This window comes from Dama dama, chromosome X (assembly GCF_033118175.1).
Source record: "Dama dama isolate Ldn47 chromosome X, ASM3311817v1, whole genome shotgun sequence".
Lineage (NCBI taxonomy): Eukaryota > Metazoa > Chordata > Mammalia > Artiodactyla > Cervidae > Dama > Dama dama.
In genome coordinates, this window is record NC_083714.1 from 10,418,026 (window position 1) to 10,546,547 (window position 128,522).

At 40.4% G+C, this 128,522-nt stretch overlaps 1 protein-coding gene across 1 annotated transcript; it reads right to left on the bottom strand.

The window, feature by feature from the left end:
• Positions 1-58,692: 58,692 nt before the first annotated feature.
• LOC133052203 (nuclear RNA export factor 3-like) lies at positions 58,693-117,375 on the bottom strand. The gene is made up of 20 exons (XM_061136970.1): positions 117,075-117,375; positions 116,114-116,176; positions 65,017-65,173; positions 64,644-64,797; positions 63,937-64,020; positions 63,727-63,831; positions 63,523-63,603; positions 63,107-63,226; positions 62,883-62,990; positions 62,627-62,736; positions 62,035-62,071; positions 61,603-61,671; positions 61,465-61,520; positions 61,258-61,365; positions 61,079-61,137; positions 60,858-60,973; positions 60,719-60,761; positions 60,098-60,170; positions 59,296-59,551; positions 58,693-58,904 (listed from the first exon to the last, which is right to left on the bottom strand). Exons 1-20 carry the CDS (start codon positions 117,373-117,375, stop codon positions 58,797-58,799), a joined length of 2,208 nt encoding a protein of 735 aa, XP_060992953.1. The 3' UTR covers positions 58,693-58,796.
• Between the last annotated feature and the right edge of the window lie 11,147 nt (positions 117,376-128,522).

Below are 128,522 nucleotides of genomic sequence, written 5' to 3' on the forward strand. Positions count from 1 at the left end.
TTGGGAGAAAATAATAGCAAACAAAGCAACAGACAAAGGATTAATCTCAAAAATATACAAGCAACTCCTGAAGCTCAATTCCAGAAAAATAAATGACCCAATCAAAAAATGGGCCAAAGAACTAAACAGACATTTCTCCAAAGAAGACATACAGATGGCTAACAAACACATGAAAAGATGCTCAACATCACTCATTATTAGAGAAATGCAAATCAAAACCACAATGAGGTACCATTACACACCAGTCAGGATGGCTGCTATCCAAAAGTCTACAAGCAATAAATGCTGGAGAGGGTGTGGAGAAAACGGAACCCTCTTACACTGTTGGTGGGAATGCAAACTAGTACAGCCGCTATGGAAAACAGTGTGGAGATTTCTTAAAAAAACTGGAAATAGAACTGCCATATGACCCAGCAATCCCACTTCTGGGCATACACACCGAGGAAACCAGATCTGAAAGAGACATATGCACCCCAATGTTCATCGCAGCACTGTTTATAATAGCCAGGACATGGAAGCAACCTAGATGCCCATCAGCAGATGAATGGATAAGGAAGCTGTGGTACATATACACCATGGAATATTACTCAAAAGAATTCATTTGAATCAGTTCTAATGAGATGGATGAAACTGGAGCCCATTATACAGAGTGAAGTAAGCCAGAAAGATAAAGACCATTACAGTATACTAACACATATATATGGAATTTAGAAATATGGTAATGATAACCCTATATGCAAAACAGAAAAAGAGACACAGATGTACAGAAGAGAATTTTGGACTCTGTGAGAGAAGGCAAGGGTGGGATGTTTTGAGAGAACAGCATCGAAACATGTTATTATCTATGGTGAAACAGATCACCAGCCCAGGTTGGATGCATGAGACAAGTGCTCGGGCCTGGTGCACTGGGAAGACCCAGAGGAATCAGGTGGAGAGCGAGGTGAGAAGGGGGATTGGGATGGGGAATACATGTAAATCCATGGTTGATTCATGTCAATGTATGACAAAAACCACTACAATATTGTAAAGTAATTAGCCTCCAACTAATAAAAATAAATGGAAAAAAATTAAAGAAATTAAAAAAATCAAATGCATCTTATAATTGAAAAAAAAAAGGAAGAAACTATGTAGAAGTATAAACTAGGACCCAGAGAAAAGCTATTGAGTAGAAAAATTGAAACACCTGTCAGCAATTGAAGAAAGGCATTAGTTGTATGAATGTATATTTCATGGGAAATAAATATGCCAAGTAGATTTTGTCAATGTTTGTGATTCATACACATTTTCAAAAGTGAATAGGTATGATGTAAAGAATATTCCCTAACTTGTTTTTTAAAATAATGACAGATTTCTTTTTCTCTTTTAGCAAATTTGGCTGTCTACTGAAGAAACTTAAAAGGGTCACCTTTGTGACCAGAGCCAGCACTGCACTTTGAACACCACTGAGCAGGAAACCTGAGACTGAGAAATAGGGTTAATCTTAATGGTGGAACATATTTTGACCTGCTGAGATTGAGGTAAGTTTGAGACATTCAGGAGAGTTCCATTAAAGTTCGCATAAAAATCTACAGGACCAAAGAGTAGTTTGGGCTTGACATATGGAATTGTAGTGGCAAATGCAGAAATGAATAGGATCTGCCAAAGAGAACATAGAGACTGGAAAGAGAGAGGACTTGTAATATTCAGGGAAGTGATATAGCTCAGGTTCTGAGTCCAAGTGTTAGAACTTCTCACTTCTACTTGGGTCTAAATCTCCACTCAGCCCTTCAGTATTCCAGTAAAATACAACTATGAGATGGTTACATAAGATTCACATTGAATATAAGAACAAAGAATGGGTGAACCTAAGAGAATGCTAAAAGGTATATTTTGTAAATTGTATCTATAAGAATGCAGATACTGATTTTTAAATATCAAACAAGGTTGAATTCAAGGCAATTGATAATTATATAGATAAAAAGAGACATTTAATAAAGAGAAAAGTTCAATCCACTAGATGGAATTCTAATTATTTATATGCGCCTAAAGACATAAAGGAAAAAATCAGAATAACAGAACAAGTATAAAATGCATAATTATAGTGAGAAGGAATAATACAAAGCATTTTTGGTAAATAATAGTATTATCAAAAAATATCAGTAAGGACCTCAAAGATTCTACAAAATTCTTAACATATTTGACCTTATCATATATATAGAACACAATGAATAACAACTATTGAATAACTGGGGAACTGAAGTTTGAAACATTTCCAGAGCTTGCACAGGTGGGGAATAATTCAGTTCTCATTAGCCAAATTGCAGTCTTTCCGAATACTGGCTTTCCCAAGTGGTGCTACTGGTAAAGAATTTGTCTGCCAATGCAGGAGATGCCAGAGACACAGGTTCGATCCCTGGGTTGGGAAGATCCTCTGGAGGAGGAAATGGCAACCCACTCCGGTATTGTTGTCTGGAAAATTCTATGGACAGATGAGCCTGAAGGGCTACAATCCATGGGGCAGCAAAGAGTCGGACACAACTGAGCACACTCACAAAAGTAAATACCAGGAGCATTCAGTACAGTCCTCAGAAGAAAAATATTTTCGTAGTAGTAATAAATTAACACTAGAGTAAAACCTGCGGTAAACATGCCTGATAAAGTTTAAAGAAAATCCACAAGAGTTAAGACAATCTGCCTCCCAGAACAAAATCCTGCATTCTTTAAAAGAAGAAAACATCATCCCAATATTTAACCACATAAAATTCACAATGTTCAGCATTTAATAAAAAGTTACTAGTAATACAAAAGCAGTAGGAAATTATGACCAATAATTAAGAGAGATAAATATTCAATATAAACAAAACAGAAATTATAGCAGCATCCAAGGTGAGGTTAACATCCAAAGACTTAAAACAGCTATTATAAATATGCCCAAGGATTAAAGGAAAATATTATTATAATGAGGAGTTAAATGGCAGATATAAAGGCTCCCAAGTGAAGCTTTGAATGAAAATAGTATTTGTTGAGATTAATGGTAGACCTGACACTCTTTGAAAGCTCATTGAGTTGACAGCCCTAGGAGCAGAAACTATCAAGAGTTTCCTCAGTGATCTGTGGGGCAATACCAAGATGTCTAATATATCTATAATTAGGGAACAATAAAAAATATTTGAAAAAAATAATGGCAGAATGTTTTCCAAATTTAAGGAAAACTGAAAACTCAAAGATTCAAGAATCTCAATGAAGCCAAGCCAGAAAAACAAATAAGGCCACGCCAAAGCATATAATGACAAAATATCTGAAAACTAGTAATAAAAAGAAAATCTTAAAAGCAGCTGGAGATAAATGACAAACAGAAAGAAAAACAAATGTAAAAATCACCATGTAAGGTTTACTTATCAGAAATTGTGTAAGCCAGAATATGACTGAGTCATGTTTGAAGTACTAAAAAAATTAAAACTGTCAAACTAATTTGCTATTCTCTGTAAATATCCTTGCAAATAATAATAAAATACTTTCAGTCAGTTCAGTTGTTCAGTCATGTCAGACTCTTTGCGACCCCATGGACTGCAGCACGCCAGGCTTCCTTGTCCATCACCAACTCCTGAAGCTTGCTCAAACTCATGTCCATGGAGTCGGTGATGCCATCTGACCATCTCATCCTCTGTCGTACCCTTCTCCTCCTGCCTTCAATCTTGCCCAGCAGCAGGGTCTTTTCAAGTGAGTCAGTTCTTCCCATCAGGTGGCCAAAGTATTGGAGCTTCGGCTTCAGCATCAGTCCTTTCAATGAATATTCAGGACTGATTTCCTTTAGGATTGACTGGTTGGATCTCCTTGCAGTCCAAGGGACTCTCAAGAGTCTTCTCCAACACCACAGTTCAAAAGCATCAATTCTTCAACACTCAGCCTTCTTTATGGTCCAACTCTCATATCCAGACATGACTACTGGAAAGACCGTAGCTTTGACTAGATGAACCTTTGTTGGCAAAGTAATGTCTCTGCTTTTTAATATGCTATCTATGTTGGTCATAACTTTTCTTCCAAGGAGCATCTTTTAATTTCATGGCTGCTGTCACCATCTGCAGTCCTTTTGGAGCCCAAGAAAATAAAGTCTGTCACTGTTTCCATTGTTTCTCCATCTATTTGCCGTGAAGTGATGGGACCAGATGGCATGGTCTTAGTTTTTTGAATGTTGAGTTTTAAGCCAACTTTTTCACTCTCCTTTTTCACTTTCATCAAGAGACTCTTTAGTTCCTCTTAGCTTTCTGCCGTAAGGGTGGTGTCATCTGCTTATCTGAGGTTATTCATATTTCTTTAAATATTTCTTTGAATGCTAACAAAGTCTGAGAGAGTTTGTTACCAGTTGACTAGCAATATAAGAAGTATTTTTAAAAATGTACTTCAGACTGAGGGGAAGAATGCCAGATGGAACATTGAATCTGGGCAAAGGAGAAAGAACACCGAATATGGTAAATAGGTAAGTAAATATAATTTTCCTCAGTTTTAAATATTTTTTAAAAAACTAAAATAAGATAGCATGTTAAAAAGCAGAGACATTACTTTGTCAACAAAGGTCCGTCTAGTCAAGGATATGGTTTTTCCAGTGGTCATATATGGATGTGAAAGTTGGACTATAAAGAAAGCTGAGCACTGAAGAATTGGTGCTTTTGAACTGTGGTGTTGGAGAAGACTCTTGAGAGTCCCTTGGACTGCAAGGAGATCCAACCAGTCCATCCTAAAGGAGATCAGTCCTGGGTGTTCTTGGGAAGGACTGATTTTGAAGCTGAAATTCCAATACTTTGGCCACCTGATGCGAAGAGCTGACTCATTTGAAAAGACCCTGATGCTGGGAAAGATTGAGGGCAGGAGGAGAAGGGGACGACAGAGGATGGGATGGTTGGATGACATCACCGACTCAATGGACATGGGTTTGTGTGGACTTCGGGAGTTGGTGATGGACAGGGAGGCATGGTGTGCTGTGGCTCATGGGGTTGCAAAGAGTCGGAAACGACTGAGCTACTGAACTTACTGAAAATAAGATAAATACATTATGGAATTTATATGATATGTACCAGTAAAATACATTACAAAAATACCACAATAAGGGAGAATAAAATAAAATACGATTACTGTAAGATTCTTACATTTATATATGAAGTGCTAAAATCAGTGTTTAAAAGTAGATAGAAGTTAAAAATACAGTGTGCAAATTCCACCAAAACTAGTAAAAATAAAACAATGTGTACTAATAAGTCAACAGAAGAAATAACATAAATTACTAAAAATGGTCAAGTAATTCAAATGAAGGCAGGAAAAGAGAAATTCAAAAAGAGACACAAATAGAAAACAGCAAAATATCAAATTTGAATCAAATTGTTTTGAAAATTACATTAAACATAACCATTGTGAACATTCCAATTACAATGTTAACTTGTCTGATTGGATGAAAAAGCAGGACCCAAACATATGCTGTATAAGAAATAGACTTTATTTTAAAAAAATTATTTATTTATTTGGCTGCATCAGGTCTTAGTTGCTGCTTTCAAGTTTAGTTGCTGCACAGTATATGGGATCTTAGTTCCCTGCCCAGAGATTAAACCCACATCCCCCACATTGCAGGGTGGATTCTTAACCACTGAACCACCTGGGAAGTCCCAGAAATAGACTTTAAATATAAAGACAGATATAGGCTAAATTCAATGGGTAGAAATGTATATTAAGAAAAATGCTAAGGCTTGTCATTATATTACCATTATATAAAGTATATTTCAGAACAAGGAATATTACTTCAGAAAAACAAAGATGTTTTTTATAATGCTAGATTAATGTGTCAAAAGGTCATAGAAATCCTAAATATGCTGCACCCAATAATATGCTTCAGAATGCTTAAAGCAAATCCTAATACTGAAAATATACGTAGACAAATCTGAAATTATAGTTGTAGATGTCAGTGCTTCTCGCTCAGTAATTAATAGAGCAAGTAGACAAAAAAATTAAGGGTATAAAAACCCGAATATTAACACAAAAAAAGCTTCACACAAATATTTATAGCAGTTTATAATTGCCAAAATGTGGAAGCAACCAAGATGTCCTTCAATAGATAAATGGATAAACAAACTAGGGTTCATCCATAAATGGAATATTATTCAACAATAAAAATACATGAACTCTCAAGTCATGAAAAGATTTAGAGGAAACTTAAATGTGTATTTCTGAGTGACAGAAGACAAACTGTAAAGGCTCCATACTGTATGATTCCAACTATACGACATTCTGGAAAAGGCAAAATTATGAAGACAGTAAAAAGATTGAAATGATTTCAATGATTATATGTACATACTAATTGAAATTTGTAGAATAATCCAACTAACAACAGCAGAATAATTATTTTTGAGTAAACATGGAATATTCAAAAGCATTCAAACAAATGCTTGAATGCATTTGTGCTACAGACAAACTCCTTCAGGCTCCACTTCCTTTTTGGTAAAACAGGTATAAAAGGTATAAAAGCTGGTATAAAACCTACCTTGTAGACTTGTGCTGAGGATTAGATGATGCAAGAGAGACATAAGAGACACAGGTTCGATCTCTGGGTTGGGAAGATCCCCTGGAGAAGGAAATGGCAACCTACTCCAGTATTCCTGCCCAGAGAATCCCATGGATATAGGAGCCTGGCAGGCTACAGTCCATGGAGTCGGACACAACTGAAGCGACTTAGCACACATGTACAGTAAAGCTCACTTACAAAACCTGTACAAGATGAGAAATTTCAGGCGATAATGACAAAAAAATGCAGACACATAGACAAGGAAATTTGCTGATTTTTATATTTTTTGTTCTTTTTTCATATGGCGTGGAAATCCATGGTCCTTTGAGACAAGCGAGAGCCAGTTATTCAATACCAAAAGGTGATGGTAATGGATTATATGACCTTCTCTTTATGCCTGTTCTTTGTTCTTTTCTTCTGAGAGTTGAAGATACCAATGGAGTTTGAGAATTTTTCATCATAGAGAAGCTGCACCTCCTGGAGTCAAGTTACCCAAAGTTGTTTCCAGATTTGAAAGGCCATGCGGGATGCTAATGTAATGAGTAGAAGAGAGAGAATCAGCTGCAACATGAAACAGTGATAAGGAATCATGTCAGACCAATTGCCCATTGTAATGGATAGGTTTTCACTGAGAAGATCCTCTCTTCACTTTTCCAACATTGAGAAGTTCATAATTTTTAGGTGTCAGAAGAGGAGCCATCCCACAGTTACAAATTCTCTGGGTTGTTATTGCCTCTTTCATCCAGTCTAAGTTCACAGATAGATGATTTGGGCAAGAGGCTTAAAGGGGGTATGACCAGAGGAGTTCAATGGCTGTTGACCTGGTAATGGGGTGGCTTCATTATTACCCATCTCTTTTTCCCTCTCTGAAACTTTCATTATTACCCTAGCACTCAGAGCTTGGTTTCCACTTCAGCCTTGGGTGGAAGAACTACTGCTAGTTTCCCTGGAAACTTTATTCACTAACTAAGTTATCTGGTGTTTCCCATGTCATACTGAAAAAATGACTTGTGATTCTTTTCTGCCAGTATTATCAGATGGGAAAAGAAATGTTGCAGCATTCATCAAAAGTGTCCAGTCACTGCTTTGTCACATGTAATTGTCTCCTTCTGGGATCCACCATAAATCCTTACTCTTGTTTTGGGTGTATTATGCTAGACATGGGATTATTTGTCCACCAGGGCCTTCAAGGGGAGAACTCATCCAGGGGTCCTCTTTCCTCCCTCCTCTCCAATTAGTCTCTGGGAGAGAAGGTCATTTCTCAGAAACCCTTTGTCTGGCCCTCATCAGAGGCAGCTCCCTTCACTTTGCCAGAAGACCTAAATTAATTCCGTTAAGAGAATATACCACATGAACAACCTTACTCTGTGACTAAGTCTCTGTATGTCTAAAACTGTTGGAACTGAACAGAAGCTATGAGTTCTAACTCTTGCCTAGAAACAGCCTTCTCCCAAAGGAGGATCCTGCCACCACTCTGCTCTCCTGGAGTGATGGCTCCACCAGGATCAGAAAGATGCTCATCAGGAGACATCAAGTGCCCTGGGAATGTGAGGACAGTGCAGTCACTATCTGACTTGGGGCCTTGGTCTCATTCCCTTCCAGCCTCAATCGGCCTGTGAAGATAGCACAGAAGCTTCTGTGAAGACAGAAGCTGAGTCATGTGTTCAAAGGGAAAAGGAAGAGGGACTCACACTTTTTGAGGACGGATCTGCTGAGAGTCAGGAATCTGGTGGAGCTTTACCCTCCTAGAAGTGGAAGGGGCAGGAGAATGTGAACTACAGATGTGATATATTTGAAGGGCAGCATGATCTGGAGAGCAGGTGGAGAGAAGGAAAATAATCACATATTTCTATTTTGACTGTGACTCAATGTCATTTTGGGCTTCCCAGGTGGTGCAGTGGTAAAGAATCTGCCTACCAATGCAGAAGATTCAAGAGACATGGATTCGATCCCTGGGTCTGGAAGATCCCTTGGAGGAGGGAATAGCTATCCACTCAAGCATTCTTGTCTGGAGAATCCCATAGACAGAGGAGACTGGCAAGCTACAGTCAATAGGGTCACAAAGAGTCAGACATGACTGAACTTAGCACGCATGCATGCATTGCTCTTTTATGTGGTGGAATAAGTGCCCTGATGGGGCTGGGGAAGAAAAGAAGGTGTCTATATCATTTCCATTCAATTGAGTCATGTACCCCATGAATGGAGACTGGAGTAAGGGAATGAAGTCACCACCTACCTTGTTCCCCATGTTTTCCTTTCCCCTTAGCTTACCCTCTTGTTTTACATAGGAAACTAGTATTTTCTTTGAGGTCCTGAAAAGTGAGATCAAAGTCTAATACTATATCTGCCAGACAGGACACAAGACACTGGAACAAGAGAGACAGGAGACTTCCCTGGAGTAACTGTTTATGCCTGTAAGTCACCTCACCCCTCTTAGTCTCACTTGGAAAATATATATTTGTGTTATGTATGGGCTTCCATTGTGGCTCAGCTGGTAAAGAATCCGCCTGCAATGTGGGAGACCTGGGTTTGATCCTTGGGTTGGGAAGATCCCCTGGATAAAGGAAAGACTACCCACTCCAGTATTCTGGCCTGGATAATTCCATGGACTGTACAGTCCATGGGGTCACAAAGAGTTGGACATGACTGATCAACTTTCACTTTCATTGCTGTGGGGTAGAGTGATGGCACTGCAAACATAAACAGGTAGAAACTGAGAGCTTGCTGGATGAGCCAACAACCAGGGCATACGCTTCGGTATCTGTGTTTCCTGTTGTACCATTCTGGTTGTCAGGCATCTCCCATCTGTGCCTGGCCAGACATTTTGGAGCAAGGCCATAGGAATAATTGGGAGACAGCCAGACACAGAAAGAGGAGAACTTTGGGCCAGTTGTGAGACCACCTTACAACTGGGCAGAGCAGAATGTGAGCTCCATAAGGGCAACTCACCACCAAGAGTTTTGAAGGAAGCGGACCTGAGCTGTGCAATTACTTCTCCTTCCAATCTCACTAATTAGGTAAGTTGTTCCTGTGATAGAGAAGAAATGAGTATATAGAAAGGCTAGAAGTGCTTTGGTCATGGATGTCCCATCATATGGAAGAAATTAATGAGAATGGAGGATCAGAATTCCCCAGGACAAACCAATGTATGGCCCAATAGACTAAGTTTCTGCCTTATGCATCATGCTAAGTCACTTGTGTCATGTCTGACTCTTTGCAACCTTATGGACTGTAGCCCACCAGGCTATTCAGTTCTTGGGATTCTCCTGGGATTGAATCTATGTCTCTTACATCTCCTGCATTGGCAGGCATGTTCTTTACCACTAGGGTCACCTGGGAAGCCCAAGTTTCTGCCTACTAAATAACTAATATTCTAGGCCTGCTTTCTTGAAATAATTCCTAAATTGCCTAATGACATTTATTTTGTGTGTTCCTCGATAATTCAGTCACATGATTACAGTCAGTCTCTTAGTTTTCTGCCACAGATGGCTAACTGCTTAGCATGGCCTGTGATTTTACACATTGACCCTGCAAGGGCTAGTTCACCTCCAAGAACCCTCCATGGGATATTGATGATACTTTCACCTTATCTCATTTTAAAGAATGCAAAATTCCTGATGACAGGCATTTGCTTTGTTAGAATAGCTTGGGCAGAGTTCCACCACCACCTGGCTCCCAGTCTATATTGCCTTTATTTCTCTGGTGACAACATAAAGAGCAAAAGTGCTCTGCATTCGGGCTTCCCTTGTGGCTCAGCTTGTAAAGAATCTGCCCACAATGAGGGAGACCTGGGTTTGATCCCTGGGTTGGGAAGACCTCCTGGAGAAGGGAAAGGTTACCCACTCCAGTATTCTGTCCTGGAGAATTCCATGGACTGTATAGTCCATGGGGTCGCAAAGAGTTGGACACGACTGAGTGACTTTCACTTTCACAAGCCAATGGCCCTGTAGTTATTGTGGGATCATGAACGTCTGTATGAATTCAGGCATTTTTATTCCTTTTCCTCTTTGTTGTTAAGAGATAGACGAGAAAAGGAGAAGAAAAAGGCCGTGGTGGGAAGTTCATTGTAACATCTGGTTGTTATGATCACTACCCAGTTGTTTCAGTGTCATTGTCATTAACCCAGTGCCTAGCATGGTGCAGGGCACACAGTTACACCGGTAAACTGTGGTGATTGCTGGATGTGCCTCTCCCTGTGCAGCCCTCATGCTGGTGGCCTTGCTCATATCAGGTGTCTGAAGGAGACAGGTTCTGAGAATCAGTGTCCTGATGGCTGACGGAGCTTCTACTCCAGGTTCAAGGGCAGCAGTCCTCGGGAGACCCCAAAACTTCACATCTTCAATTAGATATGATACCTGACAAGTGAGTTCATAGGTAGGATAAAAGTATGTTGTGGGATGGCTAAGGCTCACAAACTGGCCTAAAAGTAAAGAAGCTACTTTGATCTCATGATGGAAGAAAAAGGTTAGCAGGTGGCATTTAATTTCTTCAGCAGCTAATGCTTTATAGCAGCCCTTGAAGTCTATTAACGATGTCTTCTTTTGTTTGAAAGCAATTATTTACCCAACCTGAGGGAGGAACTTGATCTTTAGCATGGGTTTGGAATAAATATACCTAAATTGTTTTCGCTGGGTAAATATTATTCAGTGATCACCATGTTTCTCTCAGGCGGTTGTTGAAATATGCATTTGGTTAGAAACTCTTCCTAGTGATTTGAGATTGTAATATAGTTTATTCCCTGGAAGCTGCATTCTTTATCTATTCTATAATGAAAAGTCTTAAGAAGCCAGAAAATTTCCAAATGTTAGTTAAAAATATCTTTTACTGGCAGGCTATAGTTCATGGGATCAAAAGAGCTGGACACAACTTAGCACTATCCTCAGCTTTCAGCTCAGCTTTAAGAATTTATATATTTAAACAATTACTTTAGAGTGTCTTATTGATCTGCTAAAATAACCATGTAATCTTAAATGTAGATATGTTTACCTTCCCAGTACATAATAATTTCAGCTCTTTATTATCTGGCCTCCCTCCTCCTCCCCCTGCAGTGTACCCAGGCAACCACTGATCTCTCACTATAGATTACTTTTCATATCCTGGAATTTTATTCAAATGGAATCATAAAGGATTTTCTTTTTCTTTCTTTTTTTTGGTCAGTTGGTTTTGGTTGGTCTGGTTTCTTTCATTCAACCTGTTTGTTTTAGATGTATCCATTTTGTTGCATGTATCAATAGTTCATTCTTCTTTATTGATGAGTAGTGTCCTAGTATGAGCTTCCTCCATGACTCAGTGGTAAAGAATCTGCCTGTAATGCAGGAGCCGTGGGTTCGATCCCTGGGTCAGGAAAATTCCCTGGAGAAGGGAATGGCAACCCACTCCAGTATTCTTACCTGGAGAATCCCATGGACAGAGGAGCCTGGCAAGTTATAAAGAGTCAGAGGTGACTGAAGTGACAGCATGCACACACGCACACATCCCAGTATACGGATATACTGTGATTTGTTTGAAATTTGCTCTTGTTTTCTAAATTAAATCTTCAGTGAATATTTGTGTATAAGTTTTTGCATGGACATATGTTTACTTTCTTTCAGGTAAATACTTAAAGAGTGCAGTGTCTGGATCATATGGTAGATTTAAGATTAACATTGTTAAGAAACTGCCAAACTGGTTATACCATTTTTCATTCCCTCAGACACTTTGTGAGAGTTCCATTCTCCTCAACCTTGCCAGTGCTTGGGATGGTCAGTCTTTTTAATTTCAGCCATTCTCATGTGAATGTAGTGGTATCAGATTGTAGTTTTAATTTACAATTCTCTAATGATATTGAGCATATTTTCATGTGCTTATTTGCTGTTTCTGTATCTTCTTTGGTGAAATTTTTATTCAAAAATTTTCCCCATTTATTTTTTGTAGTGTCTTTTTTGCTTCTTAAATGACTTTTTTCTGTATTCTGGATACAGATGCTTTGTCAGATATATAATTTGCACATATTTTCTCCCAATCAATGCCTTGACTTTTCATTCTCTGAATAGTATCTTAGAAAGGGCAGTTTTTAACTTGAAGTCCAGTTTTATGTATTGGTTTGCTTATGGATTATAGTTTCGGTGTCTGTGAAATCTTCACCTAACCCAAGGTCACAAGGATTTTCTCCTATGTTTCCTCTAGAAGGTTGAAAACTTTAGGTTATATTTGGGTCTCTGATGCATTTTGAGTGGACATTCATGTATTATGTGATATGTGAATCACTCTTTATATTTGTATATATGATATCCACTTGTCCCAGCACCTTTTGTTGATAAGACTATCATTTCTCCACTGGATTGCCTTTGCTTGTTTTCAAAAATAAGTTCTCCATATATGTTTGCATCTATTTCTGAATACTTTATTATTTTCCTTCAATCTGTTTGTCTACATTAATTCTAATACCACACTTCCTTGATTACTGTAGGTTTATAGTGAGTCTTCAGAAATCTTGGAGTCTTCATCCTTCAACCTTATTCTTCTTTTCTCAAAGTTGTTTTTCATAGTCCACGACCTCTGTATTTCCAAATTAACTTCAGAATTTGCCAATAAATTTCTTTTAAAAAATATTTTCTAGGATTTTTATTGGGATTACACTGAATATATAGACCAATTTGGGAGAAGTACCATCTTAACAATACTACATCTTTTGATCCATAAAGACAGTTGTCTCTCCATTTATTTAAGTTTCTTTAATTTTTCTGAGCAATGTTTTATAGTGTTCAGTGAACAGATCTTGCACATTTTTGAACAAGTTATTCATAAGTATTTCAGACTTTTTGATGCTATTGTAAAGAACACTACTTTGTAAATAAAATTTCCAGTTATTGTATTTTCACTGAACTGTCAGCAGCCAAATGTTTCATAATAGCCATTGCAGGAACTTTTTGGTTGAAAGAACAGGCTACTCTAGGATATAAAAACTACCTGATGTGTAACATGCTTTTGACTGTGTTTCTTTATCAGCTTTTAGATGTTATTGGCAATGTGCTGAAACTAAGGAAGAAGATGTCAGAGATAATTCTACAGGACATCTCCAGAAAAATCAGCGACTGAAATAAAATAATTATGGCAGCTTTCAATTGTCAAGCATGTGGTTAAAATTGAACCAGTCTATTTGTGGGTTTTTTCTTTTTTGTGGCCCAGCAAGTCTTCCTCAGTGAATTCCTGGGTTCTCCAGTAGTGAAACAGACAGAAGGAGAAAGCACATATGTATATGAGCATGTATGTTTGTATGTATATGTATATTGGAGAAGCTGCGAGGAATTTTTATTGGAAGGAAAACGAGGTTAATGCTGTGGTCATGTCAGTCCTTTTAACTTCCTGTCACATATTTGGATCCAAATTGGTTGCTGTTTGTTTGCTGGCTTCACTTGGCGAGCATTGTTACCATGGTGACTTAGTGACTGCTGTGGGATTTGATGCAGATTGAACATCATTTTATAATTCTAACCTGAATTATTTATTACTATTATAGTTGTCAAGTGTTGCTTTTCTGATTACCTCATTCCTTTCAGATTTGTTCACTGAAATTTGACTGGAGGTAGAGCTTTCTCTTTTCTCTATTTTTTTGTTTATATAAGTATGACTCATAGATTATCCTATTTTGCTCAAAGGTCTACCATTTGGTGCTGTAATTATTTATTTTGATGCTCAAATTGTCCCAGAATTGGCCAGCAGAGGCCCCTTTAAGTTGGCTTCTGTGTCCATTTGATGCCTCCTTAGAATTCTTTGAACATGTACTTTTCTCTCTGAGCCTGAGTATCTCCTAATCTGTAGAAAGAAAATTATGATTCTCCACCTCAGAGCATCCCTTTGTAGAACTGAGAAGTCTGATAATTACAACCTTCAGCATGTGGCGTCTATTAGGCCCTCACCAAATTGTATTTCTCCACTCCAACATTACCTCCTTCATTCTGTTTAGTGTGATGCCTTTGACATTTCCATAATAGCATGACTACTGGAGAGAATACTTGGACATGTAACATAAACAGGGATAAGGGTACATGTCCATGATGTGAGAGCTTCAGTGTCACTGCTGTGTGTGGAGGAAAAGCATCACTGCACAGCTTCCAGGGGAATGAGAGGGGTCAGCAGGCAAACACATCCTGAGCTCCTTCCCGTGCATTTCATGTGCTTTCCCTTCTTCTCACTTTCCTCTCTATTCCATGTACTGTCTTATCTCCTTATTCTTCCTTAAAGTAGGACATCACAGAAGGATGTGAACACTGAGCCCCAGAAACAAGATCCAGTAGAAAGAACCAGTTGTGATGTTGAGTCTGCTAGACAGGTTCCTGGAGCAAGAGTGAAGAGATTGGATCCCATCATTGGGACACTTTAGGTAAGTCACCAGTCTTCCCTCCATTGTCTTCTATACAACAGGATAACAGTACCCAATGCTTCTGACCACCCAGGAGTATTGTGAAGTTTAGGTATGAACCCATGTGGGAAAGCAACCTGTGATTGTAGGTGGGAGGGAAGGACCAGTGTACTATATTAACAGATACACCCCATATATATTAGAATTTTGCATGGTATACATTAAATTATCTTTTTTAAGCCATACAGCACGTGGGATCTTAGTTCCTCAACTGGATATTGAACCCACATCCCCTGCATTGGAAGCACTGAGGCTTTACTGCTGGACTGCCATGGAAGTCCCATGTTGGGCATTAAATTAATGCTACACAGATGTTAGCTGTTTGGGTCAGGAATTATCCAAATGGGATCCTCAAAACACTTCATTAAACTCACTTGGGGGTACTTATTAAAATCCCAGATTCCTGTACCCCACCCTAGGTCTACTGAATTAAAACCAGGGAGGTAGAATGAGAGGTACCTACATTTTGAAGAATATTTCCAGTGTTTCTGTATTCATCCGATTTTAAACAGCTCTGCTGCAGATTTCCAACAAACACTTCTTAAAATTCTGCATCATTTAATGTCTTATGCCCTTGCCAACTTGTCCTGTACCTCAGTCTTAAATATCTGCCCCTGCTCCTGTATCTCAAATAGGTAACAATTCCTTCATGCAAGTAATATTTATGCAGAGATTTATATGTGAAGCACTGAAATAGGCACTGGGGACGCAGCAAAAAGAATAAGACAGGCAAGGTCTCTAGAGTTTTATTCTAGTTTGGGGAAACTGGCAGTAAGCAGGTAAACCAGTAAGTGGGATAATTCTATATGGGGATGAGTGCTTTGAGGAAAATAAACACATAAATAGAGTAAAAAATGAGTGGCACGGAGATTATAATGGAGGGGTTGTCAGTGAATCTCTTTCTCAGGAAGTGACATTTGAGTTAAGTCCTGAACAACAAAAGGAAACCAGGCCTGGGCAGGCCTTTGGGTCACTCACCCCATCGAGTGCGTGGCACTGTTGGTTCCAGGAGCAGAGGACAAGGTCCAGTGGGTGGAGCCTGGCAGACAAGTGCAGATGGTAGGAGATGAGGTCAAGGGCAGACAGCAGCCACATGGTGTGGAACATGTAAGGAGTTTGGAGTTCATCCTGAGGGTGAAGGGTTAGAGGGAGGGAGTGACAAGCTGTGATTCATGTACTCACAAGGTGACTCTGGCTGCTGTGTGGGGAATGGACTGGACAGGTATGGGAGAGCTGAAGGGAATAACCACTAGGAGAATCTTGCAGGGTCCAGGGCAGAGACGAGGGTGGATTGGCCCTGAGCTGCAGTGGTATGCAGAGGACAGGTGGCCTGGACAGGGTGTGCTGGAGGTAGGGTAGGAGGGACCTGCAGTGGCTGTGTGTTGGGGTGGTGGGATATGTGAGGATAACACAGGATCCTGAATGAGGCCTTGGATTTATGTTTAGTCATGTACAGAAATGGTAATGGTGTTTCCTGAGATCAGTTATTCCAAGTAATTGAAGACATTCTTATGATAATTAGGTATCCACCATTGGTGACAGTGAAAATTAATGATATACAAAATCTCTTTTGATGGATAGAATTCAGTTGTAAGACTATTAAACTTTATTAAATATACACATAAATGATAAAACTATAAAAAGATCTGTATTGTATTTGTTTAAATAAGCTTGCATTTATTGAGCTGTTATTGTGTGCCTAGCATTGTTTCAAGGATTTTTATATATTAATTCAGTTCTCAAAGCAGCAACCTTTGATGTAGGGATGACTGTTTTACCCATTTTATAGAATGAGGAAAACAACTGAAGTGCTGAGTGGTTCTTTCAATCTACTAAGATCACAGAAAGTCAGATATCCCAATATCTCTGCTACACAGTAGAATTTTTGTTGTTGTTGTTTAGTTGCTAAGTCATGTCAGACTCTTTTGCAACCCCACAGACTGTAGCCCACCAGGCTCCTCTGTCCATGGGATTTCACAGGCAAGAATACTGGAGTGGGCTGCCATTTCCTTCTCCAGGGGATCTTCCTGACCCTGGGATTGAACCCGCATCTCCTGCACTGGCAGGCAGATTCTTTACTGCTGAGCCATCTGGGAAGCCCAGTAGAATTTTTTTAAATATTGGTATTAGGGACCATTTATGCTTGTAAAAACCAAAACACAAAGCAATATTGTTTAGAAACATTTTGTCTTCTACAGTAAGTACTGCACAATCCCAGTTTTTATACATGAGGCAATTGAGTGACTATAAGGTGAAGTAAAAGTATTCAGACTCACACAGTTTGTAAGTGGAAGAATAGCAGTTTGGACCTAGCCGGTCTCCAAAGCCCATACTCCTAGCTAAGACTCTTAGGGAGAAGAAAAATATTTGTTGAACCATGTCAGCCCACAATGGATGATGTTAGGTTAGAGCCATCCATATCTCTTTGGGTAGAAACTATGCTTCATTAGGCATTTTGCCATGTACCAGATGGTATTTATTTAATGAAAAGGTAATGACTATGCGAAAAAAAAGCATGCAAAGATAAACAAAACCAGACCCTAGTTAAAGTGGTAAGGACATATTTTAATCAGTAATATATTATTATGACAGTAATATATTATTATAAAAGAGTCCAGTGTGAGCTGACTCCAACTTCAATTTGTACAGAGGTGACTAGGCTTTTCAAAGGGAATATGAGGGAAAAGGGAGAGGGGTGAATAGGGGCCAGTATAGCCAGGGAACTAAAAATTTACAAAAAAGCAGGAAGGGAGGTGTTCATGTGAAACCCATCTGGGTTTCTAAGGCATACTTATTCAAGTTAGATTTCTACCCTCCCACAAAGGCTGGGAGACAAGGTCCTCTCCTCAGGCATTGGCTGGAACAAACAGTAAATTGTTCTGAAAGACTTGAGTGTTCTTAGGCAATCCACTTTAAGGGAATTTAAGGTCATCTTAGGAATGCAGCCTTTAGTTAGAAACTATGTCAGTTTTTTGTTTGCAACTATTGTCCAGGTTCAGGCCTGGTTCAGAAGAGAGCTCAGAGGAATCTGACTAGAGTTTGGTCAAGGAGAGAATGTTTTACAGGAACCATCATTATTTATTTATATTTTTATTGAAGTATAGTTGATTTACAATGTTGTGTTAGTTTCTGAGGTACAACAAAGTGATTGTGTGTGTATATATACATATATACACACACATATATGTATATTTTTTCACATTCTTTTCCATTATGGTTTATTATAAGATATTGAATATGGTTCCCTGTGCTATATAGTAGGATCTTATTGTTTATCTGTTTTATATACAGTAGTTCGTATCTGCTAATCACAAACTCTTAATTTATTTTTCTCCCCCCCATCCCCTTTGGTAACTATAAGTTTGTTTTCTGTGTTTGTGAGTCTGTTTCTGTTTTGTAAATCAGTTCATTTATATCATATTTTAGATTCCACATATAAGTGATATCATATGGCATTTGTTTTTCTCTGTTTGACTTACTTCACTTAGTTTGATAATCTCTAGGTTCATCCATGTTGCTGCAAATGGCATTATTTCATTCTTTTTTAAGGCTGAGTAGTATTCCATTGTAATACGTACCACATCCTCTTTATCTATACATTTGTCTATGGACATTTAAGTTGCTTCTATAACTTGGCTATTGTAAATGGTGCTACAGTGAACATTGGGGTGCCTGTATCTTTTTGACTTATGGTTTTCTCTGGATATATGCCCAGGAGTGGGATAGAAAGATCAGATAGTAGCTTTTTTTTTTAGTTTCTTAAGGAACCTCCAAATTGGCTGTACCAATTTACATTTCCCCCAACAGTGTAGGAGGATTCCCTTTTCTCCATACCCTTTGCAGCGTTTATTGTTTACTTTTTGATGATGGCCATTCTGACCAGAATGAGGTGATACCTCATTGTAGTTTTGATTTGAGTGAGTGAGTGAAGTCACTCAGCCGTGTCCAACTCTTTGCAACACGGTGGACTGTAGCCCACCAGACTCCTCTGTCCATGATGGATTCTCCAGACAAGAATACTGGAGTGGGTTGCCATTTCCTTCTCCAGGGGATCTTCCCAACCCAGGGATCAAACCCAGGTCTCCCGCATTGCAGGCAGATGCTTTAACCTCTGAGCCACCTTTCTCTAATAATTAACAATGTTGAACATCTTTTCATGTGCTTTTTGACCCTCTCTATGTCTTTGGAGAAATGCATATTTATGTCTTCTGTCAAGGGCAATAATTATAACAGCAAGTTAAAAGGGAATAATCACTGTAGTTCCTATGCATTATATAGCTTGAATGTTAAAATAATTACTTGTACATCCAAGATAAATTATTTCCCCTTTTATGAACTCAAGGTGCTTTTTAGATGAGAATCACATTGCTCTGTGCTCTGGGTTTTACTGGTTAGGAAGCAGGGATGGTCTGATAGGTGAGACCAGAGAAAAAATTTTTGGAAACCTGCAGCATGTACTCTTGAGTATGGCTTCTTTTAATCAACATAATATACATGTGTGTGATTTACATTATTGTTGTCTACAGTTCTAGATCATTCATTCTCATTACTGTATAGTATTATATCATGTGGATATTTTACAATATAGGTATCTAGGGGATTTATATATTTTTAATTATTATGAATAATAGTACTATGAATGTTCATTTATACATCTTTTTATTAACATTTATTAATATTTTCACTTCTGAACATATACCAAAGAGTGGCATTTTTAAGTCATAGGTAAGAATACTTTGAGTTCAGTAGAACTCAAGCAGTTTTTCAAAGTGGTTGTTCAGATCTATACCCCTTATAAAGTGTGAGAGAATTCTACTTACTGCAAATCCTTGTTGACACATGGTATTTTTCATCTTTTTCAGTTTTGTTGTCCTGGAGGGCACTTAGTGGTATCTTTTTGTGGTTTTAATTTTAATTTCTCTGTTTTAATTTCTCTTTAACTCTCTCTGAAGTATTAAGTTTTTTAATCTAAAGAAGGTCCATCCTCATTTTTTCAACCTTCTAATTTATGTGCTGAATAAACTGTATCTTTTGTCCTATAGAGTGTGGATTTTGGATTTTGCTAATTATATCTTTATGGTATTGCTTATTTTGTTCCTCTGACCTCTGTTGTCCTTAAGTTGATAATTAGGTTTAGAGGCTTGTTCAGAGTAGGCTTTTTGGCAAAAGTTCCTTAGATGTGCTATTGTTTATTCCTATAGTATTCCACCATGAGATTCATTGTGTCTGGTCATCTCTCCTCGTGTGACATTAAAATTGATCACTGTGAATTGGAGTACTGTCAGCCTGATTGATCCATTATAAAATTTCCCATGTGCTCTTCACCTCATGTTTTATGCAGTCTCTGAAGATCATTGCCTAATTCTGCATTTCAGTAAAGGTTGAAAAATTGTCATTCAGTCACTAAATCATTTCTTCAGAAAAGTCTGGTTTCTTTGAGTGGGAAATGATATTAGATTCAGTCATGAATTCAGGATTCAGTCATGGTAGTAGAGGTACATACTGATACTAGGTTGGTCACTGTTTCTTGATCTTTTCAATGCATGGAATCAGCAAAAAAGTATTATATTTTTAAAATTTATTGTTTTCAATAGAGTTTATTTCATAGAGTGGTTTTAAGTACATAGCAAAAACTGACAGAGAAGTACAGAGAATTCTCATATACCCAGTGCCCCTACACATTTGTAGCCCCATTATCAACATTACTCACCAGAGTGGATCATTTGTTATAATTGATGAACCTATATTTAACATATCATTATTACACAAAGCCCATAGTTTACATCAGAGTTCATTCTTGTATATTTTATGGATGTGGAGAAATGTGTAATGACATGTCTCCACTATTATAGTATCATGCAGAGTAGTAGGCCCTAAAGTTACTCTGAAAAGTGAAAGTGTTAGTTGCTCAGTAGTTTCCAACTCTTTGCGACCCCATGGACTGTAGCCTGCGAGACTCCTCTGTCCATGGAATTCTCCAGGCAAGAATACTGGAGTGGGTAGTCATTCCTTTCTCCAGGGGATCTTCCCAACCCAGAGATCAAACCTGGGACTCCTGCATTGCAGTCAGATTCTTTACAATCTGAGCCACCACATAAGTGCCCCCCCTCCAGATTCTCTACCAGTTATTCCCTCTCCCTATTCTAGCCCCTGGCAACCAGTGATCTTTTTATTGTCTCCATAGTTTTACTGTTTCTAAGATGTCATATAGTTAGAATCACACAGTATGTAGCCTTTTCATATTGGCTTCTTTCACTTAGTGGTATGCATTTAAGGTTCTTCCATGTTTTTATAGCTTGATAGCTCATTCCTTTTTAGTTACAAATAATATCCCATTGTCTGGATGTGCCACAGTTTATTTATCCATTCACCTAGTAAAGGTCATCTTAGTTGCTTCCAGGTTTTGGCCATTATGAGTAAAGCTGCAGTATGTGCAGGTTTTTGTGTGAAAGTAAGTTTTCAACTCCCATGAGTACATACCAAGGAGCAAGATTGCTGGATCATATGGTAAGAGGAGGTTTCATTTTTTAAGAAACCACCAAACTGTCTTCTAAAGTGGTTCCATTTTTCAGTCCCACCAGCAATGAACGAGTTCCTGTTGCTTCACATCCTTGTGTTTGGTATTGTCAGAGTTCTGGTGTTTGGTCATTCTAATAGATGTGTAGTGGCATCTCATTGTTTTAATTTGCTCTTCCTTGATGACATATGATGGAGAGTATCTTTTCATTTGGAGTCCACCCTGACTGGAGTGAAGAATGGAGGCTCAGATGTAACTGATGGGGCACTCCAGGGATCTGAGGCCATCCAGCTGTAGGGCTGATTGGGGAAGGACCATATTTGCTTCCATGGGACACTACCCACCCCCTTTATACACTGATATGGTGTACAACATTGGTAAGGAGTAAAGTGCCCCATGCTTCTTTCACTGGCCTACAGGGCAGAGAAGGACCAGGTCCACTGAGAGTAGGGAAATTGAGCTGATACTCAGTTCCCTAAACCTCCTTTAAAGTAGGAAGCAGACATAAAGGAGAAGGATTCATGACTAAGGGATTCCCCCACACTTTCTGGAGACCATACACCCTCTTTAGTTTCTCTGACCCCAGGTCCCATGGACTTCATCTGCCAGTGAGGTCCTACCTGCCTCCTGGTGTCACATTCCTAACCAGAACACTCTGTCCACCTGTTAGCTTTCCCCACACTCTGGTTTGTTCCATCTCTACATCATCTCTGAGATCACTCAGGCTTTTCTCATCCTTTGTTGTCTCAATGCCTTTCATCAGCTCAGTGAGGTGTATCACAGCACTGCCATGACAAGCTAACCCAAAATTTAGCATTCACCTACACTATCTTTTATGTATTGCTTTTGTACACTTTCCATTTCTGCAGAGCTAAAATCTGATGCAGCCACAACCTGGTCAAAAAAGGCAGTGATACAGGGAGAGAGTTTTCCTGTGTCCAGACTAACACTCAAACCTTTTGGTGACTTTATGGATGTCTCATATCATGAATGTGATCTAATTTTGTATTACAAGTGTTGGGCATGTGTATATTTTCCTTTCCTTTGGTTATTTTTAGTTGCCCAAGGAAGGTACTTCAAAGGTGTTTTCATTTACCTGTGTGGACTGTGTCTGGGGACTTTGTCTGAATGATCCTGGGACTAAAATTTCCTCTGAAACCTGCCCTTTGAACATTTTCCCCTCTGGATGCTGTGGAGCTGGGCGATTTCATGGAGACTCTCAATCTTTCCTTTCTCCATGGTGGTAGCTGCTTGGCTAACTGAGTGGTTAAACCCATGAGTTTGCCTTCATTTCAAGAGTTTATTTGGAAAGGACAGAGAGATGCATGTTGTGAAACTACTTTCAACTCAAGACCTTAGTTAAAATCCTGGAAAGTGGAGACACTTCCTACCTGTTGAATGGAACGTTTATTTAGAGACAGATTCCCTTCTGTTACCCATGTGATTTCCCTGAAGCTGCTCAATTGGGATGGTCATATGGTGGATTCATAAATGACTCCTGGGTCCACCCTATTACCTAAGTCCCTTAGGTTAGAGGTGTCCCTGTTCTGATGCTGAGTCACTTTTCTATGGAAAGGACTGGGGATGTATATTTATTCATTAGGGTGATTTTCACTTACAAATCTAAAACACACTCATTGTAGAAAAATTGAAAAATGCATTTAGGAAAACATCATTAAAAACCCATAAAAGCCCATTACTTATGGAGAAGGGTTCTTAACAGTTCAGTATCTATAATATTTATTTTTGAGCTGTTTTACTATATAAACATAACTGTTTATACATAAGAATAGCAATGAAGTAATAGCCTATTTATAGCTTCATAAAACTTCTTTCTATGAAGAAATATCAATATAGGCCAACTTATTAATAAAAGTGAGAGTAGAAACACTAATGGCCAACTTTAAGTACCTCATGCTCCAGAGTCTGTCAGTCAGTTAGTTCATCCAGTTGGGCATTTCCCATCATGTACTCTGCATATAAGTTAAATAAGAAAGGTGACAATATACAGCCTCGATGTACTCTTTTCCCAATTTGGAACCAGTCTGTTGTTCCATGTCCAGTTCTAACTGTTTCTTCTTGACCTGCATACAGATTTCTCAAGAGGCAGTTAAGGTGTTATGGTATTCCCAACTCTTGAAGAATTTTCCAGTTTGTTGTGATTCACACAGTCAAAGGCTTTAGTGTAGTAAATGAAGCAGAAGTAGATGTTTTTCGGGAATTTTCTTGCTTTTTCTATGATCCAATGGATGTTGGCAATTTGATCTCTGGTTCCTCTGCCTTTTCTAGATCCAGCTTGAACATCTGGAAGTTCTCAGTTCACGTAGTGTTAAAGCCTAGTGTGGAGAATTTTCAGCTTTACTTTGGTAGCGTGTGAGATGAGTGCAATTGTGTGGTAGTTTGAACATTCCATGGCATTGCCTTTCTTAGGGATTGGAATGAAAACTGACCTTTTCCAGTCCTGTAGCCACTGCTGTTTTCCAAACTTGCTGGCATATTTAGTGCAGCACTTTCACAGCATCATCTTTTAGGATTTGAAATAACTCAGCTGGAATTCCATCACTTCCACAAGCTTTGTTTTTAGTGATGCTTCCTAGGGCCCACTAGACTTCGCATTCCAGGATGTCTGGCTCTAGGTGAGTGATCACACCATCATGGTTATCTGGGTCATGAAGATCTTTTTTGTAGAGTTCTTCTGTGTATTCTTGCCACCTCTTCTTAATATCTTCTGCTTCTATTAGGTCCAGGCTGTTTCTGTCCCTTATTGTGCACATCTTTGCAAGAAATATTCCCTTGGTATCTCTAATTTTTCTTTAAGAGATCTCTAATCTTTCCCATTCTATTGTTTTCCTCTATTTCTTCACACTGATCACTTAGGAAGGCTTTCTTATCTCTTCTTGCTATTCTTTGGAAATCTGTATTCAAAGTTCTTTCCTTTTCTCCTTTGCCTTTTGCTTCCAGAGTCTGGGAAACTGGCAAAGATTAGCTGTTAATTGACAGGAGTAGTCTGCTCAAACATGCTTATGTCAGGTGGTCATTAAAAGTAATATTATGGACAGGGAGAATAAGATGGCAGAGGATTAGGCGGATGTGGAGTACATCTCTCTCCATCAGGAATACACCTTCAGACACAGAAGTGCATGCAGAACACCAGCTGAGAGCAGACAGGAGTACCTAAGCAATGGAAAAGAATATATAGAAACATGCAAAATTCGGTAGGATGAAGGAACTAGGGGAAAAAACAGGAGTGTTAGTTGGACTGGACCTGCCCTTGGCGGGTGAGGGAACTGAAGCACAATGGGGCAATTGTCTGAGTCAGAGGAGAAAGATTTAAGGCTGAGAGTGAAATGGCTGATCTGTAGCAGCCTAAATGGAATAAGAATCAGACAGTCCAAGCTCCAACCATACACACTCTGGGCAGGAATGCTGGTCTCCTGGAAGGGGCAATGGCTGGGAGCTGGATCTAAGGGATTGTGGAGCAATCCCAGGGCGAGGGCTGCTGTTGACTGCAGAGAGATGGATTGAGAGGATGTGAGGGAGGAGATCGTGGTGGGAAATGCCAGTGGAGGAAAGCCAGGCAGCCGTGGAAGCAAGGCAATACTGCTGAGTCAGTGTAGCGGGTGGAGCTATCACCATAGCCTCTCTCTCCCCACAAGCCAGCATTGGCAGAAGAACAGTAGAGAGGCTAGCCCATCAAACACCTGACGCTCTGAGGTACAGAGTAGGACCCCACCCAGGGTGTCCCTTTAAGTGCCTGATGTGCCAATCTACAGAGCAGTACCCCAGTCAGAGGGACCCCTCTAAGTGCCTGACACACTGAACAACAGAGAAGGACCCCAGGCAAGGGAGCCCTCTAAGTGCCTGAATGGGCGGAGCTACAGAGAAAGACTGGCCAAAGAGGCCTTCTGATTGCCAGCTACAAGAGGCTTGAAAAAAGACTCTGATAGGACCATAACTCCTGCAGCAGAGGCAGTCCGTGTCCCTGCACACTTGGCGCCACCAGGGTTCCTGCAAGCCAAGCAGCTGCACCACCTTCACGCTCATCTCTCGCTGGGGCAGAGCTGCCACAGGCAAAAAAAAAAAAAAAAAAAAGTCTTGTGTTTATACATGCGGGGTCCCTTCAGTTGTGTCCGACTCTTTGCGACCCTGTAGACTGTGGCCTGCAGGGCTTCTCTGTCAGAGAGGGGGCTCTCCAGGCAAGAACACTGGAGCATATTGGCCAATACTGATTTCCATACCCTTCTAGAGCACTATATTTCCTACTGCCCTAGCCGTCAACCCCCCTGAGTACCTGGTGCTGCCAGAACCCCTGTGACCCAAGCAGCTGCACCACCTCCACACCTGGCCCTCACAGGGACAAACCCAAGCCCTCCAGGGAAGCCTCAGGAGCTAAACCCCAGTGGACAACCCACATGTAGAGGTGGAAATAAAACCACAACTGAAACCCAGGGGCAGGGTGGCTAAGGAAGATGATCCAAAACCTTCCCACCAGCTGTACAAGCTGCAGATTCAATTCACATGATCAACTAAGCAGACTCTGTGTCTATGGAATATATAAAAGGCCAATGAGAGTGCCAACAAAAGAAAACGCACTAGCTCTGATAACTGTGGACATTGGAGGCAAGAACACACAGGAGTAGGACCAGATTAGAATCTGAGCAGCCCCCACAGCAGGTCCAGAGATCAGCACAGGGTTGGAGGGCATCCTAGGGAGGTAAGGTGGACTGTGATTCCCAGCGAGGGAAAGGACAGTAGTGACTCAAGAAAAACATTTATTATTCTTATTTTTTGACTTGTTCTATAGATTCTTTTGGATTTTTTTCTTTTTTCTTTTCCCTTCCCTCCCCGCCTGTTGTAGTTGTCAATTTTATTGGCACTAAGAAGCCCAATTAAGCTTCTGAGCTTTCTTTTTCCCCAGTCACATTTTTTATTATTGTCACAAACCTCTGCCTCTACTTTGGGCTTCTGCAGTTCTGTGGAGTTTTCCTCTTTTTTATTTTTTTTTTTTCTTTTCTTCTTAGTTTTAAATTTTAATTTTTTAAACCTATTATTATTTTTCTACATTTATTCCTTCGTTTGTTTTGCCTACTGTTCTTCTCCCCTTGCTGTTAATCTTTAATGTAAATAAATCTTTATCTACATCTATTTAACTTTGCATATCTATTCTTTCTTTCTTTTCTTTCTCTCCTTTCCTCTCAACGTATTTGTTAGTTTTATTTTCATTGCTTTATTCCCCAATTGGCACCTTGCCTTAGTTTTGTTTTCCAGTTTGTGCTTTAATTAGTTTTGTTCTGGTAGATATAATTTTTGGTTTTCTTTGTTCGCTGGGTCAATCTATTATACTTTATTTTTGTTGAACTGTTTTGATTTTGCTTATGGATGTATATGTATATGTGTATATGCAGTCACATTTTCTGTTGTTGTTATAAACCTCTGCCTCTACATTGGGCTTTTGCAGTTCTGTGGAGTTTTCCTTTTGTTCCCCCCCCCTCCTTTTTTTCTTTCTTCTTCTGGTGTTACTCTTTTCTCTTTTTTATAACTTTAATTTTTAATTTTTTTAAACCTGTTATATTTTTCTATATTTATTCTTTTGTTTGCCTTTCATACTGTTCTTTTCCCCTTGCAGTTAATCTTTAATGTATATAAATCTCTTCATTTACTTCTACTTAACTTCGTATATCTATTCTTTCTTTCTTTCCTTTCCTCTCAACATATTTGTTAGTTTTGTTCTCGTTGCTTTATTCCCCACTTGGCACTTTGCTTTAGTTTTGTTTTCCAGTTTGTGCTTAAGTTAGTTTTCTTCTTAACTGGTATATATAGTTTTTGATTTCCTATATTCTCCAGATCAATCTGCTGTACTTTATTTTTGTTGGGCTGTTTTCACTTTGCCCATGGGTGTATATGTATATGTGTATATTCCATTATTTTAACTATTATTTGCCTGATTTTGTAACTGCCGTTTTTCTGGGGTTCATCTTTGGTTTCTCATTTTTGAATATTTGTTTTAAACTCACTTAATGCCGTAACAAACCACTTGTGGAATCTTCATTCCTGACTAGAGATCAAACCTTGAGCCTTTGGAGTGGGAGCACTGACTCCAAGACTCTAGACTACCAGAGAAATACCACAGGGAGTATCAAATAGTGAGAACTCACACAAAGGAAACCACTTGAATACAAGACCCAGCATCACCCAACCACCAGTAGCACCCTGTGCAGGACACCTCATCTAAACAACAAAAATACAACAACACAAAAAAATACAAACCCAATCATCAGCAGACAGGATTACCACCTCACTCAGCCTTGCCCATCAGAGGAAAAAAACAAACAAACAAAAACTCAGCATAAATCCCACCCTATACAAAGCTCACACAAACCACTGGACCAACCTTAGGAGGGCAGAAACTAAAAAGAATAAAGAATTCAACCTTCTTCAAGGAAAGAGTTCAACTCTCCTTGAAGCCTGGGAAAAGGAGACCTCAAACAGAATAACTTTAAAAAAAGAAAGAAAAGGCAGAGAAATACTGCACAAATGAAGGAACAAACCAGAAACACAGAAGTCCAAATAAATGAAGAGGAAATAGGCAAACTACCTGAAAAGGAATTTAGAATAATGATAGTAAAGATGATCAAAAATCTTGAAAACAAAATGGAGAAAATGCAAGAATCAATTACAAAGACCTAGAAGAATTAAAGAATAAACATACAAAGACAAACAAAACAATTACTGAAATTAAAAATACTCTGGAAGGAATCAATAGCAGAATATCTGAAGTAGAAGAACGAATCAGTGAGCTGGAAGATAAAATGGTGTAAATAACTTCTGAAGAGCAAAGTATAAAGAATGAAAACTGAGGACAGTCTCAGAGTCATCTGGGACCATACCAAATGTACCAACATTCAAATTATAGGGGTCCAAGAGGAAGAAGAGAAAAAGAAAGGCTATGAGAAAATTTTTGAAGACATTATAGTTGAAAATTTCCCCAACATGAAAAAGGAAATAGTCAATCAAGTCCAAGAGGCACAAAGAGTCCCATACAGGATAAACCCAAGGAGAAACATGCCAAGACACATACTAACAAAGACTAAACACAAAGAAAGAATATTAAAAGCAGCAAGAGAGAAGCAACAAGTAATATACAAGGGAAACCTCATATGCTTAACAGCTGACCTTTCAGCAGAAACTCTGCAGGCCAGAAGGGAATGGCAGAATATATTTAAGGTACTGAAAGGGAAAAATCTACAACCAAGATTACTGTACCCAGCAAGGATCTCATTCAAAATTGGTGGAGAAATAAAAAGCTTTTCACACAAGCAAACGTTAAGAGAATTCAGCACCACCAAACCAGCTTTACAACAAATGTTAAACAGACATACAGTCAAGAAATACAACAGAAGAAAGAAAGATCTACAAAATCAACCCAAAACAATAAAAAATGGCAATAAGAACATATATATCAATAATTACTTTAAATGTAAATGGATTAAACGCTCCAACCAAAAGACACAGACTGGCTGAATGGATACAAAAACAAGACCCATATATATTCTGTCTACAAGAAACCCACTTCAGACCTCAAGAAATGTATAGACTGAAAGTGAGAGGATGGAAAAATATATTCCATGTAAATGGGAAGCAAAAGAAAGCTGAAGTGGCAATCCTCACATCAAACAAAATAGACCTTAAGATAAAGAATATTACAAGAGATAAGGAAAGACACTACATAATGATCAAGGGATCAATCCAAGAGGAAGACATAACAATTGTAAATAGCTATGCACCCAACATAGGAACACCTCAATACATAAGATAAACACTAACAGACATAAAAGGAGCAATTGACAGTAACACAATAATAGTAGGAGACTTTAACACCCCACTCACACCAATGGAGAGACCATCAAAACAGAAAATTAATAAGTAAACACAAGTCTTAAATGATACATTGGGTGAGATGGATCTCATTGATATTTTCAGGACATTCCATCCAAATGCAGAAGAATGCACCTTCTTCCCAAATGCACACGGAACATTCTCCAGGGTAGACCACATCTTGGGTCACAAATCAAACCTCAGTAAATTTAAGAAAATTTAAATCATATCAAAATCATATCAAGCATCTTCTTTGACTACAGTGCTATGAGACTAGATATCAATTGTAAGAAAAAACTGCAAGAAACACAAACACATGGAGATTAAACAATACGTTTCTAAATAACCAACAGGTTATTGAAGAAATCAAAAGGGAAATCAAAAAAAATTCTAGAAACAAATGACAAAAACATCACAAGCCAAAGCCTATGTGATGCAGCAAAAGCAGTCCTAAGAGGGAAGTTTATAGCAATACAATCCTACCTCAAGATAAGAATCAAATAGACAGCCTAACGTTACACCTAAAACAATTGGAAAAAGAAGAATAAAAGAACCCAAAAAATTAGAAGGGAAGAAATCATAAAGATCTGAGCAGAGATAAATGAAAAAGAAATGAAAGAAACAATAGTAAAAGTTAATAAAACTAGAAGCTGGTTCTGTGAGAAGATAAACAAAATCGACAAACCCTTAGCCAGACTCATCAAGAAAAAAAGAGAGAAGAATCAAATCAACAAAATTAGAAATGAAAAACAAGAGGTTACAGCAAACAATGCAGAAATACAAAGGATTATAAGAGACTATTATGAAAAACTATATGGCAATAAAATAGATAACCTGGAAGAAATGGACAGAGTCTTGAAGAGTTCAATCTTCCAAGACTGAACCAGGAAGAAATAGAAATTATGAACAACCCAATTACAAGCACTGAAATTGAAGCTGTGATCAAAAATATTTCAAAAAAGCAAAAGCCCAGGACCAGATGGCTTCACAGGAAAATTGTATTAGAGAAAAGCTAAAGCCTATCCTTCTAAAACTCTTTCAAAAAATTGCAGAGGAAGGAATACTTCCAAAGACATTCTAGGAGGCCACCATCACCCTGATACCAAACCAGACAAAGACAACACAAAAAAGAAAACTACAGGCCAATATCATTGATGAACATAGATGCAAAAATCCTCAACAGAATTTTAGCAAACAGAATTCAGCAACACATCAACAAGCTCATACAACATGCTCAAGCTGGGTTTATTCCAGGGATGCAAAGATTCTTCACTATATGCAAATCAATCAATGTGATACACCATATTAAGAAACTGAAAGATAAAAACCATATGATTATCTCAATAGATGCAGAAAAAGCCTTTGACAAAATTCAGCACCCATTTATGATTAAAACCCTTCAAATAATTTCACAATTTGTATGGAAATACAAAAAACCTCGAATAGCCAAAGTAATCTTGAGAAAGAAGAATGGAACTGGAGGAATCAATCTGCCTGACTTCAGACTCTACTACAAAGCCACAGTCATCAAGACAGTATGGTACTGGCACAAAGACAGAAATATAGATCAATGGAACAGAATAGAAAGCCCAGAGATAAATCCATGAACCTGTGGACACCTTATCTTCGACAAAGGAGGCAAGGATATACAATGGAAAAAAGACAACCTCTTTAACAAGTGGTGCTGGGAAAACTGGTCAACCACTTGTAAAAGAATGAAACTAGAACACTTTCTAACGCCATACACAAAAATAAACTCAAAATGGATTAAAGATCTAAATGTAAGACCAGAAACCATAAAACTCCTAGAGGAGAACATAGGCAAAACACTCTCCGACATAAATCACAGCAAGATCCTCTATGACCCACCTCCCAGAATATTGGAAATGAAAGCAAAAATAAACAAATGGGACCTAATGAAACTTAAAAGCTTTTGCACAACAAAGGAAACTATAAGTAAGGTGAAAAGACAGCCCTCAGATTGGGAGAAAATAATAGCAAATGAAGAAACAGACAAAGGATTAATCTCAAAAATATACAAGCAACTCTTGAAGCTCAATTCCAGAAAAATAAATGACCCAGTCAAAAAATGGGCCAAAGAACTAAACAGACATTTCTTCAAAGAAGACATACAGATGGCTAACAAACACATGAAAAGATGCTCAACATCACTCGTTATCAGAGAAATGCAAATCAAAACCACAATGAGGTACCATTACACGCCAGTCAGGATGGCTGCTATCCAAAAGTCTACAAGCAATAAATGCTGGAGAGGGTGTGGAGAAAAGGGAACCCTCTTACACTGTTGGTGGGAATGCAAACTAGTACAGCCGCTATGGAAAACAGTGTGGAGATTTCTTTAAAAAACTGGAAATAGAACTGCCATATGACCCAGCAATCCCACTTCTGGGCATACACACTGAGGAAACCAGATCTGAAAGAGAAACGTGCACCCCAATGTTCATTGCAGCACTGTTTATAATAGCCAGGACATGGAAGCAACCTATATGCCCATCAGCAGATGAATGGATAAGGAAGCTGTGGTACATATGCACCATGGAATATTACTCAGCTGTTAAAAAGAATACATTTGAATCAGTTCTAATGAGATGGATGAAACTAGAGCCCATTATACAGAGTGAAGTAAGCCAGAAAGATAAAGAACATTACAGCATACTAACACATATATATGGAATTTAGAAACATGGTAACGATAACCCTATATGCAAAATAGAAAAAGAGACACAGAAGTACAGAACAGACTTTTGAACTCTGTGGGAGAAGGTGAGGGTGGGATGTTTTGAAAGAACAGCATGTATATTATCTATGGTGAAACAGATCACCAGCCCAGGTGGGATGCATGAGACAAGTGCTCGGGCCTGGTGCACTGGGAAGACCCAGAGGAATCGGGTGGAGAGGGAGGTGGGAGGGGGGATCGGGATGGGGAATAAAAAGAGAGAGAGAGAGAAAAAAAAAACCCTTCAAAAAATGGGCATAGAAGGAACCTACCTCAACATAGTAAAGCCCATATATGATAAGCCTACAGCAAACATTGTTCTCAATGGCGAAAAACTGAAAGTACTCTCCCTAAGATCAGGAACAAGACAAGGGCGTCCACTTTTGCCACTGTTATTCAACATAGTTCTGGAAGTCCTAGTTACAGCAATCAGAGAAGAAAAAGAAATAAAAGGAATCGAGATTGGAAATGAAGTAAAGCTCTCACTGTCTGCAGATGACATGATACTGTACATAGAAAACCCTAAAGATAGTATCAGAAAATTACTAGAGCTAATCAGGGAATTTAGCAAAGTTGCAGGATACAAAATCAATACACAGAAATCACTTACATTTCTATATACTAACAATGAAAAATCAGAAAGGGAAATTAAGGAATCAATTCCATTCACCATTGCAACAAAAAGAAGTAAATATCTAGGAATAAACTTACCTAAGGAGACAAAAGAACTGTATACAGAAAATTATAAGATACTAATGAAAGAAATCAAAGATGACATAAACAGATGGAGAGATAGTCCATGTTCCTGGGTAGGAAGAATCAATATTGTGAAAATGACTATACTACCAGAGGCAATCTACAGGTTTAACATGATCCCTATCACATTACCAATGGCATTTTTCACAGAACTAAAACAAAAAAATTTCACAGTTCATATGGAAACATATGAAAAAGATCCAGAATAGCCAAAGCAGTCTTGAGAAAGAAGAATGGAGCTGGAGGAATCAACCTTCCTGACTTCAGATTATACTACAAAGCTACAGTCATCAAGACAGTATGGTACTGGCACTACAACAGAAATACAGACCAATGGAACAAGATAGAAAGCCCAGAAATAAACCCATGCACCTATGGGTACCTTATTTTTGACAAAGGAGGCAAGAATATACAACAGGGCAGAGACAGCCTCTTCAATAAATGTTGCTGGGAAAACTGGACAGCTATATGTATAAGAATGAAATTAGAACACTTCCTAACACCATACACACAGATAAACTCAAAACTCTAAAGGTAAGACCAAAAACTATAAAACTCTTAGAGGAAAACATAAGCAGAACATTGTATGACATAAATCAAAGCAAGATCCTCTAGGACCCACCTCCTAGAATAATGGAAATAAAAACAAGAATAAACAAGTGGGACCTGATAAAACTTAAAAGCTTTTGCACAGCAAAGGAAACTATAAGGAAGGTGAAAAGACAACCCTCAGAATGGGTGAAAATAATAGCAAATGAAACAACTGACAAAGGATTAATTTCCAAAATATACAAGTGGCTCATAAAACTCAATACCAGAAAAACAAACAACCCAATCAAAAAGTGGGGAAAAGACCTAAACAGACATTTCTCCAAAGAAGACATATAGATGGCTAACAAACACATGAAAAGATGCTCAACATCACTCATTATTAAAGAAATGCAAATCAAAACTACAATGAGATCATCTCACACCGGTCAGAATGACCCTCATCAAAAATTCTAAAAACAATAAATTCTGGAGAGGGTGTGGAGGAAAGGGAACCCTCTTGCACTGTTGGTGGGAATGTAAATTGATAAGCCACTATGGAAGATGGTATGGAGATTCCTTAAAAAGCTAGGACTAAAACCACCATATGACCCAGCAATCCCACCCCTAGGCATATACCCTGAGGAAACCAAAATTGAAAGAGAGACATGTATCCCATTGTTAATTGCAGCACTATTTACAATAGCTAGAACATGGAAGCAACCTAGATGCCCATTAACAGATGAATGGATAAAGAAGTTGTGGCACATATACACAATGGAATATTACTCAGTCATAAAAAGAACACATTTGAGTCAGTTCTCATTAGTTGGATGAACCTAGAACCTATTATACAGAGTGAAGTGAGTCAGAAAGAGAAAGATAAATACCATCTTCTAATGCATATATATGGAATCTAGAAAAAAATGGTACTGAAGAATTTATTTACAGGGCAACAATGGAGAAACAGACATAGAGAGTAACCTTAGGGACATGGGGAGAGGGAAGGAGAGGTTGAGATGTATGGAAAGAGTAACAAGGAAACTTACACTACCATATGTAAAATTGATAGCCAACGGGAATTTGCTGTATGGCTCAGGAAACTGAAACAGGGGCTCTGGAGGGGTGGGATGGGGAGGATGATGGGAGGGAGGTTCAAAAGGGATGGAAAATATGTATACCTATGGCTGATTCATGTTGTGGTTTGACAGAAAACAGCAAAATTCTGTAAAGCAAGTATCCTTCAACAAAAAATTAATAAATTTTTTAAAGTAATAATATGTAAATACTTCTACAAAATATCTGGACCTATGGACAAATGGGTGGCTTGTGACCTTGGTGAGAGCAAGTTCTTTGAAATCATGGGAGTATAACTGACAGTGCAGTGAGATAAGGGGTTGGTGAGAATGAGGAATGTTTACCGGGAATGCTGAAAACTTTCTGATGTTAATAGGGCATGTAGAAAACTCTCTGGCGAAGTTATATTTTGAAGGCAAAGAGGGAGAGAGAGGAAAGGAGAGAGAGGCCCCTGTGCCTGCATAGGTATTAGAAGCCCTGAGAGGGTTTTTTTTTTTTTAATCTTCAATTCCAAAACTTCTCAGATGGCCCAGTGACTAAGACTCAATGCTGGAGGCCTGGGTTTGAACCCTGGTCTGAGAAATAGATCCCTTGTGCCATAGCTAAGACTTTGCGTGCCACAACTAAGAGTTCACATGCCCCATCTATGACCCAGCAGAGCCAAATAGATAAATAAATATTTCTAAAAATCCTCAATGCCATGAAGTTTGAACAAGTTTAAAAATTAATATGAAGGAAGTCAAAAATTGGTAAAGGAGTATGTCAAGGCTGTATTTTGTCACCCTGCTTATTTACCTTAAATGCATAGTACATCATGCAAAATGCCAGGCTGGATGAATCACAAGCTGGAATCAAGATTTCTGGGAGAAATATCAATAACCTCAGATATGCAGATGATAGCACTCTAATGGCAGAAAGCAAAGAGGAACTAAAGAGCCTTTACATGAGGTTGAAAAAGAAGAGTGAAAAAGCTGGTTTAAAACTCAACATTAAAAAAAAAAACAAAGATCATGACATCCCGTCCCATTACTTCATGGCAAATAGTTGGGGGAAAAGTGGGAAAAGTAACAGATTTTATTTTCTTCAGCTCCAAAATCACTGCATGTGGTGACTGCAACCATGAAATTAAAAGATGCTTGCTCCTTGGAAGAAAAGCTATGACAAACCTAGAAGGTGCATTAAAAAAGCAGAGACATCATTTTGCTGACAAAGTTTCATATAGTCAAAATGATGATGTTTTCAGTAGTCATGCGCAGATGTGGGAGTTGGACCATAAAGAAGGCTGAGTGACAAAAAAAAATTGATGCTCTTTAACTGTGGTGCTAGAGAAGACTCTTGAGAGTTCCTTGGACAGCAAGGAGATAAAAACAATCAATCCTAAAGGAAATCAACCCTGAATATTCATTGGACGGACTGATGCTGAAGCTGAGCTCTAGGACTCTGGCCATTTGATTTTAAGACCTGACTCATTGGAAATAACTCTTATGCTGGGAAAGATTGAGGGCAAGAGTAGAAGGGCATAGCAGAGACTGAGATGTTTAGATACCATCACTGATTCAATGGACATAAGTATGAATAAACTCAGGGAGATAGTGAGGGACAGAGAAACCTGGCCTGCTGCAGTTCATGGGGTAGCAAAGAGTCAGAGGCCACTTAACAATTGAGTGTCAAAATAGCTTATAAATACCACCTTAACAAATCTAGCTTTCTCTTCAGGTCTGACTAGAGATTGATTCCGATCTCAGATTTAGATATGCCAAAAAATGGAAGATACAGAGAAACTGCTCCCAGTAAGTGAAAAATTCTGGAAAACCCTGGCTAAAACCATTTACCCACATCTCTAACTTCCTCCTCCCTCTCCTTTGCGAGACCCCTGTTCTGAGTCACAGAACTGCAATTATGTCTCTGACCACAAGGCGGCTCCCATCTCCATTTTTCTTTTACAAAGAAAATGAGCACCATGTGCTAAGCAGAAGATGATCCTGGAATGTTTTATTTACTAAGGGATTAATTATGTTTGTAAAGCTTATATATATATATAAGTAAAGCAGTCCCACCTGCTGTTTTCCTGAAAAGAACATCGAAGTCATTGAGGTATCTCCTTCCTTCGTAAGTGTAGGTTGAAGTGTCCACACTTCAAGATGGGGGTCACTCCCAGACAGCAGGGTGTTCACCCTCCATCACCACCCACCCCGTAGTCTTCCCAGACCTTCTCCCACTCCCTGTATGTCATACCCTGCCCATGACACTGGACAGAGCCAGCAAGACCCCCACTCTGGATCCCCTTCTCTCTTGCACCTCCCACCAGTCTTACCAAACCCTTCAACAGCTGGCCACAGCCACCAAGCTATTGCGACCTGGTGTTTTGTCTTCATGTGCAAGTGCTGAGTATTTTCTTTTACACTCTTCTCTTACCTCTAACAAGTTTTTAGACAAAATTAGTCATTATGTACATAGGTATATAGGCTGGCTTTTGAAGAAGTGAAAGTGAAAGTGAAGTCATGAAGTCGTCTCCGACTCTTTGCCACCCCATGGACTGTAGCCTACCAGGCTCCTCCGTCCATTTGAAGAAGAGGATGGTATTTTTGAACTGAAGTCTTTATAGAGAAATGTGACTGTGGCGGTAGGATGGTGCCACCTTGTGACAGTACACTGAACTGCAGCTTGAACATCACTGAGCTAGAAAGTGGGAGGGAAGGGCTGTGGCCTAAACCCAGAGAACTTTCAGGAAGTCTGTGTAGAAAAGGGACGCAGACTTGATGCAGGGATACTGAAGTATCTAGACAGAAAGTGCAGCCTCTTCCTATGTTGAGTGGAAAGCTCTATGTGATTTCAACAACAGGACCACTTTTATGTTTTAACAAATAGTATTTGTTTTTTTTTTTAAAGCTTTCTGGATAAAGAGGTATACCCCTCTATAAGCAAAAATAGATTCTTGTCATTTATAAATATGATCCACTCTAATGGTAGAAAGTGAAGAGGAACTAAGGAGTCTCTTGATGAGGGTGAAGAAGAGTGAAACAGCCAGCTTAAGACTATTAAAAGACAAACAAACAAACAAACTAAGATCATGGCATCTGGCCCCATTACTGCATGGCAAATAGAAGGGGAAAGGCTGGAAGCAGTGACAGATTTCCTCTTCTTGGGCTCTAAAATCACTGCGGACGGTGACTGCAGCCATGAAATCAGGAGATTTTGCTTCTTGCCACGAAAGCGATGACAAACCTAGACAGTGTGTTGAAAAGCAGAGACATTACTCTGCCAACAAAGGTCTGTTAGTCAAGGCTATGGTCTTCCCAGTGGTCACGTATAGTTGTGAGAGCTGGACCGTTAAGAAGGCTGAATGCCAAAGAATTGATGCCTTCGAACTGTGGTGCTGGAGAAGACTCCTGAAAGTCCCTTGAACAGCAAGGAGATCAAACCAGTCAGTCTCAAGGGAAATCAACCCTGAATATTCATTGGAAGGGCTGATGCTGAAGCTGAAACTCCAGTATTTTGGTCATCTGATGCAAACAGCTGACTCATTGGAAAAGCCCCTGATGCTGGGAAAGGTTTAGGGCAGAAGGAGAAGGGAGCGTAAGAGGATGAGATGGCTGGATGGGATCACCAATGCAATGAACATGAACTTGGGCAAACTCCAGGAGATGGTGAGGGACAGGGAGGCCTGGCATGCTGCAATCCATGGAGTCACAAAGAGTTGGACATGACTGGGCAACTGAACAGCAACAGCAATAAATATTTTAACCTGCTTTATCACTTATTGTGAACATATTTCCATGGGAATTAATATCTACAATAATATTTTAGTTTCTTGAAAACTAAATGTCACTTTTTCTTTTATATCAACAAACTGTTGCATCACATTGTTATTGACCAGGGTTCTAGGCCTTTCCCAATCAATAAAGTTGACTAGACACCAGATATGAAATACAGGCATGGCTTTATTGGGGCCCCTATGGCTGCAGCGGGGAGTGAGAACAAACAACAGATTCCCTTGCTTGCTGCTCCCCACTCCCAGAGGTGTGGCCAGCTCATTCTTTATTTGGGAGGAGGGTAGGGATGTGTTCAGGGGTCAAGCCAGAGGGATTGCTTTGGTGTTTTGGCCTCCTCTTAGGTGGTGTTCTGCTTCATGGATCACAGCCTTGTCGTGGTGAAGGGGCTTTAGTAACTCAATGAAGCTATGAGACATGCTGTGCAATGGCACCCAAGATGGACAGGTCATACTGAAATTATGGTATGCTGTCCACAAGCATGTAGACCCCAGACCAGTTAAACCTCAAGACTGATGATGTTGATGCTTATTGATTTCACCACCAACCCATCAGAACAGTGTCCAGGAACTGATCACGCCCTCTTTTACTATAAAACTTGTCACGATCTACCCAATTTGAGAACACTTGGTTTTGAGGGCATTAGCCCACTGTGTCCCCCTTTGCCTAGCAGAGGAATAAAGCTCTCCTTTTCTACTTCACCCAAAACTCTGTCTCTGAAATTTGTTTTGACACCAGTGAACAGAGAAGCTGAGCTTTTTGTACCAGTTACTTGGTCTATTTGGATCTTTTGTCCAGAATTTGTCACAACTGCACATGCACCCAGTTATTTTTAGTCCTATCCATTTTCTCTGTATTTTCTTGTTCGAAGCAAGGTATGCCAGGTGCAAGTTAAAGCACTGAAGCACAGGTCCCAGATCCCAGCCTGTGTCAATTTGGATGCTCCAAAATTCACTTTTCCAGTACTGATGTGCATATAATTCCTTTACCATGTTTTCTATTGCAAATAATAGCATACTTAACATTCTTGTTCATATACCTGCAGATATCTTAGTAAGCATTTTCATAAGTTCCTCAAGTGTTTTTTCAAACTAAGAAAACTATTTTTTATGAATACAACATTGAAAAAATATTATTTTGTATTTCTAACAGTGCTATATGAAAATTTCTGTTTCTACAAGTTTTAGAAATAATGTGAATCATTGCTAATCTGAAAAGCAGCAAATACTCTCTTTTGTTTTCATTATAACAATTTTGCTACATGACTAGAATTCCATCCTATGGATGTGATAGAATCGATTCTCACAACTTCACGTTATTTGAAATTTAATGTTTCCTATATTCCCTATTGTCAATGTTTTGTGGGTGAGATTGAACAGTGCAGAAAGGAACAGATAAGGATTCATGTGACTATTTGCACTCGTAGCTGTATGTGTCCTCTTTGAGCACAGCAACTGTCTTGTGAGAGTCTTAGAATCTACCCAACCTGGTAGATGTAGGAATATGTATGACGTGAGTGTCAGTGTATCTATGCATGCATGTGTGTGCCTGCACTCACTGACAACCACACTTTCTTCTGTTTCTTTCAACCTCTTCATGACCTTGCTACTCCTTTGCCCTCCCTTCCTAAACCCAGGCTGAGATGATAGGAAGGAAATTATCAGAATGGCAATCCTTATAACCAACTCCTATCACTATCCTAAACTATATCCTGAATGAAATTTGCTTCTCCGTTAAGTTCAGTTCAGTCACTCAGTTGTGTTCAACTTGTTGCAATCCTATGAACTGCAGCACATCAGGCTTCCCTGTCCACTCCCGGAGCTTACTCAAACTCGTGTCCATCGAAACAATGATGACATCCAACCATCTCATCTTCTGTCATCCCCTTCTCCCAGCATCAATCTTTTCCAGCATCAGAGTCATTTCAAATGAGTTAGTTCTCCCCACCAGATGGCCAAAGTATTGGAGTTTCAGCTTCAGCATCAATCCTTCCAATGGAATATTCAGACTGATTTCCTTTAGGATTGACTGGCTTGACTGCCTTGCAGTCCAAGGGACTCTCAAGACTCTTCTCCAACACTACAGTTCTAAAGCATCAGTTCTTCAGTGCTCAGCTTTCTTTATGATCCAACTCTCACACCCATACATGACTACTGGAAAAAACATAGCCTTGACTAGACGGACCTTTGTTGGCAAAGTAATGTCTCTGCTTTTTAATATGCTGTCTAGGTTGGTGATAGCTTTTCTTCCAAGGAGCAATTGTCTTTTAATTTCATGGCTGCAGTCACCATCTGCAGTAATTTTGGAGTGCAAGAAAATAAAGTCTATCACTGTTTTCATTGTTTCCCACTACTTGCCATGAAGTGATGGGACCAGATGCCATGATCTTAGTTTTCTGAATGTTGAGTTTTAAGCCAAATTTTTCCCTCTCCTCTTGCACTTTCATTAAGAGGATCTTTAGCTCCTCTTCTTTTTCTGTCATAAGGGTGGTGTCATCTGCACATCTGAGGTTATTGGTATTTCTCCCGGCAAGTTTGATTCCTATGTAACACTGCTCTTTATAGCATCAGACTTTGCTTCCATCACCAGTCGCATCCACAACTGGGTGTTGTTTTTCTTTGGCTCCATCTCTTCATTCTTTCTGGAGTTATTTCTCCACTGATCTCCAGTAGCATATTAGACACCCACCAACCTGTGGAGTTCATCTTTCAGTGTTCTATCTTTTTGCCTTTTCATAGTGTTCATGGAGTCCTCAAGGCAAGAATACTGAAGTGGTTTTCCATTCCCTTCTCCAGTGGACAACATTTTGTCAGAGCTCTCCACCATGACCATCTGTCTTGGGTAGCCCTACTGTAGCATGGCTCACAGTTTCATTGAGTAAGACAAGGCTGTGGTCCAGTAATCAGTTTGGTTAGTTTTTGGTGATTGTGGTTTTCATTCTGTCCGCTCTCTGATGGATAAGGATAAGAGAGGGGGAAACTGGGTCTTTTCTGGTGGTCAGAGCCATGCTCAGTAAATCTTTAATCCAATTTTCTGTTGATGGGTGGGGCTGTGTTCCCTCGCTGTTGTTTGACCTGAGGCAAAACTATGGTGGAAGTAATGAAGATAATGGTGACATCATTTTAAAATTCCCATGCATGCACTGTTGCACTCAGTGCCCTTGACCCTTCAGCAGGCCACCACTGACCCACATCTCTGCTGGAGACTCCTGGACACTTATGGCCAAGTCTAGGTCAGTCTCTTGTGGGGTCACTGCTCCTTTCTCCTGGGTCCTGGTGTGCACAAGGTTTTGTTTGTGCCATCCAAGACTGTTTCCCCAGTCCTGTGTAAGTTCTGGCAGCTCTATGGTGGGGTTAATGGCAACCTCCTCCAAAAAGGCTTAGGTTATACCCAGGTCTGCTGCACCCAGAGCCCCTGCCCCTGCAGTAGGCCACAGCTGACTCGTACCTCTGCAGGAGATATTCATACAAAGTTCTGGTTCAGTCTCTGTGGGGTCTCTTTCTCCTGGTGCACACAAGGTTTGTTTGAGCCATCTGAGTGTCTCTGGCGGGCATGGTGTTTGATTCTAAATGTGACTTCACCCCTCCTACCATCTTGCTGGGGCTTCTCCTTTGCCCTTGGATGTGGAGTATCTTTTTTTTGGTGGGATCCAACATTATCCTGTTGACGGTTGTTCAACAGCGAGTTGTAGTTTTGGAGATCTCACAGAAGAAGATGAGTACACATCCTTCTACTCCACCATCTTAATAATTTACTAAAATCTTAATAAATTTGCTTCTTACTCTGGTACAAAAGCAGATGTTGTACAATATACAATGTCATATTTTAAACAGTTTTCCTTGGCTAAAATTTCAAGCAATGAAGTTCACCCATTTTAAGAGTACTGTGTGATGATTTTTAGTAAATGCATGCAACCATCACCATAACTGAATTTTAGGTTTCTCCGTAGTTCCCCAAATTCCCATAATCCTTGAAAAGAGTAAATTCATGTACCCATACTTTGTCACAGGTGAACACTGATTTGTTTTCTGTCTCTATGGATTGCCTATTTTGAACATTTCCTATACATTGAACCCTATGCTGTTTGGTCTTTTTATGTATGAGTTTGTCCACTTTGCATAAGGGCTTCAAGGATCATATATGCTGTCCATGGACCAGTGTTTCATTGGTTTCATGGCTAAATCATAATTTGCTATATGGCTATGCCAAATTTTACTTGTTGATAGACATTTGATTTGTTTCCACTTTTTGGCTATTTGAAAAATGGTCTTATGAAGAGTTTCTACAAGCTTTTATGTTGACATGTATTTATTTCTCTTGAAAAGGAACTACAAGTGTAATCACAGGACCTCAGCATATGAGTCATTGTAATTTCAGATGATTTCATTCCATAATTGGAAATACCTTGAGGGAAAGAAAAAGAGACAGGTAAGACAGAATCTAGTGAGGTGACCCTAAAAAAGATTTTCATCCTGCTGTAGACCTATTTGTAAAATCCCTTTCAATGATGCAAAAGTGTGAGACATGTTGGGGACAATCTACACTTCATTTGAAAGACTATTGTCTGTAGCTCACACTTCCCCATTGTCTGACTTGATCTCCATGGAAGATGTTTTATAATTCTAAATTTTAGGTAACTGATAGCATCAGTTTCAATGTAATCCTTGTCAATAGACAAGCAAATTAATTGTATCTTGGGTAGGAAAACCTCTGCTTCCATTTGAACAAGCCTTTCATAACTCATGATGTATAATGTGACAGAAAGATGGCTGTTGATTTTGGCAAGATAAATTTCAGTGGAAGAGTGGAGGGATTTCCTCATTAGTTTAGAGATGAAGACTGAGTTGGAGGGGAGGCTAGGGGATGTGAATTGAGTATCAAGAGTTCATTGTAGATCTTTGGCTTCGTAGTGCAGAATATATATGAAAAAAGGTCAGGAACTAGAGATGTGGACAGAGGCTCACAGCATTAAATGATGTTGTAAAAATCACCATTTATAGGACACTTGAGCAGGTTGAGATCTTAATAAGAAGGATTCATTTTTTCTTAGATTAACATCTCAATGTACCACACCAGGCTTCCCACATCTTACTTCTTTGTTTCTATTCTGGATAAGCCTAAGAGTTACCCAAAGAGTGACGGAGTTTCTTCCTAATGCCTGTCAAATATATGAATGGAAGAATAGATGGATTCTTCCAGTGTGTCAAAGATATGATAAGAATTTAAGGATTTTTATCCATGAGTGTGGAACTCCTCAGGCAGATGACTGAACCTGTGTGGTGGGTGGTTGAGAGGATATAGCTCCTCAAGACTCTGCAATTGAGGCTGCAAAATGGGAGCCCTCAATTTCAGTGCTCAGAAGTAGATTTAGTCAGACAGCCATACCTTACGTCCTGGAAGGATCCATCCCTGACCTGAGCAGGTGAGTGCAGACAGGCTTGCCTTCCATCTGGGGAAAGAGACTACTGTGTGCTCAGAAGCATGTTATGGTCTAGCTGTGTGCCATTTAGAAAGACTTGAGAATGAGCAGATTCAACTCCTCTCTAATACTGAACTCAACATATATCACAGAGAGATATTCTCAACCTCTTTCCAGGGAAACACAGTGTCATTGGGAGCCCCCAGATCCATACACACACACACAACCTGGAGCCTACATACAGCCATCAGCCCTAGGAAACCTACCACCTGATGTGGCCATCACTCATTGTTTGTTAGGCTGCATGTATCGCTAGAGACTTTTGCATTAATCACTAATGAAAATGGTGATTAGCAGGTATTTGACATACTAGGGATTCTTTTAGCTAACATTACTGCTCAATTAAATACGATAATAATAACAGAATTTCTATCTTCATGCTTTTCAAATGTAATATCTCAATTATATTGAGAATTCCCAGTGTGGGTGTGCATATGGGAAATCCCATATGCTAATATGTCTAATATTGCTGGTGGAGATTTCAATTAGCACAATCTTCTCACAGGCTGATTTGTCAATATGTATTAATGAATCCAGGCACATTTGATTTTCATGCATTTGGAGTCTGTTCCTTCAATTACTCATCCTTAGTATAACACATATCCCTCTGTTTTATTAATCACATTCCCTTTTGTCTACAGAATAGGAAATCAAAGTAAATGATGTTCACTGACTTGCAGGCAGGATTCTCAGTCTGGCATCAGAAGTGAAGATAGATTTCAGAACTGTCACAGATCAGCAAGAAAGTTAGACTTACTTGAATGTGGTGTGAGGTCTACCTGAGCATCATGCAATCTGTGCTTGGAAATATAGGGTGTCAATCTCTGCTTTCCCTCTTAATAAAAGGATGACCCCTACGCAAGTTGCTTAACCTCTGTACATTATTGTTTTCCAAAATATTGTGAAGATCTATTATTCTACCGTCTAAGAATGTTGTAGAAAATGCATGTAGAAAAATGTATGCATTCACAACAGACAAGTCCCTGTGGTTTTCTGGGTCAGAGGTCCTCCCTAATATATAAATTTTCAGTTCTAGCCATCTTAAGACTATTCACAAATGGCATTTCAAGTGCAAAGTAATGTAAGTACTTATGTATACTAAATTCATTCAACACAGACTATGATAATATTCAAAGTGCATATTGGAAAGTATGTAGAAATGACAGGTCCTTGTATTCCACCTAAGGTCTCAAAAGTGCTTTCCTAGACAGTATTTCATTAATTTCTACATCTGAGGAGTTTTATCCAAAAAACTGGCCTTGTGTCCAACTCTTTGTGACCCTGTGGACTATAGCCTGCCAGGTTCCTCTGTCCATGGAACTTTCCAGGCAAGAATACTGGAGTGGGTTGCCATTTCCTTCTCCATGGCCTCTTCCCCACCCAGGGATCTAACCCCAGTCTCCTGCATCTCCTGCATTGCAGGTGAATGCTTTACTGCTGAGCCAACAGGGAAGCCCCCCCAAAATTGGCCAGCATGGTGTAAATGACTTACCCAAGAACCTATGATAAGCCTGGCACCTCATGATTTATTGCAGTGTTCTTCTGCAAGTCCATTCTTGCTGGATTACAGTACATGTTATTCTTCTATTAATATTAATATTTTCTGAGCATGGCCCACCCATCAGAGCAAGACCTAGATTTCCCTACAACCAGTCCCTCCCATCAGGAAGCTTCCACAAGCCTCTTCTCCTCATCCATCACAGGACAGACAGAATGATAGCCACAATGACAGAAAACTAACCAAACTGATCACATGGATCACAGCCTTGTATAACAATGAAACTATGAGCCCTGCCGTGTAGGGCCACCCAAGATGGACAGGTCATGGTGGAGAGTTTTGACAAAATATGGTCCACTGGAGAAGGGAACTGCAAACCACTTCAGTGTTCTTGCCTTGAGAACCCCATGAACAGTATGAAAAGGCAAAAAGGATATGACACTGAAAGACGAACTCCCCAGGTTGGTAGTGCCCAGTATGCTACTGGAGATCAGTGGATAAATAACTCCAGAAGCAATGAAGAGACAGAGCCAAAGGGAAAACAATGCCCAGTTGTGGATGTGATTGGTGATGGAAGTAAAGTCGGGTGCTGTAAAGAGCAATATTGCATAGGAACCTGGAATGTTAGGTTCATGAAACAAGGTAAATTGGAAGTAGTCAAACAGGAGATGACAAGAGTGAACATCTACATTTTAGGAATCAGTAAATTGAAATGGACTGGAATGGGTGAATTTAATTCAGATGACTATTATATCTACTACTGTGGGCAAGAATCCCTTAGAAGAAACAGAGTAGCCCTGATAGTCAAAAAAAGAGTTCGAAAGGTAGTACTTGGGTGCAGTCTCAAAAACGACATCTCTGTTCATTTCCAAGGCAAATCATTTAATATCACAGTAATACAAGTCTATGCTCCAACCACTAATGTCAAAGAAGCTGAAGTTGAATGGTTCTATGATGACCTACAAGACCTTCTAGAACTAACACCCAAAAATATGTCCTTTTCATCACAAGGGACTGGAATGCAAAAGTAGGAAGTCAAGAGATACCTGGAGTAATAGGCAAGTCTGGCTTTGAAGTACAAAATGAAACAGGGCAAAGGTTTAAAGAGTTTTGTCAAGAGAACACACTGGTCATAGCAAACATCCTCTTCCAACAACAGAAGCGAAGACGCTACACATGGACATCACCAGATGGTCAATACCGAAATCAGATTGACTATATTCTTTGCAGCCGAAGATGGAGAAGCACTATACAGTCAGCAAAAACAAGACCAGGAACTGACTGTGACTCAGATCATGAACTCCTTATTGCCAAATTCAGACTTAAATTGAAGAAAGTAGGGGAAACCACTAGACCATGCAGGTATGACCTAAATTCAAATCCCTTATGATTTTACAGTGGAAGTGACAAATAGATTCAAGGGATTAGATCTGATAGACAGAGTGCCTGAAGAACTATGGACAGAGGTTTGTGACATTGTACAGGAGGCAGTGATCAAGACCATCCCCAAGAAAAAGAAAGGCAAAATGGTTGTCTGAGGAGGCTTTACAAATAGCTGAGAAAAGAAGAGAAGTGAAAGGCAAAGGAGAAGAGGAAAGTTATAACCATTTGAATGCAGAGTTCCAAAGAATAGCAAGGAGAGATAAGAAAGCCTTCCTCAGTGATCAATGCAAAGAAATAGAGGAAAACAATAGAATGGGATAGACTAGAGATCTCTTCAAGAAAATTAGAGACACCAAGGGAACATTTCATGCAAAGATGTGCACAATAAAGGACAGAAATGGTATGGACCTAACAGAAGCAGAAGATATTAAGAAGATGTGGCAAGAATACACAGAAGAACTGTACGAAAGAGATCTTCATGACCCAGATAGGCACGATGGTGTGATCACTCACCTGGAGCCAGACATCCTGGAGTGCGAGGTCAGGTGGGCCTTGGGAAGCATCACTACGAACAAAGCTAGTGGAGGTGATGGGATTCCACCTGAGCTATTTCAAATCCTAAAAGATGATGCTGTGAAAGTGCTGCACTCAGTATGCTGGCAAATTTGCAAAACTCAGCAGTGGCCATGAAAAGGTCATTTTTCATTCCAATCCCAAAGAAAGGCAATGCCAAAGAATGTTCAAACTACCACACAATTGCACTCATCTCACATGCTAGCAAAGTAATGCTCAAAATTGGCCAAGCCAGGCTTCAACAGTAGACAAATTGGAACTTCCAGATGTTCAAGCTGGATTTAGAAAAGGCAGAGAAACCAGAGATCAAATTGCCAACATCCGTTGGATCACAGAAAAAGCGAGAGTTCCAGAAAAACATCCACTTCCACTTTACTGACAATGCCAAAATCTTTTTCTGTGTGGATCACAACGAACTGTGGAAAATTCTTTAAGAGGTGGGAATACCAGACTACCTTACCTGCCTCCTGAGAAATCTGTATGCAGGTCAAGAGGCAACAGTTAGAACAGGACATGGAAGAACAGACTGGTTCCAAATTGGGAAAGGATGCATGTTGTCACCCAGCTTATTTAACTTATATGCAGAGTACATCATGGGAAATGCTGGTCTGGATGAAGCACAAGCTGAAAAAAAAATTGCCAGGTAAAATATCAATAACCTCAGATATGCATATGATACCACCCTTACAGCAGAAAGCAAAGAGTAACTAAAGATCCTCTTGATGAAACTGAAAGAGGAGAGTGAAAAAGCTGGCTTAAAATTCAACATTCAGAAAATGAGGATCATGGCATCCAGTCCTATCACTTCATGGCAAATAGATGGAGAAACAATGGAATCAGTGATAGACTTTATTTTGGGGGGCACCAAAATCACTGCAGGTGGTGACTGCAGCCATGAAATTAAAAGGCACCTGCTCCTTGGAAGAAAAGCTATAACAAACATACAGCATATTAAAAAGCAGAGACATTACATTACCGACAAAGGTCCATCTAGTCAAGGCTATGTTTCTTCCAGTAGTCATGTATGGATGTGAGAGTTGGACCATAAAGAAAGCTGAGAGCTGAAGAATTGATGCTTTTGAACTGTGGTGTTGGAGAAGACTCTTGACAGTCCCTTGGAGTGCAAGGCGATCCAACCAGTCCATCCTAAAGGAGATCAGTCCTGAATATTCATTGGAAGGACTGATACTGAAGCTGGAACTCCAATACTTTGGCTACCTGATGCGAAGAACTGACTCATTGGATAAGACCCTGATGCTGGGAAAGATTGAAGGCAGGAGGAGAAGGGGATGACAGAGGATAAGATGGTTGGATGGCATCACCGACTCAATGGACATGAGTTTGAGCACAGTCTGGGAGTTTGTGATGGACAGAGAAGCCTGAGGTGCTGCAGTCCATGGGTCGCAAAGAGTTGGACACGACTGAGTGACTGAACTGAATATTATTGAAGTCTAGTTGACTTACAATGTTATGTTAATTTCTGCTGTACAGCAAAGTGATTCAGTTATACATCTATATTATTTTTATCTTATTTTCCATTATGGTTTGCCACAGAATATTGAATTTAGTTACCTGGGCTATACAGTAGGTCCTGTTGCTTATCCATTCTACATATAATAGTTTGCATCTGCTACTCCCAAGCTCCCAATTCATCCCTCCCCACACCACACCTTGGTAACCACAAATCTGCTGTCTGTCAGATTGTTTCTGTTTCACAGATAAGTTCATCTGAGTACACACATTATTCTTATGAAATTGACACAGACCATTAAAAGTGGTATGGGAAAGTATATGAAATAATGTGAAATGGACCAATGGTTTTCCTTTATAGACCCAATACAAATGCTACAGTCAGTTTTCCATTTTTTTGAAATTATCTGAAAAATGACTCTAGCACAGAAAAATGACACTGAAGTGAATACACAGTGAAAATATATGCATTTCTCTTCCATGTAATATTTTCACATTATTGTCTCCTGATACTATTTGGATCATACAAGGGAATCTCCTTTGAAGGAAGGTCAGGTATGAAATAAGACTATTAATACTTATTTAGCACTATATGTATCCTTTAGCAGATGCACTTGAGATATTTGCTCCTTACAATAATTGTCTAATATGGATATAATTATTTCCATTTTGCAAGTGAGGAAAGGCAAATTATGAGATACTGTGATGCAGTCATTATAAAATTTCCCATCTAATTCTCACATCATTTTTGCAGCCTCTAAAGATCATTGCTTAGAACTACATTTCATAAAAGGTTGAAAAACAGGATGTACAAATTCTTCAATTTCTTCTGCATGTATTAACTATAATTCTTTCATAAAAGAATCCATCCCTTGTTAACTATGCATAGGTGTAATATGCACAGGAAAGGCCAGGTGAATATACAATTCATTGACAATATTTCCACTTTCAAAAATGAGTTTTTTCCCTACACCTCTCAAAGGTGAGCAGTGTGTTGGTTTTTCTGGATTTTTTAAAGAGTGTGATACATGTTAGAGCTCATAGATATTCCTATATTTAAGGTGTTTTAGTGCATTACAATTATTAATGTTTTTGATGTTCAAATTTTTCTATCTTTGGCCAATGGGAGCCCTTCAGTTATGATTCTTTTTGATATAATTTCTGTTATGAGAGTTCAGTCCACACTCACCTTGTAAAATCCTTACCTAGACCAGAAATCAGGCATTTCTCCAGTAAGCCTGGTTCCTTTTAGTGGGAAATGTGTTTAGAGAATTCAGTGCAGAGACTACCATTGCTGATTGCTACTGGATTGGTCAGTGTTTCTTGCCCTTTTCAGTGAATAGAGCCAGTAAACTTACGTCTCATATTTAGAGACTCTACATCATTGTCATGCATCTTGGGCTGCTCTTCTGTCCTCTTATAGGTACACATTTTTATCATCATTTGTATAACTGTACAGTTTAGAGAATATAAAAAAATATAACACACATTTGTTTTCACCCCCTTTTGTATGTAAAAGTTGTTATATTTTACTTCAGAGCTATTCAATAGAGATTTCTGTGGATACGGGAACATTCTGTATTCTGCTCTTCAACACACCAACCGTTAACTAACAGAGGCTTATTCAGGAATTGAACATTTAGCTACTAAAACGTGGCAACTGTGACTGATTCTTAATGTCATGTAATTTTAATTTAATTTACTGTAAGTAGTTACTTGAGGCTAGTGGCTACCCTATTGGACAGCAGCAGCTCTGCACACTTTTTTGCACCTGTTTTTTATATCACTGAACATTATATCCTGGCGTTGACTCCATAGCAATACAGAAAGAGAGTCTTACTGGTTTTTATAGCTATATAGGTCTTTTGGATGTAGATGGACCACAGTTTATTCAACCAGCTCCCTGTTGGTGTATATATCTTGTTTCTTATCTTAAAATCTTATGAATTGTTCTGGAAGGAAAGACTTTGAGCTTGTGTCTTTTTTTCTTTTTACATTGTTACTTTAGGGTAGATTCTTAGAAAAGACACTGCTGATTCCAAGGGTAAGTACTCTGGTAATTTCCTTACATCATAACAAATACCCTGGTTAGGAATTGTATCATGTCACATTACCACCAGCAAAAATGTACATGTCTCCCTATTTCTTCACAGACTATGTAAATGATTAGAAGAGGTATCCTGATTTTTTTCTCTTTGCATCTCTTAAGAGTTAGGTTGAACAGTTTTTAACATGTTTAAGGAGCATTTTTTCGGGAAGTATTTCTTTGTATCTAGTGTGCTTTCTCCTTCAGAATGTTCTAATTTGCCTTTTCTTTTTCATAATCTTTCTACTACAAGTAGATAAACTTTGTTAGTTACATAAGTTGTATATTTTCCCCAATGTGTAACTTTTCACTTTACTTTGCTTATGAGATTTTTCACCATGCAATTTTTAATGGAATCAAGTGTTACCAGGGTTTTCTCTTACTGCCTCTGGATTTGAAGTCAACTTTGGAAAATTTTTCCCAAGTATGAGCTTATAGAGGAATTTACTGTGGGTGTACATTTGTGGCCAGGAGAGAGAGAAAGGGACCATATTAGAGTGTCAGGTGTAAGAGGAACCCAGAAAACAAGTGACCATCATGTGAGAAATCTGGGAACACCACTTCACTAAGTCAAGAGAGTTGGGCATTTGGACCAGAGTCTTCATCCTGTGTTTGTCTTCATAGCTCAGTCTCTACTCTTTTCCATCCCTTGTGGGTACATACCAGGCTCCCCCTGAGTGGCAGAGAACATCTTTATGAAGCAGGAATTCCGTGTCATCTCAAATGGACTTGTCAGATGACTAAATGGATAGAACCACCCTCTTATCTCCTTAGAGATAATAAATTCAAAACCAATTCCAAAGTGTACCATTTTGACAGAACAAAAGAAAGGGAAACCTCCAGCTGGATCTGGTGAGAAGAAGCAAAACTGAAACCAACGCTGATCACCTCATCCTTGACTCTCTAAGCAATGCCCAGTCAGAAAAGGTAATAAATAGCCTATTAGTCCTATGCAAAAGGACAGAGATTTGAGTTAGAAGATGCCACAGTCTCCTGCATTACAAGCTCTCCCACTCAGCTACATCATTTCTTGTTTCCATGATGGTTTCTGGGACTCAAAGTCAAGATCAGACTCATCTTGCTTAGAATGAAGTCTGAAGTCAAAGGGATGAGGGATGTATCCCCATCCCCAAGGGATGGCCACTAACGTCCATCATGTTTCCTATAGGCATTTCCAGTTATGCAGGTCTGCGGATGAAGAGAGAGAGGCTGAGATGCAGATAAGGAATTTGACTGACAGTTCCTGGCACATAGTACACACACAGTACAGATAAACTACACACATATCCTTTTAGTCTTTTTATGCACATCTGAATTTTCAAAGAAACTTAAGGTCCCCTTGTACCTATTTCTGTTTTTTAGGAAACTTTTTACTTTGAAAAAAAAAGGATGTCTTTTCATTGAGGGAGAGAAAGAAAAATGTGTAGAAAATGGAGAGTGCTGCCTCCTGGTGAACAGAGTCAGAACTGCAGGTATGAGTGTCTGAACTGGGGGTTTGGCAAAGGATGGGGGATGGAAAGAGCTGTGGAATTGAAGGGATTCTCTCCTACAGACCAAGATTTCTAGACTTCACACTGGCAGCAATCCTTCTGTGTTTATGCCCAAGCTGGGATCTTCAAGCCCTGGGACTGGAAATCCAGCCTCTTAGTGAACTGAGTAGAAAGCTGCATGAGCTAGTGTATGAATAATTGGTATAAACAGTTTGAGACAAGAAACAGATATAAATACACACACAAACAGAAAACTGTCAAATACATTGTTTTCATCTCCTTCTGAAACAATGAATATATGAACATTATATCTGCTATCAGGGTGCAATTTTTTGTATTTTCAACATTTTATTCAGTAAATTACATATTGAAAACACCCTAGAAATGCAACGTTATAAAATAAAAACATCCTCTATCTTTGACAATGCATATTCACTGAATAATCATTAAAGAGATCTGTTTAATCCTTACGTCAGTGAATGTATTTCTACACTATTATTTTGTGACTCAGCTGTTGATAAACCTGTTTTACAAAACTTTCTCTTAATATGTTGATAAGTCACCAATTAATACTTCTCTTTGTTTAACACATTTGAAAAAAATAGAGACACGAGTTTCTCTTAATTTCTTGGTGCCTACTTTCCAGATTTTTCTCTGCATGTAATACAGTAACATATTTAATCACACTCATACAGCCATGCTGATATATATTCTTTGCAAAAAAAAGCATCATATTTTTGGTACATCATGACTATCCTGTTCACTTAATATGATTTAGTTCTTACTTATTTACATAGTTTTTTTTTTTCTTTTCAAGTGTTTTTATGTGCTCTTGATATCTTTGACCTACTCTATAGGTCCTACTCTACTATAGGACCTACTCTACTGTAGGACCTACTATAGGTCCTACATTGACCTACTCTATTTAAGAAATAAACCTATACATGAATATAATATCTTCCAGGTGTTTACACATCTTTTAATGTTGTTATGCAGAGGATATCTAATCCTTCGTAATGAGTTTTAGCGTTTTGCATGTACTTCACATTGTTTTGAAAAGAACAACTGGATAATGATGCTTCCTGGGATGTCGAATGTCAGTTAAAGTATAAAATGGGGAATGCTGAATCATTTTTGTAACTCCAGTTTATGAATCCTGAAGTAGTAGTTAATAAAGCTGTTTCCTAGGTCATGTTACTTAACTTTTACATTCTGTTCCCTGAAATGAACTGAGCAAGGTAGCAGGATAGAAGATTATTATATAGGAATCTATTGCATTCTATTACACTAATAAAGAATTATCAGAAAGAGAATGCAAAAAAAAAAAAAACAATTCCATTTAAAATGCCATCAAAAATACCTAAGAATAAACTTAACCAAGACATAAAAACTCTAAACCTTGATAAAATAAATGGAAGAAAATTTGAAGAATTTAAAAGATATCCCATGATCTTAGATCTGAACACTTAATATTATAAACATGTCTATACTTCCCAAAGATAACAACAGATTTAATGCAATCCTTATCAAAAAACCTGTTACATTTTCACAGAACTAGAACAAACATTTCAAAAATCTATATAGGACTACAAAAAGACTCAGAATTACCAAAGCAATCCTGAGTTAAGGAACAAAGCTTGAGACATAACCCTCCCAGACTTCAGGCTATACTAGGAAACTACAGTCATCAAAGCCACTCGATACTGGAACAAAAGCAGACATATGTATCAATGGACAGAAATAATCCCACGAGTGTGTGCCTATGTGCGAAGTTGCTTTAGTCATGTCCGACTCTTTGCAACCCCATGGACTGTAGCCCACCAGGCTCCTCTGCCCTTGGATTCTCCAGGCAAGAATACTGGAGTGGGTTGCCATGCCCTCTTGGAGGGCATCTTCCTGACCCAGGGATTGAACCCACGGATTCTTCACCTCTAGCGCCACCTGGGAAGCCCAAACCCATGCACCTATGGTCAATTAATCTTCAACAAAGGAGGCAAGAATATACAATGGAGAAAAGACAGTCTCTCCAACAAGTGGTGCTGGAAAAACTGGACAGCTACATGTAAATCAGTGAAATTAGAACACCCCCTCACACCATATACAAACATAAACTCAAAATGGTTTAAAGACACCATAAACTCTTAGAATTCTGAGAACAGAAGCCAAACACTCTGACAAAAAATCATAGCAATATCTTCTTAGATCAGTCTCCCAAGGCAAAATAAATTAAAACAAACATAAACAAATGGAACCTAACAAAATTTAAAATGGTTTGCACAGCAAAGGAAGCCATCAACAAAATGAAATGACAACTTATGGGATGAGAGAAAAATATTTGAAATGTCATGACTGTCAAGGATTTAATACCCAAAATACACAACTCTATAACAAAAGGTAAACAACAAAATGAAAAAATGGGGAGAAGATCTAAATATTTTTCCAAAGAGATGCAGAGGTCCAAGAGGAATTGGAAAAGAGGCTCAACATAAGTAAATATTAAGTAAGTAAGTAAGTGTTAGTCACTCAGTCCTGCCCGACTCTTTGCGACCCCATGGACTGCAGCCCACCAGGCTCCTCTGTCCATGAGATTTTCCAGGCAAGGATACTGGAGCAGGTTGCCATTTCCTTCTCCAGGGGATCTTCCTGACCCAGGGATCGAACCCAGGTCTCCCACATTGCAGGCAGACACTTTAACCTCTGAGCCACCAGGAAAGCCCAAGTAAATATTAGGGAAATGCAAATCAAAACCACAATGGGGTTATGCCTCACATGGGTCAGACTGGCTATCATAAAAAGTCTACAAATAATAAATTCTGGAGAGGGTGTGGAGAAAAGGGGCCTTGATACACTATGGGTGGGAATTAAATTGGTGCAGCCACTATGGAGAATGGTATGGAAGTACCTGAAAAAGCTACAAATATAGCTACCATAGGATCCAGAATTTCCACTTCTGGGTACATAACCAGGAAAAAAAGAAAACTGTCATTCATAGCAGCACCATTTACAGTAACCAAGACACTCAAACAACACAAGTACCCATCAACAGATGACTAGCTTAAGAATATGTGATATGATACACACACACACACACATACACACATAAACAGTGGACCATCACTCAGCCATAAAAGAATGAAATATTACCATTTGCAGCAGCATAGACAGACCTAGAGAATACTATAGTCAAGTAAGTCAGAAAGAGAAAGTAAATATTATATGATATTATTTATATGTTGAATCTTAAAAATAATACAAATGAATCTATATTCAATACAGAAACAGACTCACAGACAGACAAACTGAGCTTATGATTACCAAAGGGGATAGGGAGTGGAGAGGGACAGGAATTAATTAACAGGAATTTGGGGTTAACAGATACAAAATTTTATACACAAAAGCGATAACCAATAAGGAGTTGCAGTAAGGTACAGACATTATAGTGATTAATTTATAATAATATATGGACAATAATCTAAAATGCATATATATATATATATATATCCAAATTGCTTTACTGTACACCTGAAAATAATGCTTTACATCAGCTGTATCTCAATTTAAAAAATTCACACACAAAAAAAACTCTTTCTCACTGTTTGTTAAGTGCATATTGGCGTTGAAAAGAGATTAGGGCTGAATGAGATAAAATGTAAAACAGATTTCATATACTAGTTGTGAACATGTTGCTATCCTACAATTCAGGTCCTCTTTACAAAGAGTAACAGCTTGTGCTGCCTCCTGGGTTCAGTTCAGCACCTCAGGAATCAGCTTATCATTGTGGCCGCCACAGCCATTCCTCCTGGCCCAGGGAGTAGGACTTCGTCCCCGTTATCATCTTCATGTCCAGTGGGGAGCATGATACAACCTAGATTCTACATCAGGTGAGTTTTCCACTATCAGTCTTTAAGCCCTGGAAATCCATCATCTAAAATGGAGCTGCTGGTTGGCCTGTGCAGAGGGCAAAGGGTAGATATCTGACCCTGGAAATTTTACATTCTCCATCAGTCTGAGGTTGACCATCTGTACAAGAGGACTACAGCTGCCTACTTCTAGACTTGTTAGAAGAAAAGGAGAAAACCTCAAAGAACAGCTCATACACAACAGGACTTTGAGATGTATTACTTCTGGCCCACCTTGCATCTTGTGTGTGCATGCTAAGTCGCTTCAGTTGTGTCTATCTCTGTGCAACCCTAAGGACTGCAGCCCACCAGGCTCCTTTGTCCATGGGATTCTCCAGGCAAGAATACTGGGTGGGTTGCCATTTCCTTCTCCAGGGTATCTTCCTGACCCAGGGATCAAACCCAGTCTCTTATGTCTATCTGCATTGGGAAGTAGGTTTTTTTTACCACTAGCACCACCTCAGAACGTTTCTGCCTGTGTCCTCTTAAATAGAATATTTGAAAAAGTGTCTGGAAATGTAGCATCAAGTAAATGTTGGTTCCATCTCATCAATTCCTATTTCCTCACACTTTCTGGTGTCCTTTTTCAAATTCTAGTTTGACCAGGAGTAACTTCTTACTGAACCCCCAAGGAAGGATTAGTACAGGAGAGCAGAAAATAGGCACAGGTCAGCTAGACAGAAGTCATCAAGCAAATGTCCAGTTCCAGAGTCATCAACTGACCACAGGACCTGGACTGAGTCCCTTACCTGTGTTGGCCTCAGTCCTAACACAGAAGTACACTCACCTTAGAAACAGAGGTGATGGGCAAAGCCAGGCAGAACCTGGTCAGAAGACCAGGATTTGATGTTGGGAACCATTATGTGCTGATTGATTTACTTTGATAAATTAGTGATTTATCTAATATGTGTGCTTGGTATCTTTTATCATTTTTGTGGGTTTTTTTCAGTTTTATGTGTATTTATGTGTATTTTTCTTACTACTCAGCCAAAATATGAATGATGGCGGTGGTAATTAGCAAGAAGTTAGGGATGAACCCAACTGAGAGTGGAGTATCTAGGAAGTGAACACAGTGTGGAGGTGAGGGATGCAGACAAGCTTTGGGCTCTCCCTGGGTGCCTGGCCCTGTGCCCTTCCTCTAATGACCCAAGGAAGATTCTTACCCAATAGCATTCCTGGTTCTCAGCTGCAGACAGTGGTGACGTGCGGGCTACCAGGGAGGTGCCTAGCTGAAGCACTCTGCCATGATCAGCTCCTGCTCCACTGAAGGCCACCATAGCTGCCCTTCCATTGCTATCTCCCAGCTCTTTGCTTCTGGGTATCAGAAAAGTTCCCCCTGTGGAACCTTCCAGACTTGATTCTTAAAGGGCTTCCACATGCAAATGATACTCTATTATCCCCAGTCCTCAAAAGTTGTCCTGCACCCTAGGGAAGGGGGACTCCGAGGTAAAGAAGGAAATGTCTTTCTCTCAGAGGTATGTCATCTCCACATATTTACCCAACATACTGTGTTTTTGTAAGCAATGACCTTATACATTTTCTATACACAGCCCGATGATACACACACATGCACACACACACGTAGATATGCTGGCAATTCAGTTTAATTCTAATTCATCTCCTCATGAAACTGAACATAATGAATTCTTTTCTTAGGTAATGAATGCATGTGCACATGTATGTGCAGTATCATATTCATCAATAGGGGCTTTTGAGGGAGTACCCCTTGAGCCTGTTATATCATGGGAGAGCAAAGTGACCATTGCTCCAGCCCACAGTCTAAAAGGGAGGCTGTTCTATTGTCCTCCAGAGAAGGCAAGGGACAGAACCTCACCCCAAGTTCCTGCTTATCTGGACAGGTGATAGAAGCTATAAGAGGAGGAGCTCTGTCTGTGAAATGGGACTCATCTCTAACACAGAGCTGTCCTGAGGAGTGAGTGAGAAAGCCTGGGGCTAAGGCAGGCACTGTCATTTCTCATGGTTCACCTAATGAGAAAGTAGATATCATTAGAAAGGAAGCAAAGTCTCTCTGATGTGGCTGGAGTTCAAAGTTCTAAAGAGAGAAGGAACTCTAGTCTCTTGGGAGACTCAGAAGCTCCTAAGAGGCACCCAACATCATACCTGTGAGCAAACTCTGATCCAGTCCCTACGCTGGGAAGACAGGCTTGCCTTTGACTCACCTGGTGATTTCAGTGAGAGATGGCAACAGGGCAGTAAGCTGTGGTGTTGCCTAACTGCTGCTCCTGGACTGCTCCTTATGTTATTACACTGATAGGAAAATTCTGGACCTGTCTCTCATTCAACACTGCAGAGGGGGCATCAGATCATGCAACATCCAGCCATGTCACACCAGAATTTCCAATATCTGCTGCCTCCATGCGAGACAAAAAACTAAAAGTACTACCATTTCATTGAAATACACTGGTCCATTCTTTCATTCACTAATAACTCAATATATATTGGGCTTAAAATTTACACTATTCCATGGCTGATTCATGTCAATGTGTGACAGAACCCACTGCAATGTTGTGGAGTATTTAGCCTCCAACTAATAAAAATAAATGAAAAAAAAATTTACACTATTCCATTTGAAATAGCTCTTTACTCCGCAGTAGAAATAAGAGGTTAAGAAAGAAAATGTGTACATGGGCAAATTTAAGGGTAAAAAATGAGATGGGATGGCTCCTTCACATTAACTTTTAATCTTGCTCAAGTTTCAAGGCATTGAAGATTAAGTAATCAATCCTTGGACTTCACTTCCCCATTCAACCACATGCCTCTCTTTCTCTTCATTTCTGTCTCTGGTTTCCTTTTCTCTCTCAGAACGAGATCTCATTTTCTGTAGATAAATACACAAATAAATACACAAATATATATATATATACACACACACACACAAATATGTATATACCTACATAAGCAAACTTCAAGGAAGACATAATAAAGATGAAAACTTTAAAGGGGTACCTTTGGGTGGTATGTTGTGGAACAATGATTTTCCCTGCTCCCCACTAGACATCTACTGTGACATAAAGAGTGGAATGAACCTCAGGCACAGTGCATCAAGATAAAAGTGCCTGAAAACCCAATTGTCTATACAGACAGGTGCAGGATTCACCAAACTCACAAAAATGATTCAAGCCTGCTCAAAACAACTAGAAGCTTACTATGTACCAAGAATGAAATGTTCCAGGTTAAAATAACTGAAATAAACAAGGAAAACAATTTACCTTCAAGTTCCCATTAATTATTCGTCCACTCCTCTCAGTTCCCTCCCAACTCCATGCAAACCCGGCAGTCACTTCTGAGACTATTAGAGGTGATTCCACACTGGGAGGAGAAAGCCCACACCATTTCATGCTACTCAGGGGAGAGGTGGAACATGAAAGTGGTCGACAGTGCAGGCACTGTGATGGAGAATGCAGACGCTGAGCTTCACTGGGACTGGCTTCCCTCACAAACAGCTCGTCATTCACTATACAAAGACTGGAGGAAAAGTGCACATGTGGACAATTTATGGATGGACCACCTGCACCCCAATCCTGACTGCTCCCACTAACATTCAGCAACCAGATCCCTTCCATACCCTCCTGTGTCTGTACCCAGGCTCCTTGACTGGTTCCTCTGCCCCTCACACAGAGCTCACCTTCAGAGAGATTTTCTACCAGCTTCACTCAATGAACAGGCTGATCCCCAACCCAGGGACAACTTCACATTTACCCTGAACAGTAACCCAGTACACAGCAGTACAGGGGTGTACAGTCTGATCCCCATTTTCAGAAGAAGACACTGAGTCACAGACAGATCATGTGACTTGACCAAGGTCACACAGAGAGTGAGCATTGGCTCAAGGAGAGAACCCATGTGCTGATTCCAGAGCCCATGCTACTCCTAACCACTAGGCTAGACTGGTCCTTGGATCTCCCTGCTGGCTTTCCACACTACTGAGTCAGCCTAAGATCTGCATCACCACATGCCCAGGGCCCTGAGCCCAGGCTGGATGGGCCATCCTGCCCACAACATGGCTCTCACCTGGAAGAGCTGATGGGAGTAGTGATGAAGGTCCTGGTGAAGGCATGCACACAGCCCTGAGAACTTCCTTCCACTTCAACAACAAAAAACAAACAATAAGCAAGAATACCCCTTAGAGCCCCACGTGTTTACAGGCTCCCACATCATTCCCGAGTCAGGGTCTGACTTGACACTCATGCTGAGGGGACAGCTGTTCACTTGGGGAGCCTGGGTGTCAGGAATGGGGAAGGCAACTGTAGGAGATGTCTGCTCCCAGTGACATGTCCCCATGACAACCACTTCACAAGTTCATGGGATGCATTTTTCTCCGTTGCCGAAGAGATGGATATTATGAGGAAACTGTGAGGTTAAGTAGTAGCCCAGGTTCTCAGTGTAAGGATCTGGTATGGCAGCCACCAAACTCCACAGCCTGTGTCCCTAATGCCCAGGGTGGGCAGGGCAGACATGGACCCAGTTAAGACCTGGGTTGTCTGTGGGAAGACTGAGGGCTGGCAGGGGTGGGGGGAGGTGAGGTCGGGGAGGGGAAGGGGAGAATCTGGAAGGAAGAGTTCTGGTGGGAGGGAGCCTGACCAGGTGAGAGAGCAGTGTGGCATCTAGGGGGAGCGGGCTGCACATACTCACCTTCCTTGAACACCCCACTGACAGAGAAACAGAGCATGGTTTCCTAATAGGCAAGAGACCAGGTACTCAGTCACCCCTCAACCTCTTCCCCGCCAGTGGCTTCCTGCCTCCCACTACCAACGGAGGAGCAGGTACTCACCGTCTGGAAACACATGTCCACCATGAAGGAGCTGAAGTCATGCTGAGTTTTGGGCAATGCACAGAGGGCATGCACAATGTCATGTTTTGTGTGTTTCAGCATTTGGACACGCAGGTCTGTGGGGGAGAGGAAGAAAGGGAAGGTCAGGGCAGCCACACCATGGATGCTATGATTGGCCCCCTCACAGCACTTCCCACCTAGCTTTCCCACCACACACTCACTTGGGTCCTTGAGCTTCTCTGTATTCCTCTTGTCCTTGAAGTACAGGCGCATGCTGCTTCTAGGAGACACAGAGGAAGCTTGGGTGGTAGTCTAGCCATCATAGGTGTCAGCAGGAGCTGGCCTGCATCTGCTGGGGAACCACACAGCCTGGGGGAGGAGTCTAGGCTGTGATACTCACAATCCTGAGTCCTTGGGGTGGAATGGAATCGTTAGGAAGAAGCAGGCCTCCTCGTGATAAAAATCCAGGAGTCCCTGGCGATCTCCATAGTCATGAATCAAGTAATACCTGAGGGAAGCAGTGAGTACAATCTATCTCTCTGGTCTGGAGTTTGGGTGGTCACCCTTTCCTAGACCTCCCCTTGTTCAGATTCCCAGGGGTACTTACTCCTGCAGGAATTGCAGGATTTGACTGTTCACCTGATCAAATCCAAAGAAACTTCCCTGCAATCAAAACAGTCCTCAGGACAAGGGCTGACACACCCTCATGTACCACCTAGGACCCTGCTGGATCCAATATGCTCACCTTGCACATTGATAAGAACTTGGGAACTTCAATAGCACGCTTAGAACCTGAGAGTGTCTCCTGGCCATCCTGAAGGAGGGAAGAAGAAGTCAGCAGTGCAGTCCAGGATGTGGTGTTGGATGATCAGGGAAAAGGATGGGCCCAGGATGGGGTGGGGGTCTGAGGTCAGAGGAGAAAGGGTCCTGGAAATGCCAGTGGCAGGACTACATTTTCAATTATCTTCATGGTTTCCCCAAAGCCTATGGCGTACAAGGCTGAAGAAGATCCAGAGCTTTTTCAGACTCTCACAGAGAATGGTACACCTCCCTCCCACAGGACATTTAAGGGTCAGGTTCAAAAATAGAATGTGGACAGTTCCTAACATGTTTCAGAGTAGTTTGAGGGCACTGTCGATGCTATTTAGTGGAGTCTGTGATCAAGGAATGCACTTACCAAGCTTAGTAACCTAGGGAACAATTCCAGGATGGTGTTGCCAAAATCAAGACAAAAGAGAAAAGTCAGTGAAACTGTGGAGATGACCCTCCTCATTGGAGCAAGTCACTCACAGCAATCACAGCCCTGTGTGCCCCCCACAGAACCCAGTATCTTAGCATTCCAGGGCCCTGGTCACCACTCCATGGACTGACCTAGAGGGAGACTGTTCCCTCCACTCCTTCCTACCACTCCCTCCTCCATCTCCTTTCTCCTGGTTAGCTCCCAGCCAGACTGTCCTGACTCCCTTCTCCAGTGCCACAAGGACCAACACCTCAAATTCAGTCTGCCAGGCCTGCCTTCCCTCCCTTCCTTCCTTCCTCACGGGCCCACTGAAGGCTATGCAGAGAACAGGGAATGGGGGGAGACCCCAGTGCTTTGCTATATCACAGGTTGTCTGACACTCTGTCAAGTCAGAACAAACCTCAGGGATAACCAGGTGTTATGTTAGGGAGGTGAGCAAGGTGGGGCTCAGGAGGTAGGGAGAGGGAGTGGAGGGAAGAGGGGAGAGATGAGAGAGAAATAGGGATGCAGAGACAAGGCAGAGAGTGACCTTATGTTGGTTGACTTATCAGGGAAGTTGGTGCACACGGCATTTCTGTCTGCACATATCCCTTCTGGTTCCAGCTGCTGACCCTTGTCCATCTGCCCTTCAGCCTTCACCTGGAATTATGAGTAAAACCCACATCTACCAGATATCTCTTCATCCATACCTTCCTTTCCCTACAAATCCACTTCCCCTCATCTGTTACCACCCCATGAACCCTCCTACCTTCCTTTCAAGGGAGGATCTGGGTGCCCCACCTCACCTCAGTGTTGGAGATGTTCAAGTTCTGGGCGTTGGAAGCATTCCTCATAATTGTGGACAGGCCATCCAGCAGGTAGGGTTTCTTGTTGCTTAGGTCCAAGGGCGAAAACTATGATGAGGAAAGGGAATGAGGACCCCAAAGGGAATACCTGAGACATATCTGCCTCTTCTACCTAATCGCTCCCTCCCTCACCATCGGTCCCAACATTGGGCCTAAGTCCTCACCATGGGCCTGATCCCTGGAAGGATGTGCAGGGAAACAACCATGCCATTTCTACAGTTCTGTGTCATTCCAATATCACAGGTCATCAAGTCTCCAGGAAGCCAGGACAAGGGATACAGAGGCTGAGAGGGTCCCAGATGGTACACCTCCAGCACCAACCCCTCCCCATGATATCATCTCTGAGTGCTCTACCCAGACAGACCCTCTACCCTCACCTGCCCTACAATTACTGCTGTAGCCATACCAGGGCCAAAGCAGAGTCTCTGGATGTCAAGAGATTGCTGGCAGGCATCCTATGGTTTGTTCATGGTCAGCTGCAGAGTTAGGGATGGGGTTCAGTGGCTCTGAGTCTGAGGGTGAACGGAGGGGAGCAGTGGGTCTGGCTGTGAGTGCACAGTTTATGCTTAGTCTGCATTACCTTTATCTGCTCCACCTTTTCAAACGTCAGCACCTTCTGCACAGACTGGGGTGACTCACAGGGTTCAACCAAGATAAATATCTGTAGAGAACACAGGAAGGGCTGGTTAAGCTCTAGGAAATCTGTGCATGGGATCAAGCAAGACCATGCCCCTCCCCTGCCCTCTTGTCCCTAGTCAGGCCTGATCATGCCCTTGACACACACCTTTTCATTAATCTCATTGAAAATCTTGCCATTGATATTCTTCAATGCACAGGCAATGTTGGCATTCTCTACAAAGAACTGGGCCTGCATTTTCTCATAGTGAAACTGTAGGGAGAGTGACAGGAAAACAGAATATGAGACCAGGGCCATTTCCTTTCTGGGCCTGCCACTTACCCCATTTCGTCTCATCATCTCCATGTCCTGTATTACTTCGAATGCAATGAAGGGGACACTGCTTTGCTTCTGAATCAAATTCAGCAGCCACTTCTCATCATATTTTATACCAAAGGGAATCTAGGAACCAGAGAACAAATGGGAAAGAGAATGGATACAAAGAAATCTACGGTTAATGTAAGACCCAACTGTGTCTTGATATAGTACCTTTTTTTCAGGCTTAAATCATTTTTAAAGTTAGGACAATATCTGTTATCTTAACTTTTTTTTTTTTTTTACTAGACATGGATTTTCTATATAACTTTCTTTTCATTCAAACACTCTTCCTGAATAAGTCGACTTAATATGTTTCACATGTACTTCCTTTTATTAATTTCCAAGAGATCCATATGAGGTAGACTTGGCCTGTCACTCTGACATGGACCCGAGAGACTCAACCTCTTCCCACACTCAGCTTGAGCCAAACACGTGATCTGGTGTGAAGTGTTCCAGCTCCTTGGCAGTAGGTTTCCTCTTTTGCTTTTAGTCAACCTCTCCCATGCTCCTCCTTGCAGGCAATCTATTTCCTTTCTATTGCTTCTCTGAACTCACCCTTAGATGATCTAGGAAGATAGCTCCTAGTAAGAACAAGACAGATTACCAACACCACTGCCCCAGAAAAATTCCCAGCATCTCTACACAAATCCAACCTGACTCTCTCTCTCATCTTCTACATATTAGGTCCATTTAGCCAAGATACTCACTATGATCTTGAACCAGCTCCCCAAGGTCTCATCCTGTCTGTTTCTCCCCATTCTTTTTTCTGGAGGCTTTTGTTTTGTCTCCATGTAAATATGCATTTGGTCTTGTTTCTGAAAACTACTTCTCCAATGATGGGATGGAAGTTCACAGCGAGCACTGTGGGGAAGTGGAGAGACGAAAGTGGTCCATATAGGCTTGGAAAGTCTTCTCTACATTTTCCCACATGATACCAGAGCTACAATGATTATTGCTCAAGCATTAACCTCATCAAGTATTCCTCAATCTTTCAGGTTGGATAGAAAAATGACTGGTTTAACTACAAGATTTTGTTGTTCACTGGTTGGTACATGTCAGCCATGGTGACTGGTCACTTACTCTCTTGCTTGGTTGTCCATACAAGCATCACTTTCTTCTGAATCTCTGTCTTGCTGCTGCTGGGAAATGACCTGTTCAGACCAATAGGTGTATCGTCTTCGGTAAACACCCCAGCTTGGTGCTCTTCTTTGTAAAGGGTTCACTTTATTGGTGTGCTCTAAAATTGACAACAACATATCAGTGGTCCCAGTACCAGAAGTCCTCAGTAAATATCATGGCTAAAGAAAAATTATCACTGACTTTGTGATAAACAGAAATGCATCTCATGCTAAAAAAAAAAAAAAGGTAGAAGACTTCACTCTGGCTCCACTTTTCAGGAAATGAGAGGTAGGGAGCAGTCACAGCCAAGAGGAAAACAGGCACTGAGGTCTGGATCTAGAGTACAGTCTGTGATGTTAGACTTTGATCTACTTGGTCCAGGCTAAGCGACCTGGGACAAGTGGCATTTCATCCCCAAGTCTCAGTTCTCTGCTCTGCTCTGGGGGGACATTAAAACATACCCTTAAATCTACCATAGTGCGATAGTTCAAAGGTCAAAGGTGATCTGCATCCCTGAAGGAAAAATTAGAGAAATGAATGATAAGTCTGATGAAAAGATCCAGAATGGAGTCTGGAGAGATATAATATGGAGAATATCAAAAGAGAAGTGTAGAGAATTACAGGTGATGCAAGGAGTATACCTAATACACAGTTAATGTGAGTGCCAGAGAGGAGGAGAGGAAGACAGTGGAGAAATGGTAGCTGATGAGAACTTGGTTGAAAAGTTTCCAAAAGTAGCAAGATATCAACAGAAGATAGCAATATTAATCGGATTAAAAGTATTTTTTAAGGAAAAATATTTTTAAAAGAAACTGCGTTCATTTCATCATCATGCAACAATAACTCAGAAAATTTGTGGTCAAAAGATTCAAACTAAAAGAAAATTTATATGTTATTTTTCAGGCAGAAGAAATAACTTCCCAGGTGGAGTCACATAGATACAGGAAAGAAAGCCTAATGCCATCTGTGAATATGTGAGCAACTTTAAATGAGTACTGACTATATAACACAATGATTCTAATTTCTTCTGGGAATTTAAATATAGGGAGAATGAAAACATGTGACAATATGTTTGGAGGCAGTATACAGAATCAAAGTGTCTCAAGGTCCCATAATTCTCCCAGCAGTTTTAAAGCAGTTTTAAAATAATTTTATTTAATTAGCTAATATTAGACTATGAAATAGCAAAAATATCCATTGTAATCTGACGGATAACTACTACAAGAATGGCAAAAGAATGTTTATCTAGCCACATGTAGTAATAATTTCATAGTTATAAAATATTAATCATTTCAAAGGAATTTAGAAGAGGAAAATACATATGTATATATACATTAATATGACATATGTAAACCAAATTACATCTTTTTTTACATTAAAAGATTCAGACTAAATATTACTAAAAAAAAAAAAAAAAACCAAAGCAACAAACAGATAAAAGGCTGTTATCAGATGGGAGAAGAAACCTTCCATCAAATACTCTTGAAAAGAGACACATGCAAAATTTAATCATCTAGAAAATTTGAAAATTAAAAATGGCAAAATGTATACCTTTTCCACATGAGCCTACAGAAAGCTGGTGTAACCATATTATACCAAAAGAAAATGTAGACTTTAAGAAAAAAAAAAAAATTACAAGAGAAAGAGATTTTCTTATGCTAACAGAGGCAATGCTGTAAGAAGATATTAACACAAAATTCTAAATGCATGCCTTAATTCAAAACCAAAATATTGAAAACTAGTACTGACAGAAATAGAGAATGGACAAAACAAAAGTCACAGTGGGAAACTGTAACACAGCTCACCTAGTGACAAATGAAGTGGCAAATTAAAAAAAAAACTAAGCTAGATGGTGAAGATTTTTAAATATGACAAATATACTAACAAATTAATTTAATTGATATAGAACCACCCATATACATAGGAACTCAGATGGAATGTTGCAGAATCAATCATATACTGGAAAATAAAGCAAGCTTCAAGAAGTGTCTATAGACTAATACAATTTACCCTTGCTAGTTAGAAGATTCTATTAGAAGATTCTATTCTTCTAATAGAAGTAGTAATGGTGGATTTTCTTACTCTTCCACCTCTATTATTAATCCAAAGAATGGTAGTTTCTACGAACCCCACCCTTCATCTAGGTTACCATCCCCCTTCTCCAAGCCCTAAGCTACATGACTCAGGTTTTTTCCTTAAATAGGGGAAAAAATCCATACGATGGGATATTTTCCGTGTGGGATGAAGATGGGTGTCCGAGCCCACGTGGCCCATTTCCTCAGAGTAGAAATTAATCAGCCTTGGCCCTCTCCCCGCTTTCTCTATAGGAGGGTCAGCTGGTTGGGGTCCTGTGGGTTGGAATGGGGTAAGGAACCCAGAACTCTTCCTGCTCTGTGACAATCTGAAGAGACGCTCTCACACAGACCAACTCACCCATGGAATGGCCTGAAAGCAGAGATCTGTCACCACTGTCCTCACAGGCTGCTCTAGAAGGGACTGTGTGGGTCTGGAGCTGGAGGTTTGGAGAATATCAAGGAACGCTGGCAAGCAAGGAGACAGCAGGCCCCAAACTCTCAGGGTCACGAAAGATGGAGTCCTTACAGGAAGTCCCTTCCCCAAGGGCATAAAGGAGGAGAGCCCTGGGAGTCAGAGGAGACTAAACTTCCTGTAATTACTGCCCTCTGAGTTTGCTACCAGCCTAACATACAGGGAACTCTTTCCAACAGTACCTCCCCTTCAGAGGAGGCCAAGTAGAATCTGGAGGCTTAGGGGATCTTGATACTTACAGCTACAAACACAGAGAACTCTCTATGCCAGATTCTGCATTAGCTACATTACATTGTGTTCCTTCATTCTGCAGACCCAGAGAACTGGGAGGGCCAGCAGTAGGAAACTCTCTGTCCTTGCTACATTGCATCTGTTCTTTCATGTATTCCTCACAAGGGGACTCTGATACCAGGATCACCGGCTTTCCCAGGTTGCTGAGGCTTACTGAGGTGCTGCACTTGTCTAGGGTCATTCAGATGCTACTGGGAGAAACAGGCAGAAACTGAACTCCACGGAATGGAAGATAACTTGTTGAAGCATAGCTTTACTAAATATTTGGTGCAATATAGGGGGTTTTCTGAAGTTTATGCAAAGTACCCGACCATTCTAAAAATAATCATATGGCTAAAATTAAATCTAACACATTCCAGAGGATCATATGAAAACAACAATAACAACAAACAAACAAACAAAAAACCTTGAAAGTATAAAGAAAATACCAAACAGAGTTTGATGGGTCACTGTAATGACAGTGGAGGGGGGAGAAGCTAAAACATATCCTTTCCTTTAAAAATATATAATCAATGTAGGCAGATATCCCCTAGTGCAGTCATCCCCAACCCCTGGGCCACGGAAAAATACCAGTCCCAGGCCTGCTAAGAACAGGATCTCACAGTGGGAGGTGAGCATAGGACTGTCAAGCAAGCAAGAAAAGGTTCATCTGGACCTCCCCACCACTAGATTTACTGTCTGAACCACCCCCCCCCTCTCTTAGAGCCAGAACTGTAGCTCTGAAAGCTTCAAATCAGATGGATTTCTAAAGAGAGAAGGAGGGAGAAGCCTGGGCTCCAATTCATGAACCAGAACTTTCTGGAATTTGTAATATCTTCTGGAATTTTCCAATATTTTCTATTCTCTATGCCCTGAAAGAGGAAGTCCAGGACTGAGAGAGGTGATGAAAACCCGAACAAGAGGGTGTGAACATCTGAGGTGAGGGAAAATGTAAGGCAGAAATGCATACGAATACACAGATACAACGTCAAGTCAAAAGATGAAAATTTTGACTTTTTATGAAACATTATCATATGAATATTTTTATAACATGTAAATATATGAACTTTTCTGTCAATTAGTTACTAGTTATTTGCAAGTGTTCCTCTCGACAAATTAGCCTAGTTATAAAATTTGAAACATTAAAAATATATTCTTAGAAACTCACACGATTCTGTACTTTACATCTACATAATCACTTCACCATGACTCACAGATACCCTAGACATCCAATGTAAAAGGATTGGTGCATGTTTTCCTGAAGTGTTTCTCTTCTGGTAAGGTGTGTTTTGTGTATGTGTGTTTTCAGAAGGTGGGGTGGGGTGGGGTGGGGGTGTGATGAGTCACTCAGTTCATATTATCGTAATCTTCTAAGTTACTTTTCATTCCAATCCCAAAGAAAGGCAATGCCAAAGAATGCTCAAACTACCACACAATTGCACTCATCTCACATGCTAGTAAAGGATGCTTAAAATTCTCCAAGTCAGGCTTCAGCAATACGTGAACCGTGAACTTCCAGATGTTCAAGCTGGTTTTAGAAAAGGCAGAGGAACTAGAGATCAAATTGCCAACATCCACTGGATTATCGAAAAAGCAAAAGAGTTCCAGAAAAATATCTACTTCTACTTTATTGACTATACCAAAGCCTTTGACTGTGTGGAACACAATAAACTGTGGAAAATTCTGAAAGAGATGGGAATACCAGACCACCTGACCTGCCTCTTGAAAAACCTGTATGCAGGTCAGGAAGAAACAGTTAGAACTGAACATGGAACAACAGACTGGTTCCAAATAGGAAAAGGAGTATGACAAGGTTGTATATCGTCACCCTGCTTATTTAACTTCTATGCAGAGTACATCATGAGAAACACTGGACTGGAGGAAGCACAGGCTGGAATCAAGATTAACAGGAAAAATAACAGTAAACTCAGATATGCAGATGATACCACCCTTATGGCAGAAAGTGAAGAAGAACTAAAGAGCCTCTTGATGAAAGTGAAAGAGGAGAGTGAAAAAGTTGGCTTAAAGCTCAACATTCTGAAAACTAAGATCATGGCATATGGTCCCATCACTTCATGGCAAATAGATGGGGAAACAGTGGCTGACTTTATTTTTCTGGACTCCAAAATCACTGCAGATGGCAACTGCAGCCATGAAATTAAAAGACACTTACTCCTTAGAAGGAAAGTTATGACCAACCTAGACAGCATATTAAAAAGCAGAGATATTACTTTGCCAACAAAGGTCCATCTAGTCAAAGGCTATGGTTTTTCCATTGGTCATATATGAATGTGAAAGTTGGATTATAAAGAAAGCTGAGCACCAAAGAATTGATTCTTTTGAACTGTGGTGTTGGAGAAGACTCTTAAGAGTCCCTTGGACTGCAAGGAGATCCAACCAGTCCATCCTAAAGGAGATCAGTCCTGGGTGTTCATTGGTAGGACTGATGTTGAAGCTGAAACTCCAATACTTTGGCCACCTGATGCGAAGAGTCGACTCATTTGAAAAGACCCTGATGCTGGGAAAGATTGAGGGCAGGAGGAGAAGGGGACGACAGAGGATGAGATGGTTGGATGGCATCACCGACTCAATGGACATGGGTTTGTGTGGACTCCGGGAGTTGGTGATGGACAGGGAGGCCTGGCATGCTGTGGTTCATGGGGTCTCAAGGAGTCAGACACAACTGAGAGACTGAACTGAACTGAACTGAAGGTGCAAAAAATAAAATAAAATTTTCATTTATATAAATAATTATATGCAAATTCATTGTTTTGTTTATTATGACATCTTCAGATTTTCATTTCTTCAGTTAAGGGTTTGGTATCTTTCCAGATCTTGATTGAAAAGCACTTGCTTTTTAGCTGAGTTGAATTAGTTGTAGTCATCTTTTGTCCTTTTCTCTGCTGATTAACAGAAATCCTATTTGTTCTTCATGTAAGCACAAAATCTGTAATATCGTTTGAAATGTAGTCTTCCATCTTTTCAATTTTTAAATTATTTTTTCCTGTGCCACCAAAGAAATTGCTGTAGTTTTCATGGATTTTCTAAATTTAAATGTAGTACAGCTATGACTGAAAAAATAAGTAATACATAGAGTTGCAGCAAATACAGGTCCACTGGGAATTCTAGATTCAAACTTTGAAGGCCTCAGAGTAAAATGGAAAATAACTTTAGATCACATAATATTTGAATACGTGTTTGCTTTTAGGAGAAACCATGTAAAGTGCTTCTGGCCTAAAATAATCTATAAATGATCATTTCCTTCCCTCCGTGGAAGTTAATTTCCTCTGCTTCAACCTAAGCCCCACATAAATCCCTCAGGACACTTCAGTGTCTGGGGCCCTCTATCCAGGGAGTGGATTTCATCTCCATCATCTTCAAGACCAAGACATGGGAGAGAGGGTTGTTTGAGTACCCTATCAGCATATCATTGGCACCAGGACAACCAAAACTAGATATGTGACACAAGAAAAGCTTTGAACTCTGTTACAAACTTTATTAGAGCTATTGAAGAGAAGTTAGAAAAAAAGGCTGAAACTCTTCCAAATGAAAATGTCACATATAAAGAAAATCAAATTATTGGCAAATTATTTACAATATATTTTAGACCAGATATTTTATATTATATAATATAAATAAATCTCACTAGTAAAAGTGGGTCACTCATAGTTATGAAAAAAATTTGGATGAGAACCATGAACCACAAATATATAAAGATTAAACAAAACAAGATCACAAAAACAAGTCTATATACAAGTACATATGAGTGCACATATATCACCATATGCATATATACATAAACATACATCTATAAATATATATGAAAAATACTATATATATATACACTGTGAGCAAAAATTGGAAGAGAAGATATGTCCATGTAAAAAATATTTATATAATATTGTACACAGAGAAATATATTTGGGGAACATAAGCTAAATTATCAATAATAAACTTCTTGTGATGAAAAACATTAAAAATATATAAAAATATTTTCTCTGACATATACACATTTCTGCATTTCATTAGTTTTGAAAAGAAATATGTTCATTTTAAATCAGAAAAATAAAAAATATATATATTATTGTTGTTGTTTAATTGTTCAGTCGTATCCAATGCTTTGTAACCCCATGGACTGCAGCATGCCAGGTTTCTCTGTCTTTCACCATCTCCTGGAGTTTGCTCAAACTCATGTCCATTGAGTCAGTGATGCCATCCAACCATCTCGTTCTTTGTCATCCCCTTTTCCTCCTGCATTCAGTCTTTCCCAGCATCAGGGTCTTTTCCAATGAGTCCACTTTTCCCATCAGGTGGCCAAAGTATTGGAGCTTTAGCTTCAGCATTAGTCCTTCCAATGAACATGCAAGGTTGATTTCCTTTAGCATTGACTGGTTTGATCTCCTTCCTGTGCAAGGGACTCTCAAGAGTCTTCTTCAACACCACAGTTCAAAAGCATTGATTCTTCATGCTCAGTCTTCTTTACAGTCCAATTTTCACATCCATTCGTGTCTACTGAGAAAACCATAGCTTTGACTAGATGGACCTTTATTGGCAAATAATATCTCTGCTTTTTCATATGCTCTCTAGGTTTGTCATAGCTTTTCCTGCAAGGAGCAAGTGTCTTTTACTTTCATGGCTGTAGTCAATGTCTGCAGTGATTTTCCAGCCCAAGAAAATAAAGTTTGTCACTGATGGAGACCCTCCACCTTTTCCTTCTCTGTGGTGTTCACTGCTTGGCTAACTGGGTGGTTAAACACATGATCTTGCCTTCATTTCAAGAGAGTTTATTTGGGAGGAACAGAGCAATGCATGTTCTGAAACTACTTTCAACTCAAGACCTTCGTTAAAGTTCTGGGAATAGGAGTTGGTTCCCAACTGCTGAATATGAGGTTTGTTTAAAGATTGATTCCCTTCTCCTATACATATGTGATTTCCCTGAAGCTGCTCAATTGGGATGGTCATACGGTAGATTCATAAATGACTTCTGAGTCCAACCTATTACCAAAGTCTCTTGGCTAAGAGGTGTCCCCATTCTGATGCTGAGTCGCTTTTCTAGGGAAAGGACTGGGGATTTGTATTTATACATATTGTTGTGCAATTGCCAAGTCGTGTACAACTCTGCGACCTCATGGACTGCTGCTGCTGCTAAGTCACTTCGTCGTGTCTGACTCTGTGCAACCCCATAGACAGCAGCCCACCAGGCTCCTCTGTCCCTGGGATTCTCCAGGCAAGAATACTGGAGTGGGTTGCCATTTCCTTCTCCAATGTGTGAAAGTGAAAAGTGAAAGTGAAGTCGCTAAGTCATGTCCAACTCTGCACAACCCCATGGACTGTAACCTACCAGGCTCCTCCGTCTGTGGGATTTTCCAGGCAAGAATACTGGAGTCGGTTGCCATGTCCTTCTCCAGCATGCCAAAACTCCCTGTTCTTCACTATCTCCTGGAGTTTGCTCAAACTCACATCCATTGAGTCAGTGGTGCCATCCAACCATCTCATCCTCTGTCACCCCCTACTCCTCCTGTCCTCAGTCATTCCCAGCATCAGGGTCTTTTCCAATGAGTCTGCTTTTCCCATCAGGTGGCCAAAGTATTGGAGCTCCAGCTTCAGCATCAGTCCTTCCAATGAATATGCAGGGTTGATTTCCTTTAGGATGGACTAGTTGGATCTCCTTTCTGTTCAAGGGACTCTCAAGATTCTCTCCAGCACCACAATTCAAAAGCATCAATTCTTCAGTGCTCAGCTTTCTTTTTTTTTTTTTTTCAGCTTTATTTATGATCCAACTCTAACACCCATACATGACTACTGGAAGAACCATAGCTTTGGCTACTCAGGCCTTTGTCTGCAAAGTAATGTCTCTGCTTTTTAATACACTGTCTAGGTTTCTCATAGCCTTTCTTCCAAGGAGCATCTTTTAATTTCATGGCTGCAGTCACTGTCTGCAATAATTTTGGAGCCAAAGGGGAAAAAAAATCACCACTGTTTCTTCTTTTTCCTCATCTATGTGCCATGAAGTAATGGGACTGGATGCCATGATCTTAGGTTTTTGAATGATGAGTTTAAACCAGCATTTTCACTCTCTTCTTTCACCTTCATCAAGACTTTCTGCCATTAATGATACCATCTTCATATCTGAGGTTGTTGATATTTCTCCCATCAGTCTTAATTCCAGTTTGTGATTCATCCAGCCTGGCATTTCACATATGTACTCTGTGTATAAATTAAACAAGCAGTGTGATGATTACAGCCTTGATGTGCTTCTTCCCCAATTTTGAACCAGTAAGTTGTTCCATGTTCAGTTATAACTGTTGCTCTTTATGGGTACTGCCAAACTCTCTGCTCATTCTGGCCTCTGTTGTCATTCCTGGCTCAGGCCCACCTCCAGGTCTGTGGCAGCTTGAGAACTTGGAGAGGGGTTGGCGGTGTGGGGCACCTCACCCTGCACCTACCCTCTGTAAAAAATGCAAAATCTACTTTTTCCTTTAAAGAACTTATGCCCAAGAGCTTACTTTGTGGGTTGAAACGAGTAAATTTACTGCCAAGGTAATCGTGGAAGATCTGGACACCTTTGAGGTATCAGGATATAGTTGACTGGGAGTGACTTCCAGATCCTTCGGCTCCCAGTAAATCAGTACATCTCTCCTCTGAAAGTGGTGGAAAAGGGTCAGCCAATGAATTTTATGATAGGGCTCTGGAGCCTCATCAGGATGGAAAACTGGGCTCCCAGTCTGCCCCCCTCCCTTAGCTAAGGGAGGCAAAGGTGAAGTGAGGGTTCTTGGCTGACATCATAGAAGGGGAAAAGAAGGCACAGTTCAGTGCATCAAATCTTCAGGGCAATTAGCCCCTGGAGAGCAGCACACTCTAATGCTCCAGTGTTCTGGCCCCAACTCGTAGAGAAAAAACAACAATTTTCATTGTTGTTCTTCATTGCTAAGTTGTGTCGCTCTCTTTTGCAACCCCATGGACTGTAGTCTGCCCAGCTTCTCTGTCTGTGGGATTTCCCAGGCAGACTACTGAAGTGGTTTCTCATTTCCCTCTGGGGATCTTTCTGACTCAGTGATCCAACCTGAGTCTCTTGCAGCTCCTGCACTGGCAGGCGGATTCTTTACCACTGAACCACCATGGAAGTACTCTAAATGGATTAAAATCTGCTTGTTTGGAATACACTGGACTGGCCAAAAAGTTTGTTCGGATTTTTTCTGCAAGATGTTATGGAAAATTTGAACGAATTCTTTGACCCAGTCCAATGTTTAAACCAATTGGTATGTAAAAACTGAGTTTGATGCTCACTGGCTTTTCAGCTAATGGGTTACAGCCTGCTGTAAAAGAAGTAAAATGAGGCCATCTTTGGTTCCTTTATATAGCAGTGTCTGTGTGGGAAAATGAATGGGTGAGCCTCTTCAAGTATGAGTGTGTTAATAGGATTATATGCATGAGTGAACAACTGACATATCCATGGATATTACCATGTTTGTTTGTGTGTGAGTATAAAAATTTAAGCCTGTTTACTTGTCTGATATTTGGGGGGGGGGGGCATGTTGGGCTTCCCTGGTGGCTCCAATGTTAAAGAGTCTGCCTGCAATGCGCAACACTCGGGTTTTATCCCTGGGTTTGGAAGATCTCCTAGAGAAGGAAATGGCAACCCACTCCAGTATTCCTGCCTGGAAAATCCATTGAACAGAGGAGCCTGAAGGGCTACAGTTCATGGGATCACAAAGAATTAGACTCAACTGAGCGACTTTCACACATATGTTGTGCAGGTTGCAGGATCTTAGTTCCCCAGCCAGGTAATGAACATGGGACCACAGCAGTGATACTGCTGAGTACTAACCACTGGACTACCAAAGAATTCCCTTGTATGATATTTTAAAAGTACATCTGACTCTTAAACAATAGGGTTTGAACAGTGCAGGTCCACTTACACGCAGATTTCTTCAATAGCAAATACTACAGTACTACACAGTATATGATCAGTTGAATCCATGCATACAAAACCCTGGATTCACAGAAACATTATATTGTGATGGCAGATTATATGTTAAATATATTCATATTCACATGGTCAGAACCCCTAACCCTTGCATCACTCAAAACTCAACTACATTAGTATACTTGAATGAATTTTGTGTGATTGTGAGTGAATGTGAGAGTGTCTTGGTGAGTGTGAGCACATTCCTACTTCTGAGCATGTTAATGTGTATGTGAGTGACTATGAGTATATGGATGTAAGTATAACTGTGATTTAATTTGTCATCACATTCAAGCGAATGTGTGAGCAGTTATTATGAGTGAACAAGTGTGAGAGCATGTTTGTGCCAGTCAATGTGACCTTGTGCATGTATATAACCACATGTGTAAGAATGAGCATAGAAGCCTATTCAAATGAGTTTGTGTGTTGAAGTAAATGGAACTTTTCATATGAATGAGTGAATGTATGACCGTCTGCATGAATATTAGCATATTCATGTATGTGAGATGAATGCCTGTTTTTGATCATGTGAAAGTGGGGTGTATTTCTGTGAGTTAATTTCCAAGTGTGTGCATATGAGTACACTTGAATACTTCTACATCTGTAAATGTGGAACTTCATGGTAAGTGTGAGCATATTCACCTGTGAGAATATAAGTATGATGCTGTTTTTATCTTCTACATGGGGAATTGTATATGACTGGGATCATATTTGAATGTGTGTAAGTGAATGTGTGAGCTAGTTTGAGGGAATGTATATGTAAGGAATTTGCATGAGTGAGTATGTAACTGTTCATTTGTGTAAGCTTGTTAATATGTGAGTATTTTTGTGGAAATTATATGAGTATGTGTTTGTGTTTTTATGTGAGTCATCTGTGTGTGTAGGTATAAGCTTTGTGATGCCTGTGAGAAAATTTGTATTCACATAAATACATGAAAATGCTCCTCTTTCTGAATATATTAATATGCACATATAAGGGCATCTGAGTGTATTGTTGTGAGCATATATGTGTCTGTCTGTGAATGAATTTGTAAGCATGTTCATGTCTTAGTGGACATGTGAGCATTTTGTATAAGGGAATGTGTATGGCTACATGAGTGTATCTATGAAAGTAAATGATGGAGCACGTCATGAAAGTGAATGTGTTAGTTGCTCAGATGCATCTGACTCTTTCTGGCCCCATGGACTGTGGCCCACAAGGCTCCATTGTCCATGGAATTCTCCAGGTTAGAATACTGGAGTGGGTAGGCATTCCCTTGTCCAGGGGATATTCCCAAGCCAGGGATTGAACCCAGGTCTCCTGCATTGCAAGCACATTCTTTACCATTTGAACCATGAGGGAAGACCAAATGTGTCTATATATATGAATAAATTGGTGAATATGTTTTCAGTCTGTGAATATGCTCCAGTATTAGAGAATTTAAGTCTGGTGCGCATGTATATGAGCGTTTCTTGTATCTTAGTGAATCTGTGAATGTGTAAATATGAAGAATATGCTGTTGATTTGAGTGGCTAGTCACCACAAAGTATCTGTGAGCATGTCTATGTGAAATTTATTAGATGTCAGGGTGTCTATGTGTATGAAGGAACTTGTAACCATACTTGTATGTGTCACAGTGTCTGTACACATGACTGTGTGAACAACTTTAGGATGAGTATGCTCATGCATGTAAGTAAATGTATGAATGACACAGTGTACGTGAGGTATATTCGAGTATGTGAGTGAATGTATAACCATGTTAACTTGAGTATATCTGTATTTGAATATGTCCATGTGTCAGTGTGTTTATGTGTGTGTGCTCATTCCTCAGTCCTGTCTGACTATTTGTGACTCCATGCAGCCTACCAGGCTCCTCTGATCCATGGAATTTTCCAGGTAAGAGTACTGGAGTGAGTTCCCATTTCCTTCTCCAGGGAATCTTCCCAACCCAGGGATCAAATCAGTGTCTCTTGCATCTTCTTCACTGGCAGGTAGGTCCTTTACCACTGCAACACCTGGGAACCACAGAGTGTCTATGAATAGAAATAAATCTGTGAGCATGTTCATTTGAGTGAATGTGTAACCTGTGGAAGTATGTGAGCATCTCTTTGTGTACGAGTGAATCGAGCCTGTTCATATGTCAGTGTGTTAATGTGTTTTTGTGTGTTTGTGTGTTCATACATATGAGTGAATTTGTAAGCATGTTCATGCTGGTAGCATGTTCACCTGTGAGTGAATGTGTAACCATGTTCACTTGTGTCAGATTCTTAATGTGTACATATGCTTTTGAGTCATTGCATGAGTGTATGTGTATGTGTAAATGTTGATAATATGCATGTACATGACTGTTAATGAGTGTACTTGTGAGTTTGTGATCAGGTTCACTGTATGTATATGTGCACTTGTTCATCTCTGTGTGCAAATTACTGTGTGAGTATATACATCTGATCATGTTTCTGTGTTTGAATGAAAATGTAAGCATATCATGTATGTTCATGACTATGAGTGAATGTATGCTTTATATTTCTGTTTTTCTACATTTTTTCTTGAGCTAATGTGCAAACAAGTTTGTCAGTAAATGCATGAGTATACACACACACATACACACATCTGTGTGTGCATATTGAAATGCAATGTTAAGTGAATATAGCAACATGTGTGTGTTAATGAGTATATAAGCATGCTTGTATGTAGGGGCATGGTAATATATGTGTTCTTTTCTGTGAGGAAATGTGATGATGCTTGTGTATGACTAAATGTGTGTTCCTTGTGTGGAAGTGATGATGTGAAGACATTTGTGTTGTGAGCATGTGAACGTGCAAATGTTAAAGCTTGTATTTGTGAAAACATGAATCTGTGTGTTCATTTATATGTGAGTGTGTATTTGTATATATGTGAGCATGTTCATGTGTGTAAATTAAGGCATGAGTAAGTTGGTGTGCATGAAGGTATTAATGTATTTTTCATTAGTGCAACTGACTGTATAAGCAAGGTTATATACATGACCATGATGTACAATTTTAAGTGAAGTTGTAAGTGTATGTGGGTGTGCCTGTGCACATGAATTCATTTGTGAGCAAGTTCATGAGTGAATATATCAATATGTTTATTTCTGTTTGTCTATGTATTTAGGCCTTCATCTGTTCATGAGTATCTAAGTGAGTATATATGTGTGACTGAACATGATTATGTACACATATGTCAAATTTTCCTTTGTGTAAATAAACTTGAGAGGTTTTTGTGTGTTTGAACATATTAAAATATGAATATGTTCATTAGGCACATGTTTGAATATGGTTTATGTCTGAATGAACATGTAAGTATTTGTGTGAATATACTGAAATGTGTGGTAATGTGTGTGTATGGTCATGTATGTGATGGCAGTCATGTATGGATTAACATAAGGACACTTTCATGTTAAGGAATATAGAATCAGTTTCATGTAAGCATGTTCATGTCATTTAATGTCAATGTCTTAGCTTACATGACTGTGTGAACATCCTGTGATTGGATGTGAGTGTATCTAGGTGTGACTGAATGTGTGTGCATGTTTGCACATATAAACATGTTAATGTGAGTATGTTCATTTGTGTGAATGAATGTAAGAATGTGCTCCTCTGTGTGACTGAATGCATGAGTGTGTTCATGTGGGAGTGATTGTCTGTAGGTGTACATTCATGTGCAAGTGGGAATGAATGTATGACTGATATTTTCAGAGTGTTCATGTATGAGAGTAGATGTGTTGGTATGAATGTATGTGAGCCTATCTGTGTGCAAGTGACTGAGTGTGGGTCACTGTGTCTGACGGCATGTGAGCATGTTTTTGTATGTGACTGAGTTGATATACATGTACATGTGTCTATGACCATTCATGTTAACATGTGAACTTGACATCTGGGTAAATTGTAACTATATGTGTGAGCACATTTGTTTCAATGAATATGCAAGTATGTCTGTGTGTGAGCTCATTCATGTGTGAGTGAATGTGAGTGTATCAGTCTCTCTGTGTGAAAGTACCAGCATGTTCATGTGTGGAAACGTGTGAGTGTGTCCACATGTGTGAGTGTGTTGAAAGAAAAGGTAAAATCATGGGTTAGTGTGTTCACAAGTGAATTTGTAAGGATTTGTGTGTTCATGTGAGATACTGAGTGTGTCTTACATGTGAATAAATTTGTGAACATATTCATGTGAATGAGAGAATGTGTGCATTTGTGGTAGCATCCATGTATCTACTTGTGTGTAAGAATTTAGGATGTATCTGTTAGTGAATGTGTTATTTCTGCATATCAACATGAATTTGTTTTAGGAAATTTGTAAGTATATGCATTAGTGACAGCAGGTATGTGTGTGTGAGAGAACACACAGATGTTTGTGCACAAGTATGTAAATATAGAATTTAGACTGGACATGTGATTTGTATAAACCATTATATGTAAGAGTATATATGTGAATGAGTTTTTAAATACATGTGTGTGATTCATTGTGTTAGCACTAGAGTGTATAATCATGTTGAGATGGGGATTCACATGTGTGACTGAATACATGTCTTTATTTGTATGTGTGTTTATATACATTAATGACAGAAAGTATCAGTGAGTGAACATGAGCATGTATGAGTGTGTTCTATGTGTGTGAATGAATCTGTGGGTATGTTTATGTAAGCAAATTAATGTGTGAGTAAGTCTGTGGGATTGAACATGTGAACATGTGGATGTAAGTGTGTCCATGTGTGTTAGTAAATTTGTAAGCATTCAGTGAGTGAATGGGGCTCATCTTATAAGCATGTTCATGTGTGAGTGTATTTATGTAGTGATTGTATAAGCATTTGTAAGTATGAGCAGTTTCATGTACAAGTGAACACATGAGCATGCTCCATTTATGATCACGTTATTTTTTGGAAGTTGAAGTGTTGAGTCTGTACATGTAAGTACAAACGACTCTGTCTAGTGTGTCAGTGATTTTGTGAGTGTGTTCATGTGAGTGAATGAATGCATTATCATGCTCATGCGAGTGAATTTTCAAGCATGTCTGTGTAAGAGAGAGAATATATGAGACTATGTATGTGCCTATGAGTTAATCTGTTATATGCCCTTTTCAGTGAGTGAATTGTGAGAATGTTATCATTAGTGACACTGCATGTGCATTTATATTATCAATTTTGTGTTTGAGTAAATTTCTAAGTTTACTTGTATGTTTGAATACACATACATGTATGAGTGAATGGTAATCAAGTTATATACACAGTATGTTGATATGCACTGGGGACAGGGTATGTGAATATGTGTAAATGACTGTGTTCAAGTGAATTTTAACCCATGTTTGTTTCTAAGTGAATATGTGAATGTGTGTGAGCATAAACTAAAGAACACACATGAGGATATATATGAGTGTCGATATATATGAGTGAGTATGTGGTTATATGAGCATATTTCGGTGTGTAAATGTATGAGCATTTCATGTGTGTAAATGGTGGTTGGAGTATATTTGTTTGAATGAGAGAATGAACATGCATATGTGAGTATATAAGTGTATCCATTAGTGAGTAACCTAAGAGAATGATCATGTCAGTAAATAAATGTGTGTGCATGTCTGAAGTTGATGAGTGAGCTACATTCATGGTTAAGTGTGTTGTTAGTATATTTGAGCACTTTATACATATTTATACCTATTCATGTGTATGACTAAATTTTTTAATTTGTACATGGATGTTTGCTTGTGTGGATGAGTTAATGTGTAAGCATACTAGTCTGCATGGGGTTGCTAATGAGAGAGTCAATTCCTAGGTAGGTTGATAAGAAGTCCGGGGGTCCCCAAGGAGAGAGGGGTCTGGAATTCTCAAGGAAGAGAAGAGGACAAATTTTTTTTTCCCTCTACATTCCTTAGTCTTAGTCACATAAAACATTTTTATCTTTAAGCCTGGAACTGATGATTACACAACAAACAACTAGGTTTTGACTATGTACTAAGGATTATATAGCAACAATGTATCCTGCTTGAGGACAGTTTCTCCTTCCTGAGGGCCTTCTGGCTAATCCTGTTATCTTGAAATGTGGATTGTGGGAGTAGGTCTAGTAAGATCTTTGCAACCTCCAGATATTCTTTTGATTCACTGTAATAACTAATTGGAGAGTATATAACTCCCTTGCTAACACTGGCGGGGGGGGGGCACTCTTTCTGCCCCCTTCTGATGTCTCTGTCAGAAGCTTTCTCTGTCTCTTTTATACTTTAATAAAACTTTATTACACAAAAGCTCTGAGCGATCAAGCCTCCTCTATGGCTCCGGATTGAATTCTTCTCCTCCGGAGGCCAAGAATCCCAGCATCTTTTGTGGTTCATCAACAACCTTTCACTAACTGTTTGAGCAAATACTTCTGTGTGTGTGTGTGTGTGTGTGTGTGTGTGTGTGTGTATGAATATGTGAGCTTCATGAGTGTGAAAATGTTTATTTGTAATGAAAATGGGTATGTTTCTGTTTGTGTTCATTTGCATGTGTGAAGGATTTGAGAGTATATACATGTGCAGGATCTGTGAAAGTGAGCGTATGTCTTTGTCTTGGGATAAATTTGTGATCACGTTTTTTCGAGTGAATAGATGTTCCATCATTTTTATGTCTGTGAGTGATTGTTGCAAGTGTGTTTATTAATTTGAGCTTCTTAATGGAAGAATGTATTTCTTTGAGTGAATATATGTGTGTTTGGAAGCATGTTCATTCACAAGTGAATGTGTAAGCATGTTTCTATTTGCATGTGCATGCATATATGAAAGCATGTGTGTATACCTGTGACTTATGAATGTCTTATGTATGAGTGGTATTATAACTATGCCCCTGTAAATTAATGTGTGAGCCAGTTTGAGTGAATACATGTGTAAACAAATTTTATGAGTGTCAGAGTATACAAGTATCTTTTTTCATGCCTTTGAGTCAATATATGAGTATTATTTATCTGTCAGATAACTGTTGTATGGGTGTGTTTGACTATGTCAGTGAACTTGTATGCAAGTGAATGTGTGAGTATGTAATATGTGAGCAGAATAATTTCTGTAGAGAACATGTATGCTCATATGTGGAACCAGGCAGTCTGGGGAATTAACATATGAATAAATTTACATATTTACTGTGACTATATATGTGATTAAGATCATATGTGTGACTGTTGAGCATTAGCATGTGTTTCTGAGTACATGTGTCTATGTGTGAGGGGAAATTTGTTTAAGATGCCTTTGTAAAAATGCCTCCTCTTTAAGAAGATTTATAAAAAGAACTACAGGTTTCTGAATTTCAAAACATAATAGTAAACTGAGTAAAAAATCAAAGAATTCTATTGAGAAACGTTATGACTTCATAAAGCTGTTAACAAAATGGATTCAGTTCAGTTCAGTTCAGTCGCTCAGTCGTGTCCGACTCTTTGTGACCCCATGAATTGCAGCACACCAGGCCTCCCTGTCCATCACAAACTCCTGGAGTTTACTCAAACTCATGCCCATCGAGTTGGTGATGCCATCCAGCCATCTCATCCTCTGTTGTCCCCTTCTCCTCCTGCCCCCAATCCCTCCTAGCATCATTCCAATGAGTCAACTCATTCCAATGAGTCAACTCTTCGCATAAGGTGGCCAAAGTATTGGAGTTTCAGCGTCAGCATCAGTCCTTCCAATGAACACCCAGGACTTACATAGAACTAAGTAAACTGGTAAATATGGTTGCAATTTTTATGGTTTCTATCCAAAAGCACTATTGGTTGAAATCTGTTTTCCAGGTGTAAGAAAAACCTTCTCTTTCAATTAAATATGACTTGTAATAATTTGGTAGATTATGCTATTTGGAATATTTATCTTTTTCTCTCTACCTGGTTGATCCTGAGAGTAACATATGTTTGTCTCAAAGATTAAGCCATGCATGAGTGTGTATGGCCAGTAAAAAAAAACTGCAGATAGCTCATTAAATCACTTATGGCTCCTTTAGTCACTTTATTATTGCAACTGGATTATAACTAGTTATATTAATCACTGTTTAAATTTGTTCTTTGTTTTCCAAGTGTGCCTTGGGTCTCCCTGCTCTACTATGTCATTGTCTGCATTACTTATATCCTGTTTAATTTATAAGATTATTGTATCATGCAGTAACCAATGTGTAATTAGGCCTACAACAAAACTTATATGGCTAAATGTTTTGAGGAAATCACATTTGTAACATAAAATAATCATGCAGTAGTATGATTCTAGGGAAAAGGCAACAAGGGAAATGTCTCCTAGATTGCAGTTAAAATCCAGAGAATTTTTAATTATTGATGGGGCCTGGTCCAAAACTTAACACCTGGAGTGGCATATCAAGAATGTTTGCCTGAACTAGGATGAGCCTCCCAGCACTGCAGGACAAAGGTTGATCACATAATGTTTCCCAGATAATGGTCATTCATGACTGTCAGGCAAGCGTGTGCTCCTTGGTTCTTTGTCTCGTCACAACAAAGATTTGGAGTGACGGACATTAAAGCGGGTCACAACTCTCGGGTCTTGGACAGACTGTGTTATAGCTCTTAAATAAATCAGTGTTACAGCTCAGTGTTACAGCTCTATTTATTTAGATAATAGCAGGAAAATCCATCTTCGAGGCGTGAGGGCACGTGGATCCAAAGACGCAAAGAGAAAAGCACCCCATCGCGCGGGCAGCGGGGAGAGAGAGAGAGGGAGAGCATACGCACTCATGGGAGAGTGTGAGAGAGGGAGAGGGAGAGAGAGAGAGAGAGAGAGAGAGAAAGAGCATATGCATGCGTGGGAGAGAGAGAGAGAGAAAGAGAGCGAGACCCCTTTGGCTCTTTTTATATGTTTTTTTCTTCCCCCTGGGCCTGTCCTATGCAAATTGGGCTTAGGCAGGAGCGCTGTTCTACCTGAAGTCCTCACTCCGGTCCTCGGACCTTCCTTTGACCTTCCTCTGTTCTATTTTTGCAGGTTTTTCCCTTCCTTGTCTTTTAGCCACCGCCATTTTGGACTCCTTTTCCCTATTCTAACTACCTAACAATGACCAAGAAGGGAAGACCTGAGGAATGGAATCCGTGTCCTTCAATGTGAGCCAGTGAGCCCCAGTGAGTGGGAATGCCTGCCACCTGGCAGTCATCACACTACAACCACTCCCTATGGTGAACCCTGAGGAAACTGAGAATGCAGGATTACAGGCCCCAGATGACTGAGGTACATACCAAGGAAATAATTTTAGTGAGCCCTGACTTTTGCATCTTCCCACATAGAAAAGTGTTAAATTTCCTAACCTGAGATGCTGTCTCATGGATCTGAAGTTCAGTATTTCTAAGTCTACAGGTGTGAAATAAGACACTCCAAAAGAGGAACAAAAAGAAGACAAATCTCAGTGTTTAAAACACTGGCAAAGATGGCAGACACTCCCAGGAAGATCCATCTGACTAAGCAGAATGGTCAGCACCCCTTTTTTCCACAAGATTGTGGGAGAGACTGTGACACTGTTGCAGGGAGGAAGTCAATTCTCAATCCATATTGGAAACTGTTTCTTGGACTTGCTTTTCGTTGCTTTTGTTATTATAATCATACTTAATAGCTTGTCTCAGAGGACCCTGTCCCTCTGCTTGACTGTAAACTAAACTGCTTTTGTTCAGCTCATAGAAAGGTAATTTGTCCCTTCCCATCTGTAAACAGAGATTCACATACCCCTTCCAAAGACTGGCCATTCCCTTGGAGACGTTTTGCATGACTGAAGACCCTTTCACTTTACGTCCCCACTGCCTCTTACTCTCTATTCTGCCTTTTGTCTTTAGTTCCTCACTGCTTCTTTCTCTCTGATCTATAAAAGAAGCTGGCATCCAGACACCCACAAGATGGTTATTTTGAGGTGCTAGCCTGCCATCTTCTCCATCAGCTGCTTTCTGAATAAAGTCGCTTTCCTTGCCTCAAAAAAAAGCGTGAATAACTGTACAAGCGTGTCCTCACTTGAGGGTGTAAATATGTAAATGTGTGATATTTGTTTGTATGGGATAGAGTGTGTTTGTGTGTGTATATATGTGTAAAGATATTCATGGTTGATTGTATGAGTAGCATGATAAGGTGAGAATATATTTGTAAGTAACAGTATATGTATTTTTTGTATGTTAATGCACATGTATAATTGAATATGTGGGTGTGTACATGAAAGAAAATACACATCTGCCAGTGTGTAAGTGATTTTCTGAGCAAACTCATGCAACTGAATGATGTGTGAACATGTGTATATATGTGAGTTTGTGTTTGTATGAATTCTTGAGTATCTTAGTGAATGAACGGTGGGTATTCACATATGTGAGCATTTTAATGGGAGAGTGAGAATGGACATGTGTAAAAACAATTTTATGTGAGAGCAGCTATATATGTGAATAAATCTGTAGCATGTTTGTGTGTGTAAGATTATTGAGTGTGTGAGCACATTAACATCAAGTATATAGTGTGTGTGTGTGTGAGTGAATGTCTCAATGTGTGTGACCATGTAAAACTATATTTGTGATGGAGGATGATAGTGTGTCACTGTATGACAGAATGTGTGAATGACTTTGTGTATGTGATTATATTTGGCAGATGAATGAATGATCACTGTCATATATGTAAACATGAAGCTTTGAGTACATATGTTTAAGTGTGTCCATGAATTTATGAACATGTGTGTGATAAATACGTGTGTTAATAAATGCCAGCATGTTGCTGTGAGACAGGGAATATTAGAACATCCCCCTGTATGAATAAATATGCATGCAAATTTATGTGTGATTTTGTTAATGTGAGTCCATGGGGTCGCAAAGAGTCAGATACGACAGGGCGACTAACACTTCACTTCAGCCGTCATTTTGAATGGAAAAATTCCCACATGACTGTGGTTAGATTTCTCCATGGAATCAAATATGTTTTCATGAGAACTGTCTTTGCTGTCACACCCAAAAGCTATGATTGTTTCCTGTGGGCAGTAAGTGCTGCAGCTGTTGAAGAGCCACCTCCCACTGAATGTGATGTAAATCTGGAAGTTTGTTTTGGAAAAGAGTTAGGTTAGGAAAGAATTCCCAAACTGGATGAAGCTCCTGACTCTTTAGACATGGGTTTTCCTGAGTATTATGTTGCATACATTCCTTTATATGTATATAAAGTGTGGGTATATATATTTAAAATATAAGTTCCCAAACAGGAAGGAAATTCATGGTTAAGCTGTGCTCGGTCACTTAGTGCAATTTTTTCCAGTGCAAGCTTCAATAAATGGGACTTGCACTACATAAAGAAATAATCATTATAACAAATAAAAACGAAACCAATTAGTTGTAAAGGTATATGTTTTGGCAGGGTTTAGATTCATCATCATGCCAGGGATTACTAAGAGCTATAATTTTATCTGATTGTAATCCCATAGACTTTGTTAGTATGGCTCTGCGTTACTGCACTTTTAATATGACTGCACTGACCACAAGCATCCTGGCTGTAATACTGGGTGCATGCTATCTCTGGGCATTCCTCAAATAAGACTCAAGAGACAGTGGCTCGATGTGATTAAAGACACTACTTAATAACAGTGTGTCTCATTTGATCCTAGGTCAAAACTGGCTCTGAGGGTTTACAAGGCATCTTTGAGTCATAAGCTGTATCCAAAGAGTCTGGTTTAGCCAGAATGTGTGTTGCTCTAGTAGAAGAGACAGGAAAAGGTCTAGCCTCAGTGGTGGTATCTGGGGTCATGGTAGTAGGACTGACCAGCCTGAACAGACAACAGCCTGGTTCCCATTGTCTCCAATCTGACTTGTGTTATAAGACTCCCTGTTATATGTGTGTGGTACAGTGTCCAGACAGACCTTGTCAACAGTAGTGTACATTACTAGGCCTGGGTGAACCACCAATATACATGGAGTCAACACTGGCAAGTGTAGGAAATTCTCAGGTGAGACGGAGCATAATAATAGGGTATGGCTTAAACTTGGAGGTCACCTGTACCCAGCTGTAGGGGACCTGACTTGTCCCTGGGTATTCATATGGTGTTACCTGTTCAGGGAGTGGTTTAGGTCCACCTCTTGGCTTCCACAGTGTCTTCAGTGGACCAAAGTACATGGATGGCATATAAGGTCACCTCCTTCTCCAGAAAGCGGTGGATACTTTGCTTGGCTTATGCTAGATGATGATGAACACAGGCTAAGGATGGTTTCAGAATCATTGATCCACATCAGGTTCTTATCAGGATCAAGAAGGAGGTGCCTAAGCTCTGGATTTTCTATGAGGAAGAAAGAAAAGATAAAAGTACCAGGTGAATGTTTCTTTTCTATGCATAGCAGTGCCTGTGTTTCCATGTTAGTGAAAACAATAAGTGGGTTGTGTCTGGTGTGGATACATACACAAGCAGAGATAGAAATGTCTCTGTGGTTGAGCTCCTCATTTGTTGTAAATTTAAATATTGTTGAGTTATGCCATAAAGACATGAATTTAATATAATCTAAACCACGGGCAGTATTTTTGACCGCTTGAAGGACCACTGCCCTCCACGTTCTCTCACTAGCCCTTAAAAGTCCATCATGTTTTTCATGATACCTGCCACTGGAGGATGACAGGAAAGCTAAAAATCCAAGCAATGTTTTCTTGTAATGCCCATACTTACATCACTTTACACTGATGTGGCAACTTTGGGTTGACTGTATCACTTGTATGGTAGTCCCAAAGGCTGTAAAAGCTATTTTGTTCAGCCTTCAATAGCACTAGAAGAAGTTAGTGCCTTGCATGCATAAATTATTGGAAGAACTTGTGCAGAAGGCCAGTAGCACTGAGCTGAGCTCCCCATGCTATACAGCAGCTTCCCACTAGCTATCTACTTTATACATGCTAGTATATATACGTCAATCCTACTCTTCCAATCATCTCACCCTTCCCTTCCCCCTCTGTGTCCATAAGTCCATTCTCTATATCTATATCTCTATTCCTGCCCTGCAAATAGATTCATCAGTAGATTCCATATACGTGTGTTAATATATTTGCTTTTCTCTTTCTTACTTACTTTACTCTGTATAACAGGTTCTAGGCTCATCCACATCAGCCTGATGCTCTTTAACAACCTAGAGTGGTGGGATGTGGTGAGGGTAGGAGGGATGCTCAAGAGAGAGGGAATATATGTATACTTATGGCTGATTCTCCTTGTTTTATGGCAGAAATCAATACAACATTATAACATAATTATGCTCCATTTAAAAATATATTTAACAAAAGAAACAAAGGTGGAATTTAAAACAATGAGTTCTAAAATTTTAAATAAAAAGTAGTTTTGGATTAAACTATGCACTCTACTATATATAAATAGACAATCAACAAAGACCTACCGTATAGTACAGGGAACTATACTCAACATTTTAATAATAATCTATGAGGAACAAGAATCTGAAAAGGAATATATATACTTATATGTAGCTGAATATATACATATACACATATATATAGCTGAATCACTTTGCTGTATACCTAAAGCTAATGCAACATTTTAAATCAATGGTACTTCAATAAAAATATAAATAAGGGGGCAGTCCCAAGATGGCAGAGGAATAGGACAGGAAGACCACTTTCTTTTTTTTTTTTTTTAATTTTATTATTATTATTTTTTTTTTGTCATACATTGATATGAATCAGCCATAGATTTACACATATTCCCCATCCAGATCCGGGAAGACCACTTTCTTCCCCACAAATTCATCAAAAGATCATCTGAATGCTGAGCAACTTCCACAAAACAACTTCTGAATGCTGGTGGAGGACACCAGGCACCCAGAAAGGCAGCCCATTCTCTTCAAAAGGAGGTAGGACAAAATATAAAAGACAAAAAGAGAGACAAAAGAGTTAGGGATGGAGACCCATCCTGGGGAGGGAGTTGTGAAGGAAGAAAAGTTTCCACACAGCAGGAAACCCTCTCACGGGCAGGTCTGTGGGAAGTTTTGGAGTCTCAGAGAGCAACACAACCGGGAGGGGGAAAAAAAAAAAAAACAGAATACGCGCCTAACTGCAACTCCCAGTAAAGAAGTAGCCCAGATGCTCACGTCCACCACCAGCAAGCAGGGGCTGGACAAGGAGGTGCAGGTTGCATGCTTTAGGATAAGGACCTGGCCTGAATGCCCTGAGGACAATCTGAGGGAGCTAACGTGAGAGAGCAACGAAACTGTGGGATAGCCAGAGAGAGAGAGAGAAAATAAAAAAGAGAACTTTCCCGTGAAAGGCTCTAACCTAATGTGCAGCCTGCCCTGCTCACAGAACAAAGGATTGAGTGAATACCAAAGGAGAGCCAGCCGGTTGCATACAGGCCCATCCCCACCAATGAAGGCAGAGAAGCAGGCGTGCAACAGCCAGAGCTGGAAGGCAAGGAGCAATCTAGGCTCCAGAGACCAGCATCCTCCACCAAACTGTGAGCAGGCTCCCAGTTCTAACCACATCTTCCTGGGAACCTGGACGGTTAACATCTGCCAGGAGGGTCGCAGCCAGAGGTCAGCTCCCCAGAAGAGATACACGGCACACCTGAGATGGTGCTCTCGTGGTGCACCCAGGAAAGTGAGTGGCCAGGACTGGGGAGGTGATTGAGATGCACGGCCCACCTGGGACAGTGTGCTCACCAAGAACCTGGTCGCCTGAGCTGCTCAGACCTGGGAAGGGCACAAAACGGACGCCCAATCAAGTCTGTGCCCTTGCGGAGTCCAAGAACCTGAATCTGAGCAGCTTAGACTTGGGAAGTGCACAAAACGCAGCATCTGCTTTGAACAGTACCCCTGCAGAGCAAAGTGGACCCTAAGCAGTGTAGACCTGGAAAGAATATGCTGCCTTGAGCTAGGGCAAACCCAGTGTGACCCATACACTGCGAGCGCTCCCCACACAAGTCAGTGATATTTGTTTGCAGTGTTCCTCCCTCCCAAGAACACACCTGAACAAGTGAGCCTAAATAAGTGACTATCTTCACCCCTTGTATCAGGTTGGAAATTAGATACTGAACAGACTTGCAAACAGAGGAAACCAAAATAAACAAAGAAGAGGGAACCGCTCCGGAAGTGACAGGTGGAACAGATTTAAAACCCTGTAGTTAACATTGACTAAGCATTGGAAGGGGCCTATAGACCTTGAGAAGAAGTATAAGCTGAAACAAGGAACTATCTGAAACTGAACTGACCCCACACTGCCCACAAAAGCTCCAGAGAAATTCCTAGATATATTTTTACTATTATCATTTTTAATGGTTTTATATTTAAGTTCTTTATTACTCCTTTAATTTTCATTTTTATAACCTACTATTACCTTGCAAAAAAAGACCCTATTTTTAAAGCAAAATTCATATATATATTTTTTATACTTTTTGTGGTTGCTTTTGTTTTGTACTTTTAATATTGTATTTTTGCGAGACTAACCTCAAGATTGCCAGGAGAAATATCAATAACCTCAGATATGCAGATGATACCACCCTTATGGCAAAAAGTGAAGAGGAGGAGAGGGAGCTAAGATGGCAGAGGAATAGAACGGGGAGACCACTTTCTCCCCCACAAATTCATCGAAAGATTATTTGAACGCTGAGCAAACTCCACAAAACAACTTCTGATAGCTAGCAGAGGACATCAGACACCCAGAAAAGCAGCCCATTGTCTTAGAAAGGAGGTAGGACAAAATATAAAAGATAAAAAGAGAGACAATAGAGTTAGGGATGGAGATCCATCCTGGGAAGGGAGTCTTAACAGAGAAAGTTTCCAAACACCAGGAAACCCTCTCACTGGCGGGTCTGGGGGAAGTTTTTGAATCTCGGAGGGCAACCTAAATGGGAGGAAAAATAAATAAAACCCACAGATTACAGGCCTAAAAACAACTCCCAGCAGAAAAGTATCCCAGACGCTCACATCCGCCACCAGCAAGTGGGGCCTGAACGGAGAGGAGTGGGCGATGTTGCTTAGGGTAAGAACCGGGTCTGAAAGCCCTGAGGGCAATCTGAGGGAGGTAACGATAGCAACTTACACTGTGGGATAGCAAGAGAAAGAGAATTAACCTGGGAAAAGCCCTAAATTTAGGCACTACCCACCCATTCCCAGAACAAAGGACTGAGCGAATACCACAGAAGAGCTAGCCGGCTGTGGACTGGCCCATCCCCCGCTGGAGGCAGGAGGCGAGGCGGGGCGGGGCGGGGGGGGGGGGGGGGCGGCGCGGAGGGAAAAGGGGCAAACTTGGCCCCAGAGACGGCATCCCCTACCAAACTGCAAACAGGTTTCCAGTCTCTAACCAAAGACTTCATGAGATTATGGATGGTTGACATCCGCCGGGAGGGTCGCAGCCAGAAATCAGCTTCCCAGAAGAGACACAGGCGCGCCCGACCCGCACGCCCGGAAACTGAGGCTGGGACCTAGGAGGGGATAAGGCGCACTGCACCTGGGGAGAGTGTGCTTGTCAAGCTCCTGGTTGCCTGAGTTGCTCCGACTGGGGAAGGCACAAAACGCAGGCCCAACCGAGTCTGCATCTTTGTGGAGTACCCGAAAACCTGAACCTGAGCAGCTTAGGCCTGGGAAGTGCACGCAATTCAGGGCCTGCTCCCTGTAGAGCAGCCTGGAGCCTGAGCAGTGTAGATGGGGAAAGCATACACGCCGTGAGCGGGGGCAAACCCAGTGTGACTGGAACACTGCTAGTTCTCCCCACACATGCCAGTGATATTTGTCTGCAGTGCCCCTTCCTCCCCATAGCACGACTGAGCAAGCAAACCTAAACAAGAGACCACCTCCGCCCACTTGTGTCAGGGCAGAAATTAGACACTGAAGAGACCTGCAAACAGAAGCCAAATAAACAAAGGGAACCGCTTCAGAAGTGACAGGTGCAACAGATTAAAATCCCTGTAGTTAACACCGACTACACTGGAAGGGGCCTATAGATACTGAGAAGTGTAAGCTGGAACAAGGAACTATCTGAAACTGAAACGAACCCACACTGCCTGCAAGAGCTCCAGAGAAATTCCTAGATGTATTTTTACTATTTTTTTTAATTAAAATTTTTTTTCTTTCATTTTTTTTAAGTCCTCTATTACTCCTCTATTAGTCCTTAATTTTCATTTTTATAACCCACTATAACCTTGGGGAAAAAAGGACCCTGTTTTTAAAGCGAACTTCATATATATTTCTTAAATTTTTTGTTTTTCTTGTTTTTTAATATTGTGCTTTTAAGAGTCTAACCTCTACTCTAGATTTTTAATCTTTGTTTTTCAGTATTTGATATTAATTTTGGACATTTAAGAATCCAACCTACAGTACCCATTTTTACTCAGGAGTGTGATTACTGGTTTATTCACTCTCTCCCCCTTTTGACTCTCCTTTTTCTCCCCCAGATCACCTCTATTTCCTCCCTCCCCCTTCTCTTCTCAGTCCAATTCTGTGAATCTCTGTGGGTGTTCTGGGCTGCAGAGAACACTTAGAGAACAGAGTACTGCCTAGATCTGTCTCTCTTCTCTTGAACCCCCCTTTTTCTCCTCCTGCTCACCTGTATCTCCTTCCTCCCTCTCCTCTTCTTCATGGAACTCTGTGAACCTCTCTGGGTGTCCCTCACTGTAGAGAATCCTTTCACCATTAACCTAGAAGTTTTATTATCAGTGCTGAATAGTTGGAGAAGTCTTGAGGCTACTGGAAGAATAAGACTGAAAGCCAGAGGCAACATGCTTAAGCCCAAAACCTGAGAACACCAGAGAACTCCTGACCACAGGGAACCTTAATTAATAAGAGATCATCCAAAAGCCTCCATACCTACACTGAAACCAACCACCACCCAAGAGCCAATAAGTTCCAGAGCAAGACATACCACGCAAATTCTCCAGCAACGCAGGAACATAGCCCTGAGTGTCAATATACAGGCTGCCCAAAGTCACACCAAACCCATAGACCCATCTCAAAACTCACTACTGGACACTCCATAGCATTCCAGAGAGAAGAAATCCAGCTCCACCCACCAGAACACCTATGCAAGCTTCCCTAACCAGGAAACCTTGACAAGCCAAACATCCAGCCCCACCTACTGGGAGAAACCTCCACAATAAAAAGGAGCCACAGACTACCAGAATACAGAAAGGCCACCCAAAACACAGCAATCTAAATAAGATGAAAAGGCAGAGAAATACCCAGCAGGTAAAGGAACATGAAAAATGCCCACCAAGCCAAACAAAAGAGGAGGAGATAAGGAATCTACATGAAAAAGAATTTAGAATAATGATAATAAAAGTGATCCAAAATATTGAAAACAGACTAGAGTTACAGATAAATAGCCTGGAGACAAGGATTGAGAAGATGCAAGAAATGTTTAACAAGGACTTAGAAGAAATAAAAAAAGAGTCAATTAAAAATGAATAATGCAATAAATGAGATCAAAAACACTCTGGAGGGAACCAACAGTAGAATAATGGAGGCAGAAGATAGGATAAGTGAGGTAGAAGATAAAATGGTGGAAATAAATTTAGCAGAGAGGAAAAAAGAAAAAAGAATTAAAAGAAATGAGGACAACCTCAGGGACCTCTGGGACAATGTGAAATGCCCAAACATTCGAATCATTGGAGTTCCAGAAGAAGAAGACAAAAAGAAATGCCATGAGAAAATACTCAAGGAGATAATAGCTGAAAACTTCCCTAAAATGGGGAAGGAAATAGTGACACAAGTCCAAGAAACCCAGAGAGTCCCAAACAGGATAAATCCAAGGCGAAACACCCCAAGACACATATTAGTCAAATTAACAAAGATCAAACACAAAGAACAAATATTAAAAGCAGCAAGGGAGAAACAACAAATAACACACAAAGGGATTCCCATAAGGATAACAGCTGATCTTTCAATAGAAACTCTTCAGGCCAGAAGGAAAGGCAGAACACACTTAAAGTAATGAAAGAGAATAACCTACAACCCAGATTACTGTGCCCAGCAAGGATGTCATTCAGATATGAAGGAGAATTCAAAAGCTTTACAGACAAGCAAAAGTTGAGAGAATTCAGCACCACCAAACCAGCTCTTCAACAAATGCTAAAGGATCTTCTCTAGACAGGAAACGCAGAAAGGCTGTATGAAAGAGAACCCAAAACAACAAAGCAAATGGCAACGGGACCATTCTTATAAATAATTACCTTAAATGTAAATGGGTTGAGTGCCCCAACCAGAAGACAAAGACTGGCTGAATGGATACAAAAGCAAGACCACTATATATGCTGTCTACAAGAGACCCACCTCAAAACAAGGGACACATACAGCCTGAAAGTGAAAGGCTGGAAAAAAAATATTTCACGCAAATGAAGACCAAAAGAAAGCAGGAGTCACAATACTCATATAAGATAAAATAGACTTTGAAAAAAAGGCTGTGAAAAGAGACAAAGAAAGACACTACATAATGATCAAAGGATCACTCCAAGAAGAAGATATAACAATTATAAATAGATATGCACCCAACATAGGAGCACCGCAATATGTAAGGCAAATGCTAACAAGAATGAAAAGGGAAATTAACAATAACGCAATAATAGCGGGAGACTTTAATACCCCACTCACACCTATGGATAGATCAGCGAAACAAAAATTAACAAGGAAACACAAACGTTAAATGACACAATGGTCCAACTAGACCTAATTGATATCTATAGGACATTTCAGCCCAAAACAATCAATTTCACCTTTTTCTCAAGTGCACACGGAACCTTCTCCAGAATAGATCACATCCTGGGCCATAAATATAGCCTTGGTAAATTCAAAAAAATTGAAATCATTCCAGTCATCTTTTCTGACCACAATGCAGTAAGATTAGATCTCAATTACAGGAAAAAAAATTATTAAAAATTCCAACATATGGAGGCTAAATAACACGCTTCTGAATAACCAACACATAATAGAAGAAATCAAAAAAGAAATCAAAATATGCATAGAAACGAATGAAAATGAATACACAACAACCCAAAACCTATGGGACACTGTAAAAGCAGTGCTAAGGGGAAGGTTCATAGCAATACAGGCTTACCTCAAGAAACAAGAAAAAAGTCAAATAAAAAACCTAACTCTACACCTAAAGCAACTAGAGAAGGAAGAAATGAAGAACCCCAGGGTTAGTAGAAGGAAAGAAATCTTAAAAATTAGGGCAGAAATAAATGAAAAAAAACAAAAGAGACCATAGCAAAAATCAACAAAGCTAAAAGCTGGTTTTTTGAAAAGGTAAATAAAATTGACAAACCGTTAGCCAGACTCATCAAGAAACAAAGGGAGAAGAATCAAATCAACATCACTCATTATCAGAGAAACAAAGGGAGAAGAATCAAATCAACATCACTCATTATCAGAGAAATGCAAATCAAAACCACAATGAGGTACCATTACACGCCAGTCAGAATGGCTGCTATCCAAAAGTGTACAAGCAATAAATGCTGGAGAGGGTGTGGAGAAAGGGGAACCCTCTTACACTGTTGGTGGGAATGCAAACTAGTACAGCCGCTATGGAGAACAGTGTGGAGATTCCTTAAAAAACTGGAAATAGAACTGCCCTACGACCCAGCAATCCCACTCCTGGGCATACACACTGAGGAAACCAGATCTGAAAGAGACACGTGTACCCCAATGTTCATCGCAGCACTGTTTATAATTGCCAGGACATGGAAGCAACCTAGATGCCCATCAGCAGACGAATGGATAAGGAAGCTATGGTACATATATACAATGGAATATTACTCATCCATTAAAAAAAATTCATTTGAATCAGTTCTAATGAGATGGATGAAACTGGAGCCCATTATACAGAGTGAAGTAAGCCAGAAAGATAAAGACCAGTACAGTATACTAACACACATATATGGAATTTATAAAGATGGTAACGTTGACCCCATATGTGAGACAGCAAAAGAGACACAGATGTATAGAACAGACTTTTGGACTCTGTGGGAGAAGGCAAGGGTGGGATGATTTGAGAGAACATCATTGAAACATGTATATTACCATATGTGAATTAGATCACCAGTCCAAGTTCAATGCATAAAACAGGGTACTCAAAACCAGTATACTGGTACAACCCTGAGGGATGGGATGGGAAGGGAGGTGGGAAGGGGATTTGGGATGGGGGAACATATGTACACCCATGGCTGAATTCATGTCAATGTATGGCAAACACCACTACAATATTGTAATCAGCCTCCAATTAAATTAATTAAAATATATATATTTAAATAATATAAAATGAAACTAAAAGTATAAAATATTCAGTATTATATACATGTGATTAATTAAACATTAATAAAAAGAAGATAGGGTGGTTTTGGCAAATTAACTTCTATGGCAAGCAATGTGGCTGTTTCTCATCTAGTTACAACACTTTAATAGGTTCAGGTTTAGCTCCATCCAGTAGATACATTACCATTTGAATAGAGACCTCTGCTGCCATATGAGGAGATTCTGCTATTCCCCAGGGCACAACAGGACTCTCAATCCATAAGGTAAATAGCTCTGCTCCAGTAGAGACTTGAGTTTCAATAATGGCTCAGTGTAACTCCAGACGTTGCCCCTCCATTGGTGAATAACTTTGGACTGATTCTGTGAGTTCAGCTCAGTTCAGTCGCTCAGTCGTGTCCAACTCTTTGTGACCCCATGAACCGCAGCACACCAGGCCTCCCTGTCCATCACCAACTCCCGGAGTTCACCCAAACCTATGTCCATCGAGTCAGTGATGCCATCCAACCATGTCATCCTCTGTCGTCCCCTTCTCCTCCTGCCCTCAATCTTTCCCAGCATCAGGGTCTTTTCAAATGAGTCAACTCTTCGCATCAGGTGGCCAAAGTATTGGAGTTTCAGCTTCAGCATCAGTCCTTCCAATGAATACCCAGGACTGATCTCCTTTAGGATGGACTGGTTGAATCCCCTTGCAGTCCAAGGGACTCTCAAGAGTCTTCTCCAACACCACAGTTCAAAAGAATCAATTCTTTGGTGCTCAGCCTTCTTCACAGTCCAACTCTCACATCCATACATGACCACTGGAAAAACCATATCCTTGACTAGACGGACCTTTGTTGGCAAAGTAATGTCTCTGCTTTTTAATATGCAGTCTCGGTTGGTCATAACTTTCCTTCCAAGGAGTAAGCATCTTTTAATTTCACTGCAATCACCATCTGCAGTGGTTTTGGAGCCCAAAAAAATAAAGTCAGCCACTGTTTCCACTGTTTCCCCATCTATTTGCCATGAAGTGATGGGACCAGATGCCATGATCTTAGTTTTCTGAATGTTGAGCTTTAAGCCAACTTTTTCACTCTCCTCTTTCACTTTCTTCAAGAGGCTCTGTAGTTCTTCTTCACTTTTTGCCATAAGGGTGGTGTCATCTGCATATCTGAGGTTATTGATATTTTTCCCAGCAATCTTGATTCCAGCTTGTGCTTCCTCCAGCCAGGCATTTCTTATGATGTACTCTGCATATAAGTGGAATAAGCAGGGTGACAATATACAGCCTTGACATACTCCTTTTCCTATTTGGAACCAGTCTGTTGTTCCATGTCCAGTTCTAACTGTTGCTTCCTGACCTGCATACAGGTTTCTCAAGAGGCAGGTCGGGTGGTCTGGTATTCCCATTTCTTTCCAAATTTTCCACAGTTTATTGTGATCCACACAGTCAAAGGCTTTGGCATAGACAATAAAGCAGAAATAGATGTTTTTCTGGAACTCTCTTGCTTTTTCGATGATCCAGAGGATGTTGGCAATTTGATCTCTGTGAGTTGCTTATGTCAAAAGCCCAGAGACATTTGGTCCAGTGGCTCACAGAGCGAATATTAGGGTGACTGAAACTTCTACCTCTAAGTCCTGCCCTCAGAGCACTAGTGGGAAAGCAGAAATGATAGCCTTCTTTAGTTTATCTAGTGTGTGTTGTTGCTGGGGTCCCCATGGATAAGTGGAAGCCCTGAGAGTGACTCCATAGATGGGGACCAGCAAATATTGGAGGGTGGCACCAGAATCCAAACATTCCTACCAAATGCTGTATCTCCTTTACTAACACGGGAGGTTGGGGCACTAGAAGATTTTCTTTTACCAAATTGGGACTAGTTTACCCTCTAGAGTTTCAATTACAGCCCAGAAATTTAACAAACTAGGAGGTGCCTTGTACCTTATGGAGGGCAACTGCCCATACCCTCAATGAGGTATTTACTCACAGTTGTGACAGTGTGTGACACAGAGTCTTGGCCAGATCCAGTGATGAGGTTGACATCAATACAATGCCAGAGCTTAGTTTCTGCAGGTGGTGCTGGTACAGAGCAGGCATCTAGGTCCAGTTGGCAAATCCGACCTACAATCCCAGAGGTATTCATGTAGCCCACAGGCAACTGGGAGAAAAGTATACTGTTGATCCTCAAAGGTGGAAGGCAAATTGTGATCAACTATCCTATGACATATTTAACAAAGAGAACGTTATCCCAGTCTAGGACTCCAAACCATTTACCAATATTATTTGAATGTCATTCATTAAGGTATGAAATCCATAATGTCAATACCCAGTAGAGGGGCTCTACTATAGGAAAAAGCCTTCTTTAACTCTCTCTAGTCCACAGACAGCCTCTACCCACTAGTAGTGGCTTTGAGGACAGGCCATAGCAGGAAACTGAAAAGTGGGGATCCATATCCTTTTACTAACTCGCCTATGACAGTCCATGACCCTTCAGTCCTTTACTTTTAGTCAGTACCTCTCACGCAGGTAGAGGAAGGTTAACTCATGCCCACTGGCCAGGGCCTACCAGTAGCATAAGTGCCTTAGGCTTGTTTCATGAGGCTATCTGCTGACTGAGGAAATCTATTCCAATAACGGGAAAGAGATAGTCTCTTTCGAGCTTTTTGATGCGTGTGAACACATTTCTACTTCTGAGCATGTTAATGTGTATGTGAGTGAATATGAGTGTATGTATGTAAGCATGACTATGATTTAATTTCCAGCACATTCAAGTAAATGTGTGAGCAGTTTTTTGAGCAAATGAATGTGTGAACATTTTTGAGCAGGTGAATCTGACCATGTGCATGTACAAAAGCACATGTGAGAGTGATCGTGGGTGCCTATTCAAATATGAGTTTGCAGGTGGAAAGTGAATGGGACTTTTCTTATGGATCAGTGAATTTGTGACCATGGGCATGAATGTTAGAATATTCATGTGTGTGTGAGTGAATGCATGTGAGAGCACATGAAAGTGGAGTATACTTCTGTGAGTTAATGTGCAAGTGTGTGCATGTAAATATACTAGAGCATCTGTGTGTGTATGTAAATGTGTGAACTTCATGGTAAGTGTGAACATATTCATCTGTAAGCATATGAGTATGATGCTCTTTGTAATTATGTTGTATCTGTGGAAATGTATGAGTATGTGACTGGGAGCATATAGGAGTTTTTTTGTGAGTGAATGTGTGAGCAAGTTTGAGGGAATGCATGTGTAAGCACATTTTCATGAGCGAGTGTGTAACTGTTCATTTGTGTAAGCTTGTTCATATGTGAGTGTATATTTGTGAAGACGATAGGAGAATGTGCTTTTGAGTTTATGTGAGTGCATCTGGTGTGAAAGGATGAGCTTTGTAATGCATCTGAGAAAATCTGTGTTCAAGTGAATGCATGAAAATGTTGTTTGTAAGCATATTAATATGCACTTATAAGGGAATCTGAGTGTACTGTTGTCAGCATGTATGAGTGTCTGTGAATGAATTTGTAAGTACATTCACGTGTTAGTAGACACGTGAGCCTTTTGTGTGAGTGAAAGAGTATGATTGTATATGTGTGTCTAAGCATATGAGCAGATGTATGGATATGTTTTTAAGTCAGGGACTATGCTCCAATATTAGAGAATTTGGGGCTGTGCACTTGTATATAAGCATATCTTGTATCTCAATGAATTTATGAATGTGTTCATGTAAAGACTATGCTGTGAATCTGACTAGTGACCACACTTGTGTATGTGAGCATGTTAATGTGTCTGTGTAATTGTGTATAATATGTAAGGGTTTCTATGTGTGTGAAGGAATTTGTAAGGATATGCATCATGGTAGCACATTCACCTGTGAGTGAATATGTAAACATGTTCATTTCTGCGAGCTTGTTAATGTTTACATCTATTTCTGAGTCAATGCATTAAGGTATGTGAATGTATCTGTGAATGTTGTTCATATGCATGTACATGACTGTGTTAATGAGTGTACTGGTGAGTTTGTGAGCAGGTACACTGTGTGTATATATGAACATGTTCATGTTTATGTGTAAATGATTTTGTGAGTATGTATATGTAATCATATTCCTGTTTTTTAATGAATGTGTAAGCATATCATGTATGTTCATAACTATGAGTGAATATATGCTTTGTATTTGTGTTTTTGTACATTTGCATTTGAGTAAATAAGAAAAATAGTTTGTCAGTCAATGCATGGGCATATATATGTATACACACATATATATGGGTACATATAATTAAATGAAAGTTTAAGTGAATACAGGTACATGTGTGTTAATGAATATGTAAACAGGCTTGTGTGTAAGGGCATGTTAATGTGTGTGTTCTTTTCTGTGAGTGAATATAATTATGTTTGTGTGTGACTAAATGTGTGTTCACTTGTGTGGAAGTGATAACATGAGCATGTCTATATGTATCTCTTAGTGTGGGAGTATACTGAGGTTGTATGTGAATGTGTGATCATATCCATGTCTGTGCACGAGTATTTTGGGGGTGTCTGTGACTGTGTTAATAGACATGCATGTATGTTTATGAGCATATAGGCTTTGTGAATATGTGAACTTGTTCATGTGTATGAAGTTGTTCATTCATGAGCGATTTGTGTGTTAGCATGTTGTTTTTAAGTCAATTTGAGAGCATGCCCATGTGTAAATGTGAGTGGACATGGGGATTGAGTGTGTGTGAGTGTACAATTGTGTCCATATGTAAGTCTGTGAGAATGTGTGTGTTTATATGGGAGTGTGAGTGATAGTGGGAGTGTGAGTGACTGTGTAAGTGTGTTAGTGCATCTGGTTAATGTTAAAGTATGTTCACATTTGAGTGAACATCTAAGTAAGTTTGTGTGTGTGAACATGAATACATGTATTAATAAATCAAAGTGTGAACACATTTATATTTTGAGCATGCTAATGTGCAAGTGTGAAAGTTTATGTTTCTGTATAATTGAATTTTGTTAATTCATATGAGTGTACAGGAATGTGCATGTATGGGAGCATGGCCACGTGTGTAAATTAAGGCATGAGCAAGTTTGTGTGTGTTAAGGTAGTAATGTATGACTATTTTTCATGTGTGCAATTGAATGTGTAAGCAAGTTCATGTATGTGAGCATGATGTACAACTGTAAGTGAAGTTGTGAGTATGTGTGGTTGTGTCTGTGTACATGAATTAATCTGGGAGCAAGTTCATGTGAGTAAGTGTATCAATGTTTATTTGAGCATGTTTATGTCCTCATATGTCCATGGGTGTCTGAGCGGGTTTATCTGTGTGACTAAATAGAGTATGTGCATTTATGTGAAATTTTTCTTTGCCTAAATGAATTTGTGAGATTTCTGAGTGTTTGGGTATGTTAAAATGTGAGGATGTTCATTAAGTGAATGTGTGAATATTGGTATACGTGTGAGTGAACATTTAATTATATGTGTGACTGTATTGATATGTATTTTACTACGTGTACATTCATGTACATGACTCTCTGATTACATTCATGTGTGGATTGATAAATGAACATGTTCATGTGTGAGTGAGTGTTATCAGCAGTTTTGTGTGTGTGAGCATATTTGCGTCAGTGAATATGTTGACATCTAAGTTTGACTACGTTTGAGTGTCCTGTGATTTGATCTGAGTGTTATCTATGTGTGAATGAATGTGTGTGCATGTTTATGCACGTAAACAGGTTAATGTGAATGTGCTCATTTGTATGAATGTGAGAATGTGTTCCTATATGTGTCTGAATGCATGAGTGTGTTTTTGGAAATAATTGTGAGCCTACAGGGGTATGTTCACATGCAAGTGTAAAAGAACGTGTGATTTTTATGTTTGTGAGAGGATATCAGTATGTTCATGTGTGTGAGTGAGTGCAAATGTATGTGAGCATGTCTCTGTGCAACTGATTGAGTTTGTGAGTGTATGTCATTGTGTCTGGCAATGTGTTAGTATGCTGTTGTGTGTTGTTGAGTTTACATGCGTGTACATTTGAGTACCATCATTTGTGTGAATGTGTAAACTTGACATGTGAGTGATCTGTGAGTGTATGAGTGTGAGCACATATGTTTCAATGAATATTCAAGTATGTCCATGTGTGAAAATGCTCATGTGTCAGTGAATGTGAGTACATGAGTCTCTCTGTGTGTGAAGGTACCAGCATGTTCATGTGTAGAAAATGTATGAGCATGTCCACATATGTGAGCATGTTGATGTGAAAATGTAAGCATATAAGTAAGTATGTTCATGAGTGAATGTGTCAGTATGTGAATGTATCTGTGTAAGTTAATGTGTAAGAATGTTTATGTATATTATAGATTAAATGTGTAACTGACTGAATGCCTGAGCATGTGTCTGAGTGTGTTTTTTCCTCCTGGGTGTTTTTTTTTTTTTCAGGACTTCATGTCCACATGGTGAATTGTAAGGCACTGTGCACAAATAAGTTTTTGTTCTCTATTGGCTCAAAGCTGTCTATAACCATCTGTACAGCTATGCCACATTATCCTCTGTGTATTACATCACACTGCTTCTATAAAAAACATGTATGATTCTCGTGACTCAACCTGCTGGCTTCACTGCAGGATAATTGCCCAGAAGCCGAGATGCAGAGAAATAAGTTACTCCAAGCCTAATGCTTCAGAAACAAAACAGCTATTGGGAATAATTGTCTGAATGACAACTGATAAGTACATAGGTCTCTGTGTTAGTTCATATCCAAGACTCCAGCATTTAAGTTTATTATGAACAAGCCCCAGCAAAGTGCTATGTAGCCACAGGGACTGCTATAAAAAAAAGTCCTTTATTACAACCTTTCAGGTCCCCACATGCCTTTAGAGAATCGAAGCTGTGCAAGGCAGTTAACAAACCCTAGCAAGGCCAGGAAGTCAGGGACCACAGCCATCTCAGGGTCATACCTCACATTCTAGATCATTCAGTACCATTCAGGCAAGATCATCCCTTTTGATGGAATTGTGAGGACCCTAAAGGGACAGCACAGAGCCCTGTCCAAAGACTCCCAGCTAAATAAGCAAATGAGAGTTAAAATTCAGTCCACATTTCCCTCATCAAGCTGTGTGCCCTGGTTCCAAGATGCAGCCCAGAAGAAGGGAAACTTGTTCTATTAATCCGCCCAGAGGGGATGCCCTATGTGCCTTCAGTGATCAGTATAAGACCTAAGCACCCAAAGTATCCATACATCTCTAAAGGAAAATTAAAACTATTATGGACTGCATGTTTGTGTACCCCTGGCAATGCATGCTGAAAGGCTAACATGTAATGGTATTTTGGAAGTAATGAGGCTTAGATGAGGTCATGAGAGTGGGCTCCCCATGATGGGATGAGTGCCCTTACAAGAAGATGAAGAGATACCAGAACGCTATCTATCTTCCATATGAGCACACAGGAAGAAGGCAGTCATCAACAAGCCAGGAAGAGAGCTCTCAACAGGAGCAAGAATGGTGAACACCTTGGTTTTAGACTTTCCAGCCTCCGGTATAGGAAAAAACATCTGTTGTTGCCACTCAGTCTATGAGATATTTGTTATAGTAGCCAAAACTTAGGCCATCCCTGGTGGCACAATTTTAAACAACCCAACTGCCAATGAAGAGTATCTTGGTTTGATCCCTGGGTTGGGAGGATCCCTTGGAAAAGGAAATGGCAACCCACTCCAGTATTCTTGCCTGGGAAATCCCATGGGCAGAGGAGCCTGGAGAGCTACAGTACATGGGGTCACAAAGAGTTAGACATGATTTAGCCACTAAACAACAAAAACATCCAGAACTAAGACAAGAAACCTCCAGATAAGGTACCAAAACTTTCAAGTGATGACTTCAGCTCTATATCGCATCACTGTCTTCCCTGATGAGCTCAGGAAGCAAGAAAAGTGGTGGAGGTAACCACTGCTCTACCTCTTTGAACTTTACTGCTTCAACTTCTCTCTTTCTCTGGTGTTCATCATGGTTTCAGTGTTCAAAGGAAAGATGGATGAAGGAATAATAAAAAATGTCTCATTTATTCCTTTACTCCACAATATGGAAGTGCCTGTGTCGTACCAGGTGCTGGATAGGGTGAAGCCCTCAGGCAGCTGCTTTTCACAACACTGTGGCTTCCAGGTCTAAGGAAGCAGCTTTGCTAACTTTACTCTGACTCCTCCTCCTCCTCCACTTCTCACTGCCCCTTCCTTGTCAACAAATGTTAAAGCTGCTATTTGAACCAGAACAGGACTAAGTTGTTAAGGCTTCTGCTTGTGAACTTGTGGATAATAGGAAGAATAAGTTAAACCCTGAGACACTACTCCACCTCAGACACAAAGAGAAAGTTGACTCAGTCTAGTCTAAAGCATTAGAGGGAGATCTAGGAGTACCCAAACTCTGAGGCCACAAGCACAAATTCCCCGAAGTCCTGCCTGAAGAAAGGAAGAGGGGGGAGGACAGGAAACTCTCATGGGTACGTGCCACTACCTGGATCCTGCTCGCCACTGATAACCTCAAAGACCAGGGGATGGGCTTGGGCTCAACTTACCTGTGGAGCAGACAATGATTTAAATGGGGTTTTAAGGGGTCTTGAAGTACCACTTATCTGGGCAGTGGTTTCCTTCCCATTCTCACTGTTCTACTTTACCCTCATCTCTCATCCTCTCTGTACTGACTTCTCTACTCATCTGTGTCGAATGTCAGCTCTCATTCCCCTGCTGCTCTTCCTTCTTTCGAATAAATGCAATTCACAATGTAACCCAGTAATGTTTGTTCCTTGATTCACTGAGTCTCACTCTCTTTCAGAATCATCTTGCAAATCTCTTCCCAGGTCCTCTTTTATCCCAGTGTGACACCCCAGCAACTTTACCCTTGCCCAGCAGTACTCACTGGCCTCTGCAGCTGCTCACTGTCCTCTTCTCCTGCTCCCCTGGGCTGAGCATCCTTCCTCTCCAGAGCATGCTGCAGTTGTAGGCCAGGCAGAGAAGGTACATCCTAGGACACACACTTCTACCAGAGTGTTGAGTTTGTTCTCTGCTTCCCCCAATGCTGCCACACACACTCCATCCAGAGTGCAACTGCCCCACCTACTGGCCTCCCCACTACACACACACACACACACACACACACACACACACACACACACACACACAAAGGACAGCCCCAGACTTAGCACTTGCTGTGCCCTCTTCTGTCTAAACGAGTCTGAAGTTATCTCACATTTTTCTCTTCATAGAACAGCTGACCATATCAGTCCAGGTACCTCCTTTTTCTCATATGTACCAGGTCTACATGACAAAAAATGTAATCTGTCCCATCCTATTCCCCCAGAATGTGGAATCAGATGTAAAAAGATCAACGTCTGAAAGACAGTGGTGAGGGGCCTTAGAAATAGTGCAGATTATCTACCTCTGATTTAACTCAGATAACCATTATATCTACTACTGTGGGCAAGAATCCCTTAGAAGAAATGGAGTAGCCATCATAGTCAACAAAAGAGTCCAAAATGTAGTACTTGGATGCAATCTAAAAAATGACAGAATGATCTCTGTTCATTTCCAAGACAAATCGTTCAATATCACGGTAATCCAAGTCTATGCCCTAACCAGTAATGCTGAAGAAGCTGAAGTTGAACGGTTCTATGAAGACCTACATGATCTTCTAGAACTAATACCCCAAAAATATGTACTTTTCATTATAGGGGACTGGAATGCAAAAGTAGGAAGTCAAGAAACACCTGGAGTAACAGGCAGATCTGGCTTTGGAGTACAGAATGAAGTAGGCCAAAGGCTAATAGAGTTTTGCCAAGAAAACGCACTGGTCACAGCAAACACCCTCTTCCAACAACACAAGAGAAGACTCTACACATGGGCATCACCAGATGGTCAATACCAAAATCAGATTGATTATATTCTTTGCAGCCAAAGATGGAGAAGCTCTATACAGTCAGCAAAAACAAGACCAGGAGCTGACTGTGGCTCAGATCACGAACTCCTTATTGCCAAATTCAGACTTAAATTGAAGAAAGTAGGGGAAACCACTAGACAATTCAGGTGTGACCTAAATCAAATCCCTTACAATTATACAGTGGAAGTGAGAAATAGATTTAAGGGACTAGATCTGATAGACAGAGTGCCTGATGAACTATGGGTGAAGGTTCATGACATTGTACAGGAGACAGGGAGCAAGACCATCCCCAAGAAAAAGAAATGCAAAAAAGCAAAGTGGGTGTCTGAGGAGGGCTTACAAATAGCTGTGAAAACAAGAGAAGCAAAGGAGAAAAGGAAAGATATACCCATTTGAAAGCAGAGTTCCAAAGAACAGCAAGGAGAGATAAGAAAGCCTTCCTCAGTGATCAATGCAAAGAAATAGAGGAAAACAATAGAACGGGAAAGACTAGAGATCTCTTCAAGAAAATTAGAGATACCAAGGGAACATTTCATGCAGAGATGAGCTCAATAAAGGACAGAAATGGTATGGACCTAACAGAAGCAAAAGATATTAAGAAGAGGAGGCGAGAATACATTGAAGAACTGTACAAGAAAGATCTTCACAACCCAGATAATCAAAATGGTGTGATCACTCACCAAGAACCAGACATTCTGGAATGTGAAGACAAGTGGGCCTTAGGAAGCATCACTACGAACAAAGCTAGTGGAGGTGATAGAATTCCAGTTGAGTTATTTCAAATCCTAAAAGACGATGCTGTGAAAGTGCTGCACTCAATATGCCAGCAAATTTGGAAAACTCAGCAGTGGCCACAGGACTAGAAAAGGTCAGTCTTCATTCCAATCCCAAAGAAAGGCAATGCCAAAGAATGCTCAAACTATCGTACAATTGCACTCATTTCATGCTAGTAAAGTAATGCTCAAAATTCTCCAAATTAGGCTTCAATAATACATGAACCGTGAACTTCCAGATGCTCAAGCTGGTTTTAGAAAAGGCAGAGGAACCAGAGATCAAATTGCCAACATCCAATGGATCATTGAAAAAGCAAGAGAGTTCCAAAAAAACATCTATTTCTGCTTTATTGACTATGCCAAAGCCTTTGACTGTGTGGATCACAATAAACTGTGGAAAATGCTGAAAGAAATGGGAATACCAGATTACCCGACCTGCCTCTTGAGAAACCTATATGCAGGTCAGGAAGCAACAGTTAGAACTGGACATGGAACAACAGACTGGTTCCAAATAGGAAAAGGAGTATGTCAAGGCTGTATATTGTCACCCTGCTTATTCCACTTATATGCAGAGTACATCATAAGAAATGCCTGGCTGGAGGAAGCACAAGCTGGAATCAAGATTGCTGGGAAAAATATCAATAACCTCAGATATGCAGATGACACCACCCTTATGGCAGAAAGTGAAGATAGAACTGCCATATGACCCAGCAATCCCACTTCTGGGCATACACACTGAGGAAACCAGATCTGAAAGAACTAAAGAGTCTCTTGATGAAAGTGAAAGAGGAGAGTGAAAAAGTTGGCTTAAAGTTCAACATTGAGAAAACAAAGATCATAGCATCCAGTCACATCACTTCATGGCAAATAGATGGGGAAACAGTGGAAACAGTGGCTGACTTTATTTTTGGGGGCTCCAAAAATCACTGCAGATGGTGACTGCAGCCATGAAATTAAAAGATGGTTACTCCTTGGAAGGAAAGTTATGACCAACCTAGACAGCATATTAAAAAGCAGAGACATTACTTTGCCAACAAAGGTCCATCTAGTCAAGACTATGGTTTTTCCAGTGGTCATGTATGGATGTGAGAATTGGACTATAAAGAAAGCTGAGCACCAAAGAATTGACGCTTTTGAACTGTGGTGTTGGAGAAGACTCTTGAGAGTCCCTTGGACTGCAAGAAGATCCAACCAGTCAATCCTAAAGGAAATCAGTCTTGAATATTCATTGGAAGGACTGATGTTGAAGCTGAAACTTCAATACTTTGTCCACCTATGTGAAGAGCTGACACATTTGAAAAGACCCTGATGTTGGGAAAGATTGAAGGCAGGAGGAGAAGGGGACGACAGGGGATGAGATGGTTGGATGGCATCACTGACTCAGTGGACATGAGTTTGAGCAAGCTGCGGGAGTTGGTGATGGACAGGGAAGCCTGGTGTGCTGCAGTCCATGGGGTCGTAAAGAGTCTGACACAACTGAGCAACTGAACTGAACTGATCCACATCTGACAATCCCCAGACTTTGACCCTGGCCCCTGCTCCCTCCCTCTGGCTCTGGATGTCTGCTGAGATGCTTAAAACACTGGGAGAATGTGCTTGGGGTTTTTAATTGTTGCTGTTAGTTTTGCTGAGATACAGGAGAACATGAGGTAGCAATTCATGAGGGACTGCGTGGTGTCCTGTGACACCCACCAGTATCACCAGTTTCACTCATGAGGCAGCAACTCCCTTAACACCCACTGGTGTTTGGCCCAGTTGACTCAAACATTACCATCCAAGGGTCCAAGGAGGGTAGTTGTGCTTCAACACCTGAAGTATTCCACATTCAGCCCTCTCACCCTCAATCTCCTCCCTAAGGACCCAACCTAGAAGCACTGTCCTTGTAAGGTAAGGCTACAGGAGGAGCTTGCTCTGCCTTCTCCATCCTAGCTTCCCAGGTCCTAGGTACAAATTCACCTTGGAAAATGTGCCCCACACCTTATCCCCTCACATTCTGGAGGGAACAATGGAACAAAAGGAAAGCAACAGTCAACTGACTCACCTCCAAAGCTCAGGGACCAGGGTAGTGGCCTTGGTTTTCAAGGTAGCTCCCAGGGCAAACACGGTGTCTTCCTCAGTCTACCCATAGGTGCCAAATCCTCAGAGCTATATGCTCTTTAGGGTAGATTCTGGAAATTCAGAAGACCTATATTCACTACCACAGATGTAAGCTACTTGCATCATTAACCCTTTAGTGTTCATATCTAGTTCAACCTCCTATAGAACCTCTATTCAATGTACCTTTTCTTTCATCTGTCATTGGTTTAGGGTTTCTGAGTGACCCTTGGCCAAAGAATACTACTCCTGTTCTGTGGACTCAGGGTAGATTTCCTATCACTTTAAGCTCTGGGGCACAGACTAGTTGCCCTTTCCAAGGGAAGGCTCAGAGGGAATATAGAAAGAAACTGCTTCCTTGGCTTCCTGGTGGTTTGTCTTTCTATTTCGTTGCCATTTCTCATCCTGCTCTAGCAATCTGAATGCTAGACTAAAGAATTTGGATTTTATTTGACAGTTAATGTCATCAAAAGTTCTTGACATAATCAGGCTTGATTTATAAAGATCATATCATGCTGATTGCAGTGTGCTGAATGGACTAGGCAGACCAACACTAATATCAGGGAGTAGAGAAGTTGGGACACTGTTGCACTAATTCAGGAGGAAAATGCCCATAGAGTGATCTGGCAGTGGCTCATGATCAACTGAGAGATAAGCAGAGTTGTGATGTACCTGGAAGTAAAACCAATAAAACACAGTATTAGTTAAAGGCTTGTTGGGCAGAGTACCAAGCAGCTGGGGCCTGGGTAGGTGAGGTAGACAAGACAGGGATTATGTGCTCAGTTTTTAACAGACGCAATAGGGTGAGTACTCAGGGTGCAGAGAATGTGTCTTCAAGTGCCCTCCCCATAGAGCTTAACAGATGAAGCAAAAAAATTCTATCTTGAGCAGCACTGTGCTCTCTGGCCTGCACTTCCATTTCTGTGGGTAGTGCTCCTCCAGTCACACCAGGTTCAGGTTCTTCTCAAGGGAGTGAAGAGAGAGCAGAAGGGCTCCCGCATGTGAAGCCAGAGAAGTGTGAGAAATTCTAGGGTCCAAGCAAAAATCCTGGAGGTTTGGAGCCTGCAAGTACCCCAAAGCACAACTTTGCAAATAAGGAAAGTTGGATCTCAAGAAGCAAAGGTGTAGAGCCTGGGGGAGTGCCACTGGTAAGTTTACATGGTAGGGATGGCTTGCTGTGGTTCTCCTCTATTCAACTTAACAAAAAAGTCTCAAGTGTAATGATTTCCCTGGTGGTCCACTCACTAAGACTCTCTGCTCCCAGTGCAGGGGGCTGAGGTTCAATCCCTGGTCAGGTAAATAGATTCCAAATGCCACAACTAAGAGTTCTCATGCCTCAACTAAGTGCACCACATGCTGCAAATAAAGATCCAGCTTGCCACACATAAATATCCCACACACTGCAACTAAAAAGATCTCACATACTGCAAATACAAAGATCCTGCATGCTGCAAATACAAAGTTCTCTCATGCCCCCAAATAAAAGATCCTGCATGTCACAACTAAAAGATCATGCATGCTGCAGCAAAGATTCCACATACCACAACGAAGATCCCGCATACCCACAATAAAAGGTCCCATATGCCACAATCTAAAGATCCTGCTTGCCACAACCAAGATGATAATATATGCCCCAATTAAAATCCCACATGGTGCAAAGATTCCAATGCTACAACTAAAGTTCCCACTTGCCCCAACAAAAATCACACATACCCAGACTAGAAGATCCACATGCCACAACAAAGATCTCACATACCACAACTAAAAGATCCTGCATGTCCCAACTAAAGATCCCACATGCTGCAAATAAAAGTTGCCATGAGTTGAAACTAAAGATCCCGAGTGCCACACCAAAGAGACTATGTGCCGCAACTAAAGATCCCATGTGCCACAAGAAAAAGAGCCAGTGTACCGAAAATAAAGATCCTGAGCACTGCAACCAAGTTCCACATGCCTCAACAAAGATCTCACATGCCATAATGAAAGATACCACATGACGCAACTAAGAATACTTCAAGTGCCACAACTAAAAGATCCCGCATGCCACAACTAAAGATTCCATATGCCTCAACAACGATCCTGCATATTGCAACTAAAGATACCACCTCCTGCAAGAAAGTTCCCATTTGCTGCAACTAAAAGATCTCCAATACCACAACAAAGATCCCACATGCCCCAACAAAAGATCCCACTGCCACAACTAAAGATCCCAAATGGTGCAACAAGGATCCCACATGACGAAATTAAAAGATTCAGCACTCACAAGGAAAGATGCCATGCACCACAACTAAATATTCCACAGGCCGTAACAAAGATCCTGTGTGTGGCAACTAAAGATCCCATGTGCTGCAACAAAAATCCGACCTGCCGCAACAAATATACCACATGCCACAACAAAAATACCACATTCCACAACTAAAAGATCCCACATCGCAAATAAAAGATCCTACATTCTGCAACTAAGAATCCCACGTGGCACAAATAGTGATCCTGTGTGTCACAACAAAGATCCCACATGCTGCAACAAAGATCTCACTTGCTGCTACAAAGATCCCACATACTACAACTCAAACATACTCTGTGTTGTAACGAAACATCCTGCATGTAGCAACTAAAAAATCCTGCATGTGGCAATGAAGATCCCACATGCCACAACTAAGATCCAGTATAGCCAAATAACTTTTTTAAATAAATATTTTTAAAAATTAAAAATAAAAGATTCATTTAGCAACCCTCAACTGTCTACAAATGATCTTTACTGCAAAACAGACTTACAGACATAGAGAAAAGACTTGTGGTTGCCAAAGCAGGGGTGGGGGGAGGCTGTAGAAAAGGAATGGATTGGGAGTTTGGGACTAGCAGATGCAAACTACGATACACAGAATGGATAAACAACAAGGTCCTACTGTATAGCACAGGGAACTATATTCAATATCCCATGATAAACCATAATGGAAAGAATATAAAAAGAGAATGTCTAAATATGTAAAACTGAGTCACTATGCTGTGCACCTGAAACTAACACAATATTGTAAATCAACTATACTTCAAAAAAAAATCCTCAAATGTCTAGACATGGCTTACCTCCCATATGTAGACTCAGACAGACATGATATCCTGTCAGCATCCTATCCAAAACCCTCTGAGCCATTTTCCTTGCATAGTTTTTGCTGAAATAGAGAAGTCACTGGTCATCAGTAAATGTCACATAATTTCCCAGAGAACAAACAACAGAGAACACCCTAGCTGTCAGCTTTCCAGGTCAGTGACTTCTCTGGAACACATGTAAATGTGTATAGTCATAAGTGTACACATTCTTTCCCCCACTCCCTTCTCTCCCTACACTGAGTGAGCCAGAAGAATGTGGCAAAGAAGTCTCCTCAACCTCTTCCCCAGCTTTTATCCAGAATATGGGTACAAACAGTGGGTCCATGCCATCAGGCAAGATGAGGGACTGGGGTAGAGGGAGCAGGCATTCTGGCACCTGGAGAAGAGAGGAAGCGGGCAGGTGGTAGCCCACAGGGAAAAAAAAAAAACATTATTTCAACTCCCTAAAGAGCCCCATCTTGGAATCAGCATGGACACAGCTCTCCATGTTGGTGGGGATCCATCCAGGGGCAGCTGATTTCCCCAGGAAAAGTAATTTTCCACTCTCAGTGCCCTCCTGAGCTGAGCTAACCAGTCTACATTCTCTAGCATAAAGTCACATTTTGTTGTTACTGCATGTCAACCAGCTCTTATATATCACTGGCCGATGGCTTGACAAAGAGAGAGAACCTTCTGGCCCTTACTCAACAAAATCATCTCAGATTCTTAGGCCTCAAGGTTGTCTTCTCAACATTCATTAGGGTAGCTGGAGTTTCTCTCGTTAATCACGTTCTTCCAGCCTGGAGGTGTCTTGGATGAGTAAACGCAAGGACCCACCACAAGCCCTGAAGAGAGCTGGCCTTTCCAAAGATTACTGATGTGCTCACCCAAGACACCTGAGAACTTCAGCATGGATGTTTTCCTCCCAAAAGGCATGGGCATAGGAACAGTCCTTGAGCATCACTGTGATCCTATGGTACCTGCAGACGATGACCAAGGAATATCAGTCCCTGCAATGTGTATGTGTGTGTTTACTCTATATTCTATAAATTCACTACAAGTAATGAACTGCTGCTGCTGCTAAGTCACATCAGTAGTGTCCAACTCTGTGTGACCCCATAGATGGCAGCCCACCAGGCTCCTGTCCCTGGGATTCTCCAGGCAAGAACACTGGAGTGGTTGCCATTTCCTTCTCCAGTGCATGAAAGTGAAAAGTGAAAGTGAAGTCGCTCAGTCGTGTCCGACTCTTTGCGACCCCATGGACTGCAGTCTACCAGGCTCCTCCATCCATGGGATTTCCCAGGCAAGAGCACTGGAGTGGGTTGCCATTGCCTTCTCCAAAGTAATGAACTAGTGACTATTAAACATCTGCTCCCTGGGGATATACAGGGTAAGGTTCCTATGAGCCTCTGGTCACAACATTTTCATCAATCAATATGTGAACTTTTTATGGCGCTTTCTGTCAAAAGTTATAATTTAATCCAATTAGAAAACCAGAATTTACTAAAAGAATTTATATTAACAAAATGATGAAAAGCTTCATCCAACAAAAGAATCTAGAATCTGTCCAAGTCTAAGTCAGTGGATACTCCCATTAGTGTCTTCAGAATTTTCTTCACTGTTGACGATTCAGTAACCTCTGCTCATGCTCCCTGGCATCTGTGGACCACCCATGATGGCTGTAAGGTGCCCATAGGCTACTGATGTAAGAAACTTTCCTTCTTGGCTTTGTACTACAAACCATTAGAGTGTCAATGGTGTGCCACAAACTGGGCCATCCCCAAAATAGAGATTCTCAGGCACCCTGAGCCTGTGACCTTCTTACCCAGTTGCCCAGTATGTCTTGGATCATGGAACCAGCACCCCAAAACCTTAACATGGTTACTGAGACCTCCCTGATACAAGATAGTTTTCTGGAATATCTTTCTTGCAAGAAGGCACAGTCTCACCTGTCCTCAGTGCCTTGCCAAATGCAATACTGGTAGAAGTCACTCCTCTCTCAGACCTTTTGCCCACCTGCAGAACTGCTTGGAATCATTTGAGTGGACAATATTGGGTGTTTGTACAATACATATGGCATTGTAACCATCATCCCCCAGAGGGGATAGAAAGCAATAATATAGATGATGGTGACATACCCATGATAAAGGACAGGACCAATGGGTCAGCACAATTGACCAAACTTCATTTTAGTATTTAATGCCCTGGCTAACAAATAGGCCCATCGGTGCAATTTTATAAACTCTTGGGCCACTGCCTAAAAGTTGTTCCCACTGAGGTAAAGAAATCTGAAAAAAAAATAGAAATCTGGGAATCACTTCCCTCACAAACATGCAAAATATAAATCGAGATGTTATGGACTGAATCCTATTCTCTCGAAATGTTTATGTTGAAGCCTCAACCCCCAGTATGACTGTGTTTGATGATATGGCCTTTATATAAGTAACTAAGGTTAAATGAGGTTATAAACATGGAGCTATAAGTCAACAGGAGGGTATCCTTATAAGGAAAGAAACAAACACCATGTAGGTCTATCTCTCTCTCCACACACTGAACAAAGAAAAGGCCATGTGAAGACACAGCGAGAAGACAGCCATCTGCCAAGGACAAAGGTCTTACCAGGGTATAAATTCTTTTAACAAATTCTAGATTTGCAACTGAATTAAATTGTGGATTTTTGTGTCAATTTAAATTCTTTCCTCCCTCTGTATTCAAGGTTTCTGATTTCTTTCTATCATATCATTTTTGCTTCTTTGTCACTGGATATACTTTGTATGTGTGATGGGAGAGGTGGCCTTGCTATTCTGCTCACATTTATATATTTCTTCCTTCAGAGAGCCTCAAATCAGTTTCATTACTGCTAGGGGCCTCCCCTATGAAAATGGTTGCTTAATAAGTTTTAAGCACTATGACTTAAGTTGGGATTGAATTCATCTCATCACTGTGTCACAAGAGTGCCGTGATCCTTCTTCCCTATACCTAGGATGATCAGGATTTTTACTGCAACAGAAACACAGGTAACAGAGTGGCACAACAGAAGACTGCTGGGCCCCCAAGCCAGAGAGGCAGAGAGGAGTGGACTAAAACCATCTTCTGCTATGGAGCTGTCACTTTGGATTGCATGGTAATCTTTTTTTTTTTTTTTTTGGTCTCCTCTCTGTACAGATTCCCTCAGAATATTTTAGATTTTGAGCACTGCAAATTTACAGCTTTGGATTTTATCTCCATTTAAGCATGAGTGGTCCAGACTTTCTGGGTGGTTATGGGGAGAGGTTCAGAGACCCAGTGACTCACCTCTTGGGTAGCCCAGAAAACGAAGACATTGCAAGACAATGTAGGATACATGGGGGCTGCATTCTGGAACAGAGTAAATCAGAAAGGTCTGTGAGAAGAGGGTTTTGCAGTATTAAGTGGCTGAGGTAGCCCCTAATTCCTGAGCAAGATGTGATTGGTTTCTCTGAATAATTCTGCTGGCTGACAAGGAAACATTATTCAGGGGGAATATGCAGGAATGCATCTGGTGCATTCAATAAGGAGAGTCTGAAGAGGACACTATCTGGTGGAGCAGAGGGAGAAAAGAAACTTGGGATTGGGCCATTCAAGGCCCTCTCAATTTTACCAAATGTTAACTCATCACAACTACTAATTTTAGCCCTCACCCCACAACCAGCCCCTCCCTGTACAAGCACCCATCTGCACATGCACGTGCACACACACACACAGAGAACAGTGCACACGACTGAGGAGAACTCAGTCTCTGGACATGAACTGGTGGACCCTGGGGCAGCAGTTCCCCAGTCCTCATGATTTGGGCGCTGTTAGCTACATTAACACAGGTGCTGAAACAAGGAGGTCCATGTCAACCCAAAGTACCCATCCCTACCACCGATTCCTCTAAGGACTGGCCAGTAGGCAGGCCACAGAGGCAGGGGTTTAAAAGCCCAGGACCACGTCTCCCCCAGCTGTCTCCTTCTAAAAGGTTGTCCACTCACCCGCTGGCATCCCAGCTCCTGGCAGCCTGAAGCTTACCAATTAAAGAATTCCGGAACTACATCAGGAACATCAGAGGAGAGGTTAGCTGTCAAAGTGGAATCTCCAGGTGGGATTGTGGTCGTCATCCTTCAAGAGCTGGATTCTGGTGGGCAGTAGGGGCACAGGGACTTGTCCCTCGTTGGACACCATAGCTCCAAGGTGGAGAACACCGGACACCACTGGAGACCTGGTGGAAGACAGAGGAGGGAATGAGCGGACTAACCACGAAGTGGAACACGAAGCTTGTTCTTCCGCAAACAGCTGCCTCTCGGGTGAGACCATCTTGGCAAGGGGGGCGGGGAAGATATAAATCGATCATGAGCCCTGAGCCTGGGAGCGGTGAGAAGAGAAGTAGCCGTGTGGCTCAACTCCGTGATGCTGGGTCTGACGCACTTCCGGCTGCCAGCAACAGAGCCGGAAGCCTGATGCGCAACTGGCTCTGCCCACCTGGATGGCATCACGAGGTTAACAAATTCCACAGATGCCAGGAGCCAATCAAAAATATGTGTGGTCCTGTTTCCCATCATGGCGTGGACCTATGCAGCCCTCAGGGTATTCTGGCTTCTTCAGTCATTGCTGGCTCAACTCCAGCTCCAGCTCCCTGGCAGCTGAAGAACTGGGCTGGGTGTTGGCGGCGTGGGCCAACCCGCCCTGCACCTACCCTCTGTAAGAACGCAAAATCTGCTTTTTGCTTGAAAGCTCCTATGCCCAAGAGTTTGATTCATGTGGTGAAAGGAGTAATTTGAGTACGCATGTTGAATTCTGAAAGATCCAGACACCTTTGAGGGATCAGGAGATGGTTGACTTGGGGTAGTTCCCAGACCCTTGGGTTTCCAGTGACCCTGAGTGCTTCTCTTCTGGAAGGGGTGAAAGAGAGTCAGCTAATGCATTTTTTGATAGGGCTCTGGCGCCTCATCAGGACAGAAGCTGGGCTCCTGGAGTGCCCCCCTCCCATAGCAAAGGGATGCAAAGGTGAAGTGAGGTTTCTTGGCTGACATCATAGAAAAAGGCAAAGGTCAGTATCAGATCTTCAAGGCAGTTAGCCCCTGGAGAGCAGGCCACTCTAATGCTCCAGCATTCTGGTCCCAACATGTAGAGAAAAAAGCCTCACATTTTTATTGTTTAGTCACTAAGTCGTGTCAGACTCTTGCAATCACATGGACAGAGTCCATGAGGCTCCTCTGTCCATGGGATTTTCCAGGCAAGACTCCTGGAGTGGCTTGTCATTTCCTTGCCCAGGGGATCTTCCCCACCCAGGGATCGAACCTGTATCTCCTGCATTTGCAGGTGGGTTCTTTACCACTGAGCCACCAGGGAACTCCCCATTGTGACTTTGGAAATTGCCAAAAACTTGATGGCAAAAATGAATTCATTTCCAGAGTTTTCATCCCAGACTCACATGACAAAGATCTCAAAAGGCAGCAAGGAATATGAAAAAGCTGATACAATTTGTATTTGTTGAATTTTTGTCTAGGTCATTTATTAGAATGTACACAAGTATCCAGACTGAATGGACTTGAACATGAATATGGGATTATGAGGTACAGGAAATAGCACTTACCTAGGAGTTAGCTTATCTGTAATCTGACCCAGCTCTGCCACATGACAATGAGCATTCCAGTTTCACTTGAGTATAAGGTGGATTGGGAGGTAAGACAAAAGGTAAAAGAGGTAAGAAGTAAAAGAATAGGTAGCACCTAGCTTACTGAGGGCCACACATTCAGAGCACAGAAAATACTTATTAAGTGAATAAGTGAAGCTAAGAAAGAGTTTTTGTTTTATTTTTGCTTATAAACAGCAAACACTCAGTTTTCACAGTCCTAGAAGCTGGTTAATCCAAGATCAAGGCACCAGCAGATTTGGTGTCTCCTGAAGTCTACTTCCTGAATCGTAACTGGCAACTTTTGACTATGCCTTCACATGGTGGAAGAGGCAAAGTATCTCTCTGGACCCTGTTAAGTAATAACACTAATCTCATTCATGAAGACTCCACCCTTATGACCTAGGCAACTTCCAAAGAGGCCGCCTTCTAATACCATACTTGGGGATTAGGATTTCAACATATAGATTTCAAGGGCGATGCAAACCTATTTATGACTCTTAAATAATTTCCATAGTGCCATGTCTAAACTCAAATAAAATCACATCATTTTCTTACTTTAAAAATGTCACTGGCCTTTCCCTGAGCAAGGCTCTCTGGCAGATACTCAGTTTTCCTTTCTTTGCCAATATCTCATCCTTTTTTTTTTTTTTTTTTTTATTAGTTGGAGGCTAATTACTTCACAACATTTCAGTGGGTTTTGTCATACATTGATATGAATCAGCCATAGAGTTACACGTATTCCCCATCCCGATCCCCTCTCCCACTAGCCCAGGACCAGATGGCTTCACAGCTGAATTCTACCAAAAATTTAGAGAAGAGCTAACACCTATCTTACTCAAACTCTTCCAGAAAATTGCAGATGAAGGTAAACTTCCTTTTTAAAAACTCAATACCGTGTATACCTCTCCTCAGAGCAAACCATGAGGGCTTTACCTGCATGTGCTGTGTGGTTCTCTTTATGTCCTGATCACATAGTACCTTTTATGAGAGTCTTTGTGTGTGTCTTTATGTGTGTGTGTGTATCTTATTTCCCATGAAAGTCTGTAAGTTCACTTTCTCACATCAGTGACTGCATACTCCCTGTATTTCTTCTCATTAAAAAAAATTCTTGGGGCTTTCCTGGTGGCTCAGTGGTAAAAAATCTGCCTGCCAATGCAGGAAACATGGGTTCTATCCCTGATCTGGGAAGATCCCACATGTCACAGAGCAACTAAGCCTGTGTGCCACCACTACTGAGCCTGTGCTCTAGAGCCCAGGAGTCGCAACTACTGAGCCCATGTGATGCAACTACTGAAGCCTGCACACTCTAGAGCCCATGCTCTGCAACAAGAGAAGCCACCACAATGAGAAGCCCGCACACCACAACTATAGGGTAGCCCCTGCTTGTCACAACTAGAGAAAAAGCCCATGCAGCAATGATGACCCAGCACAGTCAAAAATAAATAAAATTATTTCTAAAAATAGAATAAAAGCAAACTATTTTTGCCATGTACCTCATAATTTTTCCTGTACCTCATAATCCCACATTCAGATTTAGTCTCTGAATCCCTACCCTCCTTTAACAAATAAACATAATCAGGGTTTGTGTAAGTTATACTAAAAAGCAGTTTTAACATCTTACATCCAAGAAGATAAATTAGAGAAGTCATTTTAGGTAATGGGCATTGTACAAGTCTGAGTGGAAAAAAAATCAGATTACAGTTGATCAATTCCACTAAATGTTGCCTAGGTGTTCTTAATCAGCAAGAAGCCACTTTAGCTTCCTTGGTGCACCTTTCTCTTTTTTAGAAATTTCAAACCCAAGAGAGAATGTTGTTTGAACTATTTACTTCTTAGCTTGTGAAGCCGACTAACTTGAGCCACTGGTTTGTTTTGAGGTGTTATGGAATTTTAAAGAAATGAGCCATTCTCTAGTTCACTCTTCAGGATGTGGACGTATTACATCCATTTAAAATCTCTTGACTTTTAAATAAATAAATAAATAATAAAATAAAATCTCTAGACTTTATAGACATGGAAAAAAGAGATGAATATAGCATTTACTGGGGCAGCATCAGTTTCCACAAAACAAGATAAGAACCCACCTCAGCTCTTCTGTCAGCATCCATGTTCCTGATGTTGTTTGTGAGAACATTGCCCATTACAGTGAATTGATTCCCCTAGTCTTTGTGTCTTCCACATGAAGTATACTGAGTTGAGGTGGAACAAAATGGGTCAACATGCTTTAGTAGATAAACACCACCAAGGCTGTTTGTCAATACCGACATGACTGAAGTAAGACAAAGGGCATTTGAAACAGGGTGCAAATGTATTCAAGTGCATAAACCAATTCCAGGCACTGTTAGGTCTGGAAAAGTTTCTCTGTGGACCTGAACATCCAATTTAGGAGTCAGCTATGGAGATGAAGTCAGAGTGACCCTACTTGTGTTCCATTTGATGCAAACGTATTCAGAGAGCTTTTTTCCCCACTGAAATGCACTAATATGGCAGCTTGCTTATGCAAAACTTCACTTTAAGATTATTAAAATTAAATAAAAATGCTCATTTTGGTTTGAGGATTATGTGTGGATCTTAATTTACAAAATATACTCTCTGTTCCAGCCTACTGATCAGAAAATGGCCACCCTCTTCAACAGAACTAATAATAATCATTTCATTCTCACTTCAAATCTTTAATGTAGGTTTTATACTTCCCATTTTCCAGTCAGGACGGGGGAGACAATGTAGTAGAAATCAGAGCTTAGACTGAAGCCAGACTGGCTGGGTTTGAATTTCACCTGTGCCACTCACTAGCAGTGGAATCTTAAGCAAATTACATAGCTTCACTGTGCCTCAGTTTCCTCATTTCTAGAATAAGATAATAAAAGAAATTTCTTGTAAGATACAATGAGTTAATTCACGGAAAGCACCTAAGTTATTATTGCCAAACATACAGTCAATGCTCAGAAAATGGAAGATCTTCTTCTGGATTTAGGTGGCTATTTGTTTCTGGCCAGTTAATCATACACATGAGAAGGAAAAATATGGATCACTGAAGCAAACTAGAAGAGAAAACATAGGTCATGGGGGCAAATTGGCCTTACCCATAGTTCCTGAGATGAGCTGTGTAACTTGGACTGGGGGCAGGGGCAGGTGTACAGAAGGGTTGGAAAATGCAGTCCAGGGGGATTTAGTCCCTAGGATATTCCCACATGTGTCTGCCTCAGTCAGAATATCCTGGAATCTGGGAAATGAAAAAAAGGCCCCTTCCTACACAGGCTCCAGGAAAAGTTTAGAACCCCAAGTAAATTCCCTACATACGGACATTCAAGTTGCTAAGTTTCAAAGATGCAAACGTGTGTTCCATTGATGTCTGGCATGAGTGAAATTTCAGCTTGCCCTACATCTCCTATGGCTGAGGGTCCTCCAGCGCTACTGTCTCACACCTCCTCTTCCTCCTCCACTCAGTAACTCTTTTTGCCTGTTCACTCCATGCCAGCCCCTGTATACCCTGTGTTGTACTGTGCTACTGTACCTCTCAAGGTACTGTAAGATTAAAAATGTTTTCTTTATTTTCTGTGTTTGGTTTTTTATGTATTATTCATGTGAAAAGTATTATAAACCTATTACAGTAAATACTATATAGCCAATTGTGTTAGTTGGGTACCTAGGTTAACTTTGTTGGACTTTAACAAATTGGACTTATGAAAGTGCTCTCAGAAAAGAACTCATTCATATGTAGGGGCTTACTCTATACAAATTACTAAGCTCAATGAATTGCAATAACTTCATTTTAAATGTCCTACTTTACCCTCTTGATTTAGAAGTGGCAATGTATGAAGCAACTAATTGTTCATCATAGTTTTTCTTTGGAAGACCTGAAGCACAGTTTCTGGCTTACCCAGTACAGGTGTCAAGCCCCTAAGTTACATGGAACCACCTTATCACCTTACTTTATAATTTTGAATGACTGGACTTAGTGTTTTACTGTCATCACAGAATTTAAATTCTTGAGGGTTTGCAAAGAAAACTGGATGCCTGGGGCAAGAGTGAAAGTATTAATCTTCACACTTTAATAGCTTTCCCTCAACCCTGCCATAATGTATAGGCAAGTCCGGTTTTCTGAGTAAAATGTAAATCCAACCACTTTCTAACACCTTTGCTTTTGTCACTCTGATCCATGCCACCATCATCTCTCAGGTAGACTACTACAATAGCCTCCTAACTGGCATCTCCACCTTCAGTTTTACATCCTGTAGCAAATGCCAAAGATTAGTGCACATGACTCCATTCCAATCTCAGTTACAGCAAGTAAGGTTTGACAGAAGTTGGAAACGAAGTCTACATTTCCTGAACTCCTGCCTCGATGGCCTGGATTCCACTAATACCTTCACCTCTGCCAAGCAGATAATAAACACCCATGAGACTTGGAAGGAAAAGTGAGATGTAGTCCATGCTTCTTCTGTGGATTCTGGTTTCTGTTAGTGAGCATGGGCTCAGAAAATTTCACTTCTTCTGTAGCAGTAATAATAGAGGTCCCAGGATACAGTTTCTAGTTTTGTGGGTATCAAAAGGCAAGGCATGAGACATCTACTTTGACTGTAGTTGGAGAAGGAGGCAGTGTGGTCTCAAAGCAAGTATCTGTGATGGTCTCAGCAGAAACAGAGTAGTCCAGTGGCTTCCTCACTTTCCACCCTCTTGATTATACCAGTTCTGCAGTACTATTCAGGAAAATAGTTCTGTAAATTTTAATACCTGAGTTAAATAAAAATGGCCACCCCAAAAGTCCCTCGTGCTTTTTCCTCATGCCCCCAGTTATTTTGTATACTCTTATTATCTATTTATGCATGCCTGTTTTTGAACTTTGTAGGTTCTCCAGGCAAGAATACTGCAGTGGGGTTGCCTTTCCCTTCTCCAGGTGTTCTTCCTGACCCAGGGATCAAACCCAGGTCTTCCACATTGCAAGCAGATTCTTCACCATATGGGCCATCAGGGAAGCCCCAAGAATACTGGAATGGGTAGCCATTCCCTCGTCCTGAGGATCTTCCTGACCCAGAGATAGAACCCAGATCTCCTGCACTGCAAGCATATTTTCAACACCTGAGACACCCAGAAAGCCCTTAAAAACGGCCTCATATAGTATATATTCTTGGGACTTACCTGGTAGTCAATGATTAAGAATCTGCCTTGCAAGGCAGGGGACACAGGTTTGGTCCCTGGTCAGGGAACTAAGAGGCTTCCCAGACAGCTTAGAGGGTAACCAATATTCCTGCAATGCAGGAGACACAGGAGACATCGGTTCAATTCCTGGGTCAGAAAGATCCCCTGGAAGAGGGCATGGCAACCCACTCCAGTATTATTGCCTGGAAAATCCTGAGGAGCCTGGCGGGCTATAGTCCAAAGAGTCACAAAGAGTCAGACACGACTGAGCAACTATACACACACACACAGGGGACTAATATCCCACATACTGCCTAGCAGCTAAGTACACGTCCCACAACTAGAGAGCCCAAGTGGCCCAACTACTGAGCCCATGTGCCACAATGTGCACTGAAACAAAGATCCCACGTGCTGCAACTAATACCCAACACAACTAAATAAATATTAAAAACAAAACAAAAAACTTAAGATTAAAAAAAGTATAATGACAGTAATGATGCTGCAAGTTGGCAAGAATGTGGAGCAACTAGAAAGCTCGTTCTTTGTTATTGGGAATATACACTGGTACAACCATTTTGAAACATAATTTTATTATTACTTAGTAAAGTTGAGAGACTTTTCTGGTAGCTCAGCAGTAAAGAATCTACCTGCCAATTCAGGAGGCTTGGGTTTGATCCCCAGGTCAGGAAGATCCCCTGGAGAAGGAAACAGCAACCCATTCCAGTATTCTTGCCTAAGAAACCCCACGGACAGAGGAGTCAGGCAGGTTGCAGTTCATGGGGTCATAAAGAGTAGGAAGTGACTTAGCGACTAAACAACAAGTAAAGTTGAAATGTTCTCAAATCCAAACTTGCTCTGCTCCCTGCACGATGGGCCAGTGAATTGGAGACAAAGGGTTGAGGCAAGGAATACAACTTTATTCAAAAAGCTGTTTGACCTATCAGATGGCAAAACTAATGTCTCACAGGATCTGGATGCCAGGTTCTTTTATAGATCATAGACGAGGGGAGGTGAGGAAACAAAGTAAAAAGCCCATTAATCTTGTAAATATCTCCTAGAATGGCAAGCCTCAGGCAGGGGATGTGTAATTTATTCCTTCCTGTCATCCACAGGTGAACAGGGTCATTCCCTGAGGCAGCCATTATGTATGATTACAATAACAAAAGCAATGAAAAGCAAGTCAAAGAAACAGTTCCAACATGGGGTCAGAATTGGCTTTTCCCTGCAACAGAACTTGGGCACACCCTATGACCCAATTTCATCTAGGCATGTACTCTGGATCAGGGCTTCTCAACTGTTGACATTTTGGAACAGATAATTCTGCATTGTGGAGGGCTGTCCTGTGCATTGTAGGATGTTTAGCAGCATCCCTGGCCTCCACCTGCTAGATGCCAGGAACACATCCTCAATTATGACAACCAAAAATGTTTCCAGACATCAAATGTCACCCTGGTTGGGGGAGGGGGGTGTATAAAATCACCCTCAAGTGAGAAACTAGAGAAACTATCATGCATGGGCATTGGGGGATATGAATGAGAAAGTTCATTGCACAATAATTTGCAAAAGCATAAAACCAAAAGAATCCTATATGTCCAGCAACAGGAAATACACACATTGTGGGATTTTCATATGATGGATAACTATACAGCAATGAGAACTGATTACTACAGTTGAACACATCAATATGAATAAATCTCACAAACACAAAATTGAGGGAGGGGAAGAGGAAGACAAGTAATACGTCTAGTATAATTACATTTACATAAAGTCCAAAATGGATAAGATATAACATTATTTAAAAGAATATTGTGTGCTAATAAGTGAATTATTAACAAAGTTCAGGATAGTTGTTACCTCTGCAGAGGAATACGTGGCTGAATCAGGGAGGGCATGGGTAAGGCCTCAAAGGCATTGGCTGTGTTCTAATTCTCAAGCTTGGTGATGGATATACAAGTTTTTATATTATTATTATATACCTTACATATATGCTGTATTATCTTCTGTATATATGAAATAGTTCATAATTTATAAGGAACTGATGGAGTCTAAAATAAGGTGGGAGAATGGAAAGAAAGGCACAAGAGTAAATAACAAATTGGATGAGAGAGAGAAAAAGAGAAGAGCCAACTTTTAGGTGCCTCTTAGTTTTAAACTCATTTTCTTCATGGATTTGGAGATGAAATCAACTCCTCATCTCTAAACACACATAAACCATTGCTTAGACTTCTAAGAAATGTAAATTTCATGCCTCACAATCTATTCTTCTATATGATGTGATCCACAGTACTTGATAATTCCACATTTCAGAAAACTCCCTTGTCTGAGCATCCTGCCATGTTAGAATTGTAAACATGTACTCATTTGCATTCCTTGGAGTTATAAGCATCTGAGAATAGGGGACTTAGAGTAAAAGTGATTCTTCATCACTAACTTTACTATCATTAGAATATCCTTAACTGGTACAGAAAACTGTTTCCAACTCTGGCACCCATGCTACTCCTCTGATTTTCTCCCAATGGTCACCTCCCAGGTAGTGGAATAAAAGGAGAGTTTTGGATCATATCCTTTCAGAAGACAGAGACATAAGCAACGAAAATACCAAAACATCCTAACCTTCCCTGGGTTGAGACAGAGAGGTACAAGACAGATGTTTTCCTAGAAGAAGCACAAAGTTTTCAAGGTTGAAGGACTCAGTGAGAACATATTTGATATATGTGAAAATAGAAAAACCTACAAACATCCAGAGAAACAGGAAATGCAGGGTTTGTCCCTGACCTGAGTTAGGGACCGTCTCTCAAAGACCCAGAGAAGCCTGATATGTTAGAGCTAAAGAAACCCTCAGAGCAGCAACCCTGAGCTCCCTTCCTCACCATGAAAGGCTTCACATGCATCTATGTGGATAATGTGGCCCACTTGTCCTCTTGAAAGTGAAAGTCACTCAGTCGTGTCCAACTCTTTGCAACCCTATGGACTATACAGTTCATGGACTTCTCCAGGCCAGAATACTGGAGAAAGTAGCCATTCCCTTCCCCAGATCTTCCCAACCCAGGGATTGAACCCAGGTCTCCTACATTGCAGGTGGCGGATTCTTTACAAGCTAAGCTACCAGGGAAGCCCAAGAATACTGGAGTGGGCAGCCTATCCCTTCTCCAGGGAACTTCCCAACCCAGGAATCTAATTGGGGTCTCCTGCATTGCAGGTGGATTCTGTACCAGCTGAGCTACCAGGGAATCCCACTTGTCCTGTATAAAAGCAATCACCTCTTAGATACCTCTTAGTCTTGAGAGTATAGCACTCAAAAAAGGTGTGTGGGGTTTTTTGGGTTTTTTAATTAATTTATTATTATAATTGAAGGCTAATTACTTTACAAATATTGTCGTGGTTTTTGCTAGACATTGAAATGAATCAGCCACGAGTGTACATGTGAGGTGTGTGTTTTTTGTCTAAAGTGAACCTCCAAAAATTCTCAAGCCCACATAAGGGCTTTTAATGTCAACTACGGTTAATATAGGGGTGGCTCCATGGTAAAGAATCCACCTGCAATGCAGGAAACATGGGAGACGTGGGTTTGATCCCTGTGTCAGGAAGATCCCTTGGAGGAGGAAATGACAACCTACTCCAGTATTCCCACTGGGATAATCTGATAGACAGAGGAGCCTTGTGGGCTGCAGTCCCCAGGGTTGCATAGAGTCGGACATGAGTGAATTCCATTACATTAACTATATTAACACAGAAATACACACACACACACACACACACACACACACACACACACACACACCCTCCTAGCATGGCATGAACCTAACAACCAATTTGAAGCCTTTAAGTGACACTGCATGGATAAAATTTTACTTGGACTCTTCTTTCATTAAACAATGGTGACAAAAGGCCTTGTGCCCTTTTTTCTTTGTTCTAGCCATAAGGAATACTCTGTTAGTATGTGATAATACATTTTTAAATGTCAAAACCAGTGACAGGGAAAGGGTTATGCATACCTTATACTAACTTCACTTAACAGACCTTTATCAAGTCCCTATGAAGAAAACACAGGGCTTTAGGAGAGACAAATAAATAAAGCCTTTATATTCCCAACCATTCAGAAGCTCACACTTTAGGAAGGTGGGGAGATACACACAATAATAAATAATGTGAATATACTCGAGGATATGGGATGATCGAGCACAAAAAATAGAAAAAGGTATTGCTAACTAGTGAGCACTCAAGTGGCCTTAATTAAATGTAGAAATAAGGCTTTCTACCCTCAAACCCCTGGCCCTCCCCTTTTCTAATCCTCCACTCTGCTTAAGTACTTTACTTTTTTCCTTCAGTAAGTTCCAGATATTAGGCCCATTTCCTCTTCTATTTTTCTTTAAATTAGGACATATTTCAGACCTAGACAAAGGTACAGAGAATGCTACATCCATGCAACCATTGTCCATCTTAAAAAACATAAGATTATAAATAAAACTGGAACCCAGTATACCTCTCCCCAGTTGAATTCTCCCTCTTCTGTAAGATTTAACCACTGTCCTAAATAAGTTTATTGTTCTCATAGACACCATTCTACATGCTGCATATATATGGATCACTCTGATGTATACCTTTTACTACATATATACGTACCTATAATCAGTGTAAGAATTTTTGAATGTTTTTAAACTTCATATATGCATGGTATCATAATGCCTTTATCCTTTTGGAACTAGGATTTACATATTTGTCACTTTCACCCCTGAATCTATGCCCCTTGTTATAAGTTGAATTTAGTCCCTCCCAAAAGATATGTTGAAATCTTAACTCCCCAAATCTATAAATGTGATCTTATTTGGAAATAGGGTATTTGCAGGTGTAATAAAAATGAGGTCATACTGGATTAGGGTGGGCCCTTAATCCAATATGACTGGCTTCCTTATAAGAAAAGAACAGAAA

What these genes read in the sequence shown, in the direction of transcription:
- LOC133052203 (XM_061136970.1), bottom strand. Translation starts at nt 117,375, where the DNA reads ATGGGAAACAGGACCACACATATTTTTGATTGGCTCCTGGCATCTGTG. An exon ending in GCTTCGTGTTCCACTTCGTG is followed by an intron (nt 116,177 to 117,074) that starts GTTAGTCCGCTC and finishes ACTCTGTTCCAG; the next exon opens with AATGCAGCCCCCATGTATCC. An exon ending in ATGGACAACCAAGCAAGAGA is followed by an intron (nt 64,798 to 65,016) that starts GTAAGTGACCAG and finishes ACTTCCCCACAG; the next exon opens with TGCTCGCTGTGAACTTCCAT.